Source organism: Chelon labrosus (assembly GCF_963514085.1).
Source record: "Chelon labrosus genome assembly, chromosome: 5".
In the NCBI taxonomy this organism is placed as follows: Eukaryota; Metazoa; Chordata; class Actinopteri; order Mugiliformes; family Mugilidae; genus Chelon; species Chelon labrosus.
The window spans coordinates 12,249,677-12,371,128 of NC_140341.1; the positions used below are offsets into that span (position 1 = coordinate 12,249,677).

General features: G+C 42.4%; 7 protein-coding genes across 17 annotated transcripts; 3 read left to right on the plus strand and 4 right to left on the minus strand.

Annotated features, from left to right (window-relative positions):
- Window positions 1-311: 311 nt before the first annotated feature.
- Window positions 312-2,885, minus strand: trim13 (tripartite motif containing 13; the record flags this gene model as incomplete). Of its 3 annotated transcripts, none has more annotated exons than XM_084544193.1 (2): window positions 312-2,195; window positions 2,853-2,885. In XM_084544193.1, 2 exons carry the CDS (start codon window positions 2,883-2,885, stop codon window positions 987-989), a joined length of 1,242 nt encoding a protein of 413 aa, XP_084400319.1. In that variant the 3' UTR covers window positions 312-986. The 3 variants fall into 3 exon arrangements, with proteins under 3 accessions (XP_084400319.1, XP_084400320.1, XP_084400321.1); XM_084544194.1 differs by having other exon boundaries at window positions 312-2,228; window positions 2,853-2,871; XM_084544195.1 differs by lacking the exon at window positions 2,853-2,885 and adding an exon at window positions 2,292-2,836.
- Window positions 2,886-3,774: 889 nt separating this feature from the next.
- spryd7b (SPRY domain containing 7b) lies at window positions 3,775-10,103 on the plus strand. Its single transcript, XM_084544569.1, has 5 exons — window positions 3,775-3,929; window positions 4,989-5,105; window positions 5,499-5,665; window positions 6,487-6,589; window positions 8,977-10,103. The coding sequence occupies exons 1-5, from the start codon at window positions 3,824-3,826 to the stop codon at window positions 9,072-9,074; spliced, it is 591 nt and encodes a 196-aa protein (XP_084400695.1). The 5' UTR covers window positions 3,775-3,823; the 3' UTR covers window positions 9,075-10,103.
- A 284-nt stretch (window positions 10,104-10,387) lies between these two features.
- On the plus strand, window positions 10,388-28,381 carry kpna3 (karyopherin alpha 3 (importin alpha 4)). Its single transcript, XM_084545030.1, has 17 exons — window positions 10,388-10,486; window positions 13,083-13,127; window positions 16,446-16,535; window positions 19,042-19,071; window positions 19,190-19,242; window positions 19,329-19,424; window positions 20,695-20,780; window positions 22,147-22,233; window positions 22,324-22,493; window positions 22,822-22,866; window positions 22,988-23,119; window positions 23,244-23,372; window positions 24,314-24,418; window positions 24,670-24,741; window positions 24,975-25,137; window positions 25,273-25,367; window positions 25,447-28,381. The coding sequence occupies exons 1-17, from the start codon at window positions 10,418-10,420 to the stop codon at window positions 25,543-25,545; spliced, it is 1,566 nt and encodes a 521-aa protein (XP_084401156.1). The 5' UTR covers window positions 10,388-10,417; the 3' UTR covers window positions 25,546-28,381.
- Window positions 28,382-29,693: 1,312 nt separating this feature from the next.
- On the plus strand, window positions 29,694-38,011 carry LOC311487953 (RCC1 and BTB domain-containing protein 1-like). 2 transcript variants are annotated; one of them, XM_084544426.1, is made up of 13 exons: window positions 29,694-30,053; window positions 32,361-32,575; window positions 32,884-33,034; window positions 33,120-33,286; window positions 33,847-34,005; window positions 34,094-34,201; window positions 35,066-35,208; window positions 35,321-35,511; window positions 35,734-35,860; window positions 35,942-36,093; window positions 36,179-36,309; window positions 36,505-36,531; window positions 36,853-36,989. In XM_084544426.1, exons 2-12 carry the CDS (start codon window positions 32,450-32,452, stop codon window positions 36,523-36,525), a joined length of 1,476 nt encoding a protein of 491 aa, XP_084400552.1. In that variant the 5' UTR covers window positions 29,694-30,053; window positions 32,361-32,449; the 3' UTR covers window positions 36,526-36,531; window positions 36,853-36,989. The 2 variants fall into 2 exon arrangements, with proteins under 2 accessions (XP_084400552.1, XP_084400551.1); XM_084544425.1 differs by lacking the exon at window positions 36,505-36,531 and having other exon boundaries at window positions 36,853-38,011.
- A 78-nt stretch (window positions 38,012-38,089) lies between these two features.
- phf11 (PHD finger protein 11) lies at window positions 38,090-45,815 on the minus strand. The gene is made up of 18 exons (XM_084545639.1): window positions 45,586-45,815; window positions 43,547-43,651; window positions 43,313-43,446; window positions 43,200-43,234; window positions 43,035-43,120; window positions 42,860-42,927; window positions 42,697-42,746; window positions 42,531-42,610; window positions 42,430-42,452; window positions 42,207-42,250; window positions 42,004-42,086; window positions 41,882-41,889; window positions 41,659-41,693; window positions 41,522-41,580; window positions 41,164-41,320; window positions 39,833-40,192; window positions 39,684-39,755; window positions 38,090-38,763 (listed from the first exon to the last, which is right to left on the minus strand). The coding sequence occupies exons 1-18, from the start codon at window positions 45,694-45,696 to the stop codon at window positions 38,687-38,689; spliced, it is 1,587 nt and encodes a 528-aa protein (XP_084401765.1). The 5' UTR covers window positions 45,697-45,815; the 3' UTR covers window positions 38,090-38,686.
- Window positions 45,816-47,363: 1,548 nt separating this feature from the next.
- Window positions 47,364-68,535, minus strand: mcf2lb (mcf.2 cell line derived transforming sequence-like b). 8 transcript variants are annotated; one of them, XM_084545358.1, is made up of 33 exons: window positions 68,456-68,535; window positions 67,024-67,138; window positions 64,320-64,410; window positions 60,706-60,825; window positions 60,504-60,620; window positions 60,226-60,375; window positions 60,006-60,130; window positions 58,917-59,031; window positions 58,699-58,818; window positions 58,232-58,423; window positions 57,953-58,144; window positions 57,647-57,806; window positions 56,368-56,429; window positions 56,172-56,257; window positions 55,920-55,986; window positions 55,714-55,829; window positions 55,524-55,593; window positions 55,341-55,433; window positions 55,163-55,255; window positions 54,935-55,060; window positions 53,858-54,079; window positions 53,658-53,750; window positions 53,483-53,561; window positions 53,322-53,391; window positions 53,086-53,192; window positions 52,745-52,837; window positions 52,263-52,322; window positions 51,771-51,836; window positions 51,518-51,595; window positions 51,003-51,112; window positions 49,315-49,427; window positions 49,135-49,238; window positions 47,364-49,040 (listed from the first exon to the last, which is right to left on the minus strand). In XM_084545358.1, exons 1-33 carry the CDS (start codon window positions 68,529-68,531, stop codon window positions 48,961-48,963), a joined length of 3,561 nt encoding a protein of 1,186 aa, XP_084401484.1. In that variant the 5' UTR covers window positions 68,532-68,535; the 3' UTR covers window positions 47,364-48,960. The 8 variants fall into 8 exon arrangements, with proteins under 8 accessions (XP_084401484.1, XP_084401483.1, XP_084401485.1 ...); XM_084545357.1 differs by having other exon boundaries at window positions 53,322-53,394; XM_084545359.1 differs by lacking the exon at window positions 52,263-52,322 and having other exon boundaries at window positions 53,322-53,394.
- Window positions 68,536-89,859: 21,324 nt separating this feature from the next.
- Window positions 89,860-120,410, minus strand: LOC311487751 (phospholipid-transporting ATPase IH-like; the record flags this gene model as incomplete). Its single annotated transcript, XM_084544115.1, has 30 exons — window positions 89,860-90,132; window positions 93,207-93,372; window positions 93,467-93,570; window positions 93,720-93,785; window positions 94,686-94,709; window positions 95,215-95,350; window positions 95,474-95,601; window positions 97,090-97,149; window positions 97,566-97,711; window positions 97,897-97,999; window positions 98,089-98,266; window positions 98,404-98,637; window positions 99,101-99,282; window positions 100,043-100,146; window positions 100,253-100,326; window positions 100,938-101,009; window positions 102,045-102,211; window positions 103,136-103,309; window positions 103,414-103,611; window positions 103,709-103,859; window positions 103,947-104,028; window positions 104,139-104,203; window positions 104,360-104,410; window positions 104,520-104,623; window positions 106,210-106,338; window positions 109,390-109,497; window positions 110,158-110,238; window positions 111,700-111,789; window positions 112,040-112,162; window positions 120,372-120,410. The coding sequence occupies 30 exons, from the start codon at window positions 120,408-120,410 to the stop codon at window positions 89,860-89,862; spliced, it is 3,612 nt and encodes a 1,203-aa protein (XP_084400241.1).
- Window positions 120,411-121,452: the final 1,042 nt, after the last annotated feature.

Genomic DNA, 121,452 nt, shown 5'->3' on the forward strand with positions numbered 1-121,452 from the left:
CGGGCCTGACGTACATCCTGAATTACGGTCAGTGCTGACATCACTGATTCACTTTGTGGTCTGATGTTAGGATTGTCCCTTCTAAATGCATCCATGCACAGGAGAATGAATAAATAAAAAAGACGAATGATCACAATGCACAGCCCGTTTGCTCTGACCTATTTAAATAAAAACCCCTCAGATTGAAGCTTTTTCAATTTGTACTTTTGATTTTAGACGTACAAGTTGGTTTTATTTATGTTCAGATGCATATCAGGAAAAAAAGATCCTGCGCACTATTAACTAAAAAGACCGGATTTTTTTTGGAATAAACAACTGCCTGACAGTCGCACCTAAATGAAGTCGTCTGATAGAGGAAATACAGCTGTCAGGTTTCTAGGCTTCATGAAAACAACATATGACAGAGAGGCGTTTTATTATTTTTTCCCTCTCTCTCTCTCTCGCATCGTGTCTGCAGCCTGCTGAATATTTCACACGGGCCCTCTGTTATGCAACGTTTGTAACCTTGAAGAGGTTGCAGCATCACTGGTGCGGACGCGCTCTGTGGGGAAGAGGCCATGGATTCCTCTGTTTATTTCTTTCATCAGTCACTTGCTCACTTCATCTTTGGATCGCTTGTGTCCATAAATAGCTGCCTGATTTGGCCTGTCGCACTGAATGAAAACAAGCATGGGGAGTGACTTAGATCGCTCAGTTTTATTCGTCAAGATCATCCTGGACAAGTATGAAAATCGTCATTGTGTAAAAAAAATAAAATAATATATTTCAGATTAGTGTAAGTACGTGAGAGTTAGCGTTTGTAAATGTAGCATACAACCTCTGAGGATTAAGGATTTAGTTTGATTGTATGGCTTCATTGAGGCTGCAGTTTGATCAAAAAGGCAAAAATAAAGGATATAGTAAACAGATTGGTGCTTTCATATAAACACTAGCTATGTGCGTGTCACTGTTCACAGGAACTTACAGCTGTCAGGTGCCGCCATAAGCTATTTAGATAACTTACAGCTGCTAATAAAGTGCACAGTGGAGTCAATAAATTTCCAGATACTTTCCTGACCTGCGTACATCAAACTGGCGCACATGTCAGTCATTTCATGCAGGTACACAGCACCGTGGCTGACATGGGACGAAACTACAGAGAGAAATGGCTCAATCTTGGAGCTTAAGTCGGCTGAAATGTTGTGCGGCGGCAGCAGCAGGAGCAGTGTTGACAGTAATAAACTCGTCAATAGGATGATCCATCTGGGCACTGCCATCCGTGAGCCCCCCGTTCTGTAGGAGCCATTCTCGTGGGGGACTGAGATCTTGTCCACTTCTCGGAGCCTCAGTGAATCCCACTTTCTAACATCGAAATTGTGCACGAGGGGACCGACGTCCGTGCCTTTCCGAGAGGGCAGCGGAGTCTGTTTAAGGACCCCCACCTTCTCTCGGAACTCTTGCATCTGCTGCAGAAAGCACAGGGGGTCGGAGATGCTCTTGAAAGCCTCGGCGATGCTGAGCGCCCGTTTCTGCTCCTCCAGCGCTGCGCTCAGCTTGGTGATCTCCGGGTCGTGTTTTTGCATCACCACCAGCTTCAGTGTTTCAAAGTCGGACAGAATCTCGTTCTTTTTACAATCGAGGGAACTGATGAGTTTGTCGAAATACTCTTCTACCTTCTCTGCGTCCTTGGTGACAGACTGAAGCGCCTTTTTCTTACTGGCTTGTAGTGTCTCCAGGCAGGACAGGATATCTGCGCTCTGCCAGCTCTCCACCTCACGATGCAGCTCTTCAAATGTCTCCTTCTCCCGTTCATACGCATCCTCCAAGGAGCTGAATTTGTGACCACAGTGCTCGTCCGTCGTTGCGCAAAATCCACAGATGAGTTTCAAGTCAGTGGCGCAGAATATGTTAAGAGGCTGGCCGCAGTGCTGTTTACAAACAGACATCCTAGGCATAACCTTTAATTTGTTGAACTTCTCCACTATTCCGCGCAGAGAGTAGTTGACCTGCAGGGTGTTCGCGCCGTTGTGAGGGGTTTCTTTGCGGCATGTGGGGCATTTGAGTGGTGGCCTGAAACCCGGACCTCGGTGTCCCTCCAAGAGTCCCTCCAAGCATTTCTTGCAAAAGCTGTGTGAACACAGCAAAACCCGCGGGTCCTCAAAGAGACCGCAGCACACAGGGCATGTAAGTTCCTCTTCTAGCTGCTCCATTGCACCCTGCGAACACATCACCCAGGCGTCAGATCGGTGCTAAATTTGAATAGAGACAACCAATAAATCAGCACAGAGTAAAATAGACTACATAATACGCACCCACACTCAGAGGGATGCCGCCCCATAAGACAGCAGAGGCAATAAATTACACACGAAAAAGCTGTAGCATCGCAAAGGATACAGATTTTTGCAGTCAGGTTCCAGCTGTGTCTGGAGTATTCCCATCCTGAAAGTGAAACTGACTTGCCTCGCAGTGCCCGCGTAAAAGGTTGGCACGACATCTGCCAAAGGCTCCGTTTGCGCATTTAAGGTTGAGCACCATCCTGGCTTTTTTTTTATGCCTTTCTGCTGCCAGTTGGCGTTTTAAGGAATTTAAAACCGTGTTATAGAAAGGATACAAACTGAAATCGTCAAAACTTTATAAGCATAGCCTATACGAACTATTTATTTCCCCTTAGCTTCGCATAACAGGATAGCAGGACGGCGGTTAGCTGAGCTGAGCCCTAAATTACCGTCGCTTAACCAATCCAATGCGACAAATTGTCGACAAACAGGGTTCGCGGTAGCGTTGCTCCTGTTGGCAAGGTACTGAAGGAGGGCTGTGACAGATTTTGCAAGCGCATAGTAACATGCAACTACTGGACCAAAAGAATCACTCACCAGCTGCTGAGACGCACAGTGCAACGCAATCATTGCGCTTGTTGCTGTGCAGACTTCGCCCTTTCCGGGTACAGAGTTAACTATTTCGGCGGCGTGCAGACAATCTAAAACATACATCTGCGTCTTTATTTAGGCGCGGATAATTCAGAGTGTGTGACATATGTGTGAAAACATAAACGCTACAGATATTTAGAGTTATTTGACGCCTCCATTTTAAACGTAGCGGTGTTTGCGTTTTTGTCCCTGCTGGGTAACTTGCAGACGGTCCCTGCCACTCGGATGGGGGGAGGGGCTGTTGCTATGCAAAACATTACAGCGTGAAAAACTGTCAACTAGGTTTTAGTCCCAACTTCAGCAGCATCACATGTTTTTACATCGGACCACGTCAGTCGCTGCTTGTGTCGCCACTTGTCAATATGTGCATCTGTGAAACACACTGTGTTTGCATTAAACTGGTTATATTTGGAAAAAGTAGCACACTTCAAAGCTGCGTCCCTTTGAGCAGGCAAGTGGCGCAGTAGCTACCCAAAGCGCCGTGTGTGAACAGAAACCGAGACAAACCAACTAATCGCACAAGAGCAACATCAAACTGGCTGAAAACAAACATCTGATGCAGCTCCCTGAGTCACACATTCAGCATTTAACCTAACCCTTCGGTATTTCCCCCAAAGTTCACTTTCTCTTGACTCGGGGGTTATATAACATCGATATCCAATAGTTACTTAGTCACGTGTAGATATTTTGACCTTGATTTTCTTCCCTTGTTTCCATGCCATCAGGAGCAACTGCCTATCTTAGCCACTGTGATTGGATACAGTGGGGGTAGCAGGGGCTAACGCAGCCCCCAGCTTTGCCGCGGGGTGTCGCTGTTGCGGTTTGCCCGTCGCCTCTTGACGCTTTGACTCCGAGCACTCTTTGGTCTCTGTGGTTGGAGTTTGTTTCCGGATGTTTAGCTAGTGTCGGGGGCGAGAATGGCTGCGATGTTTACGTGTTGTCTGGGCTGCTGCGGGGAAAGCGGCTCGGGCCATATTTCCCTTAAAGAAATGCCCACTGTTCAGTTAGATACACATCACATGGGTGAGTTTTTTTTGTTAAATAATCGTAAACCTATATGGACAGTTGGCGTCAACACGCACCCAGCTAGCTGAGGGACAGATCACTACTTCTTCCGCCGCTAGCTTTAGCTAGTTAGCCGGTAGCTACTCGTAATTTGGACTTTATGCTAGCTTAAATGTGTTTTTGGTGGCGTCAAGTAGCTCCAGTTCACAGTCCTTACACGTCAATTTATGATAATTAAAAGAGGGCTATCATTTTGTTGGACATAGTGCGACTTTGATCCGTAACGGTGACAATAACAACTGACTAGACAGCTCATTAAATATGAAAGCCGGCAGGATTGGCGTTTCTCATTTTCCTCCAAGTTTAGTGACTCCTTTTAGTCGGGAAATGAAAGATTTGAATAAGAACCGGTGACTAATGTGTATTTTCCACTTAGTGGTTAATTAACCTCGTTAAAATGTTAAAACAAGTGTCAGCTGCTCCGTGCACTTCACTGACAAATATAGGTTCTGCTTCACTGAAGTCTCAGTGAAAGTCTTTCAAACTCACTCTCACCCTACAATAGATGCATTTGAAACACATTTTATTCAGTCAAATTTAACCATGGTTGTAATTTTACTTAACGTTTACATTTTGGAGAGGTTAGTTAGCATGTACACACCTTCATTCATAAGGAAAATGTAACTAAAACTTGAAGTTTTTATGGTAAATCGTTGATTATCAGTATTCAGGTACAAGTGATTTTGATTACCTTACTCTTCAATATAAACATATAGTACTCCCACTGAATAACTGACCTGCCAATTTTTACTATGAGAATTCACATTAGGTAACGTCAGTCGACGTAATGTGGAAACAATTTCTAAATTAACCAACTGACAGGGAGTTAAACAATGATCTTAATCATATAAAAGCTAATTTAAATAATTTATAAGGTGTGTTGTGTTGTAGATACTGTCACCGTGAAGTGTTTTATAGAGTAAACGATTCCTTACAAAAAGGGCTTTGGAATAGTGTAGTCAGCTGTGAATTTAATGTGGATGTACCGTAAATTATATACTTGTGTTTGTCTTGCAGGCACAGACGTCGTCATTGTAAAGAGCGGACGGAGGATATGTGGCACTGGAGGCTGCCTGGCCAACGCTCCTTTACACCAGAACAAAAGCTATTTTGAGTTTAAGATCCAGTCCACTGGTAAGCCCGTAGCTTCTAGCCTTTCACCACTTTGTTTCTGTGCCTCTCCTGCTTCGCTTCTGTGCCAGATTACAATTTTCTGGTGCATTTTATGTGGGAGTAATTATCTGTCACATGTTACAGTTTCTGGTAGCAGCATTGTCTTGCAACTGCATGCTCATTGATTTCACTGACTCAAACTCTGTCCTCGTGTTCACTCACAAGGACAGAGCTTTGTTTATTTATTTATTTAAATATATTTTCAAGCCACTATCTTCACACAAGTTTTTCTTTGTAATATTCACTTGCAGATACACTAGGCGTGGGAATCTTGCATGATAATTTACTACTGATGCCGGCCTTGGTGAAACAGCATTAATTATTAGATACTTGATTGTTGTGCTTTGTGTTTAGGTGTGTGGGGTGTCGGGGTGGCCACGCAGAAAGTGAATCTCAACCAAGTGCCTATGGGCAGAGACACAAACAGCCTTGTCCTGAGGAATGACGGGTCTGTGTACCACAATAATGAAGAGAAGAATCGCCTACCCGCTAACAGCCTTCCTCAGGAGGGTGACATTGTGGTAAGTACAAAATGTACCTTACTTCATCATGTATTTCTACCTGATGAGCTAATCTTTGAAAGGCATGCTGCCACTTGACCAGTCAGGCTGATTAGGCCTTTCCCTTAAGTTTGCACCTGGTGAAATGAATTACACCTGGTGAGCATAAAGAGAGATTAAGAGACGCGTTTTTTAACTGGAATCTTATCAGCAAGTCAGTTTATTTTTCTGACATGGGCACTCTAATAATTTCTTGCAGAGTAAACAAGCTGCATTAATGGTTGCTGAGATCTTTATCAGTTATGGGCCTGCAGATCTCATGAGACCCGTTTGTTTTTCCAAGCCAGACAGTTTGACAGAGACTGACGCATATCAGTGTATGGTATAATGTGTGTTAGACTTCCCTTTGGTATCAGTGAGTCACAACTGATTCCTCATTACTATGAAACAACACTGTCTGGAATTGGTTATGAAGCTACCAGGAATCTGAAATCGCCTGTTGTATGTTCAGACAAAGGAAAGCTTATGAAAGGAGTGATTCCTTTGTTCGTAATGCACCACAAGCAAATTATAGTTGGCTACTGTTTATGACTAATAGCATACAGGGTCATAGGGCAGTTTGCAAAACACACATACATTGTGGTTTTTCACTTTGTTATTTATTCCAAGAACAGTGGCCAGAAAAACAAACTCTTACATGATCAATACACTGGCCTCATCCTCATCTTTAAACATGTTACAGATGCACCATGTGACTAACCGGGCTAAGAAAGAAAGTCCTGATAAAAGTATATGTTACGTATATGCCTCAGTGTGTTCACATGTGTGTTTGTGTTCCTCAGGGCATCACGTATGACCACGTGGAGCTGAATTTATATCTGAATGGAAAGAACATGCATTGTCCTGCCTCAGGGATCCGAGGCACTGTGTACCCCGTTGTTTATGGTAAGTTTAGTGGTTGCGTGTGTTGACTACTTTACCAACATTTCATGATCACTTTTTGCTTAATTTCTGTGGTCGTCATTGACTGCACTGCAGCCATAATGGCAGTTACAATTTTATTCCACTAGAGGGTTGTATTTGTACAGTTTTACGTAACACTTCTCACGTCACACTATCTGTTATAAATAAAGGGAGTTTTATGTGAATATTTCACCACAAACAGATTGCGCTCATCCAAGAATTGTGTTATATAAATAATCAAATCATAATCTTCATCAGAAACGGACAGTCTTGCCACAGAGTATCAAAATAGGCAGGTTTTATTCAAGTGAAAAGCTATAGCAGATGATTGCACTGACTGGCTTCTCCTCTTTACTTGATGGTGAACTATTAAGTACAATCAACTTGGGATTTTCTGTCTGAAAGGAAAACGCATACCATGTTGGTTCTTAGTGTCAGCTCTCCCTGTTTCTGTCCCTGCACTGGATACTTTCGTAAGTGTCATGTTCGCTCAGCCTTTTGGCTTATGGGGTTGTCATTTGACTATTTCAGCGTTTACTGAAATTGCATTGCTTATGATAACAAGGGAATGCTCCACTCTCGCTTTTCCATGAAATCTCTGTGGATGCATACATTATCTAATACCTCAGATGCTGAGTCCTTTGAGTTATATCTGTGTTTATACAAAATAACAGTCGTTCATCTCTGAAAACAAATCACTGCATTCTTATTTTATCCAATGCTGGTGACATTATTCAGACATCGTTTACAACAATGTCAGCAATCTAAAACTCATGACTCAGTTTTGCTATAAATAGTTTAACTGTGGGATGTACATTCATTAGGTACACTAGTGAAAACAAATGTATAAATCCCTCTTTGTTACTGTGTTCAGTTTATGTTAAAGCAGCATAAGAAAGGTGGTTATTCAACTGTATGATGATTTTGTAGGATGTAGGTTGTGATGTTGTTAAGCTGGATTGAATCAAACATATACGTGTTTATGTTATTTAGCCTAACTCACTGCTTAAAATAATATAAATGTGTTGGTGCAACACAACACAATTGAATAGTATTGAAAACCACAGCTCCCAAAATGAAAAAAAGTGTTGAACCAACAGCTCTGTGTTAATTTAAACAAATGCTGAATACAACAATCATGAAGCTAAGCTTTAGTGTAAGACTGTTGTATTAACATGCATTTGTTTTCACTAGTGTGCCCAATGAACTAGCAAGTGTAGATTATACTGTCCCTTAAGGATCAGTGAATGACATGACTTTGAGATGATTGCTGATCCAAAACATTCCCTCTGCCGTCACCACAGCTCAGTCTGATAACTTGTAATCATAACACTGTCTGAAAGTTGGGATGCCAGCTGGCCTTGGGAGCGTGTGGGTCTCAGAGGTGGTGCAGCCTCTCCAGCCGACAAGTATTTGCATAATGAGTCAGTCAGTCAGTCAGTCAGTCAGTAAGCCGACCAGGTATTCAAAGCCAAAGCTGAGAGAAAACATGTCTGCACACAGAGACTTTAGCCATTATCAAATGATGATGCTTGTGTTCTTTTCAAATACCAGCAATAGAGGCTCATAAAAGCAGGCATTTTATGATTAGGTGAGCTGATGTTGAACATACCAGCCCTCAGTCGTGAAAAACAGAACTTGATGAACGTGACGTAGCTAACAGAATTAGTTTTACGTCCGCTCTAAAGAAGGTTTAATTACTTTTACCTCGCATTTGCTCTCACTAATGTCTGACAAATAAACTGGAATAAGTTGTAACTTCTGCTTTAAGTGAGATGAGTAAGATACAACGTAAGTACTAATTGCAGGCGCAGGTTGTGTTGTGGTAATGTAATGATGTGGCTGCAATTACATGAAGTCTTCGGTTTGAATCTTTGACTCAACACAGCTTTTACTTAGAACTCATTTAATTTCTTGTCACGGTGGTGAGAAGCACAGGATGTAATTATTACAATACCAGGGCATTCATTATTATTATTCACACCTGTTCTGTGTGACACATCATATATGTGGTGAACGAACAGAAGCACAATAGGTGTTGTACAGTTAAACATTGTAAAACTTTTCAACTTAAAGAACCTGAAATTCTGTTTTCCTCAACCAGTTTCTTGCTTGCTGAAGTGACAATGTTAGAAATGTTTGGGTTATTTTACATGAGAGCGGCGTAGCGATATTTAAAACGAGATGTAGTTGTGTGGTTTGGTAATGTTGCTAATGAAGAACCCCTAAGGATGGTAAGGTTTTTAATGTTGTGGGGGGAAAAAATCTTAGCTGTAAACCAAATTTTCAATGGCTTTAAAGTCTGTGTTTAAGATGTTAACTTGTACACAGTGTCTAACCTTTTATTGTGTCTTTACCTTCTGTTCCAGTGGATGACAGTGCCATCTTAGACTGCCAGTTTAGTGACTTCTACCACACACCTCCACAGGGATTTGAGAAGATCCTCTTTGAACAACAGATCTTCTAAAGGAAGCACTTCAGCCTCTCTTTATGTCGTTCGCCCTCCTCTATATCTCATAGCAACCTCTGTGACACTACCGTTTGACCTTGATTGGATATTATCATTATGTGTGGCTTGAATGCGTCTTGTTTTGTTTCCCGTGATTACTCTGCCTCTCTACTGCTGCTCTGGATCAACGTTAGGAGTGTCCTCGAAGAAGTGGGGATTTGTGGTCACTGTTGGGCTATGACGGGCTGTTAAAGGCCGTGCTGAAGGAAAGTCGGTGGCTGTCAAACTGTATTAACTGAACAACTTTCCGTTGCTGCTTTCTTCCACAATACGTGTATAGATACCAAACAGTGGGCGTCGCACTTGTAAAAGGTTCCCATTTTTGAGGATCAGAAGCCATGTTTTATTGACATTGCTTTGTACTTCTTTTTTTGTTTGAATGTGTAACCAAGTACATGGTATACTGACATCCCTGAATATACCCATATTTATTTGTATTTATTTTAGTTTCAGATTAAAGCAACATATCTTTCTGGTCAAATCATGTTTTTTTTTTTTTTGGACACCAAGAGTTTATGGACTTATTAAGGGTCAGTACCTTCACGGTTAATCAATAAAAGTGTGGCTATTGATGCCTTCCTTTCATGTCATTATATTAGTCAGTATATTAGTTTCTGGGGCACAGCCGGTGTGAGGTTGGTTTACTTTGAGGTGACTGTGCTGGAAAATGAAGTATCTCTTTAATTTGTGGACACTATTTAATAATTTCTCAATCAATTACCTGAACAGGCCTTTTGTTATTCTTTCATTGAAATCTTTTCACTGCATTAGTTCTTACGATCAGAATGTTTCCCGAGCTGGTGCTGGTTGTCACTGAGTAGAGATTAAAATGTCAATCTGTTGTGTTGTGTTGGCATTGCATATCCGCTGCTGAAGTGTCACAGTCAAATATTTCAAATCGCTTGTCTTTGTTTTGCACTAATGATGTTATTGTACAAATCCAAATATTGTTGATTCATTAAAACTTTCGTGTCTGGAGGCATCATTCTTCTGTCTCGTTGTCTCTTCAGTTCTGAGTATAAGCTGATTGTCATGTTCGGAGAATTCACGTTAGACAATTGGCGTTTAGGACAATGAGTCACAGGTGAATTTATTATTACTGCGTCGAGGAAGCCGTGGAAACCAGGACAGCCCAGGCAGGAGGTATGCGTTGACTCCTCCCTTCACTCTGCGATCTGTTACGTCCCCCCCTCCCTCCTCCTCCCCCTCTCGGGAGCCAGCAGCAGCGCAGGAGCTGCCGAGCCTCGTCTTTTACCGAGGAGATCCCGAAAGCCGGAGTAATAGCTAAACACCATACAGCCATGGCAGAAAACGCCGGCTTGGAAAACCACCGCATCAAGAGCTTTAAAAACAAGGGACGTGATGTCGAGGTGAGCTGACATATACACACGATTGTAAACAACACGAATCTAATATGTTTTATGTAGAAAATGACAGTCTTTGGGCCTTGTTGGGGGAGCCCGGCCCCGGTTGCAGCTCCTTTTGCCAGCCTGGTAGCTTGCTTGCTTGCTAGCTAGCTAGCTAGCTACCTAGCTAGCTAACGTAAAGAGTTCGCCATCAGAGGTGCTAGCATGTTAACGGTTAAATTCCCCTTTAATAGAGTGGCAGCTGTGAAGGTTATCCTTGTAACAAGAGCTGCTTTCTAATCTTCAGTAGTTCACGTGTTGTGGACATCAATCACAGCTGGACCATTAGAATTGGGGGACAAGCGGTGTAGCTGTCAACTGCCAGCTAACGATAACTAGCTAGCTGGATGGACACCGGTCGCGAGCAAGGCTGGGCCTTACCGGCACCTTAACCTGGCTATTTGACATGTTTAGAGCCGGCTAACCCGCAAGTAGTGACCCGTACTGTTGCACGAACGTCACACGAAGTTGTCATTGTTAGAACAACGTAGGTTCGTGTTGAATTAACCGTCTGGTTGAGATATTGCCCCTCCTTGTTATCTTGCTAACGTCAAGCTAGCATGCAACACCAGGTGAGCCAGCTAAACCGAGCTGCTAGCTGAAGCCACTAACCGGTTAGCTGAGCGTTAAAGATGACCTTAGATTTACGATCCATTTTGATGTGGAAAAACGTCTTTACCAAGTGATTAATTAACATTTAGGTCTGAATACATCAGCCAGAGTAGACGTCTTATATTTGGTTAAGCTAACACTACTCTTAATCATAGCTTGATCTAACGTTTCTTATCAGATTTGTTAATAGTTATGCATAGACATAATCCAAATATACACTTGATGTATTGTGCCACCTTCATCGGATATCCTAGGTATTCGTAGGTCTGTGTGCCCTTCTGGGAAACCAGCGTTACGGTCTAAAACGCCGGGTATTGCAGCATCATTCAACTAACAAGTCTAATTATAAATCTCTCTGACAGCATTTGTCTGCAATGCTCATGATGACCAAACCATTTGCTCAAAATATATTCAGACAGGCCACGAAAAAAAGAAGCTTAGCAGTGTTTGACTGAGCATGTCAAATGAAAAAAACAAAAAAAAAAACAAGTCCAAATATCTGGACTTGTTTAAATAATTTATGGTATGCATGGAATTTATCAGAAAGCATCTCTCTTCGCCAAGGGGTTTACTAACAAAGGCGTACTTGTCCTGGGTTGTTCTGATCTATTGGTAATCCTGAGATAATCCGCAAACAAAAGTATGTCTGGAAATGGCCCTTCAAAATCCATCACTTCAATTCAGCTTTATTTATATGCTGCCATCGACAATTGGAGTCGTCTCGGGGGGCTTTGGAGAACCTCACATCACCGTCCACTTGTCACGGTGATCGGCCTTGCATCGGTTTCTGAAGAGACAATCTGGTGCTCCATAGGTGGTTGTTTTGAAACTCAGAGTTGGTCCGATGAGCACATGGCTACTATGACAGACGGACTTTGCCAAGTGCATTCCTGATGCTATTTCAGGCATCTTGGATGACTGACCTGTCTCCTCTTAAGAGCCTCTGCATGAATTGGAGTTTTTTTGTAAATGGATGACTCAGACAACAGCAAGGGGGAGAAAAACACGCCACTTTGGGTTTTATTTATTTAGGTCAGGCACAACAGATTGCTCTTCATTTCTGACACCATTAGGAACAGCAGTGAATTGCAAAGCAGTGAAGTCTCACATGCTGCAGACCATTAGCTCCTCCTTTGTTATGGTTATGTTTGGAGGTTATGGTTTGGTTTGAAGTGTTTTTTTTCTTTTTTCGCTTTACAAAATTTGAAATATCCCATTTCTGGGGTAACTATGGTACCTATTTGTAGCATAGGCATATGTTTAAAAGCATATAGTTTGTTGTTTTTGTAGGTATATATTCATTGAATCTTTTTATTTCATATCGCTCATATTTTAGGTTTATCAAATGTCAAAATTGTGCAGGGCAACATTCATTTCTCTTAATAAACTGACTGGATTATTGTACATTTTTGTCCGGGTCAGTGTAGCGAAATTATTGTGGTTTTGGAGCGGTTGGGAGACACCTCTCTGCTCCGCAGCGTCCTGAGTTATGACTGTCCCAAATTACATAAGAGGCTATTTAGGAAGGCAACATGAACCTCTTCAAACAGTCACAAGATCTTAGACCATCTCAAACCATTCTGGATGAACTGGAAAGTCAACAGATGCACAAATACAGCAATTAGTCTAACCGTTCTCTTCACACTCCTCGTTTGTGCTCTTTTTGAGTTGTATTACAGACGTCTGACCTTTAGCTGTGTTGGTGGGAGTTGCTGTTGTTAAGTCACAGATCTGTCTTAAAATTAAAACATTTCATTACTTGTCAAATATCTTTTTTCAAGCTTTGTGTCTTTAATTTGTCAAGATAAGATCACAAAATCAAAATTACCTATTATACGACCAGTGTGAATGGCTACCATGTCCATTTTCCTACAATGGTTGAATTTACCCAATGTGTCAATAAATAAAACATCTTTTCATTAACTGCGTTTTTCTTTCTTTGTTACAGACTATGAGAAGACATCGAAATGAGGTGACAGTTGAGTTGAGAAAGGTGAGTAAAGATGCACCATCTGTACACACACACACACACACACACACACACACACACACACAGCCCATGTTAGTTTGTACTCCCACAACAAATCTGCACGGAGCGTATGGCGTAGGAGGCTACGCGAGTGATTCCGTTATTCCGCAATTACGCTGATAAAATGCTCGTCGGTGGGTGGTCAGCTGTTCCGAGTCTCTGCGCTTCAAACGGTGGCGGCTGGAGCCGACCGTCTCGTGTCGGGGTTGAAACTGATAAACGTTGATTAGCAGTTAGTTTTGCTGAAATTGCTGCAGCACAGGAAACGGAGAAAACATCTGAGCAGATGGTTTGTAGGAGGCTGAAGAAGGGATAAGTCTCTGTGCTTGTCTGGCCGTTGAGAGCCACGACGCGTTGTTATATTGCCGGGGAGGTGCACGTACGTCGAAGCTGTTGCGTAGAAGTGGCAGCCATAATTTTTTTTTTTTGTAAACCTGCCTCTGATTCTAAACCAGTGGCGTAGAGTGTATTGAGAAAATTGGGACAGCAATTCTATGCTATGAACCATAGAGAGTCAAACACACCGGCTGTATGCAAAATAGTCAGCTATAACCACGGAGGTCAACATTAAGTTCATTGTACCCGGTTGCTCCACATGCCTGTATGGTTGGTCTTTCCATATCTGTCCATTAAGCTCCAAACGAAGCCAAAACATGGTATTTGAGTTTTCTTGAAGATGTTTCACCGCTCAACCAAGTGGATTCTTCTCTTCTTGAGGGCAAGTGGCTTAGTTTTAGATACACCACGGCTTGGATGACTTGAGAACTTGCATCTATTGAGCTTTTATGGATTTCTGTGCACTCTCTCTGTAATTTAGTGATGGAATTATTTTTTCACCACCTTTTACCCGTCACTTGTCGGTACTTGTCGGCTAGCTTCAAACAACCTGTCTATTAATGATGTGATTCTAATCAACTTGAGTTTTTGTGGGTTCATTGGCAGCAGCACATTTGCAGCATCGGTGGTTAGGAAAGCGGACTTGGGACTGCAGGGTCACAGGTTTGAATCCCCTCTGTGTCCGTAGCTGATAACCCCTTATGCACACGCAGCGTCTACTTGGCTGTTGGAGCTCATTTACATTTGCATGTAACCCGTCCGTTTGATGATACTTGGCATTTCATTCATTTCATCCTCTAGGAACCCAGCTTAGCGTTACTGGTATAGTCGTCGCCCTCGCAGACTGCGCATAGACTAGCCAGGTTTTATTTAGTATTTTTTGCATATTAAGAGAGGTAAGAGCTATTAGCTATGTCACATGAACAATAAACAATAACTGCACTACTGTATCACTGTACAAAACCCTGGCTCATTGTATTTATTATTTTATCTTATTTTTATTTTTAATTTTCTTCACTTATTTAAGTTTGTGTGTTATGTACAAGAGAGTAAAGCTACCGGAGTCAAATTCCCTGTATGTGCACATACTTGGGTCATTAAAGCTGATTCTGATTCCCCTTGTAAAGAAAACTCCTGCTTTAAAATTGCTGCAAAACCCGAGTGGAATAACTAGATCTACACAGAAGGTGTAGCATGAGCAGCATGTTAGCAAAGGCAGCAGTTGCTCCATCTGTGTCCACACAGGGTATGTTCCCGCCGTTTTGGCAGTGCTCAAAGTCCAGTATATAAACTCACTTCGTCGCTGGCTTTTAACACACAATGGTCTGTATGATGCAGGTCCCTTCCAGAAAGGGTCTCAGAGATTTTTTTTTGATGTTTCAAGGCCTGGAATGTTCAAAACTACGAAGTTTCCTACAAAATGCTCGTATATTTATGCAAATCCTCCCCTTGCGGATACAAGTCAGGTTTCATATTGGTATAATTTGAGTGTAAGGCTTCGGAGTCAGAAGGAACTGGGGCGTGACTTCAGCATGTGACTTGACACTTTAGAGCTGCTTCATTGGCACTCACTCTGAGACAGCTTTTGTGGACACTGACAGTTCCGGATGGGATTTTTTATTTTTTATTTTTTTTGCCAATACCAGTGCATTCTTTGCTCAGAGCTTTGAAGGCAAACTCGCTAGGAAACCGACGCTTAAAATAGTAGACACAGTTCAGTCACATCGCCAAGCAGATCACGAAGAAGCTGCTCAGTGAGGTCAGATTTACCACCGAAAAATATTATTATAAACGAAGCTGGGTGTTGAAGGTTTGTATGCAGTTTAACACCAGTTTAGTTTTAGGACCTTTGAAGTGCTGCTTTGTATTTGTGGATTAAGAACTCAGTTTAATCATGAACACATTTAGCTTACAGATGGCTCGATGGTTCTTTGTGTCTGATCAAATTGATATCCGGCAAGTCCACTCAAAAGTACCACCTTTTTCTTGGTGAAGAACTTCTGTTTTGGATTATACATGGTGATTTTGAGAAATAAAGCACAAACACAGTCAGTATACCTTATCCTGTTGGGTTATATCCACTACAGAGTCAAATTTGAGAAGTTGTGTTTCCCCTAAATAAAGTTAATTACAGTGATGTCAAGTTGAGTTGTTCCTGCTACCTGGAAAAGGAAAAGTTTGTTTGTAGTTGAAGGTGAAAGTGCCTTCTGGTTCTAGGAATGTGGCGCTTGAAATTAGTAAGGTCTCTATAAAAACATGTTTTTTATAACTGACACAAGCTGATTAACATTTATAATGGCACACTAGTTCACAAGCAGGAGCATTGCTTGTTGTTGTAGGGGGAAATTTTTGATTTTAATTAACGCGGCTTACTTTCAGAGGTAGTCTCAGCAGAGTGGTAAACAAACACGAAGGGCAGCACGGCAGATGTCTGGAGAACAGTGTCGGGACTGGGGGTAAAGCATAAAAACGTCAGCGTTGAGGGGCTCTCAAGTCTAGCACATTCCGTTCAGCTGGATCAGAGCGGCGAAAAGCACTGCACTAGCTGATTAGTCATCGGTGACGCACATCAGCGTGATGCACAGGAATGTAGGGCAAGGGAATCTCCTCCTACCACTGACTCACATGCCCTGTAGATAGATGCAGCACGAATAGGTGCATGCTGGTGCTGCGGCGTGTGTCGAGGGGTAGAGGGTTACAGTGTCCTTCAAAGATGAGCGCGTTTGGGCCGTTCATCACCCCGAAGGCAGTTCCTTTTCCGACGGATTAACCATTTAGAACAGGGGAAGAAAAAATAAATAAAAAGGGTAACGCTCCAGAAAGTAAAAGTTTATGAAAGAGAATAAGGTTTTGGGGTAGACCTAGATTCGCTGTTTCTTTAAGAATTTATTACCGCATCAATGAACCCTCCCCTCATTGCTCTTCTGTCTTTCATCCTCTTGTCAGAACAAACGCGACGAGCATTTACTGAAGAAGAGGAATGTCCCGCAGGAGGAGAGTCTGGAGGACTCTGATGTCGACTCAGACTTCAAAGGAGTAAGTGTGTGTGTGGGGCAGGAGGGCAGTTGTATTCATATATATATATGGAAATTAGTTGGGTGTCAATCAAATGCAATTTTCTTCAGTTTCTTTCATTTCTCAATCTCTAACAGGGTTGTTAATTAGTCTGGCAGGTGGATTTAATTAAAGGAAAGCCTGTTTCACATATTAAGCAAGTCACAGTTACTTTGCAATGCAGGAGGAAGGAAGAAAGATCTCTCTGAGCATAAAAAAAATAAATATGAAACAGCTCAATGTCTTGCAAGAGGCCTTAAAAAAGCTATTGATATTTTGCAAAAGAAAGCAACAAAGAAAGGTCATCAGAATGAAAGGATCTGAGAGCGGTTTAGAGCACAGGCAAGTTCAGTCACATAAAAGTTTATCAAGGAAAATTTCCGACACAGATTACAAGGTTTTAAAAGGTGGCTGCAGAAAAGAAGGTCAATGCAGGATCCTCCAGAGGCTGGCAGTTGTACTTAAAGCAACACTTCAGCCATGGGCATTGCAGTGGGCTCTTTAAATGCTTAAAAAACAAACCTTCCAACTGTTTTTAAGTTTTGATCAGTGCCCTACTATACTGCAATATCCTGGTGGTTGGAGTTCTGGGTGGCTGCTTAACGATCACTGCCTTCTAACAGGACTGTCAGCAAGAAACAAGCTGGAATATTAGGAGCTACGAAGGCAGGGTACCTGTTTGTAAATAAAAACATTAAAATGACCACAAGATATTTGGAGATCCTAACTGGCAGGTTTCAGGCATGGCTTCATCCTGTGATGATGCACGAAACATCACTGGCTGTGGTTGCACTTGCAGTGTTTGATATCATTCTGATCAGACGTTCCAAGTTGAATCTTTACACAAGATGCTAAACAAGATAATCTGATAAGATGCGTCTGTTTACATACCTTCAAACATTCACTAGATTATAATTTTTTTTGTGCCGCTTCCCTGCTGTGGATCCTCAAATGTGGTGGAAACTAATGACAACAGCATCCACATTCAATAAAAAGTTTGACCCAAATGGAGCCACGTTTCTGTCCTTCCTGGAAACTCGCCCGATTGTTTGCACCACGCTGGGCAAGCGTTTGCAGAGTAGCATTTATTTCAAAAAAAGAATGGTTATTAAGTACTAATATTTATGAACAGATGATCAAAGATTTACACCACTCCTCTCAGCCTTGTTGCCTCATGCCGTGCAGTTACGTGTGCCAAGTGCTACCAGACTGGCATTCTCATAAGACATGAATGTGGTTGCATGTCAGGCTACTATTATTTGGATTATTTGTGTAATACTAATGTCCACTGGCTTCTTGGTCGTGTTATCATTACTCTACTTCTACGTGCATTCAGGAAGGATCTATGAGGCTGAGCAGCAGAATACGTTGAAATGGCAGCTCCAGGAAGCAAATCCTCAAATTAAATGCAATCAGAAAGTCTACATTAACTCTAAAATTTAGTAGATTACAATTAGTAAAGCAGCCCCAACTATAAGCAGCTTGATTTGTGTAAGTAGATTTATTATTTAATAAGAATTAATGTTCTGAATATGAAATAAGTATGACAGATTTTGGTTTTAAGTTCAGTACGAGTATTTTCAAACTGTATTCTGCACAGTAATTTGGAAAACGGTATTTTGTGTTCTTCATATGAATATGTTTATTTGTACTGCGCAAATTAAAGTTCTAGGCATTTAATATGTAGTTACTCAACACAGAATCACCGTTAACAGGCGTGTTATCAGTCTGTCATTCATTCTGCACAATGACACGTAGAGACAAAGTATTGATTTCTGTGTTTTCTTTACTTTGAAGTAAAAAATATGTCATTGCTTTTGATAATGTCCTCACGAGAGAACATGTACCCAGCATGCATGAATCTCTAACATCCAGTGTTATTATGTCTTTGCATTTTATGCATAGAAGCCAAAACCTCATGTTACTGCTATGGTGGTTTGATAAAATAATAAGGTTCAACTTTCAGAATCACTTGATACTGTAGCTGGAAAAAAGCTGTGTTTAACTAATTTCATACTTCAGAGAAGAGGCAGTGTGTGTGCATGCATTTTAGTTGGCAGCTAACAAACCAAGCTGGGCTGAGCTGTGAGCGTCTCAATATAAACTTGTAAACGGATTCAGAATATGTACATAAATTTAACCTATGTGAAATCGTGTTAAGCCAAGGTCAGTTAAGAATTGCTTTGTTAGCTATACTGCGAAAATATCTCAAACATCCGCAGGTCAATGTCACATCTGCTCCCGTTTGTCAGATGTCAATCTGTCCCACACTGAAAACAATCCGTTCCCTGAAACAACTGAATTACTGTAGTTTTTAACGCTTATTGAAGCACTATTCAATAGTAACAACCTGAAATGATATAAGATTACATATAATATTGCATAAAGTACAAGATATTTAATATAAAATCAGAGAAATGCTCCATTTACCACATATAAAGAGCTCTTAAAACTGTTTGTTAATATGCTTCTTCGCTTCTCTTTGCAGCAAAATGTTACACTTGATGCCATCTTACAGGTAAGAGCTTACAATATTCTTTCTATGATCTGTTGTCCTTTCCTAAATGTAACACCTATAGCGTCTTAACTGTTGGCCGACTGTGTTGCTAATATCTACTGGCTCTTTGTCACTACAGAACGCGACCAGTGATAATGCAGTTATACAACTCAGTGCTGTGCAGGCAGCCAGGTGAGTAGCCAACAAATCACATGTACATAGACACAGTCTGTTTTTGTATATGATGGTCTTGAGATTTCCTCGTGGTTTTTCCTCAGAAAACTGCTCTCGAGCGACAGAAACCCTCCCATCGACGACTTGATAAAGTCTGGGATCCTGCCCAGTTTAGTCAAATGCCTGGAGAGGGACGACAAGTAAGTCCTCTTCCAAAACAGTTTGCATTGTTCTTCTTCCAGGTGATGATTAGATCGCAGACTTTTTTGGATTGCTGATGCTACTGTAACAAGTCTTTGCCGCAACAGAGGCTTTATGCGCACGAGCCTGCGATTCCCACTGTGTCCACACTTGAGAGTGTGTGGAGGCATGCAGGGCAGCTGGCTGGTCCGATCTGTACAGGCCAAGCCAAATATATCAACATTCCTGTCTCTCGGAGTTCCCCAATTCCCAGGACCTTGTGCTTACTGAGGGGCGAGATAAATAGTTGGAGTGGAAGAAATTGCACTGGATTGCACTGCCGATAGCATCGTGCTAACGTTGAACGAAAGGTCAAAACATTAGGTACACTAGTGAAAACGAATGCATTCAAGCTTCATGAATGTTTATGTTGAAAGTGTGCAAGGAAGGTTGTAATGCAACCGTGTGATCATTTTGAAAGATGTCGTCAAAACTAATTACGCCTAACATTTAACGTAAGACTGTTACATTAGAATGTATTCGTGTTTCATTATTGTACCTAATGAACCGGCAAGTGAGGTTTTACTGGCCAGCTGTTTTTGAGTTCTTGCAGTGTAGTCGGTGGGTATTAATTGAAAGAAAATTGTCTGCAGTGTTGTTATCGCAGCAAAGCAGGAAGCCAGTGGCTTGGCTTGATATTCATCTTTACAACGAGATGAGCAGCATGACATCCACCGCCACAAAACAATAAAGGACAATTATTTCTTAGGTCTTCACACCGAATCTGTAAATGTATGATAGGGCGGGAAATAATTCTGTCCACAGGAAAATACAGTAGCCACAAAGAGCCACACCATCCTGTAGATTGTTTTACATCTGAGCTAAAGAAGATAAAGCTTAAGAAATAAGTAGGAACTCCAAATCATTGTCAGTTCCCTGATGAGACATTTAGTGGGGTAGATGGACTTGCCACCCATTGTCACAATTCAATAGCATTTGGCTGGTGGGTGGTGTGAGGATCACTTGCAACTGTGTGCTTTCTAATATCTTGTGTTGCATTAGTTTCCCTTAAACTCATCTCTTGATAGTTCTCCATTTTGAGCACAGCCCTCGTTTGCAGCGCGGTATCTAGACCGTGGATCTGGTGACAGCTGCAGAGTGTCGAAACGTAGAAATGTGCACGTCGATGTTTATCATTATTCATTTCCACCTTGCGTTCCCATCCACTGTCGAAATGAAAGTGAACGCTTGCTTCGTGTCTTAAACAATTTCATTTTTTCCGCCTCGCAGTCCCTCTCTTCAGTTCGAGGCAGCTTGGGCTCTGACCAACATCGCCTCTGGGACGTCAGCACAGACCCAGGCTGTGGTTAAATCCAGTAAGTTGACCCCGTGCTCTGTCTTCCCTAGTGCCGCCCCGTCAGTCTGTGTTTACGTACTGTCTGCCATCTGCAAGCCAAGCATATTTATTTGTTCTTTCACTCGCTGAGGCGGATTTATTTTTTCTGGACGGTAGCTTTAGTTTTAGAATATGCTGTTGTCTGATAAGAACAAAATGTCTTGATTGTGAAAACCAAGATAAGCTGACTGTCCATCTTGAAACTAAGGAAAGCCACATATCTAAAAACGTATCCTTAAATCCATGTATATGTCATTTATAAATCTACATACAGCGTTCCACTCAGATGAACATAACAGATCTCCCAAATCTCCCAGATTCCTGAATCAAAAGTCATGTGTTTACTTGCCTTTCTAATGTTTAGTTTGGGATTCAGCCTAGTCTGAGCTTAAGTTGAAGTTAGGTCATGGTGATGTACTGAGTCTGTTAAGACTAGCGCTCTCTCAGTTATCACCCAAACACCAGCCAGCTCTCTGCAGCGGCGTGGGACACGGTTTCTTCAGAGTCGTTCGGGAGGTCGGAGTCTTCCCGATACGCGATGAGTAATGACAGCTGAAGACAGAGAAGTGATACCAAGTAAAGTTAGTCACATTGCTTCACTGATTTGGAAATGGTTCGGTTTTGTGCTTTCCAACATAAAAGTTTGTTAAACTTAAACGTGGCAGCAGCTGGAACGAAAGCTTTCAGTGGAATGGGAGCAGTGTGTCGCCTGACCCAGCCCCAAAACCACAACTTTAGCTGCCACCGTTCCCAGTGTCAGAAAGAAAATTACAGAAGCGCTGGCATTTAATATTAGTATGACCCGTCACAATAGCATACGCTCAAAGAAACATTATCATGTTTTGTCTTGAGTTAATGGAGGAATTAAAAAGGAAAAATATTCAGCTTTTGTTTTTGGCCAGCCCTACCTGAGTTAGATGAGTATAATTTCATTTTAAGCATAGGTAACCTTTATGAGTTGTTGCAAGGGAAGATAAAGCTATATCTAAAATCTATTTATAGATCAATAATACCTGTATTCATGTCACTTAAACTTATCCTATACACACATTTCAATCCATCTCCATGGAAACACACAATAAGTCCCATTTCCTTGCGTTTGATCCCCTCGTGGTGCAGCAGCCTGTCGCGGCTCAGTTTGCAGCAGTTGGACATTTGCATTCAGTCATCGATATCCCAACGTGGGATTTAGATCAGAGGTTGAGTCGTGACACGGTCATGCTGCATTCACATTTATTTCCCTTGGCTCTGATTGTGACCAGGAAACGGGCTTATCTCTGCCGGGTTGCACAATCTGTCTACCTTGACCAAGTTTCTGAAATGTTTGTATCCGTTTGCGTTTCCAGATGCAGTTCCCCTGTTCCTGCGGCTGCTACACTCTCCTCACCAGAACGTATGTGAACAAGCTGTATGGGCTTTAGGAAACATTATAGGTAAGCGTCACCCTCTGGTAGGAGCCGCTGCACGCTGCTTGGGTGCAAACTATCCGGTTATAATGACCTCTGCTCCCATTTTCTGTCCAGGTGATGGTCCACAGTGCAGGGATTACGTCATCTCCCTGGGCGTGGTGAAGCCCTTGCTTTCTTTCATCAACCCATCAATCCCCATCACCTTCCTCCGCAATGTTACCTGGGTCATTGTTAACCTCTGCCGTAACAAGGATCCACCACCGCCTATGGAGACTGTGCAAGAGGTGGGTGCGTCTGTTTTGTTTGTGTGTGTGTGTGTTTGTGTACAGGCTTTCATGTGCCAGACGGATGGATGTGCTTCTTTGCAGTTGACTGTGTCACTGCAGGCTGAGTCACAGAGCCGTTGCAGTGGCCCCCATCACCCAGGAGAGTTTCTGACTATGAAGCTCTTCAGGGGACAGCCGAAGTCTGGCTTTGACAGCTATTCCTCTTAGTCTTTTTTTTTTTTTTTTTTTGTCTTTTTGCTCTGTCCTGTTTTTACATTCATTTTATTCATCTATTCCTCTGCCCACGTCCTACCCACTCACACAACTACTTCTCTTTCCCTCACAGATACTGCCCGCCCTCTGCGTGCTAATATATCACACTGATATAAATGTAAGTAACAAATTGACATCTGATTGTCATTTTCGTGTTTGTATGGATTGCCTTTTTGTGCTCTTTTCCCAAAACGGCGCAATGTGATTCATTTATTTTTTTTCCTCCCGTCTGTGTTCAGATCCTAGTAGACACAGTGTGGGCTCTGTCTTATCTGACGGACGGAGGCAACGAGCAGATCCAGATGGTCATTGATTCTGGCGTCGTTCCCTTTCTTGTGCCTCTCCTCAGCAATCAGGAGGTGAAAGTTCAGGTGAGGGCTTCGCTCTGTTGATCTCATTTATTAGCTTTAGCCCTGCGTCCACACTGAGAAGACCGCCTTTTATTTATCTTTGTCCTCATACAGTTTGTTGTCTTCCTTTATCTCCTATCTGCAGACGGCGGCTCTGAGGGCAGTGGGGAACATTGTGACTGGGACGGACGAGCAGACACAAGTGGTTCTCAACTGTGATGTCCTCGCACACTTCCCCAACCTGCTCACGCACCCTAAAGAAAAGATCAACAAGGTATCACAGCTTTTTTTATTTATTTATTTATTTACATCTTATAGCTCAGCGCAGAAATAGATGTGAGACTGTAGTGAAGTTTGTAACATTTATGAGATCAGTGTCAGTGTCGGGGAGTATAATATAACAGGAACAGGTTTGTTATATGTATTCAGTTACAGAGAAGTTTAGTTTACAGTTGAGTCGATTTCTAACCCACATTTAACAGTGAGCACGAAAAGGGAACATAAATATCTGTTTCATCTTGGCCTTAACCGTTACAAATGTGCTCAAGACATTTCCTTGTCAAGTGATGCAGTTAGATACACCGATCAGCCACAACATTAAAACCACTGACAGGAGAAGACCAACACTGACCATCTTGTGACAATGTTCTGCTGGGAAACTTTTGGACCTGGCATTCATGTGGATGTTACTTAGACATGTAGCACCCACCTAGACCAGACCAGACACCCCCACCCCATAGCAATGACACTCCTTGATGGCAGCAGCCATCCCCAGCAGGATGCAGCCTGACACAGGTAAACACACGAAAACGGGTTAGGAACAACTCGAAAAAATATGAAAACAGCACAAGGCACTGGCTTCCAAAATCATTAGATCCCAAACTGATCAAGTATCTGTGGGATGCCCTGGAACAAGCCTGATCCACAGAGGCCCCTCCCCTCAACCCCACTAACAGCATTGTGTTGCCAGACACCACAGGACACCTTCAGAAGACCCATGTCCATTCTCTGATGAGTCACAACTGTTTTGGAGGCACAAGGGAGACCTATACAATATTAGAAACGTGGTCATAATGTTATGCCTGATCAGTGTGTATATGCATTCAGAATAGGGAACAGGAGTGCAGCTTGTGGTACAGTTTTAATTCAGAATATTTATTAGAGCGGAAGATATTAAGGCTGGTTTTGACTCATTTGTGACTGGTCTGTTTGCAGGAAGCAGTCTGGTTCCTGTCCAACATCACAGCTGGGAACCAGCAGCAGGTCCAAGCTGTGATCGATGCTGGGCTCATTCCTATGATCATTCACCAACTAGCTAAGGTTTGTGCATGGGAGCAAGAGCAGACAAAGCTTAAACTGTGTTTTGTCTGTTCTTTCCTCCAAGCTTTCTTCACAAATGTTAACAAATTTATGCAAAAGTATGCATTCAGACGCCGTGACACTTCAATTTCTGACCAAACAACTCTTGATAGAGGAAGTGAACAGTGAAGTGCAAATGTGGCCTAGACTTTCTGTCGTCCTTGGCAATATGTTGTTGTAGTGCATGTTAGTGACAGCCTGTCTCTCTACAGGGTGATTTTGGCACCCAGAAGGAGGCAGCATGGGCCATCAGCAACCTCACCATCAGTGGGAGGAAAGACCAGGTGAGCTCTGGTTTGCTGCTAGTGATGTAGAAATGTAGAAATGCGATGCTTGTGTTTAAATTCCTGTGCTTTTTTTACGGGGGAAGGTGTATATTGTGGTGCCATAATAATATGATGACTTATTTAGTTATTAAGATCATTCTAAGTGAATCTCAAAGACTCTTTCCACTCTTGTAACCATGCCCCTGTGTTGTAATCAAGTATGGATGTGGTGTGTATGTGGGTTTGTGTAGGTGGAGTTCCTGGTGGAGCAGCACGTCATCCCTCCGTTCTGTAACCTGCTGTCGGTGAAGGACTCGCAGGTGGTGCAAGTCGTCCTGGACGGACTCAAGAACATCCTCATCATGGCAGGAGACGAAGCCAGCACTATTGCTGAGATCATAGAGGAGTGTGGAGGTCTGTATATGGCTCATTCGGACCAATCTTAACATTGTTGCTTCATAAGTTCCAATTTCTGTACCGAGTTGCACGTTGCTGCAGCTAGTTGATGGTGTCAGGGTTTGTAATAACCGATATGTTTGATATTTTTAGGTTTGGAGAAGATAGAAAATTTGCAGCAGCACGAGAATGAGGACATCTACAAACTAGCCTTTGAGATTATCGATCAGTACTTTTCGGGAGATGATGTAAGTGGTTTTCACCTCACATTTTCCATTTGTTTTTTTGTTGTTTTTACTCTAACCTGACATTATCTGTTCATTCCAGATTGATGAAGACCCTAGCTTGATCCCTGATACCACTCAAGGAGGAACGTTCAACTTTGACCCAGCTTCCAACATGCAAACGAAGGAGTTTAATTTCTAAAAAGCCAGGATGTTTGGTTCAACCAGTTGCACGGGTACTCTGTAATCACCCCAGACATTCATCCATCTCTCCTCCAATCTGGCAACCTGGTACAGACGGATTTACTTACATCACTTCAACACGGAAACTCACCACTGAAGTGTTTACCCGCAACCCACCTCTGCACTGTGGGGTGTTTTTTTTTTTTCTTCTTTTTTTTTTTTTTTTTTTTGTTTTTGTTTTCTTTATTTTTAAACGGTCATCCTTCACAGAACACTGAAACCCTTCATAGGAGTCCTGGTTATTCAACAGACACTGTCACCACCTGGCAAACTGCATTAGGAGGATTCTCTGCCAGTGCTTCTAAATATCAACACAAAAATAAAAACCAGAAGGAAGAAAAAGCCTTCGCGGCAAGATTTAATTGCCAAATGTCGATTCTTCACAGAGACAAAAACACAAGCACATGTTCAGACACCTGTACGCACATATACACACACACACACACCTATATATACATACCTTTTGACACTTAGGATTTGTGTGCATACTTCTGTTAGAAGGCATCATATCACTTAAGGGGAAGAAATACTGCTGTTTGTTTGTGGTTTAATTTTGTGCTTTCCCTCCCCTGGATTGTCCTCTGGTGTTACTTCACCCATGTGCACGCACACTGACATGACACACGTCGGCACACGTAGTCACACTGTTTTTCTGGTGGCCAGGCAACACCAATTACCCCTCTCTCTCCCTCTCTCTCTCTCCCTCATATCCAGTTTAAAGAGTTAATCCCAGAGCTAAGCCATGATTAACCACGGACCCCCACTGCCCACCCAGGAGAGTCCTTGGGCAGGTGAAGGGGGGTGAAAGGGCTCCGAGGCAAAAAAAAAAATAAATGAGGACTCCGTGGCAAACTGACTGACGGGACTTCTGACTCGATGTCGTCACTTTTTTTTTTTTTTTTAACGTGACCTCAGTTGAATTCTAAAACTTCATGTTTGTTTAAAAAAAAAAAAAAAAAAAAACATCAGAAAATGTGAAGAAAATGCCATAATTAATTAAAAAAAAATTTTTTTCAACTCTAAGACCTGCTTACTGCCTGCGCATAATTCAGCAGAGCGACTTTTTCTTTTAATTTTTAATTTTAGTTTCGGATGTGAATACCTGTCACGGGAGGAAGCACCTTCGGGTGAAGGCACAGAGACTTACTAAGAGAAGAGGAACGCGGTCGGCTGTAGCGTTTATCCCCCTTCACAGGACATCCATTTGAGCTCGGTCACATCGTCGTGTGATCCGGTGAACTGTTTTGCTCGGGACTCCCCTGTAATGTGAAACTCATAAAGGGGTCGGGGAGGGCGTTTAACTAAAAAAGAAAATCGTCCTTGATTTGCTTATGTGACCTTAAGGTTATTTTAATTATTTTTTTTTTAAATCCTCTCCTCAAACAAATAATAGTTTCATGTCTCTCCTGGTTGAGTCTGTGGAGCTTCCTTATGTCTGTTTTTACTTCTTTTTCTTTTTTAATTCAGTCTTATGCACACGTCAGAGAGGCATAACGATGTCTGCCTGCAGAAAGGGACCTATACTCGCTGAAGACTTACAAGAAGAGTACAGGTCCTGATCTTTAGTACTTAACTACTTTCGATGAAGAGGTCACGTGTCATCACTCAATTTGAATAATTGTACAAAAAAAAAAAACGTGATATGTATCTCTCCTTGCCGTCTAATGAATATATGAATATATTTACATAAAGCCTGTACAAAGCTGCTGCAGCTGACAGTCATTGGATGGACGATAACTGTCAAAGATGGCTGGGGAGGGTTCTTTTTTTTTTTTCTTTTTTTTTTTGAAGCAATATTTCTTTTACTGTTTTTTGACTTGCATATGTATTGTGAATTGGAACAGGCTGTTTTCTTTTCTCTTTGTAGTGGTGACGGGCTGTTAAAAACAAAAAAAAAAAAAGTACCGTCCCAGTCTGTGCGTGGGTTCGGGAGTTTAAGGTGTCACCCTTTAATCCTGAACCCTAGCCCTGGTCTCGAAGACTTTTTGGACGCCCCCGATTGGCTGCTAACTACTTAGAGGGGGATGGGGATGGGGTCACACTGGGGTTTTAAATATTGGGGTGGGGTTGTTATGAGCAGCCCGGGCTTGTTTTTGGGACTAGCTGTTTATTCCTGAACAAAACTATAGAGAGGGTGTACAGTCATGAACTAGCAGACTAGACCGAGCCACTTTAAAGATTTACAATTTCGTTGCCTTGTATCCGAATTGGATACAAGCTTATGTTTGTTGCAAGATTTTTACTTGCTAAATGAAAAGTTGTTTTAAATAAAATAATAAAGGAAAAGCAACAGACAGCGTTTTGGCCTCTGATTGTTTATATCTTTTTATAAATTTTAGATTGAATTCTTCTCTTTAAGGTGGCTCATTGATGCTTTCAACTCTTGTGCATATTAAAGACAAGAATGAGTTGAAAATCATTGTGCCTTTTGTTTTTCATTTCAATTAAAACTAGGTTTTATTGAATAGAAAAAAAAAAAAAAACTCAACTGGAGAATCTTTGAACGGGAGACGTGGCTGCAGTAATGTGTCGTCTCCTTGTTGTTGGAGTTTGCCATGGGAATGGTCAATGCTGCTCTCTGCTGTTGAGAGCAACTGCTCCCCTCCAAGACTTATTCACTGAACATTGTATTGCACCATTTTTCCCACTCATTACCCCCCCTTCCCGCTGAACAACACAAACCATTTCATATATATCTCAGTCATGGAGATTTTTGAAATCTCCTCCCATCTTGCCCTCAGGACATTATCTGTGTTTCTGATTCTAACCAAAATAAACTTGCTGTTTAGCCGTTGGATCCTTCGTGCTTGCAAGTGTTGTGATTCACACATACAGTAGCTGTTTAAAGTTGTACGAGCGTGAATGTGAGGAGCTTTTTGCACGGACAGTTTCCGAGTGTTATCCCCCAGTTTTTATGCTCTTGAGTTTCCTTTCAAGACCTACTTCACATACGCTCTGTGGGTAAGAGCAAAGTGAGCCCTATATATTATCAAACAGGGATGTAAGCCTCTTATAGTCATTGGCCTTTTCTGTGTAGTGTGACCTTTACAGATCAAATCCAACAACAGGTTTTTTTTTTCTTATTTGTGTCTCACATATCTTGATTTTTTTTCTTCAAGTTGATTTGAGTTTACCCTGACGTAGTAATTTGCTGCTGAAAATTAGGTCACAGTGGACACATGGAATACCTCATCGTGTTTTGAATACATTTAATGATTAACTTAGCCGGCACACTCCAGATTTGGGTTTCCCGTCCAGTCTAAAAAGATAACAACAATACTTCAAGGTTGAACATTAATGGTGCTTGACTCAGCTCCAGCTGTCCCAGGTTTGCTGTGTGGCAATAGATTTGTGGTTATTTAACTGCAGTTCTGTTGGCAATGCACAAACAAACCGAGATCTAAATAGATATTCTAAAGTCCTGAAAGCAGCTATTGATTTTTCATAGGTTTCGAATTGTAGGCTTGTGTCAAAAGCAGGCTGTAATACGTTTTATTTGTTCTGATGATTTTACATTTGCAATCTATTGATTTCTTAATGAGTGAAGACCCCAAACTGACTCACAGCAAACATGAGCTTGAATATTTTTCCAGAAATTAATTGAGACTTGAAGATCATTGTTGACCTGGGAAACAGGCGCTTATTAAAAGTGTATTAAACGTATCTAGGTCCATTTGGTAGCTGTCCTGGGAGTTTGGTTGTACTACATAAGCTTCATATGTAGATGTTGTTAGTTGTTACAGATTTAACACTTACAAACAAAGAAGTATTTAAAGTATATTTTTCAACTGAGCAAACTCAATCAGCTGATGAAGATCATGTTTGAGAAAAGCCCAAGGACAAATACAACAATTTCTCCTCTGGCATCGGGTGAAAAAACTAATAATAATGCCTCATGCATCATGTGCCCATTTTATTAATTTCAGAACTTAAAATACACAACACAATTTGTCTCCTATCTTTGGTGAAAGAAAAACACCAACAACTTTGCGTGTTTGTTGAGTGCTGGCTAACATTTTTACATCCCATTTGTCTATGTGTTGGACTATAAAGTAAACTCAGTGAGTCACAGACAGCTCCAGAGAACACAAAACCTCATAACAACTGCACATTATACCGCCTGAAGAACACAATGAAAAGTGGTAGAAAGGTATAGTTCGTATATATACAGTCAATGAGAAAGATGTGGAAAAGTTGGCGGGAAAATTCGGTTAAATTGCTCTGTGTTCGACATCGTGGTCTGATTTCATTCTGACTAAGCGTTCTGGACGTAACCCCTTCTGCAATCGATTATTTTGGCCTTGAGGTCACGTGACATTGTTTTTTTTTCCCCCCACTTCCGGAAATAAAAATCAGAAGAGTTTAGTGTGGCACCTTCGGTAGAAAAGTGGAAACACGACACATGGTGCCATGGTGAAACCGTCCACCGGAGCCGTTGACGACTCCAGACTCAAACTCATCTAACGGGTGAGTTTAGTGGAAATGTCAGTTGTGTTCTAATGTGTTTGTTTGTTTGTTTGCTTGCTTTTTTCCTAAAAAAAAAAAAAAAAAAAAAGCGGTATTATTTTCTGGTTTAATTTGTTAACCGACCGTTGTTTGTTGTGGAGAAAAAAAATCAGTTAGCGGCAGATTAGAGCGACTTTCCAAAGGGATAAGTCTAGTACCAGCTGCGTCCACTTTGCTGTATTGTGTGTTGTGTTGCTGAATAATGCGTTTGTAACAATGGCCAACGGTAACCGGCCGAGCTAACGGTTTTCATGTAACGGTTAGGCGGTCCCTGTCCTCTCCGTCTCCTTTTTAATATTTCACATGTTTACAAAGAATTATCGGTTTAAGCTACGTTGTCACACAAATCCTTTATTATACACGTCCAACGCCCGTTTCCTCGGAAAATCCTTAAGCCTCCGAGGTTCACGAACTGTTTTCACCAACAACAGTTTTAGTGGCACGGGATAAACTGCGTGACACGCGCGTGCCAAAACATTAGGTACACCTATATGTAAACAAATGCTTAAAATATAAAAGCCTTGCACTAAATCTTAGCTTTCATGACTGTTATAATGATCAGTTTATACTGAAGCAGCGTAAAAAAAAGTGGTGTTTTAATCGTGTGGTAATTTTGGATGGATGTAGTTTGTGTTTGTTATTAAACTTTATTTAATTAAACACACAAAATAATAGAAACACCACGATACAGTTCAGTGGTACTAAAAAACAAGGTGTCCAGAATGAATATACATTTGAATCAATAGCTCTTTCAATTATTTAAAAAATAAAACAACACATTTTTAACTTAATCTTATTAGTAAGCTGACAGCTGTATCACAATTTATTCTCAGGCCATAATTGTGCTCTTTATTTACAGGCTAGGGTTGGGTGTCAGATTCCTGAACAAACTCTTTACACATCAGTAATGGAATTCAGATAATTTTTATAAGAGGAGAAAAAAAAAGCAATGCCAGTGCCATTGTTCTTGTGCAACTCCCTCATCCTGTCTTGATGTCAGCCCCTGGTGGACATAGTGCCAACAACAGCTGACCTACTTCTTTCACCTGCTTGATGGCCCAAAGTCAGACAGCTGTGCCTCCAGCCACTTTGTAGGGCCCTCGCTCAGAACTGCCCATCTGTTATTTCTCCATCCTCTGCATCTGCATCACCGCTCCTGAAAATTTATTTAACCTGGATTTATATTCTCTAACGTCTAAATCACTGACTGTCGGCGTGTCTCCAGTTTGATAACCTCAGGCTTCCCAGCAAATGTTTAATAAAGTATACCACTGTGAATAAAGGCCTGCATTCAAACTATCAGCACTAACATGAAGTATTAATTGTGTAAGTCTATTCATGCAACACACAGGACCCAGTCAGTGTTAATGTTGTTATATAATTTCATTCGTTTTAAGCCTTTATCTTGAGTCAAAGCATAAAGTGACCTAATCTGAGCTAGATTCTATGCCATTTTAAACTATTTATCATATTTTGTGTATAAAATGTTACAACATAAAGCGAGAGATGAATACGTATTACTATGTCAAATGTGGCAAAATTAAATGTATCACCCCACTAAGTGTAGGGTGTAGTGTTATCAAAGCGCTTCCTCCATCTGTGGAGCAGATCCAGGGTTTTTGGTTCCACGTCATCACCGCAGTCTGCACCTCTCCAGTCCAGCCTAAAAAGGGGACGAGTTAAATCCACAAACTATTTGTATTTGTCAATAATTTAAGGTGGATTCCTTGTCTTTGATATCCCTACAGGAGGAGAGCCTTGTGTTCCTCTGTGCTTTTATTTAATGGGTGACCGCACACAATCTGCTATGATTTAAAAGTTTCTAAAATATATTTTCCATTTCTTGATCTCTCTGCGTGTAACTCAGTCGTCTGCTGGTGATTCCTAACCACTCCTATGTTATTTAATGATTAAAATGTAGACTTTAAGTAGAAGTATTTTCACGACATTAAAACTTCACTCCGAGGAGCTTATACATACCAACCCTTGCATCTGTGAGCTAATAAGTTAAACCTCATGACCCCGATCTCCTCTGTGAGATCATGCGTGGGCTAGCTTCATTTCTTATTTACTGTGTGTGTGTGGTTTGGAGTTTAAAACGCATGAAAGGACTTTGCTTTGCCGTAAGATGCTTTTAAAACCTTTGACAACACAATAATGCTCCTTTTCAGCTCAGATTCTTGTAATTTTTGTTGTTATTTGTCGATATTAATCTTTACACAAGTTGACAAATGTCCCTGCTGTCTGTTTTCTCACCCTCTCTTATAGACTGCAGAACTGGCAGCCTCGCTCATCCCCCTGCCCCATGCCCTGCCTTTCGGATAGACGTTCATCCATCCGGCCCGCTGTCTCACATCATGGTGGATATAACCAAATGGCCCATTTTCAGCCTGTTGGAGCCTCAGGAGCTCTCCCAGATACAGAAAGCATGTGTGTTTGGAACGTCTGCTAATGAGGCCATCTACATCACCTGTGATGATAAGGTGAGAGAGGTCAGAGGGGAAGCAACATGGTGTTAATCCCCATCCTCTTCTTTTTGATTATTATTAAAATAAGAATAAAGTAAAAATGATTGTATTTATATTTTTACTTTATTTATATATTTGAAATGCTCTGTTTGTACTAGTATTATTATGTATGGAGCTGTGTGTGTGGTTGGTGGCACCACTGCTGCCTGCTGATGTTGATGATTGTGTGTCTCCAGTCTGACCTGTTACCTACTCCGCTCTCTGCAGTTAGCACTCCTTATCACTGATCCACATTACATGTTTTCTCTTTTGTCCACACTCAGGTGTTTGTGTTTGGGCTGAACTGCAGCAACTGCCTTGGAACAGGGGACAGCCTGAGCACAATTGTACCCAAGAAGCTGGACTTCCTGAGCGGTAGGAAGGTGGTCAGCCTGAGCTACGGGAGCGGACTCCACGTCCTGCTGGCCACGAAGGGTAGCTTCAGAAAAACACGTTATCCTCCCCACCTCATGGCTGGATTAAAACGTGCACCGGAATGATTAATGTCTCTGGGTTTCAGATGGAGAGCTGTTTGCCTGGGGCCACAATGGCTACGGCCAACTGGGAAATGGGACGACCAACCAAGGAGTCGCTCCGGTGCTCGTGTCTGCCAACCTGCTCAATAAGAAGGTCACGGAGGTGGCCTGTGGCTCTCACCACTCACTGGCTCTGACTGACTCAGGAGAAGTGAGTGTCTAGGGATTGACAGAGAATTTGTTATACAGAAAAATTATGCAAAAATCTTTCTAATTACACAACAGGCTCAACTTTGGTCATAGGAAGTGATTAGTCATAGTCACCCTTACACGACCCAAAGTCCAATCACGGCTTTAGTTGATCCCCCATGAGCTGAAAACCTGGAAAATAAATAATCTATTCTGCTTCAAACTGCTTCCCACACAGTCATTAAGAGAGATTTAGAGATGCTGGCAGCTGGATTTTGTAACACGGGAGACACGGCTAGTGAGGCCTTTCTTTAAGGTTTAGGATGCAACATTAACCAGTGTCACGATGTTATTAAGACTGCTGCCTGCAACAACTGAGCACTAAGAAGCTTGGATGCTGAGTGTTTGTAACAGTTTAGACTCCATAAAGAGTCATAAACGCTGGGATTTAGAGCAGAAGGTACAGGTGAGACTGGATAATAATTTGTTGACTTTCTGAAAACTGTTGCTGTTAAAATGATTAAGGTGGGTGATGTTTAACTCTTCACATATCTCACCTTTTAACCTTTTCTCATCTGCCAGGTGTATGCATGGGGCTACAACAACTGCGGTCAGGTGGGCTCAGGCTCCACAGCGAACCAGCTCATGCCCCGCCGAGTGTCCAGCTGCCTGCAGAACAAGGTGGCCGTCAGTATCGTCTGCGGTCAGACCTCGTCTCTGGCAGTAGTGGACAACGGAGAGGTGACTGTTTAACTCACGCCCGAGCTACACAAACAAGTTATCCTGCACAGGCCGCCACCGCGTTCATGTTCTGTTTGCGTCTCTGCAGGTGTACGGCTGGGGCTTTAATGGGAACGGACAACTCGGACTGGGAAATAATGGGAACCAGCTCACTCCCTGTCGACTTTCGGCTCTGCAGGGTGTGTGTGTGCAACAGGTGGGAGATGACACTATATCTAATCTATATGCCAAGTCACGTTATCCAAGTCAAGTCTGCAAGAAATGAAATGCGCAAATGTAATTTAATTGTTGGGATCATTTTCATAATACCGGCAGGGGCAAGACTCATTTTGGAGACACAGGGGCAAGACTCATTTTGGAGACACATTACATGTGCGACTACTCCCTACAAATGCCATCATGCAAGTTCTGAAATGTTAAAATGATCTTTTATAGACGGGGAGATTAAAAAAAACAGAACACAAAAGGAAAAACTCAAATACTATAACCTACAGATGTTATTTTTAACTATAACTTGAAGCTTGTATTTGCACTTTCTCTAAATTCCCCTTTTGCTCAATAATAATAATAATAAAAAAGGTAAGGTAACCGTAATTTAAACATGAGGTAGGTGAACTACATGATTGAGCGAGCATTAACTGAGGCTACAGTCCTCACTGCAGCGGTGCAGGTTTGATTCCAGCCTTCATCTTTTGCCGTGAGTTGTCCCTTTGCTCTCAATCCATTGCGTCCCGTCTCCCTCCACTACTATTTATTGAAACACAAAGGCAAAAAAGTGCCAAAAACATTAATTTAAATAAATCTGTATTCCTCAAAAAGAAAGAGGGCTAAACAGTGCTTTCTAAATTACCTCTTCCAGGAGATTAGTAATAGTATTTCATCAGTATGTCCAAAGCTGAATGTGAATGAAAATTCAAAAGTATTTCCAGTAAATCTCAACATTTTCGAGGCTGCAAACTGCAAATTTGGATTAAACAATTTCTTATAATATTTATTAAACATGAACATTAAAACAATCTGCCTTATATTCCATTTTTTTCCCCCCCTCCTCTCTCTCTAGATTGTCTCAGGCATTGCTCACTCCATGGCTCTAACAGACGAGGGCTTGCTTTACACTTGGGGTGCCAACATATACGGGCAACTGGGCACCGGCAACAAGAGCAACCAGCTGAGCCCAGTACAGATCATGACTGAGAAAGAAAGGTGAGGGAGACCATCACCCCACACACACACACACACACACACACACACACAATTAAATCCTCCCGTCGCTGCCATCGCCACCGACCGACTTCTCTTCTATTTCCCGTAACAGGATTGTAGAGATCGCTGCCTGTCACTCCACACACACATCAGCTGCCAAGACCCAGAGTGGACAGGTGTACATGTGGGGCCAGTGCAGGGGTCAGTCCATAGTGCTGCCCCACCTCACACCCTTTACCTGCACAGACGATGTCTTTGCCTGCTTTGCCACGCCATCAGTTATGTGGAGACTTCTGTCTGTGGGTAAGTCTTTTCTTTGATTTTGCCCAGTTATGGAAATAATTATTTAGTAGTAATAATAATTGTCTTACTAATAGTTATTTTTCAAAAGCTAGTTTTTGTTTTATATTTTTAGGTTTAAATGTATGTAAGATGAAGCCTCATAAAAAAAAAAAAAAACAGAAGACAGTTGTGTCTAATTGCAAAAGACAATGTTTTGTTTTTGTTTTTTGTTTTTTTGTCCAGAGCACGATGACTTCATGACCGTGGCTCAGGCTCTCAGGAAAGAGTTTGACAACCCTGAAACAGCTGACCTGACGTTCTGCGTTGAAGGCAGATATATCTATGTCCACAAAGCAATTCTCAAAATCAGGTCAGGATTTCACCACAGATCTGTGATCGAGTGAAGTAGAAACTGATACAATAGATGTATCCTGCATCTGTTGCTGTGTAGGTGTGAACACTTCAGATCAATGTTTCAGTCCCACTGGAACGAGGACATGAAGGATGTGATCGAGATAGACCAGTTCTCCTACCCCGTGTACCGCTCCTTCCTGGAGTTCCTCTACACCGACAACGTTGAGCTGCCTCCTGAAGACGCCATCGGTCGGACCTGCGCACCCTTCACAGCCTGCTGGTGTCATTTTTAAATACTGACACACACATCCTGCTCCTGTCTGTGCGTTCGCAGGGCTGCTGGATCTGGCCACGTCGTATTGTGAGGACCGCCTGAAACGTCTGTGCCAAAACCTCATCAAGAGGGGGATCACTATTGACAACGCCTTCTCCCTGCTGTCTGCTGCTGTACGCTACGATGCAGAGGTCAGTCTATCATCTGTTTGTATGTATATAATATAGAAAGATTCTCTAGATTTAGCTTAGCATCAAGACTAAAAACTGGGAAATGATATGCTAGGCTATATTCAAACCTAACAAAGTGTAATAGTCTCTCAAAAGATTTCTAATTATGGAGGCGTGTGTGATAAATTTCACCGCTGTATTATATCTCCTCCATAGGTTTCCTTGCAAGATACATAGACACCAGTAAGTTACTGAACCCCAGACTAACAGCTTCCCCTCTTCCTGTCTTTATGCTAAGCTAAGCTAACCCACTGTTAGTTGCCTCTAATGGTGTGGCTACTAGTAGTTTTCCATGGAAGCTGGCAATATGAAGCTGCAAACTAACGCCTGCCTCAACTTCTTTCAGCGCTCCAGTGACACGGTGAAGTTTCAACCAATCATTTGCGTTTGTTTCACCAGTTCATTTCTAAACGGATGAAGTTTCACTCCAAAAGCAGTGAAGAAACATTGACCAAATTTAAAGAACTCCTCTTTGCTTGTTTGTGCTCTTACCTTGTCATTCAGGAGCTGGAGGAGTTCTGCTTCAGGTTCTGTGTGAATCACCTGACCGAGGTGACGCAGACCGCTGCTTTCTGGCAGATCGACGGCAGTCTGCTCAAAGACTTCATAGGTCGAGCCAGTCAGTGTGGAGCCTTCAAGAACTGACGTCAGTCCGAGGGCGGAGGAGATGGGACGACGCAGGACTCTGCGACTGATTTCTGCAAGTGCGTCATCACCTGCAGTCGACCGCACATACCTCCGCTGACAGGTGGTCACACGGTGGAAATATTCACCACCGTCACTGTCAAATCCCTAATTCATGTAATTCCAGACTACACTACGTGTCCGTGACATAAGGTGCACATACTGAAAATTCAAGCAGCAGCGTTACAAGTGCCTGACTTATCTTTTTACACACTGTGTAAAGCAGGAGCTCAAAGACATTTAGAGGATTGCTATTGTTTGATAAGGTTAATATTATTTTTTTTAACTTGAAAGGTTTTTGCCAGTTGCCTGTTATCACTTTACTTTTTCTATGCTTCTGTTCAACTGACCAAGTTACTTCTAGGGTTTGCACTTTTATTTTGATGACTTTGCTTTGCCTCTTCACTGGAAGACCACATGATGGTGCGGATGCATCTTGAATTTCAGGCATGAGACTGTTTGCACTTGCAGATTATCAAGAGAAAACTGAACACTAACATTATTTTAGTGATTATTAGTCCTAGTGGCTTCCACAGCTGCAGTGCTCAGGTGTGATATTCGATCTCTGTTGTAAAATGGAAAGTAGAGCCTCCTAGACCACAGTTACATTCAGTCTTAAATTTAAATGGATTTCATAAACTGGATTATGTTATTCTAGGCAGCTACAACTCCATTGCATAAATCTGTTTTTATTGCACAAAAGACTCCGTTGGTGTATGAAGCCGTTTAAGGCATGTGGCCTTGGCCCTGAAGCTTTGGTTGTGAGGTCCTGGACATGTGATATTACACAGTATTAGCATTTATGAAGCCGTTTAGGGACATGTACACTACCGCTGTGAGTATTTTGAAGAATATATTTACAATTATTTTTGTTTATATCAAATAATTGTGAGTTGTTGATACTGAAGACTATGAAGTGCCAGTTGAATTCTGTGACCTCGGAAAGCAAATAAATAAAAAAAAAGTAGTTTTCTGTAAACGAGTGTTTTTGTGTTTCCAAACTTATATTAAATAGAATCACAGTGAAACAGATGAGGATTTTCATACAGCATAATATTAGGTATTATAAGATTTGACAGAACACAACAGATAAACCACAAGATGCAAATCGTCATGAGGCAAAAATGCAGCATATCAAATACAAAAAGTGAATCAAGCTTCACTTTTTGTGAAATTATGTATCAAACATAATAAATGGCTCCAACGTGCGGTTTCTCTCCCAATGTAAGTACTTTAAGAAAACCGTTTCAGTTCGACATGGTGGGGAAAAAACAACCCAATACCAAATATAAATTACCAATAATAAAAACATTCTTTGAACATAAGTAATTATTATTTAAGGGAAATAAACCCACAAGCAAACTTAGTGCAGTTGACAGGGTTGTATATGGATCATCTTCAATACAAACGTTCTCTCCACTTCTTCACAATTTGTTTTAGGTTTTGAAATAAAATCTAAAGAAGAAGAAATAAAATGGGTTTCCCCCAACTTCTACCAGACATTTTTTTTATATCCACATTCAACACTGTCACGTGTTAAGACAATAAAGTCATTAAAAATATACAGATTTAAAAAAAAAAAATATATATAAAAAATTGAGGTAATCTGAAATGCAAACAACAGTGAGTCTAAAGGACAGAAAACAAGGAAGACTCATTTCCTTAGTGCTGAGACGACCTCCATCATAGCTGCCGCTGCCTTGTGCAGTTCCATTAGTTTCCGTTTTAACTCTGTAACCACAGTGATTAAGAAATAATCTTAAAACATAAACATCAGTGCTGAATGCAGCAGCTCTGCTCCAGTGACTTAATACAAGGATATACCATCTTCAAATGAAGCCATTATAATAAAAACTAACTGCAGTGGCTCTTTCCTAGCACATTTACGGAGCCTTTTTACTGCTGAAATTGATTCAATTTTGCTGAGTGATTCCACATAAAACCACAGCACTAAAGCTGTTACTAGTGTAACGGTAGCGATTTATACACCGATCAGCAACAACATTATGACCACTGACAGGAGAAGTAAATAACATTGACCATCTTGTGACAATTTTCTGCTGGGAACTTTTGGACATTGGCATTCACCTAGACCAGACCAGACACCCCCCACCCCATAGCACTGACACTCCTTGATGGCAGCAGCCATCCCCAGCAGGATGCAGCCTGACACAGGCACACACACAAAAACGGTTTAGGAACAACTCAAAAAACATGAAGAACAGCACAAGGTGTTGCACAACTATCTGTGGGATGATCCACAGAGGCCCCTCCCCTCAACCCATAGGACCCAAAGGCCCCCCACTAACAACATCCTGTTGCCAGACACCACAGGACACCCTCAGAAGGACCATGTCCATTCTCTGATGAGTCATAACAGTTTTGGAGGCACAAGGGAGACCTACACAATATTAGGAAGGTGGTCATAATGTTATGCCTGACCGGTGTATTTCTATAAACAGCTTTGGATCTACTACGTGTTGATGCAAGGTTAGACTGCAGTGCCCACAATGTCAGACTTTACCAGCCTTAGCCAAATGCTAAAATTAGCCTGACGTGTCTATTTGGCACGGTCAACTTAAATTCCTGTAGCGTGTGTTTAATCGAGTTCAACCAACAACACAATCCCCAAAGAAACACTGTTCACTGACCTTCCTGCTGCTTGGACACAAACTCTGCCAGTTTCCCAGAAGCTGCCATCACCGATAGCGCCCGATCATAATCTGAGGAAAGACGTTTTCACTATGTTTAAATAATGAATGAGAACCAACAAAGAGACGTGTCTTGTGTCCTCTCTTACCCTCCTGGCTGGCCTGATTGGACTGGATTCTCTTGGAGATATCGTTCATTCCATTAATGAAGTCGGCGAAGATGGCCTGCGTGCACCCGGCCACGTTGCAGCTTTTCCAGAAGCTGGTGGAGTCGATGCCGTGCTCCGGGCCTGAGGGAAGCGCCGCGACGGAGGAAGGCGAAGAGAGAAGGGTTACACAGTTGGTTTCAGGTGGAGCCGGGAAAATAGCTGAGCCGGCACGTGGAGGTGAACCAGTACCACCGCGGCGTTCAGACTGCTCAGGAGACGGAGCGCGAGCAGTGGAGCTTTGCTCTGGGACAGAGGGTCCACTGGTGTGTCGAGACATCAGCCTGCGATCAGGACTGGACACTAACAACAGAGACGGTTCAGTGTGTTATCACAGATTACATGTAATTTGAACTAGTAGTTTTCAAATTTCATTCCTTCCTCACACCCCTAGATAAATGTTTCTCATACAGTATTTATTTCAGAGGCCCACTCTGCAGCGGCACCGACACCCACTCCACTGGCACATGTTTGGAAAAGTAAAGTTAAAATCCGAGTTCTTCCACACAACCTTCACACCTTGTTTGCAAATGTGTCCAAATACTGTCGTGACGTTGAAGGATGCAAATGTTTACCTAGCAATAAACAATTTACTTAGCAGATAGTCGGCCAATCAATAATTGTTTAATCATTAAAATGCCACCGCTGACGTGTATCTAAACTGGGACTGTCACTAATATACTTCATCACCTCAGGTTTAAGGTCGTTGGAAGCACTTGATCTGCTCTCTGCTGTCTGACACTGAGTTCCTGGCCTGTGTCGGACTTTAAAAATCCCAGTGCAGACACCTTCACGCTCAACACGACCACCACAGTTAGCAGAGCCAGGTTTTGCTTAGCTGGACGCAGGGATGTGTGCTTGTTTTTACAGTTTTCAGTCGTATTAAGGCTTAGTGTTACGCAATAATTAAGAGAGTCTGCATAAGGCATCTGCAACACATCTCACTTCAGAGCTGCTTTCCAGGAAACCTATGGGTGACATCCTGGAGCATCCCTCCACCTTTATAAACGCTCCATGTCACTAATCAATAAGAGGCTCCACCTGGTGTTGAAACATGGAACTACAGAATATCTACAATGCATTTTCTGGCCTTATCGGTTCATTTATTAACAGCAGTTAATCGAATAATCCCGAACACTACTATTGCTGTGGCATTCTGGTATTACTTTTTGCTGTCAGCATGCATTTGTAGATGGTGTATATTTACTTGTTTTCAGTTGAACATCAACAAAGTACTATATGCATCTCTTCTGCCACAAGAACAATAATCTTACCTTCATGGGCTGTCTTTGCTACGTCTTCTTTAACCAAAATAACTTTGGGTGTTGGACTTGAAGCAGTCGGCATCGAGTCCTCAGTAGCAGCTGTTGAAATGGACTCGGACTCTGCGCAGATCTCCACAGGAAGCAGGAGACTCTCTGACTCAGCATCCTGGCAGGCAGCAAATACATCTCACATCAGCACACTGGTCATCACGATTTACCACATACTGCATGAGCCGTGTACAAACTGTATCTTAATTCTGCATTAAAATAATAATACTATGACAGTTACACGAACTGCACAAATATTTAAGTAAAGACTAGGACTAGGACACATTTGACAGTACTGGAGCAATATCTGAGAACTTACTGAATGTATGAGTGTTTCATCTTCATCTTCTTGTCTGCTTTCAACCTCTGGCTGATTTCCTAAAAGGAGACAGGAACAGTTTGTGTCACATCTTAGCTAAATACTAAACACCGCCTGAATCTGTTGTGACTGCTTACCTGGAATAGATCCATTTGGACTCTTACAGTCTTTCCTAGGGGGCAATAATATTGAAAAACAAAAAATCTTTTAATCTTTAATAGACAGTCGCTATGTTTGCATAGAAACTAATATCAGACTAATATTAACAGCCTAATCAATTATCTGAATATGCTGGTACGATCCAATCACACAGAATTTTCAATAGGATTAGGAGGTTTGATGTAAACAAAAAAGTCATACCTGATTGTCTGGGGCACAGACCAGCGCAGAAAATCAATGAAAGACAGAAAGAAAAGGTCATTAGCTCATTAAACATATTCAGCCTGTTCTGATCTTTAGGTAAAATAACAGATTAGACCTACTTGGCTTTCTGTGCTGCCACTTTCATCCAAATCCGACTCTAAAGGGGCAAATATTTCTATTGATGCGTTCAGTTGATCGTCATCTATAGAAAAGGAGGAATCACATAAATCAGCATCTAAAGGAAACATAAACCCACACAGGTTACATTTTCTTTTCTTGTACTGAGGTTAACCTGAATTTGAAGAATCATCAGATATTATACCGTTCCTGGTTTCGAGCCTCCGTTTAGAGGGATTCTCTTCTTGTCTGTGACAAAAGGGATGAGGCACCATCAAGATTAGGCAAAGCAAGAAAATTTTAAATTGAATTGATTAGAAAATCGTTTGCATTTCAATGTAAGCAAGAGATTCGCCACCAAAAACTACAAACACACAATGAGAAAAAGGTCAGTTTCAAAGAACGGCCCCCAAATCACCAACACTTACTTGTCACCGAAACTCAGTCGTCTCTGAAAAGCAAAGAGAAAACGATTAAATTCTGATCAATTAGCGATCAGTATTCTAGTGACTGTGAATACTGTGCGTGCCTTGGATGAGCCGAGCGTCGTATTGCTGGATACGCTGCCGTCACTGCTGTACGTGGACGGCCCGGCTACAGCACAGTCACCTGCAAAAAATAAGAAAGAGAGGCATTTAACCCGTGACATCGGGAAAATATGGCGTAAAAAACACAAGCCTCTGATCAAGACTCACCGTTGGTGTTCCTGTTATGGGTTGATGAAGGATGTTTTTCACAATTTAACCTTAAAAAATAAAAAAAAAGACACATCCGGTTATTAGAATGATATTTGATGACATTGATGTGACTGGAAAGAGATGAATTACCTAAAAAGAAAGATGTTTTGGAAATACTCACTTAATGCTATTGGACAAACTGTCCAAGCTGATGTTTCCTTCTGGCTTCTCACAAGCTAGGCAATATACCTGTTGAGAATAAAACACGCCAACATAAATAAATAAATAAATACAGAACATGCTAAAAACTTCAGGGGCAGGTGTTTTAAAAATGTTGTGCCTGAAGTCAATCTGACCTTCGATGATCCGGCTTCAGAGGGAGTTTTAGAGGTCGAAGGCTTCGCGATGGAAGTGACGAGTCCATTAACACAACCGTTCTTTTCTGTTCAGAAAAAAAAAAGATTAACTCATAACACCTCGTACACTTGGGGGAAAACTGGCGACAGAAAGAAGGCACTTACTTTTTATCTGCTCGTAATGCTGACGGCAGTAAAGCCTGTTGCACAAAACAGTTTGTAAGTTTGGATTTATGCTCGGCTTCACAGTACAGGACGACTTTTTATGTTGAACTCACCCATAATTTTCATTGTCTGCATCCTCGACCGTCTTGGCTTCCGCTTCAACAGCGCACGGGTAATGGTAGCATTTCTTGCAGCGTTTGATTTCACACCCAGCTGTGGCACCCTTCTTCTTACAGTGGCTACAAATCTAAGGCAAACAAATGAGTCACGCAACTGAACGCGACGGTTGACCGCACGCAGATGGTGGATTAGGCGTATTTAGATCTGATCATTTCAGCAGTCCGTACCAGTTTGCTTCCTCGCTTCACCTCCTCCAGCACATCCTCCACCGTGAAACCGAAAAGGTTGTCAAACTCCGGTGACTCCCGGCAATAAATACCAGAGGAAAATAACTGAAAAACAGAAACACAAGTAAATAATAACCCCCCCTTATTCAAATATGCAATGTAAAATATGTTTTCTAGAGTTTCTAGTGCTTAGAAGCCACATTTCCCTCAAAAACACAAGCCAGTTTAATAATACTATAATGTACAGTGGAAATAAAAAGTCTAAACACACCAGTGATGTAAAAGAATCAAACAAACATAAATTATATTAGAACTTTTGTACCTTAATTTTGAAAATGACCACCTAAGCAATGACACCAAAAACCAAAGTGAGTGAATTCAGAGAAAAAAAGATAAAAATAAAAAACCTAGAATATCCTAACTGCATAAAAGTGCACGCCACTGTACTTGTACTTAGTTGTGGCGCCATTTGATTTTATCACTTTTTGCAGAAAAGGAGTGGTAAATATTTTCCCACTCTTCTTCGCAAAAACGTTCCCGGTCCGTCAGATTTTGAGGGCATCACCTGTGCACGGTCCTTAAACTTTCATTGCTTAAGAAATTCTTTTACTGATTTGGATGTGTGCTTCTGAGATATCTTCATTCTCATCTTCCTAGCAGACTCTGTTTCAAAACTGACTGATGTTAATCATGATTCCCTCCACCTTACCTACTTCGAACTGAAGAAGAGCAGCTTCGAATTAAGGTGCTGGGAGAAGGGATGTCCCGATCGGTATGAGGAAATGAAAATAAGGGATGGAGCATGAAGCCAAGCCCCAGTCTTTTGCATTTGTATTATGGCTGCCACACACCCAAATAAAATGTTAACCATCATTTCTAAACGTGTGTGCTCTCCGGAAGAGTTTTATGTTTTATAGTTTTATAACGAAGGCCAAAGCACATTCGTGATTTATTATTTTCTGTCCTTCTGTGCTTTTATTTGAAAGTTGTGTAAGTGTGAAGAGACAGGAAGTTATAAGTGAGCGAGGAAGACGACTTGCACATCCTGTTTTACAAAGTCTCTTTTCTCTTCGCTGCGTCTGATGGTATTTGTGAAACGACTGAAATCACTCAAACATCCAAAAGTTCAAATGTTTTTTTGTTTTTTTTTAACTCAACAAAACCTGCTGAGTTTAATCTATAATTAAGAATTATATTACGTACATTTACAGATTTGTTTTTGCTCCAAATGTAGTTGAGTAGAACTTCTAACTTCTAAAATATAGTGGCGCTCAAGTGGGTTGATTTAACATCAGCATTTCAATATAAATCCTGTCTTAATGTGAAGAAGTAAAGTAGTCTGGGGGGATTCCAGCCATATGTTGATCTCTCCTCTCCTGTAGATCAGAGTTTCCTGATCACACTCCTTTCTCTACCCTCCCAGTCTCCTCTCCCCTGCTGATCAGAGCCTTGATCATACTACCTGTTCTGACCATGTCTGGGAGCCACTCCTGCCCCTCTACTGAATTCACCCTCCTGTGTAAAGTTGCCCTCGACTGACCAGTATACATCCACTATACGATCCATTCAAGGAACTGTCTGCAACCACCTGGGGAGGGACAGGGGTACATCTGTGCTCTGGCCCTGCATTCAGGGTCAGTCTCCTGCATTCAGGGTCAGTCTCCTGCATTCAGGGTCAGTCTCCTGCCTCGGACCCACTCTGTGTCGGTAGACTCACCGTGACCTGGAGCTCCAATAAACCTGCACCACTTCAGAAAACTTGGAACTAGACTTGGATTGTTTTTTTTTTTTCTCTTCAACAAATGCAAACTAGTTTCCTTCCTCCTCATTAGCACTACGTCCTCATTAACTTTGCATCTCGACCACAAGAAAGTTTATCCGAGTTTCTATTCTCTTCTTCTTCTTCCTCCCGTCTTAATAAAATAACCTCGCTTACTCTGCGACCACATATCCGTTTAGCTATAAACTATAAACGCCACGTGTTTGTTCTTTTATTTTAACTCATACCTTTGCTAGCAAAGAAACATGCTAATATTTACCAAACAGTTCTGATGAGCAGCGACTTCGGTCTTGATTGAGAGAGGTCCCGTTACCCTCGACTCGTCGCTCCGCCGACAAAGTACGCAAGTCACTGTACGACCGGGGCTCATTTCTACCGACTAATAACACGGCTTGTGTCTAAAACTGTAACTCTTGAGAGTTGTTTGTGGCCGGGGGTTAGTGAATCTACGTTTAAATGAAGCTGCAATAGATGTCATTTCTCCGCCCATCGCTGTGGTCCGAGGTTGCCAGGTTGTTTCCGAAGTATCCCCCAGATTGAGCTCCTCAAATCTAATATATGATGTCGTAATCTCGCGAGAACAAAAATCATATCCACACGGAACTTCTATGTTTTCATAGTTGGTTGATAGATAGATAGATAGATAGATAGATGGATAGATAGATAGATAGATAGATAGATAGATAGTGGCAACTGCAAGTCAGTCGCTTGTCTAGTGCAGATGAGTTGGTCAAATACCAAGTTGTGACACAATATTTAGTTTCTAGAAACCTTTATTGCTTGCAAGCAAGAGCCACTCATCAGCGAACAGATGTTGACTGCAGAGAGGCAGTCTCTCCTCAGCTTTTATACTAACCTAAACGATGTTCTTATCTGTAGTCACGTCATGAGATCACATATGACTTGACAAAACTCACTGTGCTAACGTCTCAACATACATCTCTCATGACACACATAACACTTCTCCTTCACGTTAACCATCACTGTGTGACACACAGTGACAAATGTCCAGAACACAGGGACACAGAGTTCCTTATGTTGATGGAGCATACAACAATACATCCATTCATTCCTTGCAACCACGTGATTAGGCAGAGCTTCTGACCATACCACAAGCTTCCACCCCATGTTGCATCCACATATGGTAAGTTTCATAATTAGTATTAAAATGTTAAGGGACATTTAAGAATTTCTCTCACATTAGATAGATAGATATATAGATAGATAGACTTTATTGATTCCGTATGGGGAATTGTTGTTACAGCAGCATCAATAGACAAAATAAATGACAGTATTAAAAATAGAATAACTAATAATAAATCTGTGCTACATACAATGTATATATAAGAAGAGACAAAGGCATTTTTAAAAATTAATTAAATAAATAAATAAATAAATGTTAGACTTTATTAATTTAACTCTTGGGCTTTTTTTTAATATATTATTTTTATTTAATTTTATACCCGAATCAGTGTGTTGTCTAGTAACGTGAGAATGACTATGAAATTAATTCAAAAAATTTTGAATTAATTTGAATTTGTATTTTGTTGTCATTATTAGGATAAGAACTTAGTCAGAAATAATATAATAATAATAATGAGATGATATGATAAGGTCAACTATACGTTTCTGAGACACTGCTTGATAGAGGCATTTATTACTTCTCTCCCTTTATTATTGTGTTAACTCTAACCCTAACCCCGCAGGGAATGAACTGGTCTTGCTATTATTCCAATATCCCTTTCTGCTGAATTTCTAAATTAGCATTGTTCTAAAATGACTTATATCCTAATGCCATTGTGGCACAAACATACTGTCTTGAGTTTATAGTGCCAAAATGCCACATTTCATTCAGCGCCATTTTTATTTTATTTATTTATTTTTATGATATTTTACATGACCAAGCAGGTTTGAACATTTCGTATCAAGTATAAAAGGGTGAGTTTAAGCAAACTTGGCAACCTCGTTGGACAGTTTCAGTTTCGTTTCCTGCGAGACCTCATCGGCATAAAAAGATGACTCAGAAGCACAAGACAATAAATGAGTTTCGACATGTAGGTATCGTTTAGTCAGGGGTGGAGGACGTGCACAGATGTTTTACTTAAGGCAAAATACTAAAGTTTCGAAAATACTGCATAACAAATACAATACATGCACTGAAAATGTTAAGTACAAAGGTAACATTAAATTCAAATATTCGTTAATTGCAATAGCCCATTTCAGAAGTTTCACATCCAAACTAGATCTACTAGTTTTTTAGACTATGAATTAACACTGGACTAATCTAACATTTACTTGCATAGCGTGTAACTTTTGAAACTCTAAACTAGGGCCCATATTTAACAGTTTTTACTATATGTAAACATACTTGTAAAATAGGGCTGACCATAAGTTTGTGGACAGTTTGCTTCTCAATACTGTGACATTTAGGAGCTATGCTCAACTTTAATACATGAAGTTTAGGTTGTACACGAAGCATTTAGGTGACAAGTTTCCAGTATTTGTCTCTCAAAATCTGTCTTTATTGAAAATACTCTGTTACCTAAAATTGTACTTAAGTAGTAGTACAATAAAGTACTACTACTACAGCAGTTAGTGCAGTGACATGGCATCAAGCCTGCAAATTTCAACACACAAATCAAAGGGACTGCGAATGATTGATCATAAGTCGTTTATGTAAAAAAATTTGACAAGTCACAAAGTAGTGACATCACCATACTCAATGTACAATATATCATCTCCATTAACAAACATTTCAAGACAGACGGACATTAATGAACAATATCTACATTCAGAACCCTCTGCAGGGAATAAGTTAGCGCTATACAGTGACCTCTGATTATTAACATTAAGAATTGGTTTTAAACCGTCGCATATAGGAAAACCCAGGAAGAGTTTACCGGTGAAAGGACAAAAGCTCACACACACAAAGTTTGGACAGCTGGTGGTTGAACAAGTCTAACGATGACAACGGACAGACAGAAACTCCCCCTCCCCTTATCTTCCTGCAAACAGGCTGGAAATACCCCCATAAGGGGAAAATTTAAAAGTGGCGGGATACATGTGAGCGTTTCTCACAAATAAATACACCTGTAAAGAGGATAGAGAAGTGACATTCATTCAAGCTATGTACAAACAGTACATCTCTCTCTTTCTCTCCCTCTTTATTTATTTACAGTAACAGTTGAAATATGAACATATAAACTGCAGGGTAAATTAGTGCAAATGAAGACAACTATCATCTACATGTGATCACTAATCTTTCCCCGCTTTTAATGTGAACAGAAATAGATGCGTTACCAGCGATCAGTCCTGCTGACCCATTCATACGTGTGTGTTACATTATAGTCACATGGATTCACTGCCTTTATAAAAATAAACAGACATGTACGTGACTAGAGGAAGATTCATTTCCTATACTGTGAAGTTCACTGGTGTATCCGTATGCTGGCACAACAGTTAAATCTAGACATTGTCTTATGTTGTGATAAAAATAATGGAAAAAAAAAAATACAGCTTTCTGTATGTGCAGACAAAATCCATAGGAGCACTGATGTTGGCAACACAGCACAGATAGCGACACGATGCTAGCATTCAAGAGCTCGGTTTGATGATGGGGGAAGTGCTGAGGCGTTCAGGGTTTGATGTCAGAGAAGCTTGCGTAGGTCTCGCTGCAGCTGGACGATGTGCTGAGGTTTCCAGATCCACTGCCTTCTGTGGGAAAGACACGAACGTACAGAAGAGTTATTTCAGCTGTACCTATTAAATGTTCACTCGTTTGATTTGGAATCTGTGTGTGTTTGAATACCTGAGCTGGTGAGAGACTGGCAAGACTTTGACTTTCCAATGAACGTGATAAGATTAGCAGCAGCGACCCAGGCCTCCTTTGACGAGTTCAGGTTGCGCACAAACCTGGACACAAAAGCGCTATTACAGCAGTGCCGCTATGAGATATATTTTTATTTCTCTGAGTTGGCGGCATCCTCACCACTGTCCGTCCTCCCCCTCCTTGACCAGCTGCACCGTGTCTCCGCTTTTCACAGAGAGCTCTTGAGCGCCACCCATCTCATAGTCGGCCATCACTGTGTATTTCCCAGCACACTGTTCATGGTGTTCAAAGGAAAGATAAGAAGCAGACGAGGATACACAGTTAAATTATTACCTTGGAAGAAAAACACATCAACTGCCCATCACTAGCAGTGGTGAGCACAGTGAAAAATTTAGCAGCTAAAAAGAAATCAGGAATTAATGAGAGCTAATCGACTAAAATCAGAACGAATGAAGTCTGTATAAGCTGCCCCGTTTTGTGGTATTCACAAGTGCATTTATACACCCTTCATTATGTCAACCCAATTGTTAGCTTGCTAACTGGTGCTTCTAGATACCAAGAGTGACTTTCCGCTGATGCCACCCCATGAACGACAAGCATCTTGCATGCGTGACTTTCATTTTCTTAACTACGTATGAGCTGATGAGATCCACTGGCAGTATTACATTCATCAGACGATCAGAACCTAAGATTTGTGGTAACAGTGGCGTGTCCCACCTGGACGTGGAACATTTTGTTGTTTTCGAGAAAGCTGCCCTTATTAAGTCTTAAGGGAAAGTTTATGTGGATCTCTCAAGACTGGTGCATTAGTGACAGTCTTTTGCAATTAAAAAATGAAGTTCTATATAGACTGTTGGTGACTTTTAAAGGGGAATTACTGTTTTTTACAACCTGGACCTCATTTCTGACATAAAATACGATCATTTACTCACCCATATAACTTTGCTGTCATTTGGAGTCGTTCAGAAGATATTTAGATCCAGCGTAGCGACATGTATATCCATATAGTGGGAGTGACTGGGGCACCGAAACGCAGCCTCTAAATAACGCATTATCTGCCACAATACTCGGTCGTTTCACCAATATTTTGTTATGATACGCTAGTGCTATTCCCCGTTGAGTCCGGAGTTACCTGTTATCATCATCCGGGGTCTGTAGATTGACCTACTAACCTCTGACCTGGATGATGTCATCTCTGAGCGCCGTGCGCACCCGCGGAGGTCGGCTTGTTTACCTGTAATTTGGCTGAATATTTTTCCGAGTCTGAGGTTGTGGCAACGACTTTGTTTATGAAGGACGTCCTTACCGTTTTGAGCCAGAGTATACGGATGAGGAGACCATGGAAAGGGGGATGCGGAGGCAGAGAGAGGAACAGCTGGCCAAAGAACAACAAACCGCTGCATGTCCGTGAATATTAAACAGGTAACTCTGAACTGCATGTCAGGTCATAGCACTAGCGTATCATAACAAAATATTGGTGAAATGGACGGAGTTTCGCGGCAGATAATGTGTTATTTAGAGGCTGCGTTTCAGTGCCCCAGTCACTCCCACTATATGGATATACACAGATGTAAATATCTTCCAAATGACATCAAAGTTATATGGGTGAGTAAATGATGGTATTTTATGCCAGAAATAAGGTCCAGGTTGTAAAAAAGGGTAATTCCCCTTTAAGTGAAAACAAATGTGTGCAACTAGTTTTTGTCACTTAAGAGGAGAGTGTACGGACGATTTATTTCCTAGATAACTCTAACCCTGCCACATATCTAACAAAAGAAGACTCAAGGCCTCAGTCCCAACGCTGCGGTTGGAAAGCCGACATCCATGTGTCACACACAGTGGCTCACCAGCTTCTTGATATTTTCATCCTCTGGGTCAGAGTTAAGAGGATCCTCAGCGCTGGAATAGCCATCATGCTCCTCTGAGGCGTCCAGTGACAGGGAGGTCTTGTTCCAGCCTGCAGAGAAGAGGAAAGCACAGGTGTTTAATTGATAGCAACGTGTGACCGGCATTGACAGGTCTTAGCGTGACAGAGAGTGAAGAAGAACCACAAAAAGCTCCTTTTATTAGAGAAGGAAGAACCGCTAAACCCAGGAATCCCAGCATGACACGATCAGTTCCACTACACACCAATGATTAATTAGACTGGCATGCAACTTCAAATGTGAAACTCTCTAACTCAAAAAAAACAAAAGGAATAAAGTGGCAGGCAACCATCCCTCTACATCAGTGGGTGTCTTCTATGATATGAAAGGAGTGTGCAAAAGACAAAGAAAAAACAGAGGCTGCCCATAAAGGGTTTATAGTGCCGAAACAGCGGGTCTGACACAAGGCTATCGTGAGCGAGCTACTGCCAGTATACCTCTCCACTTTGTCTGTAAAAGACTAGAGGTGCTGAACCAACTGGCTCTGCTCAGGTGGAGGGGAGGAGGACCTGTATCTGGTGGACAGGAGGCAATGGAAACAAAGCTAGTCACTTGCCCTGCAGCAGGAGCAGCAGCTGCTAATTAAACTTAGCAACGTTTAAAGCCTTGTTAATGCTTGACAGGTAATGTGAGATACAGTAGTATGCAGTTGTTGGGTAGTATGTAGTCGTCGCTGAACACGCTAGCTACCTTTGAAGCCGAATGGTGTGGGATCGCTCTGGCGTTTCGTCTTGTGATCTGGGCTGGTGGGAGATCCTACCATTGAGCAAGAAAAGGAGAGTCAACAAAGACGTCGCCACCAAAATATCAGCACTTAAAAGAAATATTTTGATGAGAAAAGCACAAATGTCACGAAGAAAACAGCTCACTTTGAGCTCAGACTAAAATGACACACACAGGAAACAACAGCTGAGGAAAGATAACTAACACAGAGGTGGAAAAATGAGTTCTAGTAAGAACAACGTTCAATATGGCAATGCTTTTTAAAGGCAACATCTCACCAGACATTTTAACATAACACAGGAGGAAAGGTTAAGGCTGTTTACACACTGTCATGACTCAGTGGGAAACTTGAGTGAGAATAAATATTAGAGAACACTCCTGTGCCAGGTTAAAATGTTTGCTGAGAATAAAAGCATTGCACTGGGTGGACTAAATCTTGGGTCTAGAGCTGTGTGATACCTTGTGATGGGATGGTTATCATGGGTAATGTAAAACTTTTGTCATCAGTGCCTGCAGGCTCTGTGGAGGGAAGCATGTCTTTAAAATATAGCAGACATTACATCCTCCAGAGGAACAGTTCAACATGTTGGGATACTGCTTCTTTCGCTTACTTGCTGAGAGTTAGATGGAAAGATAAGGCTCTCATGTCTGTGCAGTAAGGAGCAGGTTAGCTTAGCTTAGCACAAAGACTAGAAATAGGTGGGCGAGTAGAAAAAATAAGAGAATAAGCAAACTAAAAAAAAAAAAATCTAGATCTCACTTGCTTTATTTTGTCCACACAAATGCTAAAGTTGTTTTAAGTAGGGTTATACTTTTCATTTAACTCTTGCCAACACAGTGAATAGTTTCCAACCTGGCTTCAATTGAATGGAAACATGCTTTTTCTGATTCTACAATGGTATGATATGCCAGATGTGAAACTGATGATCGCCTGCAGTTACCTTTCTGAGCTTTGAGGTTACTGAAGCCCTGTAAAGTAAAGCGCTTTTTAGCCACAGCAGCTCTGTCTGAGGTCGGGCTTGTCACAGCCTCATCTGACCCAGAGGAAACGCAAGAAGGCGGGACAGACAGACAGACAGACAGACAGACAGGAAGGAAGGAGGTAAGTTAAACAAGTGTTAAGAGGAGAAATCAACAAAGAGGAGAAATGTTAACAAGAGGTTAAGACTCGGGCCAACCTTTCAAAGTGCAATACTACGTAGTTTGTACAACACATGCACTACTACAAAGGCTACAAAGTAGATTTATGTCTATCTGGATCTATCTTGGTATCATTTTTCACCTTTAGCTGAGGGCTTTGGTGACGAGGATGAATTGACATCAGGGCTGCAGGGCTCAGCTTTCTTCTCCTCTCCCTTTTTAAAGCTCTTTTGACCGCTCTTGAATGGGCTGCGGGGCGACAAAAGTGGAACATCAGACGCTGAGGTTACCTCTGGAAGGCGCTAGTCCTTATCATCCATAATACAAAATTAAAAAAAAAATGTGAGAGAATAAACAAGGCAGGGGTCGCAGGCTTACCTGAGATTTACTGTTCCAGTGGGCACAGGTGGAAACTGGAAAACCTGGTCTGGAGCTCTCTGCTGGCTGGCTTCTGAGAGACACAAAGGGAGATCAACCACCAACAATATCTCTCTCATGGCAGATTAATGTGTCTTGGGCTTTATAATACATTAACGCACCTCTGAATGCCTGCAGCTGGGTTGTCAGAACCTTCCTGATCTCATTTACCCAAGTGGTTTTTACTTCAGCCGTTGGCGCCTGAAATGCAACAATAAAACATATTTACGGGCTCCACATAAAACTTTAAAATGTTCATTACTAGCATCAGCGTATTATTGCCTTGTGTTTATTTACCTGAACAATATAGACTTCTTCTCTGGAGTTGCACCACACTTCAAACTTTTTGTTGTCGCCCTTTGCGTTCTCCGTAATGCCCACAGCACTCATCTGTCGCAATAAACAGCGGAGGAAATATAAACCTCTCTCATTTTATGGATAAAAGCGGATAAAAAAATAAGTGTTAGACAAGTGACTGCAGCTGCAGAGGCGCTCACACTCAGCGACTGTTTGAAGCTGTACGAGGGAGCCTTCTCGTAGCCCTCCCCGTTCTCCTCCCTCCTCTTGCAGAAGAGCAGGGCCTTCTCGTGCAGGAAGAGGTGTCTCTGCATGGGCTTGAAACGGGCCAGATCTTTAACCTTGGCGTGACCTTTCTTGTGCTCCGTCCACACGCTGAAGGACCCTTGCATCAGCAGCTTACCCAGATCGCTCAGGTTACCCTGAGAAAGGAAAGAGTTCCAAGGGGAAATATTAGATGTGTTTTAAATGCATCTATGTGGTATATTCAGATAAATATGTCCATCGTCTGAATAATATGTTAAATGTAAGCTTGGAAGCAGCTGCCAGGCACAGACAGGAACTTCCTTTTGAAGAACAAAGCACCTGCTCTTTTTGTCTCAATTTCAAACTTCTCATGTTACTTACCTCCTTTGTTTCCATCCACCTATCATGAATAAAGTGACAGCGAAACTCAAAAGGGGGTGATGGCTTTGTGATTTTTAATATTAATGATTATAACACATCTCCCATATAAATCCGATATCCGAGCTGCAATCGTTTGTCTGATTTCTAGCGGGGAAATTTAAAACTGAAGAGGCAAAATGACTTTTTAAAGCAAAATGTAAATGGTTGCCTAATGCATGTAATATATCTTGAAACATGATGAGAATAAAAAATAAAAAAATCATCTGTATCTGAAGATTAGAGGCAAGGAGCATGTGGTTGCAGAGAAGTTTTTTTTTCTAATGTTTGAAACACCTGATAACGTTCCTCCTTCCTTCCTTGAGTCTATATTAATAATTTGTGTTTAATTATAGACATGCTTTATATGAAGGCTTTCTGTTTCTATATTATGTCTCTGTTCTCTTACCAAACTGTTTAGAAAATTCTGATTATATTTATTGTTATTTAACCACTTTTATGTGACATATCATTGTGTTAATAATATGCAGACCCCACCCAGAGTTGTTCTTATTTAACATCAGATTCAAAGGTTGGTCAGTGTTTAATATAATGTCCTCGACTCATCTCAAAGCGTTCATGCTTCATAAGCCGAGGCCTGTTTAATATCTCACCTCGTATCCCGTAATGGCGATGAGGTGCATGGAGTCGTTGACAGCTTTGAGGATGCCCAAGATGGAGGTCAGTGCCTCCTGCAGGTCGTCAGCTCCCTCACAGCTCTTACTGTACTTCAGCATTTCCTGCATTATGAAACACATAACGAAGCAGCTCACAGCAACGACGGGTAAAACAAAGATCACACTTTTTAAAAGGCCAATCAGTACGTGAGAAACGATTCATACCTTCAGTAGCAGCTGATATTTTGTAATCCTCTGAACAGGCTTCAGCAGGTACGAATCTAAGCCCAGTTTATGTTCCAGCTTTTTCTGACACTCCTAATGCAATAAAAAAATAAAAGAACATTGTTAAACAAAGCATAAAGTTAAAAATGTGCTGTCACTTGGAAGAAAGTTCGTTCACCTGGAAGAAAGCGCAGTCGGAGCACTGCCTCCACAGGCTCTCAGAGCGAGGCTTGTTGTGACAGTACTTCTCATAGATCTGCAGGTCTGTCATCTGAGGAAAACGGGAAAAACATTTTATATAAAGGAAACCTCGACTTTGGCACAGTTAAGAGTCACTTTTCTGCATTTAAAATCCACTCACCCTCTCTAGAAAACACCTTCCAACCAACTCGGGGTAGTCGGTGTACTGCTCCAACTCCCTCAGAAAAGTTCTGGAAGAAAGAAGAATAAGAGAAGGAGACTGATGAAAATGCCTTCTGCCTTGGTTCGCCATCAAAATGTCAAGTCATAGTGTGGATATCATCAGTGACAACCAGATGGCGCTCAGTCACCTTTTGTGGAAGTGGTAAATTTCCGGCATGTTGCCAAAAAGAATCTCCTTTTTGTTCTGCAGAGGCGCAGGGATGAGGTGAGACATGGCTGGATTATCCATCTCAGAGGCATATCCCTAAAACACACAAAAAAACATTAAACTCCAGGCGAATGTGACAGACAAGAGGACAGAAAACTCTTCTTCTTCTGTGCCGTGAATAAACACCTGCAGCACACAGAGCAGCTCCTCCACGTACGCTCTTTCGGTTTCCAGCAGCTCGTTCATGACGTGCCTGCGGACAGAAGGAGAACAGAAAGTGAGACAGGTACAAAGGCAAACAGAGAGGCTGAATAAAGGATTTGGTGTGCTCAGAAATGATAGATGCACAGCGCTACAGATAATGGGATAACCGCTTTCACACAGTCCATCTGCTGTGTAATTTGATTACAGATGAAAGAGTTGGGGCTGATCCCTCACCGCCTGAGCACCGCCAGGTTCTCCTCCTCCTCCGACAGAGAGACATGTCTGCTGTTACTGTCTCCGTTCTGCAGTTGGCCGTTTCCCTGGGAAATATGGAATAATAACAAAAATAAACTGTGATAAGCGACAGACCACGCATACTTAGGAGAGTTAAGTGGAAGACGGCGTACAGACACAGAATCACAACACTCACTTTTTCACAGCCGTTACCAGAGTCTGTCTCTGGACAGTTTTTCTCCTGTTGTCCTCTGTGTGCTGTGGAGGAGGAAACAAATCATCAGTTTTTAAGCTATTAACCATGAGGAAGAACATTTTGACCTGCTCAATCCATCTGCTGATGTCAGTAGAACTAGAGCTTCAATGTGTGTTTTAGTTGGTCATTGTATTTGAAAGCACTACACACTCACAAGATGTATTTAATGTTTTTGAGCAGCAGATATTTTGTCTTTTTTTGTGTGTGTATCTTGATATGGGGTCATTTTGCACTATTTGTTACACAATACATTATTTTAAATCTAAATAAACATGTACATTTGCCACTTAATTCTATTATAGCTCCTATTAAAATACTTATTCAAAAGACGTTTTAAAAACTTTAATGAAATGAGTGTCGCCTTGTCTCTCTGGGGCTTTATCGTGCTGATGGAGATTTAACTTAATCAAAACTGCAGAATTTATGCGAATTACATTTTGCTGTAATGTTGCAGCAATAAAGTCCAGACACTAGCAAGGAAGTAGCAAACAGATGCCAAAGAAATTCAGCATGCAGGATAAATTTATATTCTTGACAAATGAGAAAAATTCAGGATCGGTCTGTTACTGTGCTCAGGTCCTCTAGTTTTTTATACACTAATACATTAAAATCTTTTTGTGAATAACTTTTACAAACACAGTTTACTTTATTAAGTCACTGTACCTTCTTTACAATTTCTGTTTTAGATGTGAAGATAATTTTTTTCTTAAATATCAATCAGACTGGTGATAACAGTTCAACCCTAACATGTGATCTGAAAATGTTTGGAAGGTTATTGTTAGAACTGTAATGTTATTATTAAGCACTCATATTGCCAAATGCAAGTATTTGTACTTGGTCTGACAAAAAAAATCATATTGGTGCATCCCTAATTATATTGTTCAGAGTATATATCATGCTGCCATTACATTCATGCAAAGGCCCTGAAGGAGAAGAGATTAATGCTGAAATTTACATTAAAAGCAAAGAGTTTTCATTTCTTTTTTCTTATTTTTAAATAAAATGATGTACCTCTCTCTCTCCCAATAATTATTTTTTTTGTGTGAAAAAATCTTTAAAGGTTTAAGTGTTTTCCATCGACTCAGCAAAGTGATAGTTCTAATTGCGGAAAAGACTATTTAAATGTAGAGTTAGCTAACATACACATGTAAAGGCTATACTAAAAGAAAGAAGAGAGCACCGATGTGTGAAATAAACAGGTCAGTGTGTAAAGACTGACCAGGTGAGCTGAGAGGGGATTTGATGAAGGCTTCGGGTCTCGGGGCTACAGGCTGCACGGGCCTCGTTTGTTTGGCTGCAAGCTTCTTGAGGCTGATCCTCCTCTTGTCAAACATCTCCTGCATGGACGCCTGCTTCTGGAAAACTTTCTCCACTTGGTCCTGACACACAGGAAGTCATCAGAGGAGTGCCGTTAATATTTGATGCTTGTTTAAGTGATTTTTCAGCAGGTAAACACAATATTTTGAGACCTGATGCCATGCTGATCTGATCTGAGAGTGATGTTTAAATGCTTTCACCCTCTTACCCTGAACTGCTGGTTCAGCACGGTCTCATACTCCGTCCAGATGGTGCTCAGATCCGTCATTTGATTTTGGTCTGTGTTATCCAGGTAACGCTCCAGCTCCTGCAGGGCTAGCTCCGCCCCCTCGTGTGACTGACACTTGTCCACTGGCTGAGATGCCAGCAGGTATATTCCATCATCAACACATTTAGACGCCTGGAGAGGACAGCAGAGGAGGAAGAAAGTTTTAATAAAAAAAAAATTGACAAACACAAAGTGTCTACGTGTGTGTCGTCGTCCCACCTTCTCCAACCGGTGGTGCAGCTCCATGGCTTTGAGTAGGTGGTCCTTCTTGGCCTTCGTGCTGCTACGAATATTCTCACTCATTGATCTGAGCTCGCTGCTCTTGGGCTGGATGGAGTCCTCAGCATAGTGGGAGTTCTGGATCAGTTCGTCGCCCTCTCGAGACAAGGTCAAGGCTCTGTCCAGAATCTCCTACAGACCAGGGTGGAGGGACACATCAGTTCTTCTGATAAACTACAGATTTTGACCAAATTATCATATATAACTATAATCATATTCAGTTATAGCTTTAATTCTCAAATCAGTTTGCTTTTAAATATATTTCATAAAGTTTTCACAAATGTCAAATGTTTTGAACCTTATTAGACGTGAACTGCTACAACATCTAAAGCCCTGTGTAGCTACAACCAGATGTTCATGCCATGGTAGGACAAAGCCTGAATTGTGAGGCGCTGGGTGTGACTTACATTGACTCTTTCCTCATAGCTGGTGAATTCACAGAAGATGTGGTCAGCGTGGGCCGGGCTGATCCCCACTTCAGAGAAGGTTGCAAGTTTCTCAGACACCTGATCCAGCAGAGCCCTCACCTGCAGCAGAAACACCACAGTCAGTTGTTTTTCCCCCCACAAGTTTAAAAGGGATCAGGGTGATTGAAGTCTAGCACGCTGAGCTGAGTCCAACTCACCTCTCTGTAGTTATGCTCAAAGTAACGCAGTTGGAGGCACTGCTCCAGTTTGGTCTGATGCCTCACCCAGAACTCATCGAAAGCCCTTTCTGTCTCGTCCAGCTGAGACAGCAGTCTGACAGAAGAGGCGGGAAAGAGAAAAGAGATGGACTGTTAAATAAAAGCAGAGCAGGGAAATGAGTTGTTTGGATTTTCTTGTGTCTCTCTCTGTGTGTGTGTGTGTGTGTGTGTGTGTGTGTGTGTGTGTGTGTGTGTGTGTGTGTGTGGGTGTGTGCGTGTGTGTGTGTGTGTGCGCGCGCGCATGTGCATGTTATGGAGAGCTAACGATAGTTGACATGAGGATCAGTGCTTTGTAGGATGCCTAAAATACTGACTGACCTCAAAGAACACTGGCTTGACAACTATTCATTCTTTGTTACATTGATGGTTTATCTCTATTACTTTTATTATAGCCTAACTATGGTGGCATTATAGTTAGTATAACAGGTGTGTCTAGTAAAATTAGTACAAGATGTTGGCACTGAGGCTCTTCTGCAGAAGTTTCTCTTATGCCTTTCTTGGTTTCTTGCAAAGGCCCAGTGTTCCTCTCTTTCTTTTCTACACGTCTGCATCACTCTCCTTTGTCTCTTGATTTGCTTCTTGGCGTGTCTCTTTTCATTTCCACTTTCACTCTCCAACACTTCCCAACAAAACACTTCTCAATACTTCCCTATTGGTCGTTACGCTGCCCTCTCATCTATAATCAAGGTTAAAAAGTCACCTATTAATTAGTTCCCCCTATTAATTACTGTTAAAATATACATTCACTCCAAATGACCAAAGAAATGACTAAAAAGAACAATTGTCTTAACATGTCTTATTTTTCTTGTCTTGTTCATGGTACAAATGATTTTAAGTTACCAATTAAAACAGTGAATAGTACGTTTATCTTAATAATAAGACTTTGTATTCGGTTTGCAAGTGTATAATTGCTGGATCTCAAGCTTTTGGAGTTACAAGACAAAAGCAGAAGATAAATCTGTGGTAATCTTGATTTATGTTCGACTATAGATTCATTTCAACAGTTGTGTTTGCACCAGTGGTTCTAACCTTTGTACTGTAGCTAGGTTCTCCAGTTCATCCTGGTTCATGTTGTGGTCTGGGTCTCGCACTACGGGCTCGTTGATGCTCTCCAACAGCCTGCCGCCCTGACCCAGAGCCACCAGTATGTCCTCCTGTAGGTAAACAGACATCATTCACAATCAGACAGTGAATATACTGCATACACATACATACACAGAAATAAAGCTAACAGCTTGAATGGTGTTACCTTCATTTTGTCTTTCTTGCTGGTGTGCGTGCTCAGCAGGATGGTTGTGGCCTGGATCTCATTTGGGAGTTCAGTTTCTGCCAGCTCGGTCCCAAATGATTGCAGGGTCTGTGCTGTTTTCTTTACCATCAACGCAAAGCCTTCAATAGCCTGAAGCATGCAAGGTAGAGCAGAGATTTGATGATGAGAATCAAGAAAAGAAACACATTAACAGTGACAATTCCTTTGGATTCAAGCGCTTTCACGTCAGTAGACAGTATTTAACTGTATGTGCCTACAGTGCGATGTGAGATCCACTTCTCATGGCAGTACTCCTGTGTTCCTCCGAGTTCCTGGGTCAGCTGGGTACGGTCGATATACGAGTGCAGCTCAGAAATAGAGCTCAGCATGATCACCTGAAAGAGAAACGCCTTCATTACACACATGACATTCGCTTTTGAACTTGTTGCCGTCAGACTGGACCAGTTGCGCCATACGCACCGGCACCTTCATCTTGAACTCATCCTTGTTGAACTTGAAAAGGATGTCGGAGAGTGTGCGCTGCAGGAGGGCGGTGGGCCTCAAAACCAGAACCAGCTGGAGGTTCCCTGGGAAGGAGCCCTGAAATTAGAAAGCAGACGGAGGTTGTTACTTATGTAACAGAGCATATATTATACTCCTCCATCGCAAGGAAATGATACATCACTCTGCAGCAGGACATGTTCTGTTCTTTCCGCAGACAGCCGGCACTACATTATTCCTCCCTTTTGTCTGTGCTTCGCTGTCCCATGTGAAAATTCTTGCTCAAGCATGCGAGGAAGCTTGCGGAGATCCAGAGAATGAGGAAAATGCGGGGGATGCAGGGCAGGGACATCAATCTTTATGTCTCGGGGATGCTATTAGATGAATAATGAGGTAAAAGGAATCTTCATAGCTGCGTGGAGGCACGTGAATTCAGGTTCTCTCTGTACCCAGCTGACATCGTTAAGTTAAATTGTCGTTGTTTTGATGCTGATCTGTTCAGAAGGAATGCAGCTCAAGTTTTGAATGGTTGCTTCTGAATGTTCTTTACTCATCCTGTTTATTTCTTTAGACTTTTAAGGGAGATTTATGGTTGTGATTTGGAGCAACGAATTCTGAATAAAATTAACCTTTTTTGTACACAGAAAAAAAGAGATTCACCTTTAACGACACATTCAGCATAAGGAAAACCCATCCAACCAAGCAATGCCGTTTGACTGGATGCCTTCAGACCATCCCCTTAATATTTATCACGCTACGTATCAACAACACGCTCAGCTCGGCCAACAGAGCCAATCAAATGCCAATTAAAATGTCACGACTGACACCCTCCGAGAGGCTACATCGTGCTGTGAAAGCAGTTGGATGTTAGTCGAGGGTCGACACTGATCTCTCCTCCGGAGGCTGCACAATTGTTAATGCAGCTTTAATTAGCTAATGACCTAAATGGACGGCTCGCCTGATTGGCTATCGCCTCACCCCCCTTGCTTGCGAGTGAGTTGGGGAATGCTGGTCTAAGCATTTGTCGCAGCGAATACATTGCTCATAAAAAAAATCTCTCGGGGAAAGGCACTGTTAATGGACTTAATAAATCAATTCAGCGTTTGTCCTTGCTGACCTGCTGGAAGAAGGAAGATAACTGTGCTGAAAATGGTCGTTCACCATCTGGAAAGGTGAAACCTGCATTCTGTGGAACACGCAACCCAGTAGCAGTAGGCGTTACCATACGACAAAGAAGGAGCTGTTATTCTGTGGATTCGTGATTAATGGATTTGGCAATGTTGAGGAGCAAAATCAGAAAAATGCAGATGAAAGACTAAGTCTGGCAAGATGCTATGTTTTTTTTCTTCTTCATCAACAAATCCTATTAAAAGATCCAAATTAATATCTGGATGCTTATTAATCTTTCTTAACACTCCCGTGCAGCTGATTTACTTTACTCCTCTGTGCCATACAGCTGAGTGGTTGCCCAAAAACTATTAAAACTACATTAATGTGCCATAACATTGCACTGGGTGATTTAAGGTTTAATGAGGATCACTGTGTGCACTGTTGACATTCCTTATAGAAATCTGCAGAGGAAAATACACTTTTGTTTCTCAAAATATACAGACTCTTTTTCTTTTTTTCAAAGGTAAATTATTTCCTACACCAACTGGACACTCTAGTTGCTTAAACAGGAATAAATTATGTTTTCAAAGACAAAAGAGTGACAAGAACACTGCAGAGCATCTTCAGTCTTACCCTTTATATGTATAATGTAGCTTCTAACCACTCAACCATGCTGCAGTCGCTGGCAGTCATAGTCATGGTCTACTTGTTCTTTGTCCTTTGTCTATGGCTGGCGCGCGCGCGCGCGCGCACGCGCGCACGCGCACACACACACACACACACACACACACACACACACACACACACACACACACACACACACACACACACACACACACACACACACGCAGACACGCAGACACACACACCTAAGAGAGGAGCCAGATAAATGGCAAGCTACGGGGACTGGCTCTAGACTTAATTAGGACCACTCTATGAACACTTTCTGTCTACTGTGTCTGCAGCTTGCCTTGAAAACTAACTGACCCACATTCACATGCACATATGTATACATACAAAAACACAATGCAGACAGACAAAAAGACAATGAGTAACAACCTTGTTTGCTTACCATATGGATCCACATACTCACTAAAGAACCTCTCCACTACAAACAGACAGGACCAGTTTTCACCGTCGTGTACTTAGCAGCGTTGGCTGAATCAAACAGGACATTATTGAAGGGCTGACTGAATGCTGCCTATTAGCGGCCTGTCAACCTATAAATGTGCCCCTTATGGGATTAATAAAGGCTGATTCAATTTGAAATGACTGAGTGGTTCTAGCGTGTCTCTGGAGACGGCGGGTGGCGATATTCATCTTTTTGTGTATCTGTCTTTGAGTTGATTTATTATATACATACCAGTATCCCCAAAACAGTGCTGTTATAGGTAGAAACCTTTAACTAAAACAGCGTTATGTGATTATTTTTATCTTTAGTTTCCATTATAATGTCAACAATAGACATTTCTATACTACCTGGCAGCTAAATGGAAAATAAAGAGCTGCCAAGCTGCATGAATCAGGGTGCCTGTTAACAGTCCATTGTTTTAGCTGGAAAAAAAAAAAGCAATACGCTGAGAGATTGTAAGAGAGGATGATCCAGTCCACCCCCACCCATGTACACACTATGGAGCACTGCCAGTGGTCCATCACCTATAAAGAGAGAGCTAAAAACAGAGACACTCTGGATTATTGTCCACAAGGATAGCTTAGACCAACCAAAACTGAGAGAGCAGAAGCCTCTGGAAACTTCCACAGCATGAATGTTATGACTACATCTCAAGAAAAAAGTGTGATTATATGTAATGAAAATAGTGATAGGAGAGGGAATTATGTGCCAGCAGCCCCCCCCCCCCCCATCCCTTCCTGCAGGGGCATGCTGCAGCTGATAACAGTGCAGACAAAAGTAAAAGAAGACAAAGGCAAATACTCGTTGGTTGGTGGTTTCTCTTAAAAAATAAAAAAAACACAGCACACGAGTCCTTGAACAAGACCAGTCATCCTTTATAATGTCTCATCATTTAAACTAGCTAATTTATTTAATATTTAAAAAGAGAAATCTGTGATCTGAAATCAATTTGGAGCGAGGTGATGAGTGAGACATTTAAATTAACGTGTGAACAAAAGCCTCATAATCCCCTTCTGTCTTTTTTTTTTGGCCTGCGACTGTTTATTTTCCCCCGTAGCTATGGAAACACATGGCAGGCTGTGATGGTGATGGGAGACAGTTTAAGGATGTGGTTGGCTCATATCAGTCCCCCCAGGGTGGGAGCGATATTAGTGGTGGTGCTGTGAAAAAGAGACGGGGGTGTTCTAACACCGTTCTATGACCTGAAGAGCCTCTTCCTCGCATGGATGACGGTACAACGCCAGCGCCTCTCAATCCCCGGTCCCCTCACTCTGACAGCTGATTTAATGGCTCTCCAACAGAGACTCAAAGACATTCACTCAAGACAATTCAGTCTTCGGAGAAAACTTACTGCGATACGAAGCAGGGTCCCCTTGACAGCTGCCCATCGGTCTTGCCGCCGATCAATGACCAGGATGAAACCTACGCCCGTAGACGACAAGCTGGAAACACAGAAGGCCACATGTTCAACACAAACTATACAGAGATGACTTTAGCTTGATGGATATAGAGACAGTCTGTACTACATCATAACTCCTTGCAACCACAAAGGGCAGAAAAGTAGTGAGTCCTCAAGAGTTCAAAGGCCAAAAAACTTTATTACAGTTTCCTCTGTGACACTGCAGTGAAGTAAACTGCTGTTCAAAGTTGTTCTTGTGTTACTATTAGAGAGCTGGTGCAGTCCATAAAAGGAGATACTGTGAAGCACCTTCAGATTTCTTGGCCATCAGCCTCCAGCACCCCCCCGCCGCACTCCTCTATGGTCCCAGGAGAGTGGGGGGTTTGCATGGTTTACAACAACCAATGACAACTGCACGTGCAACTCACTAGCAGACTCCTTTATGCATACCTGAAAACATGATGCATCCACAGCATAGGCGTACATGAGCAACGAATTACCTTTCATGCAGAAATATCCCAGTAATCCTCAAACATTTTTCTTCATATCAATCATTCTGCAAGTATTTTCTGCGCAGATGAAGTGATGCCACAGTGTAGGCAAAAATAAAACAAAACACAGTAGATGAGAGAGAGTCCAGCGTGCTGTGCTGTTTGAAGTAGAGGGAGCCAAATGCTTCAGACCATCACTGATTCCAGCTTCTGCAACCCCCTCCCTTGCACTGGATCTGCAAACTGCCCAATGGGAGACTGTCAGCTGCCAGGACAAGAGCCAATCACATGGCTGCAAAGTCACAGGCACCTCCAGCATCCAATCAGCACATGAGCAGTTTCATATCTTACTGACAAGCTGTATGTTTATGTATGACTGCCCCCCCGAACACATGCTTTCTCTTATTTTTGCGCTTTCATCTCTTCCTTCTCTCTTCCTCCATCATCCTCACTTCTCGACCAGGCATTCAATCATCTACGGGGACTCTCGCAGCCACTGGGACTTTCAGAGCTCTACATCTCAGCTGCAGAAGATGAGGAGGAGGAGGGGTGGAAAGGGACAAGAGCTTTTCTGCCTCTGAGACATTTACGACTGTCGGCATGAGGGGGTGGATGCTGAAGATAAAGCATCAGATATTGAGGAAAAATAACATTAGAAGAACCTTCTCTGCAGCCCTCTGCAGCGTCCTTAAAACCGCAACCACCCAAGCTGTATATCCAATCTGTCCGTCTCACATATAAACTGTTTAATTTAAATATTCACAGACATTGCCTGGTGATCTTGCGGCCGTGTGAGTGCCCTTAAAATGATTACATTCCTCAGGACAAAGTGTGTAGAAGCACCGCGAGCTGTGTGTTGAGCTGTGAAAAAGCTCTGCCTAATGGCAATAAAGAGATGGGGGGAATTTTCTGCATGAATGCATATGCAGACATCGCAACACACACGCTGCTACACCCTCCCCTTCTTCTTGCATATTATGGTGCAGAGGAAAGAGGGTCTTAGAAGGGTGAGGAGTTGTTCAACTAAAAACTTAGCCTTAGTGTGAGTTCTGTACCTCTTTAAATACAAACTGATGAAACTAGATTCATGCGTGCATCCACAGTGAAAAACCAAGGGAAGATTGAAGTGACACATCCCAGACATCAGCCCAATAAGCATGCAGATGGATGTTAAGAGAAAATCAACATTTAGAATTATGTCTGCAATTAATATTGATCCAAAGGTATACATATCAAACAAGCAGCAGCTGCTGAAGGTCATAATACGCAGATGTAGGACTGGACTTTGTGTGGCCTGCTGGGGGTGTCAGTCCCTCAGGTAGCTGCAGCCATCTGTCTGCGCGCTTACAACAGCTTGAGGCTCAGGAATATCTCCGTGGATGACGCTCCTCCAGATTCAGAGTGGCCAAACAGTAGGTGAATTTACAATAGATGCAAAATAGAATCAGCCTCTTAAAAACTTCACTTTGTAGTGTTTGTTAACAGTGATAGCTCCAGTACAAAACAAAAAAAGATGAAGAAATCTATACTGACATCCCACCTGGAGGCCTACGAACACAAACTCTTGCATGCCGTAACTCAGATGCATGCCTCTGTGAGTTCATCTCACGTGTAAACGCACTTTCTATTGCTCAGCAGTCTGTATGCATTATTCAGATTCAACCAGTCAGATTCACTGCAGTCTCTATTTTTACACTCTTAGCCGTCGCAGGCAGGATGAAGGAAGGGCGGGACAGACAGGAGGAAGGGCTGAATCAAGAAACTGAAAGATTAAACAGTGAGAAAATATAAAAAAAATAAATAACAGGGACATTTGGAGGGAAGGATGGTTTCACACCTTTTCCTCTTCCCCCCTTGTCTCATCAGGGCAGACCAGATGAGATGAGGTGATATGCAGATATTACAGGAATACCAACCTCATCTCCTGTTGCAGATATTTATACAACAACTGAATCTTTTCCAGTGAATATAAGCAGAAGTGAAGCAGTGACTAAGCATCCGCTGCCACCTACTGGCAGACTTCATAAAGTATTTATCAGCAGAGTTGTGCAGTGCAGTGGGACGAAGGTAGAAGCAAAAATAAATAAATAGTGGTGATACAAGAGATGAAGAATCTAAAATGCATGTGTGCTTACATGTGACAACAAGCCGGCGAGGGAACTCACCTGGGCACGCTCGTCAGGTACGTCAGCACGTTGTGAAATTCTCTGTCAGAGATCTCCCCAAACGAAGGGAATTCTGGGAACACGATGATGGGGCTGCCGTTATCTCCTCTACCGCCTGAGAAAAAGAAAAAGAAGGCGATTAAAACAGAATATATGAATGACAACATCAGAAACCATTGAAGCTTAGGCTCAGGTGATCAATCTGAGCAAAAGCAAAACGCCTTTTGACACATTACAACCAAGATAAAGAGAGAAACAAAGAAAGCACTGCAGAAGAAACTGTGTCCACAGGGGGGCGCTGATGGTGGGGATTATATCATTAGTGAACGCAGGAGTGAACGCACACAAATGAATAATGAAAATTTTGAAATAACAAATGTGTCACGATGTTAAAAGTGGAATAATATGACACCTAGTAGTTGCTCTATATTTGGATTAAAAAACCTGTCATATCATTATCTTTATCCTTATTAATTAACTGGAGACGAGTTTGGCACTTGGGAATCTGCTTCCTCAGAACTGTGTATGAAAGATTTGATCACAATCATATGGATCCAATATTGTCAACTCCTGACTGGTGCACAGTCTGTGACATAGCTGTTTCTTTGCCTGAACCTCCCTCTCACTTCAAACCAATGAGAAGATTACTGAGACAGAATATATATAATTTATGTGAAATAACCACAAACGTTGGCAGAAAGCTCCGTGGGACTCAACAGAAACGTCCACTTGACACTGATTTTAGATGAAATGATAAAGTGCAGTTACAATGAGCTGCCAGAAAGAGAGATGCTGCCGTGTTTGCGCGCACTAATTGATGTTGACACCGACTACCTCACCTCACTCATACACACAAACACTGTCTCCCTCCCGCGTGTGGAACAGCTGCTCTGTCAGTGAATGTGACTGGAATATCAATCTGCTTTGCCTTTTCTTCTCTCATCACTATAGCAACAGCAAGTGCATGGTCATGGTTTCAGCGTCTGCTGAGATCTTTGTCTGCTAAATGGTTCCAGACTCGGCTGCAGACACAAGGTTACCTCTTCCACCCACACACAGAGAGAGAGGGAGAGGTCATTTTTATATGACGGGAGGAACGGTTCGAATAGGTGTCACAAACGTTGTGTAATAAGGACACTTCCCGACACACAAACATGAGGATTATCACTATCCGGACATGAAGAGGCAGGTTGTAAAAATAGTAACAGGGCAACTAGACAAGCGGCGAAGAGGAAAAAGAACGGACGTGGCATTTGAATAGCAAATCATAACTGACCATGCAAATATGAAGAGGGGTGGTTAAGACGAAAATAATTGCTGAATGACTGAAGTTAGATTAGAAGCAAAAAGAGCAATTGACAAAAAGTAGAAACACATATGCCTTTATAACGTCAAACAAGCAGAGAGGGGAAAAAAATATAAAAAGTGTCACCTGAGAGGAAGGCAAACTGCTTTTTGAGGTCGGGGGTAATGTCAGCAGCACGGAGAGGACTGCTGTCCAGCTGCATGATGTCATCTGCAGAAGAAAAGAGAAATGCATTTATTAGTAAAGCATCTGAGCTCATTAAACCAGGAAGTCTGAGAAAACCGTGTTAAGGGATTTTAATGATCAAGTTAACATTAATGTTTTCTCATTTTAGTGAGGTCCTGCTTTGGCATATGCTGATTCAGGGTCATTGTTTACCGGGACACTTACTGGAACTGAGCCATATTTAATTCCCGTTGTGGTTTCCCTACAGCGACGATTCAAAATATCTGCTCTGACAAAGATCTACTGCCACTTAAAGCATACAATTCCCAATTCTCAAGATTAACGGTGGTCTCTGACTCATCTGAATATGATCAGAGTCATTTATCTTCGTTGTCAGGTCGCACAGATCTGATTGAGACGACATGCAGTCTTGATAATTTAACAGGATTTGTTAACAGCTCTCTGCTCCCCATGCTCCCTCTTTATACAGATTAAAATAATCAGATTTAAGGTTTATTCCCCAAGTTAGAGATGGAGATTTTGATTATTCTGAGAATCACACTGGGGGTTGGAGTGACTAGTAGACTAGCTAGTGACTTTATGGAAAAGGTACAGACGGTGTCATTACAAATATGAACTATAACTTGACTGAGCACTTTGTCAGTGACAGTTGTGGGTGAACAATAACTCCCGTGTCGTTTGCAATTTGCACATGTTTTGTGTGTATTGTCCATGTTGTTGCTCTCTGTACCTTTTAATTGCCCATCAGGGACAAATAAAGTGTTTTGAATTGAATTGAATGCACAGTTTTACAGCAGGCTTATTTCCATTATGCTCTTGTCAACTCGGATGATATGAAACAAAGCGCAGAGATACAAATGAAATAAATATGGAAAACTCAAACAGTCATGTCAGTCTGTTAGCTGCTGGCCCTCATGAATATGAATCAAAGGCCCTGAAACAAAAGCGTTAAATCTTCTGCTGAACTTTGACCAGTTTCGGTTGTTTCCCAAGAGAGTTTCTGTGTTTGTGTTGTGTTCTCTCCGCTCCTTTCACAAACTCTGATGTGGGCGACGCTCGGAGACAGAAACTACTTCTGCACACCAATCAGGACTTAGCAATAATCGATTAATCCGACAGCAGTTGTGGGGTTGCTGCTTGCTGCCGTTGCCAGGCACCCATTAATGAAGTCTGAGTCAAGCTCGCCCACACAGCCCCGATGAAACTAACTGCCCAGAGTTTTGATTGAACAAATAAAGAATCGTGTTTTCCCTTTAGTTGTCACTCAGTTACACGGTATATCAGTTAAATATTTGTGATGTAGAGAAGCACATAGGTGGGACAACAGGCAAGACCAGTATCCCCTTAATGTGCAACACATGCATCGATTTATTCTGAAATATCAAGTATTCCTCAGTAAACACAAACTGGCCAAAGTTCAACTTGAAATTGAGAGCTAGAGAGCAAAAAGGCAAAACAGATCAATACAAAACACATGTTGAAGCAGCTACTATTGTATTACGTTTCTCTGGCAGATGTAAGGCTAACTGTACTCATTCAACGCATCATTTTACATCATTCAAGGGGAATAGAACTGTTTACAGGCAAGGCATCTGTAGAAATAGTAAATAGTAAAGGGCTTCACAATGTTTCCCATTCACACGCGTGTTCACACACCAATGGCAGCAGAGCAGGTGCTCGTCTATGTGCTTTATCACCTGAGCTGCAGCTACACGCATAATGTATTCATCCTTTAAACATAAAATAAACAAATCGCTCATTCAGCTCAGTGGATCTAATAAACCACTCCATCCATACACCGATCAGCCCCAACATTATGACCACTGACAGGTGAAGTAAATAACATTGACAGTACAATGTTCTGCTGGGAAACTTTTGGACCTGGCATTCATGTGGATGTTACTTCGACATGTACCACCCACCTAGACCAGACCAGGCACCCCCACCCCATAGATATGACACTCAACTTCACCCCAGCAGGATTCAGCCTGACACAGGCACACACACACAAAAACGGATTGGGATCTAGTGAATGTGGAGGCCATGTCAACACCTTGTGCTATTGTTAATGTTTTTTGAGTTGTTCCTAAACTGATCAAGTATCTGTAGGATGATCCACAGAGGCCCCTCCCCTCAACCCATAGGAACCAAAGGCCCCCCACTAACAACATCCTGTTGCCAGACACCACAGGACACCCTCAGAAGGCCCATGTCCATTCTCTGATGAGTCACAAATGTTTTGGAGGCACAAGGGAGACCCACACAATATTAAGAAGGTGGTCATAATGTTATACCTGATCAGTGTATATCATCGACCAAATTCAGTTTCATTAAACAGCTTGTTGAAATCAGTTTTAAATGTGTATTTTCCAAATTTAAAGTACAGCTGTGAGATTGTAAGGTGAACTTATTTTCAGTATCAATCATTAAGACATTTTGCAAATACTTGTGCTGAGATGGCTTTTAGTGGAGTAACTGGATGTCTAAAGACTAATTATATATCTGCGCTGCATTCTGTACTTGAGGTAAAAGAGGCTGAAGCTTCACAAAAGGACGAGGAGGCGTAACGAGGGACAAGAAAAGCGAGAGGTTTGCAGGACGGGACTTTTCCGTAAATGTGGACGCAAACACAGACACGTATAAAGTGACAGCAGAAAAGCAATATTGACTTTTCTGTCTAACTGCCTTTGTTTGCTTTGCGTTCCTGGGGCAATTCACACCGACTCATAGTGTCACTTTCACATCGGAGAGTGTGAAGCTTTGTTCTACACAGCGTTCTACACGTTTGTCAGGATCGAAAATAGATCCTTATTACGTGAGAGACACATGATGTATATCAATCACGAAATAGGTTGTTATTTTGAAAGTGCCAGCGAAGAGAGGCAGGAACTCATGAGATAAGAGAGAGGGTATGGCGTACAGCAAAGGACACAGGCTGGAATCACACCTGTGCCACTGTACTAAAGCCCACATAGTTTATAGGAGGTCGACTCAAGCAGGTGAGCTGTCGGACCACCCCAGACTTTAAGAGTTCTAATATAAAGTGCTTGCATATTGAGTTTTTACAGCTGTAAACTCAAGACTTGGTCAAAATAAGCATTGAAGCACTTAAAGGAAAGACATATAGAACTATACAGAGAAGAACCAGAGTCCAGAGTATGAATTCAGAGCCTGTCGAGAGCTTCCCCCTCTCTGGCACCATTACCTGTCCTGTGATGTCCAGCAGAGTAATGTCCTAGTCAGGCTAAAACATGTCCAACATACTCCAGCTTCATACTCACTTGTAGCAGTCAGTCCATCATAAAATATCCTTCGCTGTTGAGATAAGATGATCCTTTATTTATTCCACAGTGGGGAAATTTCACTGTTTCCTTCTTCACCTTGTATGTTAATGTGACTTTCTCCGTCTCTTTACAGACACACTCCCTCTGCTTTAAGCCCTCCTCTGAGTGCAGTTTAAACAATCTAAAAAGTCCTACTGTGTAAACGGTATCAGGTGACTTGGCCTTAGGGTATCACAGCACTGACGTTCGTTCCTTCTTTTTATCTCTCCCTCTCGTTTCACTCACACACTCGTAAACTGAAACTGTTTGTTGACAGGACTCATTCAGGTGTGTCCTCTTGGTCTGGCATTTTCAGTCTCCTGCCTCCGTTAAACCTTTTCCTCTCAGACCAGCTGGGGCCGTGCGTATTGTATGAAAACAACATCAATCAAGCGCTTTAGCTAATTTAGGACATTATCATTCATTTTACTGGGCGAAAAATATGAGTTCCTTTCTACCGTAAACCTTTCCTTTCAACTTGGCACAGTCATTTGGCGGATGTTTTTGTTGAAGTTGAATTCTAATATGTGTATTTATAGGAACAAGAAATAAATGCCATGCAAAGCAGGAAGTTTATATCAACCCAACAAACAACAACAAGAGTGTCATGTGTTGAGCGGTAACGAAATATAATGAGAAGTTACTAAAGAATGGGAGAGAACCTTAATATCTCCGAACAGAGGATGATAATGAGTTACTGGAGATACTATATACACCGTATGTACAGTTTGATGAACTTCTTGATTGGGTAGTTCCTGAAACAGCCACAGAGCAGTGAAAAACCCCAACTATAGCAAATGTTTTAGGAACTAATCAGTTCCAAATACATTCTGCACCACGGATCAGTGACCCCAAACACTCAGCCGGCGTCATCAGAAACTACTTTCAGAGACAAGAAGGGGAAGACGTCCTGCAACGGGACTGGCCTGGACAAATATAAAAGTGTTTAGTGGCATTATCGTCTACAGTGCTGCTGATGTACGGATAAATGTTTTGCCTTTCTGTGTGGAGTTTGCATATTCATCCATGAGGCGGCATGGGTTCTGGCTTCCTCACACAGTCCAAAGACAGTGCTGCTAGGTTACTTGCACATTACGACGTTAATTGTGATATAAAAAACGGCCCAAGTTGTGCATGCGAGTGTAAAATGGTTGTAGGTGTCTCTGTATTTGCCTGACGAGCTGTTCAGGCTATGCCCCACCTCTCACCCAATGTTAGCTGGGACAGTCTCTAGTGTCCCACGACCCTCTACAGGTAATAGATCATGGATGGGTTGTGTGTGATTGCACTATGAAGAAGAAGAAACTATACTAAGAGAAGAGAAAATCAAATTCAAAACAACAGAGCCTTTAAGTTAAGTTTGTCACAAAAACAGACTTTGTTTACTGGACCAGGTGGCTTTAAATCTCTCACGACAGCAGGAGACCTCTGAGGTTCACACATAGATTACACTAATCTACCATGTCCAGGAACACAAATGCACACACAAGTAGGCAGAACTACTGTAAGTTAGCAACAGAAAACCTAGAAATAATGAGAAGTTAACCGGGGCAGTTACAGCAATCTATTTATTCTTCTCCACTACTTGAAATGCATCTGTTTGTGACGTAGCAAAGATTGAATCTATCAGGAATTAAAAGCCTGTGTGTAAGTGGACAGACATTATTGATCACACACTCTCATGGACTGTGCCTGGTTTTATTTTCTGATCTTTGGGGACTAAAGTTTACTGTATCAGTATGAATCTTCTGGATTAATTTGACAGCGTTTCCATCTGCAGTAAACAAGTATTGATTAGGAACTACTGGCTGATACCTGCAAACGCTAACTGAGACCAAACTTCCTCTTCCTCTTTTCTTTGAAAAGAACCTCAAGCAAGGGTGTTTGCAATCAAATCTCTGCTCAACAGAAGCCAGTGAAGATGAAACCAGATAAATGACCGTATCTGTGATGTTCGCTGCCTGAGGTGTTTGGACACAAAGCTGGGACAGTCTCGCAGACTGCAAAGCGCTCACAGGCTCCTTAGTTCACACAGAAACCTCCATCAGTTTCCTTCTTCCGACCTGGCCTCACTTACTCACGCAGCCACACCTTGCCCCCCAGAAACTCCCACACATATCAAATCAAAACCAGCCCCCCGCCCAGGCTGGGAATAGCAGCACTTTGTTTCTAGAGAGAGGATATTCTGTTACTGAAAAATCCCCTCCTGGACGTCTGGTTTGAGCTTCAGCCCCCTTTCACACAATGTTTTTTTTAACAACCCTAAGATCTATATAAATAATGTCCAGAATCCGTTCACACATATTATACAATAGTAAAAGCCCCTGTGGCCACATGAGTATCAGACACTACAGTATTTCTAACAAAGGGACGGACAGTGAAACTAGTGTCTCTATCATCAGCAAGTATCAGTGATACTCAATGATCCAACATGTGACAAGGACACATAAGTCAAGACTTATTATAGACATCTCACATCTACGCAACAAGAAATAAAGTATTTCCTATGTAAACCTTGTAATTAAAAGGACACTTAACTTTATTAAGCACTTATTCTGCTCTTTAGCAATAAAGCAACTCTACTGCTGTTGACAAAGCCTGAACAAACATAACGTTATTCCAACTACTCCTGCGTAGTTGCTCGCAAACACACGCTCCCATACAGACCACCTGCTGGCTGAGGCGCTAATGTTCTTTAAAAGGCTTAAGGATGGGGGATTAGCGTCCACTCACGCTCACGTTTGTGGGTGACGAGTCAAACGTTAGTGGGTCACAGTCACACACCTGGACCTCCTGCCACTACTGGCACAGATTATACCGAGGACTGAAATTCGCCAGCTTGGAAAGGCCAAGGACCACACGCAAATAAGTGGATGAAGAACAGAGAAAGCTATTATGTGTTAATTAATGTTTAAGAAATAACTCTCTCAGTCAGAGCTGCTAGTTTGGTTCATGCCCCGTTATAAGAAATGTAAAAGTTAAGCTAAAAAATATCTTAAACTATGAATGACGGACGGTCCAGTGAGTGGGTCAGGGATGGCAGCAGATGTGGGGGAGGGCAACGAGTGGGAATAAGGGGCTTATAGTCGTGGTCATGGAGGAGGAGGAGGAGTAGCAAAGATAAAGCGGCTGAGCAGTGGCAGATAAGTCCATATAATATGAGGGAAGCCAAAGGGTTAGAGTGTTTAGATGGCAGTTCAAAATGGCACTGTCCGACGTGATCGTTAACGAGTGTGCTGATCTTTTAAATGCACAACAGAGGAAAAGATGCAAAATTGCAAAATAAGTGTATAGAAATGAATGCAGATTACAATATATGTACAAAACACTGGAATTACCCCCAAAAGAACATGATACTGTCTGAAATATACTTCCGTTATGCCTCATTACCATCCACAGCCGATCTTCTTCTTCGATTTACAGAGATTATATATTTTTTTTCCATCTATTGTCAGTAGATTGTATAGGACAAAGAAATGACATTATATGAAACTGACAGCATTTCAATGACGGCAAAGAAACAATAGGTAAAGGCTTTCATGATCCTAACGGCAGTTGAAAGCAAAGGCATAGGACAGGTGAACTCCTATAGAAGAAGACAGCTGGAAGATGTGACGTTAGGATAACAGAACAATTGTCTGAATGGTTCGTAAAGTAATTGTAAACTGTCAAAAAAGGAGAGGATGTTGAAGAAATACTCATTTTGTGATAGACATTAAAAAAAAAAAAAAAGTATGAGAGGAAATGAGAAAACATCTGACACCTACCACACAGCCAGTGGCAGCGGCGAGAAAATCTGTAGTAGCTTTCCACCTCCTTGAGTGCGATCCGTACGTGACCCCCACTCTCCTGCCCCGGCTCCAAACACACTTCCAAATCTACCGCCAAATTCTCCTCAGTCTGATCATGCATTTCATTCTCTCCACTCTCCACTGACACTGAATCAGCCGCTATCTCACTTTCTTCCTCACTTTGACTCCCTCCATCTACTCTTGAGCCTGGTTCTATTTGCTCCTGACTAGTATGTGGAAAATCTGTGTGTCCTGTAATCACGAACCAGCCTAACTCCTGTAGGTCCGTGTGTTCACCTGAACTTAAAGTCACCTGTCTGGCTACAGTCAGGTCCGAGTCTGTTTTCATGCAAAACCCAGAATCTAACTCAGCCTCCACATCCTCCTCCATCAAGAAGCCTGAACCTGCCATCTCCTCTCCTCCCATCTCCCTGCCCCAGTCCTGTTCACACCTCTTCTGTAACATTTGCTCCATTTATCTTTGCAAATGGTGTCACAGCAGCACCTTCCCTCTCATCCTGCCTCCACCTTTCCCTAAACTCCACATTCAGCCCTCTTGTTCTCCGTCCGGTTGCAGGTGCTCTACAGCCTGCGGACGTCAGCCAGTAACTGAGAGGACTTCCTATTTCTACCTCAGGTTACCTTCCTCGTATACAAAAGCTACAGTGTAGTGCTCGACCCCACCCTCCCTCCATGCCCAACCACCTTTAACCCCTCCCCTAAAAGTACAATTGCTGCTACCAGGATAAAAACAATACCTGCAACCTGCTGACAAATGACAGAGCCTATAACCTCTAAAAAGGATCCAGCCGTGACTCATTACAAAAAGTGAGGAGGAACAGGAAAAAGTTAAGTTATGCAACAGTATGCTGCGTCCCTCTAGTTGGCAAGTACTGCAGCTCCCGGTGCTCATTTACCTAGGCCAACAAAACCCAGGATTCTCAACTGCCTTATCTCAGGAGATGTGGACCGAAAGTACAAAGCCTCCATTCTGGCCAGCCCATTCAAACATCGCCCGCATCCCCATTTAACCGTTCACTGACTGTATCCATTGAAAGCCCCTATTCTTGTTTACTCCACTCAAAAGGCCCCATTCTTGCAAACTTACTGAAAGACCTAATTCTAATGAGACTTCTCTAAGAAAGCCACTGTTTCTTAACAGAATGTGGCAATTTAGATTCCCTTTCAATGACTTGTGTAAAAGATACTTTTCAGTCAAGACGAGCTACTAGACACCACTCTGTGTTTACCAATTCAACCGTTTTCTATGAAAGTCCAGTGCAGTGGTGGTAAAAGCTTTGAGTGAGATGTGTTTGTGTCAAGTGTGCATGCATTGCTATGAAAGTTTGCCTACGTGTGTGCATGTGAGTGTTGCAGGTGTTTGTGGAGCATAATGTTGGGCATGTGTGTTTGCTCAAAGACTGAGGGCATGCAAGAGGTTAGAGTCATTATCCTTGAGAGATAAAAGCTAAAGCCACTAGACCGGAAAACCACACAACCCGAAGAGAGCGAGGGGGGGTTAAACTATGAAGACAGTCCAGTGCATCAACATCAATGTATGTCATCTGAAAACACTGACAAATAACTGTTTTAATCCATTATCACAAGTATTTTGTCATTTATTTGTCAAAGCGGGCTTTACTTTTTATTACAATATCTATTTTTAGACCATCAGTTGAGAATAGGACAAATCAAAATAAAATAAACAGGAACTGCAACAGAGAACAAAACCTCCTTCCAGGACAGATGTGCATACAGCTGAGTGCAAATTAAAGTTACTGCACTGTTACTTTTTATTTCACGAGTTGATGAAGAACACTTCAAGAATTTCATTGTCCAAAAATGTCCATTAAAGTTGGCAGTTTAGTAGAAGTTCTGGAAGAGTTGCTATGTTTGGATCACCTACATTTAATCTGTGTTTCTTCTCCTTTTCACTTGTCTGTGAGGCCATGATATATCTAAAAACAAAGCTTAAACTAAGGAAACTAGACTTGGTTTTTATTTAAAACATCTGTGGGTGGTGACAACCTGAAACTCACACGACTAGAGTCTGTCAACGACCCAATACTCCCCACTCCCCAAAACATTTAGTACTGAAGAAACCACTTGGATGAGTTGTGAAATGTCTTCATAATTTATGACTTATTCTGTAGCGGAGATAATTTTAAGAACCACCAGATGGGTAAATAACTTGCAATTTCTTATTTGAATGCCACAAAATTACATCAGCCACACAAACAACTACTTGAAGGATCTTTACTTCTCGTCTTCTTCACAGTTAGATGGCCTCAGTCCACAACACCAAACAGCTAAACAGTCAGCGATACCTTTCTTGAAATCTACTCACGTCTAATGACTTCACCAGAGCTGGAACTAAAGGAAAGGAAAACTTTCCTCTGAGACCACGGAGCTTCAGGTACAGACAAACAAAGCAGACGAGACCCTGTATGCCTAGTCTTTGCTTGCCACAACATATCTACAATCTGTATATGTACACATATGGTACATGGCAGATACATCCAGAGCTTTGGACATTAATCCAAGGAGGAAAGTCACATAAATATGTTAGTTTGCCTCACAAACACAAAGGTTAAATAAGAAAGAAAACACCCACATATAGTACACCGTGTCAGCACAAATGCACACAAAGAAATCTAAACTTATATATATAAAAAAAAGGAACAAAATACACCAAAACGCCATCCATACGTCCCCTGACTCACGTGATTTAAGCGGGACCATTGGCATCCCGCTATCCCATTGAGGAGCGTTCTTCCTAGTTTTCCTCACCATTCTCTAGTCCTTTACAAACTAGTGGCAACACACTGGCTGACAGGACACAAAAATGAAAACTCAGCAGCTTTAATCAGCAGTTCTCATTCCTCTGCACCAGCTCATTTGCTGGTGAGGTGCTGCATTCTGCAATTTCTGCGGAAGAATCTGTTGAAACTGCTACAGGAAAAAAAAAAAAAAAAAAAGAAATGTCAGTGCAGCTGCAGCGATCTGCAAGTTGCAAACTGAAGCAGCTATTTAAGGAGCACAGTCACGCACGCACACACATAGACAAAATGATACACGCACAAAGACACAGAAACAGCTCAGTGGGGAGAAAGGGAAGCCCACAGGAAACACTGTGTGTGAGGCTCCGGGCGAGATGCCCTACAGCACTCTGGCCATCAATCAGGAATATATTCCACTCACATACACACACATGTAGTCTAGACATGTAGTAACATTTGCAACTTTCCATAGCTGGACAATTGTAAACAAACCATGAATGAGCCACCTTACCATCCCAGTTTCTCCAGGAGTTTTTTCGGCTGGAAGGAAAAGGAGTGCCCAATCCAGACATGTCCAAGTTCTGTATCAAATGACTGAGCCTGTTCATGATCCGGTACGACGCCTCACCGCCCTCCCGCAGAAACTCATGCAGAGACATGAGTGCTGGCTGCTGGTGTCACACACTCAAATGAACATCCACAGAAGACCTCCTGACGCACTTTCAAAGCTCTTCTCCACACTCTAACAGACTCCAAACGCAGACATGGGAAAGATCCTTCTCTGCGGTAATGTGCCAGGTCACATGCATCCTGTGATGAGATCTCTGCATTGGCTACATTCAAGGGAAGCCCAGTGTCCTCTGCAGAGCCACATTTGGGGACTCAAGGAAACAGTGCAGTGCGAAGCCAGCAGAAGCAGAAAGAGCTGAGTCACTGTCTGCACAACCTCTGAAACTAGCACTGTTCACACCAGAGGTGAGAGTGGCCCCTTGTCTGCTCTCGCACTCTGATGCACACACGCACCTCGTCGCCAGCGCAACTATTGACAGCTAAAAGAAGGACAAGAGGGGAGGAGGATGGAGCGCAGCAGAAGCAGAGGGCAGCCGGTGGAGCACAAATCCCCGTCTGCTGCTCAGGCTAATTATATTCCTCCATTCCTTAACTAATCTGTCTTTTCTTCCCCTCTTTCTATCTCCTGAGAGTCTTAAATGCATTAAATTCCTGGGAAACGAGGAAAGAACAGACAAAGGATGTACCGAAACTGATCACATGCAAAACTAAAAACAATTCCAACATAAAAACGTTATAAACTCTTGGATTAGGGTGTGTTGTCTGTCGGTATCAGTAGCTGAGATGGAAGGGCAAACATAGCGGTTGCTCTTTGATGGGAGAGAATGAGAGGAGGTTGCTCTCTGGCTTCAGGCTTAGATTTATTTGTGTGTTTTTTGGTGAGTGCTTGGCTGTGTTGTGTGGTTAAAGCTGGCAAGCAAAAGGCAGCTCACAGTTTATAGGCTTAGAATAGAGATGAGAGAGCTGCACTCTCTCACATACTGATGAGGCGACTGCAGGGTACAAGACACACAACAGCAGCTTCCCATTCAGTGACATTCACCCTCGTACCCCAGTCTCTCTGTCGTCCCCCCTGTCCTCTTGTTAATCAGGCCTGATCTCCTCTTTATTGCTTCTCCCGTCTCCTATGTGCTACCTAGTCTATAACCTATCACCAGTGTTTGCTTCCACACTTGTATGTGTGGAACATATGCTTTATGTTATTGTTTCAAAACGCTCATACACTTTATCTTTTCTCCCTTTCCCACAAATTACGATAATGAAATGCACAAGGACATAAAATGATAAGTGTTTACTGTCAACATGATAACATGCTCACAGTGGTGATGCTAATATGTGCTAATTAGCACTAAACACAAAGTACAGCTGAGGCTGATGGAGCCGTAATCATGTGTTGCAGGTATTTCGCTCATAAACCATGAACGTGAGAATGAGCACATTCAGATCAAAATATCAAATTTATCAGAACTATTGCAGAGAGGAAACATCAGGGGATTGCGGAAGTCATTAGGATTAATTCGCAGAGGATCATATCAAGCATCACCATATGCTGCATGTATGTTTTATCCAGATGCACGTATGCAACGGCTTCTCTTTTCCCTTCTCTTCAGTCCCACCTCCCTATTTTTTCCTATTTTTCCTACCCATCCAGCCTCAAGCAGATGGGGCCCCCCACATGCGAGCTGACTTTCAAAGTTACTTCCTGTTAAAATTGGGTTTTTCCTTGCGACTGTCACTGTACTGCTTGCTCTAGCGGGTTCAAGCTTAATGAGTTTTGAGAAATCTTTGAAACAATAGCGGCATGATAAAAATGACCACAGATGTACAGCAAAGTATTTAAAGTAAAGCTTCTATATTCCTCCGTTTCAGTGATATTTAGTTTGAGAGGAATAAACTCCAACAGTATAATACTGCGGCAGTCTCCTTGACTCTGGGCACTAGCTGGAGACTAATAGCGGCCTGCTGGATCCATCTGGCTACACACCTGCTCTGCCTCCAGGGATGAACAGCACAGCTCACTTAGGCTGAATGAACCCGTGACCCCTAGCTAAAAAAAGGAACCTGACACTCACATTATGTTAACAAATAAAAGACCTGCATCCATATCTGATTTATATGCTTCCTCGTCGGGCTTTCTCGTCAAACAATACAACAGAGAAGTATTTGATCAATAATAAATGACTAAACAACTAAAAGCAAACGCTCTTGAGACAGCTTGAGGTTAAGCTTAAACACTTTCATGGACCTCCTCACTGGTTCGGCTAAACAGCAACACACATAATCAGAGAGGCGTGAATACATGTTAGCCATATAAGCAGAAAAAAAAGCCTCCCCAACCACAACATATAATGCTACTTATTAAAAAAATAAATAAAATAAGGCCTTCAAGCATCACCAGCTGCACATGAACACATTCCTGCTGGAAAAGCTGAGACCTGCGACTCACTGAACTGGATGTGTCCCTTTGAATCAACTGGAAGTAGGTCAAATGCCCAGTAGGAGAGCAGTGGAGAGGCTGTCTATGATCAGGGCTGCAAGTAACAATGGTATTTATTCTAATCTAATCCCCTGCTCAGCCTCCGATCAATCACTCCACCTATAAAATTAAATGTCAGTTAAAGGTTAGTGAGCACTCCAGACTGGAATATCTCGGCAACTGTTGCATGTGCCGGCACGCAATTTTTGGCATTAATGGTTCCGACGTGACCTTTGCATATAGAGCCACAATTTCAGTTTAAAGTCTTAACTATTGGACGGACTATCATCAAAATGAGAGCACGTCATCTTTCGTTCAGGTTGAACTGTGATGGTGGTCTAAGTTTTAATCCAGAACCATCAATATATTCATATGTCAAATACTTCAAGATCAAATACCTGCAAAAGTGCAGTTCCCCTCAATGTCAAAAGTACTTTGTATTTAGCATTAATTAGCAAAGACTGCTAACATATATGATGCGAAATATGGCTTCTGTCTGATCAATAATCAAACAACTACCAATAACCAATTACACAGAGGTAAGAGATTCAATTATTTGTCTGTTCCATTAATTATTCTTGTGATTATGATAAAGCTTGGCTAACTCACTCCTGAATTTACCAAAAAAGGGAAAATACAGAGAGGTACAGGTGAGGATGCAAACAGATCTTCCTCAATTGCATCAGTTCTCAGCTCATGTTAACAGTGCAGCTGAGAGAGTATTAGAGAAACCACAATCTCAAAGACACAAGACAGCATGTTTGTGAGGCTTTCTCCGTTTTCTGCATTTGACAACATCAGATCAGGGGAGAGGAGCAGCTCACTAGATTAGACAATGCTGAATCCTTTTCATCCGCAGTTGACTTTGTTTCCCCGAATCTCTCTTTTCGTCACTCTCCCTTCCTCTCTGCTGTCTTGCGCGATCAGTCTCACCTCTCTCTGAGCCGATTACTGCTCTCATCCTCCTGCCACAGCACATTCCTGTCACATTCCCCTCATAAACAGCTACCAGAGGATTTCTGTGAGTGTTTACTATAATGTAGCGTACTTGATGAACGGTATGACCTTATTTTCATTTTCATTTCAGCGTAGGGAAGAGATGCCACTCCCAATTCATATTCAGAACTGCAGTTTGTCTATTTTCATTCCTCCAGCTTGGACATAGCCATGTTCCACTCCTTCCTCAAGTCCACCCACTCACTACTGCCATGCTTTCACCATATTCAGTGCTGAGAAGAATTCAACTAGAGCCCACGGTGCTGTATTATTAATTACAGCAAGAGCTGCATTATCACAGAAGATTCAAAAATCAATAATGCAAAAGTAAAAATCACAAAAGGAGCGTACACTAAACGTTATTTCTCCTCGCTCTGCAAAAATGAGGTAGGGTTTTTCACATGCAGGTGCAAAAGGGAATGTGTAATGGTGTTTCAATTAAACAATCAATGGCAAAAGAAACAATATGGCCAAGAAACAAATGGTTTTCGGTGTGTGCATCCATGCTTGTGAGGGTGGATGTGTGCTGGCAGTGAGTGGATTATGAGAGATCTATACAAACAGATCAAAAGAGAAAAGAACCAAACCTCAGAAATCATATTAGCGACGTCATTCTAGCAAAGGAGAAAGAAATTTGTCCTTTAATCAGTGGCAATAAATCGAGAAGAGGCTGCAGCAGGGACATCAAAATATGACATGTACAGCCTGGAAAGGGGTAATCACGTCAACTAGAATCGCCTGCAGCAGCCTTTAGATCAAATATGAAAGCATACTGCACTAAACTCAATAGCACAGACCTGACAGTAAAACCTAACTAAAGGTTTGAATGTCTGAAGTGACAAGCCTCTGTTAGGTAACCATTCTGGGGTTACAGAGGTTGCTGAATCATATATAGGTCACTATGTCTCCCTTTTCTCCCTTTTCAACCTTTTCTGTAATCATATTTCAAATACAGTAGTGATTAGGGTGGAGCACGGGAAAAAAATAGGCCAGTAGGGAACTGTATCGCAACACAACTCACCCTGTGCATATTTCACAGGCATCACTGTACTGATTAAATGAGAGTCTTAAGGCAATTTAACATTAAATCGTCTGCGATGATGCTTGTGGTCTTGACCCATTATTGTTGGATGCTGGAAGATAAAATCTGTTACACAAACTGAAAACTACAACACGATCAGGTAGGACAGTTATAACATGCAAAGCTTTCTCACTTATATGGGTGCGGGTCTTGCTCGCTGGACAAATACATGTCTAATAAACAGCACAGAGCTCACTGATATGATACTGCGTTTTATTAATGGTTTTGCTTTCATTTTTGATTTCAAATTTGATCAAACCAGAGAAACAACATTTAGTCTTATTGGCTCTGCCTTCAGATTATTATTTCACCAATATGTCATAAATACAACAAATACAATCGTAGCTAAGAAGAATACAATGATGGGAGACGATAGCTCGTTCGATTGTGTTGATGTCACCCACCTATGCTTCGGGTGACGGTCCTCAGTCTCTCCAGCAGCTCCCCGAGGGCCATCTCCTCTGTGTTCATCCACAGGATCATCCTCCAGAGGGACAGCGGAAGACCAGCTGCCCAGCCAAAAGACACTTTCACAGGAAGAAGAGACAGCTTGCCTGCTTGTTGCTGAACGGTGGTTTGGAGAGCGGATGATGAGGAGGAGGACGGGAGACTGGGAGACTGTCGCCGTGACAAGCCCAGCCGAGCAGAATGGAAGAGGGAGATACGGCAGGGTAAACTAGCCCAAGACGTGGCTGCCTAGCTGCTGTCTAATAGAGATTCTGGTGGAGAGAGATCTGAGTTGAAGAGGGCGTATAGCTGCTTGGCAGTGCTAGGATGCTTGTGAAAAATGAAGGATGGAGCTGCAGAGAGAGAATGATGCTGAAGCTGTTGCGGCTGTGGCAGCCTCAGCTACGACGAGTGACGAGTCCTCCGCAGAGGGATGCAGAGCAAGGACGGCAGCAGCAATGGAGATGGGGAGTAGGTGGAGCGGGAGACAGCCTCGTTCACACATGCATGCTTCAGCCTCAGCACACATGATGGTGCAAACCTGTGCAGACCTGGAAGACAGGCGGGGGGAGGGGAAGTCAAGGTCAGCGTAGCGGTTTCGCACAAACAGCTGATCCAATAGTGACATCCAGTGTGGAGGAAAGGCATAACAGCTGTGTCATGAAACCTTCTGATGCACAGAAATGTACCGCAGACGGCGGTCATGCATCATTGATTATGCTGCATTGCCACCATGTGACGGCAAGTGGTTATGACATAAGTGAGGTGGGCACTGTACAAGAAAGTACCAGTTTTGCCAGTTTTACTAGAAATAATCCTGGCAGATAGCAATAACAAAACAAGAGAGAGGATATTTCACATATTATCTACATTAAACATCATGTCATAGAAAATAAAACAAATGTGTCCAAGGTCGGATTTCTGACATTCATCGCAGCCAGTGTTAGGGCACTGTTAAAGTAATTGCACTGTTTTAAATCTACTCAAAGCTGCTTTAACAACAAAGTGACAGTCACATAAAACACATAGAGAATGACCTTCATTCAAACCTGGACCTGGCATTCCTGTGGATGATGCTTAGACATGTAGCACCCACCTAGACCAGACCAGGCACCCCCACCCCATAGCAATGACACTCCTTGATGGCAGCAGCCATCCCCAGCAGGATGCTGCCTGACACAGGCACACACACAAAAACGGAACAACTAAAAAAAAACAGGAAAAACAGCACAAGGTGTTGACCTGACCTCCAAAATCACTAGATCCCAAACTGATCAAGTATCTGTGGGATGCACTGGAACAAGCCTGATCCACAGATGCCCCTCGCCTCAACCCATAGGACTCTCAGGCCCCCCACTAACAACATCCTGTTACCAGACACCACAGGACACCCTCAGAAGGCCCATGTCCATTCTCTGATGAGTCACAACTGTTTTGGAGGCACAAGGGAAACCTACATAATATTAGAAAGGTGGTCATAATGTTGTGGCTGATCGGTGTATATCTAAAGAGTCCAACTTTTTTGTGGATCTTTTGTCTTTGATAGACATTAATATTTCATGCATGAAGAGTCACTGCAAACTCACTTTATTACAGAAATTCCCACAACACTCGGCTAATTCAATTCAATTCAATTCAATTTTATTTATATAGCGTCAATAACAATACAAATCGTCTCAAGACGCTTTACAGAAACCCGGCCTGAAACCCCCAGAGCAAGCCTGAAGGCAACGGTGGCAAGGAAAAACTCCCTTTTAACAGGAAGAAACCTCGAGCAGAACCCAGCTCATATGGAGGGACCCATCTGCCTAAGGCCAGCCGGGTACAGACAGAAGAAAGAGAGAAGAGAACAGCAAAGAGAGAAGAGAAGAGAACAGCAAGATAAACATACATCTGTCATAGATACACATATCTGACTAAAGTGTACATGTGGAATCTTATGATACAAACTGATGATGTTACATGACAGTTTGAAAATGTAAGAGGAATCATAGGCAGGTTGGAGAATTGTTCATTCAGGTAGGAGTGGATAACTGCAGGATTCCATGAAGACTGGGCAGGCTGATGAGACCACGACAACAGATGTAGTATAGAGCTCCACAGGAAACACACAACTCCAGGCCAGAGATACTCACAAGAAGAGGGGGGAAGGGGGGTGGGACACACACAGCAGTAAACATTCTACATAGTAATAGCACAGAATTGTATGACTAGTAGTATATAGGAAATTAGAGGGCAAGAGCTCTGTGCCAGAGAAAAGAAAGTGGAGGATGCGAGAGAGGAGAGAGAAGAAAGAAGGAGGACATGTGTTTGGTGCATCGTCCCCCAGCAGCCTAGGCCTATAGCAGCATAACTAAGGGCTAACACGTCTTGTAAATAAATATAGAACTTGTACCGTAGTTTTAGTAATTTATTAAAATATGCACTTTCAGTTGTATATCATAAGTCACGGTAGTGAGTCACCGAGCACAAAATCAGGACCAAAAATACGAAACTGAAGCAGCTAATTTAAATTCAGCCATCTTACATGTGTGTTTTCCTACTGTGAAAATAGCTTATTGGCTCGAGGGAGCTGGTAAATTGTCTCAAGGGATGCCGCTTGTGGCACAACATAACTGAAAAGAAAGAAAAATGGTTTTACGAAGCTAGAAAGGAGCGAACTTACCTGAGCCCTGCAGCCAGCTAGCATCTTTGTAAACTTACATGTGACTGCTATGTGGCAGCAAGTACACCTTTACTTAATGACCCAAAGAGAGAAAAGACCGAAGATTTAAACGCTAAACTTTGTTAGCATTTTAAGTTTTAAAAACAGCTAGAGAACGCGTTTTTTTTTGCAAGCAGGTAATGAACAGGTGTGCTAATCGGAGGGTGGGGTTCACCTGGTAGATTGAGTGAGGACCTCTGCTGGCCAGGCAGGGAATGACAGGGTCTGAAATGTCAGGCCAGGTAGGTAGAGACAATGGGAGAAAATATTATAAATGGTCTTAATAAACCTTCAGTGTGACAATAATATGCAACATTAACAGTTTTCACTCTTTCTTTATTACAAGCAGAATGACAATACAGTGCTTTGCCCTCATTTGCTACAGACAGGCTGGCAAAAAAGTCAACAAGTGAACTTTTTAAAATCTTTTTTTTTCCAAAAACAAACCAAAAAAAAATAAGTAATTTCTCAAAACCTGTTTAGTAATACAAACAGTGCCATACTAAAGTTATGATATGAAGCGTGCCACTGAGAGCACAGAAGTAGAGGTTTCAGACCGTCGCCAAGCTCAGGAGTGACAGGATGAGCACCTGCTGTTGTGCTGATGGACTTAGAAAAAGCAGTTTGACATTCTGATCAGCAGAAGGCTGGTGTGATAAACCCATCGAAGACAAGAGGCTGACACCTACAGACAGTTCATTCCTAGTCAAGTTATTTGGTCACTTCTTTTTTTTTTTTTTTTGTTTCTCACCCACTACAATCTTCATAGAAAAATAACTTGTGAGGAAGAGTGAACTATAAACCCCAAGTTGACAGACAATAGACCTTGTTTTTAGGGTAAAACTGATCTGTTGTGAGACAAAGTGCAGTGTGTAGAACTATTGGTAAATCTCTAACGAATCATATAACATATATTTTACTCTCATTTTGGTTACAAACTTGAACACACACATTCTAACAGAGTTAAAATATAGTCTTGTCTCTGAGATACAAAAGTAGCAAAAGAAATATTCACAATGGAAAACGCAAAAATGACAAAAAAAGAAAAAAGGTTGTGGAAATTTGAGTTACTAAAAAAAAAAAGGTGTTTGAAGAATAACTACAAAGAATTCCCCATCACATTATGAAAGTTAAATAGACCTTACAGCATTATTATAGTAGGAGTGGTATGTGACATGTAGAGTATGTCTGACATGTACAATATGGCACAGTGAGGTGGGACACTGCGTTACAAGCACCAAAGGTCTTTCCTTTAAAACGACTGAGGTCAGGATGTGGAGCCTCCGCGTCCAAACACGTGTGGAGGCTCGAGTCAAAACTGAAAGGGTCAAGGGTCAAATCCAGACCTCCCACCAAACGGATAAATCTTCTGTGCCCCAGTAAAAAAATACTGAACACCTTGTTATTAAATCTATACATGTTGGCAGATGGTGATGTGTATGAAAATAAACATTATATATATTATATATATATATATTTATATATAAGAGAAAATGCTTCAGAATCTCACATTCAAGACTCCCGGAGTCAGTCACTTCCTATGTAACCTGACAGCTTTGGAAAAAAAAAAACTTCAGATGTTAGAAATGCAGAAAAGAGATTCATCCATAATGAGCTACAATCTTCTGCTGGAGGACATGATGGACAAATCAGTTCGACATTCTCATTGATTTGATTGTGACATCGCCGATTCAAGTCTCCATCCTACTCACAACAAACTATACCTTCAACCCACAGTCTCACCACATAAAAATTAACTTACATCCATACGTAACAGTGACTGACATCAGTAATTTCAGAAAAAAATAACTCGTGGATTAACGCAACGAAGAAGAAGACAACCCCCTTGACAACATTTGCATTCTTACATTAACTTTTGCATAACACAGAGCTCGGCAGCAGACACACGAGCACAACCAAACAGTGAGGAACAGCGAGTCGTTCAGGACGTCCACAAATATAAACCTCAGGAGTCCCAGTCTGCTGCTGTTGCTGTTGCTGCTGCTGCCCTACACGACCACATGGTGGCGGGAGAGGGTGCAGAGAGCCCACCGTTCAGGAGAAAGAAAAAGTGCCATGGTGTGTTTCGTGATGAATGATGTCTGGGGACAAAAGGGAGGATGACGAACAACCGGGGGAAGAATAGATCAGCATGCAGAGAGAGATCCGACATGCTACACTGACAGATAAGAAGGATTACAAAGCTTGACACAATCGTGACGGTAAAAGAAAGTAGAAGGAGGAATAATAGACACACTGTACCAGACATACATGCCCTCTGAACCTCCTTGTACTCCCACGAACGCGTTTAAATTGATCTAGAAAATGTGTATCTATGAATTAAGGCAGGGTGGCTAAAATACTGCACATCCCTTTTCAGATTTTTCCCCCATCTCTCTCCTTCAGCTGATGAGTGTGTGTGTGTGTAAGGCTTTGTAATACACCACTTCTGCTACTTCTTCTTTTTTTTTTTCTTTTAACACCTTTCTCCTTTGGCTCCTAGCCTGCTGCTGCTGCTGCTGCTGTTGCTGTGTGGTTACCTGTAAGGCAAAGGTGTGTCACATATACAAACATACAATAACAGGCAAATTCATGCGTGCACGCGCGCACATGCACACGCACGCACACCTAAAGGGCTGAGCTTGACGGCTACCCCTTACTTGGCCGGACCACATACTGTACAGAAATGTTTTGTAAATGACAAACATTTACAAAGAAGCAAAAAAAGAAATAAATAAATGAAAAAGAAAGTGGAGGAACAAGCAAGACTGAAAATGATTACGAGGAATATCCAAAAACCGACTGTTCAATCAGGACAGTTCCACAATGCAAGAAATGTCTTCGCACATGGTTCCCCTTTTGACTTCACATGTAAATGTTGTAAAAGTTTGAGAAGAAACAAAAAAAAAAATAAAAATAAAAAATAAAAAATGAGATGATTATGAGAATGAGGAGTCAGGGCGATACTATCTAAAGGGTTGTCCACTCACATGTAGCCCAAAAAATGCACATGGTGAAACTCAGCATGACGTCCATGCTACTGATGTGTGAAAACACCTTGGCGTTTTGTTCTACAATTCCTCGATCCTTGAGTTACAGATCTTGGTCACACATCCTGTGATGTTTTGTACGTTTAAGCCCAACGAGATCACACAAAGTTTCTTCAGAGTCTGGGTTCAGACGGAGGTCTCTGGCCCTGGAGCGTAGTAGGCGAATCCTGCCCCCGAGAGACGGAGCACGTAGGGGCTGAGCGAGCACAAGTCCGCCGATCCTCCTTCCGCCAAGTGGGCCAGGAGTTTGTGGGGAAGGGGATCGGACCTGCGGAGCGACAGCGTCTCCGCGGCGCTAAGATGGAGGTGAGAGGAGTCCGGGCTCATGCTTTTGTAGGATCTACGGAAGGACAGTGGAGTCATCTCAGCCACGCCACCCGGCAACAGCTTCTCATGTTCCTACGGAGAGACAAGAGAATATGTCAATAAGTCAAAGGAATTCTCAGGAAAAATGAGACCAGAAGAATATAACACATGCAGAGCAACAAAAACAGATGAGAAGTGAGAAGGTGAGAAGGTTTCACACATATAGACAAAAGGGAAGGGTTATTTTCAGGAGTTTTAATTCATTTTTTTGGTTATATTTTGAAAACTGAACAAAAAATTATTATGTATGGAAAGATCAAAAACAAACAAACTGATCAATGACAAGTAGCCCTCTAAAACAATATTCCACTATGATTACCTGCCATGTTAGATTAAGCATGCTCATAAAATGAAAACAAAATTCTCACTTGCAATGCCACCTTTGAACACCAGGTGTCCCCAGTGTACCTGGTAGGGTTTACCAAACATACCGGGCAACTTAGGTAAATATTTTTTCACATCAGTGTTGTCTGTGACATCAGTGTTGGATTAGGTACCCTGTGGCCTTGCCTAATAAAATAATACCTTGGCCCAAAACGGAACCTTTAACCTTTAACCGTTTAAGTAAGCTTAAGTCAAGTCAAAAAAAATAAAAAATCCCAACCAGTGGCCGAGGATTTTAAGTAGTCTGTGTCCAATACAGACGGGGTAAAATCTAATTTGGCTGCTACCCAGATCAAGTTAATTCCCATGCCACATGCGGTGAGCAGCACAGCACACTCTAAATCAAGCACTGCTGAGTTAATTGGGGATTGTGATTCCTGAAGGTAATCTTGACAGAAGTAAATTTCTCTGGCCCAGACCCCGTCAGCTTGAGACGCAGTGAGACTGCATGCCGCATGCAATGAAAAGCAGCAGGAAGCGTCATGGCAGCGGCATTAAAAACTTGACACCCCACTGTCAACGCCCCTCTGTGTGCTGTTACCATGGAGACCCTAGCCCACCTAGAGAAGGGGCGGGGCGGGGGGGCAGTCTAGGGTTTGCTGAGCGGGGTGCTGTGGCTGTGTGACATCATGGAGTCATAGGTCCTAGCAGCGTTTTCTCCGCTGTCTCCCTCACAGGTCCTATCAGGATGGAGCGGTTTCCTCTCACTGGCTTGCCCTCCACCAGCAGGGCCAGGAGCCACAAGGCCCTCCAGGGCGCCCACTGTCTTTACCTTCTGTGGGTGATGTTAAAGGAGAGGACGTGGTAAAGGAATCTAAACTTGATTTGATATTAGCATCTGGTGTGTCAGAAGTATTTAGCATTGCTGAATAGTGATCTGAACACCAAAGACACATTTTAAAAAGAAAATGGCTCTGAGTACCATTGACCTTAATGAAACTAGGCCGACAGACCATGGTTTGGGACTGTAAAGATTTTCTGTAAATCAGATTTTGACAATGAGATTGCCACGGTTAAGTGGTGAACCGAGGCTGCAGCCATCAAAGAATCTATTTATTGTTAAGTCTATAAAATCTTATCATAAGATTCATAAACAACCATAACATTATTCATATCTGTTACATTAAAGGCCTTTCACCACTTCTCTATTTAACATAACACATTTATGGAGACAATCCCATGCTAGAGCACTGATAGCGATGCATTTTTTTTTTTTTTATTAGTTAACTAGTAGTGATTTATCTCCCAGAGAGGAAGGTGGGTAGGTACTGTGGCAATGGAGACGAAGTAGTCTACAGCCACGGCAGAGCCATTGGTAGAAAAACGAGAGTTACATATATGTAACCATGGTCCTGTGAGTTCCATCTCTGGTAATCATTAAGAATGAAATAGTAGTATCTGGTGTTTCAGGTAAGAAAGAAACTCACTCTCCAGCACAAAGATTTTAGTCTAAATTATGAAGTAATACCTCCTTCTACCAGAAGGGGGAGACAAATGCTCCGATCTGTTGCTTTAAGCTGTACTGTATATAATACATTCTACAAATCAAACTATGGGTTTAAATTTATCTTACATTTAGGAACATAATACCTGATAAAATACCATCATGTAGAAAAATACAAAGACAATGTGACAACAAGAAAGACATAAAGGCATTGCATAGTGCATGCAACATACATTTCTTAAAAAAGGGATGTAAAACACATAATGATTACTGTATATACAATATACAATGTAACCTCAAAATGATAGGAGGATACTACAAATTTAACGTGGATATATACCAAACCTTATGGCGTCATCAATAGCTGGTTGTTAGTTTCACATTAGGCAAGGTGTTGAGACAGATAAGTGGTTTACAAGGGGACATGCCACCATGCATACAGAGACGAGGGCTTAAAAGAGAGAGTCACCTCCTCTTCCTGCTCCTCGCTCGTCTTTCTGGGCCAATCAGAAACTCATTCTGCTGGAGGACTGAGAAAGCATGAAGATGGTGGATGGCTCCACAGTAAGGCACGGGCGGGCGGACTGCAGTTACCACGAAACAGCGCGTGAATGCAGGGGGGCAGAGTCAGCACGGGAGCAGTAGGGGAGAGCAGGAGAAGGGAAGAGAGGAGACAGCAATGAAGAGGGAGGAAGAAAAGGCAGCATGAGGATAAGGTGTAACGGGGAAAATGAAAGGAAAACGGAGAAAGCAACGGGTGATGGTGTGAATTTTGATTACAGTGATCCATCAGGGCGCAGTGAGAAAGAAAGAAGAAAGACAAAAAAAGAGGAGAAAAAGAACAGGAGCAAGAAATCTGTCAGACCTTTCACTCATTTTTGCATTCATGGTGAAGCTTGCTTCACAGGAAGGTAAGGTTAAGCCACAGGGAACATGAAGTCATAGTAAATCTCGCTGACGCTCAAAGCTATTAGGCATCTTAATGGTCTTCCTGGATGATTAATAGAACGGAACAGATTTGCAATTTACTTTTATGATACGGTGCACGCTTGGATTTGAGAAAATTCTCTGTATCATGTAATTTTAGTTAGCGAAAAGAAATATTGTGCCAACGCTACCAAATAACCGTTGAATTTTTAAAAAAGGCAAAGCAACAATTAGTCATTGGTTAATAGCTTTAGCAAAGCATTTGGAAATAGCTAAAGGGAAAAATATAACATCTAATTTGGGATAAAAGACAATTTAAAGCGTCACTGTGTAGCTGATGCCAAGATCCCACCTGTGCACGTTCGGTGGCTGTGGGACACATGGCTCTGCAGAGGATCTTCTTGATGACATCTGGCAGCAAGCTGACCGTAATAAGGAGGATGATGCTGAGCCAGGCCGGACCGCTGGACAACATCTGCATAAACACGTAGTACATCCTCTGGTAGTTCAGGAAGGGCCTGAGCAGCAACAGGAAATGAAAGATTTATTTATTTTTTTCCAGAAATGTACTTTTAAAAATGAGCTTTACTGATTAGTAAAATCAAATCATACCAAATTATACCACCCCAGAGAAGAGAGAAAATAACATAGAAAAGTAATGAGCCCCAGATGACAAAGTGATTGATCCAGGTCCAGTGGTGTGTGTCCAAGGCAAGCTGAAACAAACAGAATAAATACATAGTAAACACTACAACCGGTCAATAACGTCGTTATGTTTGTGCAAACTAAGCGGCCGGTGTATTTATGTAACATAATAGTTGACACGTACGAGCTTGTTCAGCTATATTATCAGAAGCTCACACACCTTGAGCGTAACGGTGAACACCAGCACGGTAAAGACGAGGGTCCCGAACGTCCAATTCCCGAACATCTGCAGAGGAAGATGAGGAAGAATAGGATCAGTGCCCTCATCCATCAAATACGCCAATCACCATGCATCCGTGGGTTAGTAAAAAAATCCTATGGTTTTAAAGCGCATCTGTGAGCACAAGAAATGCAGGGAAGAGACACCCTCACATCATATATGTTATATATCTTATAGTCAAGATGTGATCTGTTTGAGAAAGCACATCCTATCATCTATTTTTTCAAATTCGTGGCCAATAAAGTGAAAATACTTTCACTGTTTTCTCTCATTTTTCTACCTGCTGATTTGTTAGAAAGGTTTAATAAGCAGACAGCAGGAGCGGGCAGATGGAATGAAAGGGGGGAGGAGGTGAATGGATAGGGGGGATCAAGGCGAAGAAACTACAGAACTTACGTAATAACTACAGCTGGTTGTTGACACCAGTACACCTGTCTTTGCTAGAATCCCTTCTCACATTACTCTTAGTGAGATATATCAGCAGTGAAATAAAAAACACAAACAACCCCAAGAACTTCTAGCACAAACACATGAGCACACACACACACAAATGCACAAACACAGTAGACAAACAGATGTTGGATCTCAATCTCTAGCACGTATTAGTATCAAACTATCTACTACCACAATGAGACACGAGGATAATGTGGGGAAGCATCTAAGATTTCTACCATGTCAGTGGAGTTGTCAAGATCGGGTGCTGTGCAGGATTCAGGGGCTTTACAGAGATTAGGGGGAATAATGGAGCACTGGAAAACTACACATTCAAATGGAAGTGCATGGATGATGCGAAGTGAGGACGGGTGAAACCGGATGAAACGGTCAAACCGAAAGCATAAGGGATACGACAGGAACTAAAAGGGCGTGAAAGACAGAGAGAGCTGACAGGGAGGGAGACAGGCTTACCATCTGTGTGTTGGTGGTCATAAGCTGAAGGAGGAGAAGAAGAAGAAGAAGAAGAAAAAGGAGGAGGAGAAGAAGAACAGAGAGGAGCAAAATAAAGAGAGAGGAAGCAGAGATAAGGAGGGGGAGAAAAGAGAAAAGAATCAGGACAAAGGGTAAAAATGAATTTCAGGATGTTTCAACTTAAAAAACAGGACCGAGGGCAATCAAAAACAGTTGACATGATACAAATTAACAATACAGAGAAAGATGCTATTGCGTTGCCGACATGAATGGAGATCCAATGTTGCTGACCTACGACGAAGGGGGCCCAGGACAGAAACTTTACTCTTACTCTACCATAATAACAAGTGGACCCAGTGCATTTAACTCCTCTATAATGACAATCCAATGGAGATGAGTGAGTGTTCATAAAGACAGCACTTACTTTGTATCCATTATCCCCTCTTTAATTCTCTAAGTGGACTGCTCTGTTTCTACTCACATCATGAGAGCTCTCATTGCCTCTGTTTGCGCTGAGATAGAGGCTCACCTGGCCATTGCTGGTGAAGGTGGTGTTGTCGAACAGGAAGTAGGCACCAAAGAAGAAGATAACAGCGTCAAACACACCCAGGCACGTCCAGTACAGGAAGACAGGCCAGCGGAGGAGGGAGTTCTTAGTGATGTCCCTGAGAGTGTCAGGAGGAAAGACAGATCAGACAAGAACCTTTCATCCCAACCGTCATTCACAACATACTAATAATATTTTAACAGACAAAACTCGGGCAGCGGGTGACTTATTCCGACCTCACCTGTACAAGGAGGGATCCCTCTTCAGTGTCTCCATGGTGACATGTTGCTCAACCAGGCTGTACAGGAGGATGGGGAGTGAGGTGAAGCTGATGTTGTACAGTGTCAAATAAGCGGTGTCGTACAGAGGCTGCAGAGGAAAGGCGAAACAGACAGAATCAGACAGAAGCCGTCATAGAATTTGGACGCACGTACTGTCAGTACTCATGTCCTGGATTGAACGAACGAACATGGAGCAAACAAATGGATTTAAGTCATTTAAGTAACTGCCATTAAGTAGAGGGACCTTAAAGAGACAAGAGCTAAAACAGCTAATTTCAGAGAGAGCATGAACTGAGGGTCCGCATAAATGGCCAGTATAACACAAATAAGAACGTTTTTTTTTACTGTCAGTCATGCAGAGGAGTCTAGAGGAGTCCTAGAATTAAAACATATAAAGCTGGACTAGAGCTAAATAGGTCCCTTTTAATATTTAATAATAGTTATATTATGACAAATATTTGTCTAATATTAAAGGGGAATTACCGTTTTTAACAACCTGGACTCATCCATATAACTTTGGGGTCATTTGGAGTCGTTCGGACGATATTTAGATCTGCGTATATCCATATAGTGGGAGTGACTGGGGCACCGAAACGCAGCCTCTAACTAACGCATTATCTGCCGCGAAACTCGTTCATTTCACCAATATTTTGTTATGATACGCTAGTGCTATTCCCCGTTGAGTCCGGAGTTACCTGTTATCATCATCCGGGGTCTGTAGATTGACCTACTAACCTCTGACCTGGATGATGTCATCTGTGAGCGCCGCGCCCACCGTGCGTGGCTTGTTTACCCATAATTTGCTACTGCTAGTTTTTTGCAACATGGCTTACTATTTTTCCGATTCTGAGGTTGTGGACGACGACTTTGTTTATGATCGACGTCCTTACCATTTTGAGCCACAGTATATGGATGAGGAGCTCGTTGAAAGGAGGATGCAGAGGCAGATAGAGGAACAGCTGGACAAAGAACAACAAACCGCTGCACGTCCGCAAATAGATAACAGGTAACTCCAGACTCAACGGGGAATAGCACTAGCGTATCATAACAAAATATTGGTGAAATGAACGAATTTCACAGCAGATAATGCGTTATTTAGAGGCTGCTTTTCGGGTGCCCCATTCACTCCCACTATATGGATATACGCAGATCTAAATATCGTCTGAACGACTCCAAATGACACTAAAGTTATATGTGTGAGTAAACGATCGGATTTTATGCCAGAAATAAGGTCCAGGTTGTAAAAAACGGTAATTCGCCTTTAAGTACTCTTTTAGACTCTTTTAGTCTGAATACTTTACTATATTCACCGGCTGGTTACTAACTTTGTCATTTCATTCCGTGTGGAACAGGTGGATCTATCAAAGTTTATTCTTTGTAAATGTCTGTTAATGTTCTTTTTTAAGAAAGCTGGCTCTGTGACGAAAACAGTGAGTCAAAAGGCATTAAAATCTGAACGGAGCTGATCTGAACAGAATCAGGTACTAATTCGATCTGAATTACTATACGAGTTCCCTTCCGTGAGAATACGTCATCAGTGTGCATACAATATTTTATATAGTATTATAGTACGTACCTGCTGGGAGAACCCACAGAAGAACTGATACAGGAACTGAGGGAAGATGAAGCATACATTCTGGAAAGATTTAAGAGGAGAAAACAAACAACAAACGGAGAAATTGATAAGCTTGTGACAAGTACGAGTGAAGCGATTTGAAGAGTCTAAAAATGCCACTATCTACACATTTCTGTTTATGCACAGACTGTGCGCTATAAGCTCACTGAGTGGGCCGCAAAGAGCTGGCCTGCCAAAAGGAAAAAATGAATCAGTTGGCAGGCCGCTGCTTTCTGTGGAAGCCGCCCACGCCGATCATCACGGCCGTGAATCCAGGAGAATGTTGCAGCAGGGATTCAAGAATCCAGTAATCTGTCAGTGTAGCCGCACAATCTGGGTCTTTATAACCGAGTGCTTCACTGGGAATTACGATAAAGTGATTAAAATGTGTGAGCCACTGGAGTACGCAAGGCGCCCCCCCCCCACCCATCTGGTACCTTGTAGAAGAAGTACTGAACGAGCTCTGCAATTCGGATGTAGTAGTAGTGGCCGTGAACAAGTAGCATCTTCTTCAGGTGTTTAAACTTTGGGATGGCATAGTCGCTGTTCCTTGCTGCCTGTCGGCCTTCTTTACCCATGATGCCTGAGGGAAAGGAAAGAATAACAGTGTTCAAAAATCACTATTATATATTTTTCTTTCCAAATATTGGACATTCTACTGATTGTTTTACTCTCAAATTTCAAAATCAGTACTGCTTTAAACCAAAAAAGTGGATGGACAGTTTAGCTTATTTGGCGCTAATAATTGTGGCGCTAAAATGAACTCACCAATGCCAACATGCGCTTCCAAGATCATGCTGACATCGTTGGCTCCATCGCCAATGGCAAGAGTTATGGGGTGTTCCTTTGACGCTTTAATCAGCTTCACAATCTGCAGAAACACATCTCGGTCAGTACCACTGCGACGGCGCTATTGACGAAGGTTCCGAGTCTATTTGTAAAAAAGGAAACTTCTGTCACCTGTGCTTTCTGCAGTGGCGCCATGCGACAGCAGAGCACAGCGCTACAGTTGCGACAGATCTCTAAAAAGATCTCTCTGTAGTTGCCGTGGCCAGCGCCGTCCTGGTTGGCCTTCAACACTGCAGAGAGAGTGGCCCCGTCGATAATCAGACCGAAGTCGAGGCAGTCTACTGACAACCTGGCGGAACATACCAGAGACTGATCAACAGGGAGATTTATCTACCAGCTGTCCACACGTCAAGTGCACATACACCATAGATTGCGACTATGTGCTTCCAGTGTATCAGTACATGCTGCAGATACATTATCTCATACCCAGAAATAGAGCGTTGTCTGAGAACGGTCCGGTTTAACTCAAACAGAACGTCGTGTAGACTCTGCTCCTCGGTGCGTTTTTTGGTCAGCTCCAGGATCTGCGTGCTGCGACGGAACAGCTTGCTGGCATAGCAGGTAGCCGCCGCCGTCTCCATCTTGTCCCCCGTCAGGACCCAAACCTTCATCCCAGCCTTATGCAGTGACTCGATGGTGTCCGCGGCTTTCTCCTGGAGCCTGCGCATCAATAAGTCAATAGGTGTTTCAGCATCCACTGGCGTAGGTTGAAGCATCCGTCAAAGCTTTAATCAATCCTTTACCAACTGGTGATAACTTATCAATGCATGACCACCCCTCTCCCTGCCCATCAGCAGTTTATCTATTAGGAAATTAAACTGTCACTCAGCTGATCAATCAGTTAGGGTCAATACCTAAGTCTACCTATCATAAAATCAAACGGTGGAGAATAAAACAGAAGAAGAAACAAAAGGCATGGAAGTATTTATAGCAAGTCACCTATCAGAGCTAAAAGAACAGACCTTTTTTGCACTCATGAGTCATAACAATCCTTCGAAGACAGCTTAATGATTCATTAATCTTCCCTTCTGTCCCCCTGCTGCTGCACTGCTTTTAAATCTTTCCCTTCTTCTCTCTCTCTCTCTCTCTCTCTCTCTCTCTCTCTCTCTCCTCATCGACCCACCTGTCCTCCACGGCTGTAGCTCCCAAAAGGACAAAATCCCTCTCGATGACGTCATAGGCCTGCGCCAGCCTCTGCTCCCTGTCCTGCAGGGCCAGCTTGGCTTCATTCAAGTGATGACACGCTTCCTCATACTCGGACGCTGACAACCGTCGATAGGCGACGCACAGAGTCCGCAGCCCCTCCTGGTGTTGCAGTGGAGAGAGAGAGAGAGAGAGAGAGAGAGAGAGAGAGAGTGATGGAGATTAATAGATTTGTGACTTCTAATGCAACAGATGCCAGGTGGTATCATGTGAGTCACGGCTGGTTTGTTTGATCAATGGCAGCTTTGGAAGAACAATACTAATACTTTTATTGCTATTTGGATTTTTACCATTTTGCTGAGACTGAGCAGCATTTGTATTCATTTGTAGTTGCGTTTGTGTCCATCAGGGCAATGCAAGTTCAGTATTCAATCCGTGTTTACTTCTTTTCTAAGGGAAATGCCTGGCTCTTCAACTGCTCTACTATCTCCACCAAGTAGATGGAAATGTCGGCTGCCAATATGTTTGGTGCTGGAAAAGAAAAGTGGTGTGGAAGCTACTCTGAAAACTGGGTTGATTAGGACGGCAATGTAGTGTTGGTGTAAAACCAAAACAAAGAGCTCAAAGATGCTAAAATGCATCTAAAACGCTGAGGCCCAGTTTCATGAAGCATGTTGCCCCTTTCTCCTTACATAAATGTAATTTAATTAAGATTAATTAATTAAGAGACATTTTAGCCTGATTTAAAAAAAAATAATAATAATAACTTAAAATGTCCCCTTTGTAATCGCTCTGTTTTGCTAAATCTAATTGTTATTGTAAGTGTCTTTTTGAAACATTATTTATGAAATCTGACATAACCTGAACGTCAATTAAAGCAACACCAACCTAACACATGCTGGCCAAACTACTGTGCACTTACCACGGCGTTCTGCTCCACCCGGGCTTTCACTTGCTCCACCTTTCCAGACACCACCCGTGGAAAAATAGACGAGTCTGCACCCTTGCAGAACAGCAGGTACTCTCCTGAGAGCCCACAAACATGCACACAAACCACAGGGATTATAAGCAAACTGTAAGTTTTTTTATTATTATTATTTAAACGCAGCTCGGGGCTGTGAGGCCGTCTTACCTGAGCTCGACTTGACGATGACGCTCATTCTCCTCCTGACAGAGTCAAAGTTCAGTACGTGAAGCAGCTCAAACCTGAAGGAGGGACAGCGTTAGCACGTGAGACATCAGCTTTTTTAATATACAGTGCGTATATTGACATTCTCAAACGTTCCCCTTGCTCCTTTTACTAAGGACCTTTCTTCCGACTTTTTGAGTACCACTTCTTATAAAGTGCAAAAACAGCAAGAGTAAGAATGCTCCAGAACCTTCGCCTTTCCATTACCTCTAAAATGCACCCTCCCTCCCCTCCTCTGCACCCCTGCTTCCTTAAAATAGCTCTATTGACAGGCCACTGCAGAGAGTGATGGAGAGAGAGAGAGGGCGGTTACACGAACACATCCTACAGATGAAAAACATTTAGACACTTCCCACAAATCCCCTCTCTATTGGAATCTTGCTGGCTTCCACTCTTACCCGATCAGCTGGAGTCCTTAGATACGATCGAGCGGTTTCTAAAAACAACTCCTCTGCCCACTCCTTAGTGGTTTGTGGGGTTTTTTTTTTTTGTGTAACCTTGCTGAACATAAAACACAAGCTGAAGGCCGTTCCCCCTCAGTCAGCTGATGTATTACCACATCTCCATCAAGTGACTGACTCCTTTTATGTCCTGTGGCGTAAACACAAGAGACACTTAGTGGACTAACCTTTCAATCTCATCATCTTTGTTGAGGATCTCCATGTAGTTGTCTTTCAGCCTCAGATAGGTGTAGCCCAGCCTGGCAACAAGAGACAATAAGGATACAATAAAATACACATATACGTACGAGACCAGCTGTGAAAGCAATACATGAGAGTGATCCTGTGATGGTGCATATTTGATTGAGTTACATGTGTCTACTGCCAGACTGAAAATAGCTCTCCGTCATTAAAAAGGCTCTGTGTTACTTCAAGTCCTAGCAAAGAAAACAAGTAAATACAATCAAGGGAGTCTGCGTTGAGTCGTTTTAAAGCTAATTAGAGGCCCCATTTGGAAGTTTTCCACCAGGAATGTTTCAATGTTACTGGCGAACTATTAGTACGACCACACTGTATTGTAGGAAATGCTGAGCCAATTAATTTTTTTTGTGTCGGAGACCCTGTGATTTTTTTTTATTTTTTATTTTTTTGCCAGCGACAGCACCCCAGCTGTGCCAGCACTGTGCTCTGATTGTAATCAATGAAAAGGGCTGTGTTTGTGACACAGAACTAATGGCAGTCTGAACCCGGGCATAACCGGACTGAATTAAAGAACCCCAGTTTCGCCGTCGACTGCCGGGACACATTTTAATGTGCACTCGCTTGCCGTCACGTTGGATTTAAAATCAAACAATGAGCATGAGGTGGATCTTTGGTTTTTGAGGGCACTCATACCTTTCTAATTAAATAGTGTAGTAACATTTTTTCTTGCAATCTATCCTAATTATAGGAAACCAGAAAATATAACGAGTTCTTTTATGGAGTGTTGTTGGACTGGCTAAGTCAGCAAATGAAGCAAAAAGCGAAAGAGCTGGCACATTAGCTTTTGGTAAAATGTGTGGGTGAGATTTCATTTCAGTGATTGATTGCAAAATATTTCAATCAAATATTAAATGTGGAAAATGGGAGAATACGACATTAAAGAACGAGTCTTATATCATTGTAAACACCTTCAAATTGACATAGAAAGTCAGCCCTTGAGTCTGAGAGCAACGTCAACAAAACTAAAGATTCACTGCTTTATAATTCTGGGGCTGCAAAGTAGTCTTGCTAATTGAGTGTCTTGGTGCGTTCACCTTTTCATTCCTTCCACCAAAGCAACCTCATCCGGTGACGAAGAGATGTAGAAGGAGGTGGGCCTGCCCTGGTGGATGCCTCTCTTGATGCCGTCCACCGTCTCCTCCTCCTTCACCTGCACCGTGTGGCACAGACACAACGCCCGGAAAAACAGATCCTCGTGTTCCTACAGACGCAGAAACATAGCTTTTTTATTTCTTAGTTAAGATCAAAGGTCACAACAGAAACAAAACTGAACTAATCTTTTTGGACATGATTGATTCAATAAAGTCGCTGCTCTGGTGTCTTTGTACAACCTTTCTCAAAAAACGTCCTTTCTGCACATTTAAGTTTTGGCAGGGAGCGCTCTTATCTCTGTCTCTAGTCATCTCAGGTGGCGTCTGCTGCACATGCTGACGACACAATTTTTATTTTATTAAATGTAAACTAATCTTTGTTGCCACTGACTTAAATGCAGTCTCATCACTTATCTGCATGCCAGAGGAAAAATCAAACACTCATAGTTGGCTTCACAAAGAAAAAGTTTCCATGAACTGGATATACAATACACTGATCTGCCACAACATTAAAACCAGGAGAAGTGAATAACATTGACCATCTTGTGACAATACAACCTGGCATTCATGTGGATGTTACTTAGACATGTAGCACCCACCTAGACCAGACCAGGCACCCCCACCCCATAGCAATGAGACTCCTTGATGGCAGCAGACATCCCCAGCAGGATGCAGCCTGACACAGGGACTCAAAAAACATGAAGAACACCACAAGGTGTTGACCTGGCCTCCAAATTCACTAGATCCCAAACTGATCTAGTATCTGTGTAATGATCCAACGAGGCCCCTCCCCTCAACCCATAGGACCCAAAGGTCCCCACTAACAACATTATGTTGACAGACACCACAGGACACCCTCAGAAGGACCATGCCCATTCAATGATGAGTCAGAACCGTTTTGAAGGCACCAGGGAGCCCTACACAATATTAGGAAGGTGGTTTTAATGTTCTGTGCTCTGCATCTTATTTGTGGTTCCAACTCAGGATGTTTTTATAAGATTTGGGTTTAATTTGTAAAACACACACACACTTACTCTCCTGTATCCTCCAGGTGAAGAATCAATCATGTCTATACTGGAGGCAGCGCTGAGGATTTGGCCGTTGCAGATTGCATGCGGGATGTAGACGTTCCCATCGACGCAGCACTCGATAAACTCCATGTTGTTCTCAGTCAGAGTGCCTGTCTTATCAGTAAACACATACTCCACCTGGGAGAGAGGAGGAGGAACAGCAAGTGAGGGCATGTCTACACAATGTACACATTCAGATAATGTAACCAAATATCTCTATGTGTGTGTGTGTGCTGATATACCTGTCCCAGCTCTTCATTCAGGTCAGAGGTGTTCACCTGGGCACCCTCTCCCAGCTCTTCGTCAAACATATCCTCGTCCCAGGTGATGAAATAGGAGCCGAGGAATTTCTGCATTTCCACCGTTACGTACATAGACACTGGGATGATGTAGTTAAACAAGACCATGAAGGCCAGGAAGTCTGTGAAGGCTCGGATCACCTGAAGTAGGGAGAAAGAAAAACAACAGATATGCAGTTTTAAAGGATGAACTGGTTGGCACAATTTAGTTTTTTAACGTAGGGGATAATGAACGCACCACATGGCGCTGGCGCTCGTTCTCCGTCCGGTGGTTGTACCAGGGTTCATCCCGGTCTGGAGACCACTGCCAGGCGTATTTCAGAACAGTGTTGATCACCGCTTTACTGATCAAGATGCACAAGTACACTATCAGGAAGGCATTCATCGACCTGCAGAGATAAGAGTTGGGATCATGTTTTGGGAAATGAACCAAAGAAAAAACTCTAAATCATTCAGCAAGAGGATATTAGTCATACTTTTCTACAGCAGAGCGCTTCTGAGATTTCGACTGGTAATTCAGTGCCATCTTTGTCTCCATGCCAGTGTAGACTGCAACCCCTGTAGGGAGAGAAACAGAGCTATAGTGACAAATATTACTTCATATCAGCCTTCCTTAACACCAATAACTGTCCAGAAACACTGAGCAGACTGAATCTATATGGTACTACCATAAATATGTTGTGTGTTCTTCAGTGTGGCTCCTCTAAGGAGCAAGTTCTCAGCCCCAAGTGGTCTGCAAGAATGGATGAAATTCAGGAATTGTTTATTTAATAATCAAAGTAATAATTAATCTGAGGAACAAAAAGTGTGCTCTGCAAAAGAAAGGTAAGACTGAAAACTAAACAAGATGCTTTCAAAAACAGCAACTCCACAAACAAAGCACACCCACCTTGCCACAGGCTCTTCTTTGTCCTTGTAAATATTGATGCGTCCCACAAATCTGGACAAAGTCACAACAAAATCAAATCAAAACGTACGCAGCAATAGGGTTAGAGCTTGTTACAAGCTCTGCGTATGAAGATGCATCAGTGAGCACGTGTCAGACTCACTTGTAGAGGTCAGGCTGTGGTTGTTCACATTCAATAGTGGCATGTAGCGAATCCACCTCCTGCTCTGTTCTAAAGGCCATGGTATCTGGTACAGCATAATAGGTCTGAGACAGAAAGGTTGGAGGAAGGGGGAAGAAGAAGAAGACAACAGAGGAAAATGTCACCCACAGCCGCTAATGAGAACAGGGTTCATTTGACGCCTTAGCCTCAGCAGGTTTTCTAAATGTCTGGGAGAAAAGGGAAGGGAGCGAGATGAGCTGTAATGGAGTGCTCCCCGGGGTCAGCAGGGGACACATGCTGGGACGGTGAGCAGCACATGAGGTGGGGTGGGGTGGGGGTGGGGGGGTCGACCTGAGGGCTTGTGTGAGGAGGGTGGGCTGAGTGCTCTACGCTACGATGGGAGTGTGTGCCTGTGTGCTCGGCCATGCGTACGGTGGCGTGAGTGACACCAAAGAACATCAGAGGAAAAGTGAAATACAGGCGTGACGGTGTGTGTGTGTGTGTGTGTGTGTGTGTGTGTGTGTGTGTGTGTGTGTGTCACCTACATCATTATGCTTTTGTGAGTGAGGGCGTGTCTTTCATTACTGAATTAATTAATCTGCTGATTGTTTTTTTATTCATCATTGTCAGAGGTAGTGAATATTACTAGCGGTTGACATTTTATATTCAACTTTAATGTTATATTTACCATATGCAGTTTTAATATTACAGTTATATCATATGCATTATGTACTTTTCATGTCATTTCATGTGCAAACTGAATCCCACCCTTATGACAAATCAGTTTGCAGGTCAGTCTGTCTTATCCCCTTCTGGGAAAAGAGAACAAATGCAATCTTGGAAAGGAACACTGGCTTCACTGGTAGACAAAGCTGAACACAGCTCCTAAGCCACCTGTCTTTCTCTGCAGGGAGGGGTATGAGAGATGGAATGCACAACTCCTCATTGCAGCTCTTTTTCTGTCTTTGGAAGGCATGAGTGCTGCATGTTTATGTAAGGATTACAGCCATAAATATCTCCGACACCGAAGACATTCCCCCTCTTGAATTGGCTTTTACAGACATTTCCACCACCTTAATAACAGTTCCGAATGAGATTTACAATTATATTTGACAACTAAGCCAAAGAAATAGCACATCTGAAGCTGAATCCAAGACATCTTCTGTATTTTTGCTTTACAGGCGCACCCAAATTACTATTTATCAACGTAGTATTATTGTTAAATGAATAAAAAAAACTACAAATACAGCCTGTTTCCAACCTGTAATTTAAAGCTCTCACACTGTAAATCGGTTAGATATGAATGAGGACACTGTAAAAGCTGTAAAAGCTATGTTTTATATGAGAAAAATACAAGCTGGGTGAACAAGATAGCACATTTCAAGTGTGACCATGGCTAATTTTCCCTATTCCGTAGATTTTCCGTAAATAATACATCATTTTTTTGTGACAGGGCGCCAGTGTTGTTTTCTTTTGTTGCTACTGAAGCATTAAAAGTATTCCCAGCAATACTATTATTCTACTGTATTACATAACCCGTGTTTTTTTTCTGTGAGTAGGCCCACATTGTTTGCTTTCAAGCCTGGATCTCACATTGCATAAGACGGCCTTAAATCTAGCTGATTAATATCTTAGACTTTTTACGATCAAGGTGTTTTAAGCCATCGAAGATGGAAGTCAAGTTAAAAACCTTGTGACTAGACTCCCCGTCCAAGCTGGTGGTGGTGACATAGCAGGTCCCATCATAGCGGCTGGAGGAGAGGAGGATGAGGTCGCAGGGGAAAGTCTCGTCCTCCCTCACCATGACGATGTCCCCCACCTGACCGGAGAGAGCAGACACCCCATAGTGGCTTTCACATCAATAATAAATGAGAAGGCTTTTTTTTTTTTTTTTTTTTTTGTTCATATGAACACAGAGAGTAAAAGACAACCAGACAGACCTGCGGGTAATCATCTGCTCATCCTTTACCATTCCTTTTTTTTTTTTTTTTTTTTCTCCAAAGGATTGAGAAGTTGCATAACGGATTATGCGAGGAGAGCAGCTTAAACTCTGATAAATCCCATCTCCACGGTGACCATACACATGACACACGCTCTCTGATTTTGCATGATTAATGTATTCATCATTATTCCTGCTCCCAATTCGCAGTCTAATCCCCTTCTTTGATCTACGGCGACGAGAAACCTTGGTACAAAAAAAAAAAAAAAACACTGGAAGAAAGAGGGACAGATGGCGAGAACGGCTGAAAGAAGGATGAGAGGAAGAAGGAAAGGACAGCAACGGTGATAGACAAAGCAAGACAAAGATAAAAAGGGTTTTTTTGGTTTTTGGTGCGTGTGGATGTCGAACGGCTTTCTCAGCCAATGAAAAACGGGGAAAACTACTGCATAAACTACATCGCTCTGCAGCCGTTAAGACTTGGCAGCCGTACTGAAGCTATATTCTGATCTGACCCTCAACATCCCACACAAGCCCTGCGCAGTCAACAACAAACGCAGACGCAGCAGAAATTAGATGTACCGGCACCCACTACATACTTGCCTACACAACGGTAAAATAAGACTGAAAAACAGTATACGGTATCTACGCAGTGACATAGGAGGCGACGAGGAAATCTGACACTGTTTTCATTCACGCTTTGATGATACAGGATATATTTCTGCTGAGAAGAAAACCGGCTAAGTGATGCTGGTTCATGGTTTTTCGCAGAAAGACATTCAGCTCCAGGAAAAACTGTAAATGAAACCACAACTAAACTCATGAGTGTCTCATTTCGTCTACTCCATAACTGGTTTACCATTCGTGCTGCTATTGTTCTACACACCGATCAGGCATAACTTGATGGCAGCAGCCATCCCCAGCAGGATGCAGCCTGACACAGGCACACACACAAAAACAGTTTAGGAACAACTAAAAAAAACATGAAGAACAGCACAAGGTGTTGACCTGGCCTCCAAATTCACTAGACCCAAACTGATCAAGTATCTGTGGGATGATCCACAGAGGCCCCTCCCCTCAACCCACAGGACCCAAAGGACCCCACTAACAACATCCTGTTACCAGACACCACAGAACACCCTCAGAAGGAACATGTCCATTCTCTGATGAGTCACTGTTTTGGAGGCACAAGGGAGACCTACACAATATTAGGAAGGTGGTCATAATGTTCATAATGCAATCTGTCTTTTTTTGACATGTACAGTATATTGCCTTTACGATACCATAAAAAAATTAAATCCAAGAAGTAGTAGTCGGTGGTGGGGAGTTGGGGGTTTATTAGGAACATCTGCAGGTGGAACCTGAATCTCACAAAACTACGGTATATACCAGATTTAGATTGTTATTCTGTGTGACAGATTTTCCATCGTTAACCAAAAACTACTCAGAATACGTAAATGAGCCACAACTTGCTGAGTGACATGTTCCCTCGGGACAATAAACACGGGCATGAACTGTGGTGTCTTTAGAGTCGACTCCACGTCCATAGTCCCCAACACATGCAACATTTACTACAGCTTCAGTGATGTATGTTAAAACTGCAGTACGGAGATGCTTCACAAGATTATCTTCAAACTCTTTTTTTTCTTTGCTTGATTTGGTGACAGGTGGCCATGTGACCTTTAAAAAGCATTTCAGCTATAAATGACACACACACTGACCACAGGGCAGTAAACACACCTCGGGCAGCTCATCTGTCAGAAATTAAAAATAAAGAGGAATTTAGATTTCTGCGAAGCCAAAAAACACGGGCTGAGTGGATTCCTCAATTCACACTTTAATAAAGACGACTTAAAGTAACAGTTTGAGACTTTTATTTAAATAAATGTCACTTGTCAAAGTCGTAATCTATCACAGAATAAGGCATTGAACACAATGATGACCGAGCCTTTTACCAGCTGATGAATATGTCTGGGTATAAATACAGACTGCTAAATTAAGTGGTTGTCACTGGGTTCAGAGATTGCTGATAACAGAACATTTCCTTCTGCTGCAGCCTAACACTGAACACGTTTTAGTGGCAAAACACAAATGGACTTTTATTACGAAGCAGTCACAGGAACCGCAGATGCGTTTAGTCAGCATTATGTTAAAACTGCATTGCCATTTTTTGATAGTGGATCAGTTTGCAGAGAGTAATGGAACAAGAAGAAGAGGAAGCAGCCACAGTGAGCTATTATGTGAAGAGCTGCCGGGGACAGGCTGCAAACATTCAACTTCTGTGCGAAGTAATTCCTTTCACGGCACCCTGCTCATTACAGACTTGTCTTTAGCTACACACAGAATGGCTGGCAGTGGCTGCACATGTCACCAAATCAACTGGGATTGAAATGTTTTGACTGAAACTTCACGATACTATGATCAAATGTCCAAAATACAGGAAATCCTGCGAGTCAAGCTGAACTTGACGTGAGAAAGACAAACTTGAGCCAGTAACAATACAAAACAACTAATGATAAACCGCAGCCATGACGAGGATCAACACTGGGTTTAAAATAATTTTCAAGAGGCAGACTGAGCCAACCCTGCCTAGTGATCTGCTGTTGCATCAGAATGACATAAGACAACACCGGGGTATGATGCCAGGAATATCCTAACTCATGAAATACATCAACCCTGCTCACCTTCCAAGGGACTCTTATGTGGTGCGCCAGGGGGACAGCCAACTACATTTTCAGGGCAATTAATTGGCGGGGAAGAAAAAAAAGGGTAAAGAGAGGCAGAAAGAAAGAAAGAAAGAAAGTGAGAGGGAGCTGCAGAGAGGAAGGGAGGGCGCGAGCGACAGTTATAGAGAAAGTGAGCTATGCAGCACTACGGCAGTGTTGCTTTTTGGCCTCAGGTGCTACACTGCTCTAATGAGGCCATTCTTACCCGTAGCTTGTGACTTTGCGTCCTCACCACCTTCCCCTGCTGCACCACGTCCACCGGACACTCGTTTATGGAGCAGTCAGCCTTGTGTCTGAGCCAGTCCTCGTAGCCCTGAGAGAGATACGGCAAGAGAGGCACAGAAAACAAGAGTGTAAGGGAAAAGGACAAGAAAGTGTTGGACGGCAGCGGGGCGAAACAGAGAATATGGATTATTGTGCGGAGAGAATTGGGGCCAGAGTAGAGCGCAAGACCAAAAAAAAAAAAAAGAGGGAGAGAGGTGAAAGTCAAGCTGTAATTAATTAGCATTGTGCTCCCGAAGCTTAGTGACCTGTTCCCTGGATTTCTACCCAACATGTCATGTTTCAGATTTATGCACCGGTAAAGCTCAGGCTTCCTCAGCCAGAAGAGCTCGATCTATCACTGATAGTGCCCTATCCCTCAGTACCGCGACACAGCAGAGAGGGGATGCATCTTCCAGGGGCGCGGGATCCTCAGCTCGAGTGATTAACAGAGGAGACCATTCATTATCATATTTCCCACATCACCAGACATATTCAATGGCATGTCCCCTCGCTGGGAGAGGAATGTGTATATACAGATAATAGAGCAGCTGATTGGTAGTGTGTGTTTGTGTGTGTGTGTGTGTGTGTGTGTGTGTGTGTGTGTGTGTGTGTGTGTGAGTGTGTGTGTGTGTGCTGGGAGTTCTCGTGCGAAGTGGATCGCTGTGGGCAATATTTCCCGGAAACGTGAGCGTGTTTGTGTGTGTCCTACCTGTTTTATGGCGGTGACAGTGATAACAAAGAAGAGGGGCAGGCCGCTGGTGACTGGGCTGGTGGGGGTGTCGATGATAAGCTGCAAGAGAGACAGAGAGGGAGAGAGAGAGAGAAAGAGAGAGAGAGGAACAGCAGGAGGAGGATGTAGAGTATGGGGGAGGGTGGAGAGGGGAGAGGATGCCAAGTATGCTCAGTTTGGAAGTGCAGCAGGGGAAAAGGCTTCAGAAAATAAGGAATCAAACATGAGTCTAGCACACTTCAAGTACGCCAGTTCACATATCCTCTACCATTAAAGGAACCATTTTTTTTTTAGATATGTAGATTAGAACAGTATAGAAACAAAAGTAAAAGGAATACAAACACCGGTGCTGTGAGTCATGCCCAGTCGGTCTCATTAAGGCGGTGTAGTATTTCACATGCTGCTGATAAAACGTACAGCCCACAAAGACCCAAGCTGCTGCTCAGCCTCATCCTTGTAAATAAATTCTCTGAACAGCCCAGAACGCAGCTTCTCCTCTTCTATTCAAAGTTTGGCCCAGCTAGATTAGTCAACGATTTGGTGAGAGGTTCTGATTTAGACAAGGCACCGAGCAGTCATTATCACAGGATAATATGGCATTAACAGTTATATATTACGTCGGTAACCCTCATCCAGGTAGCCTCAAACCGGACGCAGGTGCAGGATTTAACTGTTAATCTTGGATAATTGCGTTCGTTTTGAAACGAGGAAACAACGAGGGCAGGATCTAAACAGCGACTGAGACCTTGAAGAGACAACGCCTCTTTGCAACAATGAAATACCTTAAATTTAATTGCATGTCCAGCTCATAAGGAATCAATTCATTTTCAAAATATTTGTCTTACTTTGAAGGTTTATTACGGTTTTCTGAAAATAAAAATGAACTGCCATCCATGACATCCATGTCAGTGGTATTTTAAAACCAAAGCTAAAAAAAGGCAACAGGACTTGTTTTAGTTTTCTTGCAGATGTTTTACCACTCATCCGAGTCGCTTCTTCAGTTCTAAATGAGTGGTGGAAAGTTTAGATTTTTACTTTGGAAACTGTGGAAACTTTTCTTTAAGAAAGCTCAGACAAGCCCCTCTGACTGACATTTGTTTTAGCTTTGTGTTTAGACATACCATGAGTTTTCGGGGTAAATGTTCCTCACTTTATGTTAAGTCAAGCAGACTAAGTTCACAAAATTATGTTCTAAAATGAATGCTTCAAAATACCCCAAAATACAGATTCGTAAAAATACATCCAGGCGTCTAATCTGCGCTATTTTGCATCTTTATGCATGAAAAATGGGGCGCTTAAACCTCACAACTGCCAATAAAATACCTTGAGAGTCAAAGGCAGACAGAATTAAATTTGGGGTAATTTTGTGTAGAAAATTATTTAGAAATGCAAAGCTGTTTTTTTTTTTCTAGAAGCTTCTGAGTCTTCAGAAGGTTTTTGAGTTTTGCGCATTTCCTTAGGGCTTCTCTCTTGTATGCTCAGATGAAACGACGACAGGTGGATAAAATAATCACTGCTTACCTGAACCAAAAATATGACCAAGAAGTAGAAGTTAGCGATTCTTCTAAACTGCTCAAACAGGTTCTTGGGAATGAAGTTCCAGAAGGTGTACTACGGAGACAGAAGTGACAGCGAAGTTACAACCAAGACGCATGAAAACAGAGAGGGGAACAATGAGACGTCATAACAGCCCTTCTGGCGAGAGAACCTGTGATGCACAGCTTAACAAACACAAAAAAAGTGAAGTGTGTCATCCTTAAAAACATGGCGACAAAAGAGATTACATGCTTGTCTGAATCTGAAACAAAAGACGATGATAAACTGCGTTACGACACTAAATCGTGGGCTGGGGCTCGCTCACCTTGGAGGAGACAATGCGGTTGTCGGGATATCGCTGAGGGATGTAGGCCTCAGCTCCCGGCGGGGGTTCTTTATGCCCGATATACACCGTCCGACTGTCCACCCAGTTCTCCTCCCCCACACACTGATGAAGAAAGAGATGACATTGACATATAAATCGCAATACAGGTAAAGAGAGGAAAGAATGGGTTGAATCATTCATTTACAATTCATAACCTACTTGTTATTATTTGACCTGTATGATTCTAAGCAAACTGATTCAAATCAATGTTAACATCATCTGCAATCAACATCGCCTCTCATGGGAAAATACACTGACACCGTCGCGCTAAACTGTATGTGGTACACTGCACACATACACCGATCAGCCACAACATTAAAACCACTGAAGCGAGTAACACTGACTATCTTATAGCACCCCCAACCCATAGCAATGGCAGCATCCATCCCCAGCAGGATGCAGCCTGAAAAAAAATCCTCATGAAAAACAGCACCTGGCCTCCAAATTCACTAGATCCCAAAGTGATCAAGTATCTGTGGGATGATCCACAGAGGACCCTTCCCTCAATCCATAGGACCCAAAGGCCCCCACTAACAACATCCTGCTGCCAGACACCACAGGGCACCCTCAGAAGGCCCATGTCCATTCTCTGATGAGCCACAACTGTTTTGGAGGCACAAGGGAGACCTACACAATACTAGGAAGGTGGTCATAATGTTATGCCTGAGCGGTGTATACAGCTCTAGTTTGGTATTCTGATACTTCTTGATGATACTTCTTTTTTGTCAAAACAGGACAGATGAATTGATCATGAAAGTAATCGTTACTTGCAGCACTAAAAAACAAAAAAAAACAAAACACATTTAATTCATCATACATGCAGTGAACATCGTATGAGTTATAAAAAATAGGAAACGTTTGTTATTTTGGTCTCTAGAAAAACTCTGCCCAGCTGCCCAGGATTAAATAATACTGTAATGAAGAAACAGAACGATACAAGCGACTACGCTGCATGACTTCAGTGACTTATTTCAACAAACAACTTTGCAGGCACAAGACAGCCTCGGCTGAAAGATGAGTGTATGCTCGTTGATGTGTGTAGGTGGGATCAGCTCTGAGTCACGCTAGCGTGGATTTGTCATTTATCATTTCACTTCTTCCTGCAGAGCCTTTCCGTAGTCGGCACTCTCCTTCCAATACTTCGGTTCCGAAACAACTGGTATTTTGTATTTTTACAATCTACTCTTGACTGATAAAAAAAATAATTAAGAGGACACAGGATCCTGTACTTGCAAACCTGTCAGATCATCTTTCATCTGTATTACACTTAAGTGGCTCCCAGGGGACGAACAGAGTGCATTCTGGGAGTTTAGTATAGTATATATTTTTCCCCAAGGTGTCCTTCATTAAGCACTATTGAGGGAAGAGAGCGCGCCAAGACAAAACAAGTGTCAGGAGACCACAGCATTCAGGTTTACACCTGGCTTCCTACATGGCCCTTGATGCTTTGGCCAGTGTGGGCAGCGTGAGTGTAGCCTTTGGCAACGCTGCCTGCCTGACACAGCTCAAAGCAGAAGTGTTGACCATTAGCAGAAAAGTTCTGGAACAAGCACTTCAGTGGAGGCAGCGCTTCACTGCCTTAAATGTCCTCAACATTTTGGCAGAGTCCTAGCTCGTTATTGCCAGTGGCCAAAACTTTTAATGCATTGTCTTCAGTCCACATGACATAAATTTCCCCACTGTAATCCTGTGACTATAGCATCCTCAATCCACAAGTTTGAAGAAGTCCAAACTTGAACACGGAGCTTAAACAGGGGCTGATGAACCCCGCAAACATCCACGGCAAAAACACCACGCAGCTATAGCCAAAACCCCCGAGTCACAGATCTAAACTTGTCCACCATGATCAACAAGCGCTTGGCAGTGAGGTAAAAATAGACACGCAGCCAACAGTGTGAGCCGACTTGAGACCCCTCCAAAACATTAGGGGGGCAACATGACCCAGAGGGATACTGTGAAATGGAAAGAGAGGGAGAGATGGAAAGTGGAGTGGAAAGCCAGCAACGGGGGCAGGACACGAGGGGGGACACTACGGCGAAATGAAAATCAGAAGTCAGAATTGTAAAAATAAAGCAACAAGCGGAAAAGTAACTTGTGTCTGGAATTAAAAAGAGTAAAAATAGAAGTTGTTGCTGCTGACATGACGTAGCGCTTGAAAGTATTTTTTTATAAAACGGATATGTAACTGAATAAACCAAACTGTTACAAAGACATACAAACATCCAGGTCATAATCCAGCTAAACGAAGATCGCGCTGAATGTTCGATATTAAGGACGCTCCGTCTCTTGCTCTGACAACAGCCCCAAACATTTATTTTTTATCCAGGTCTGTTTAACTGGTAAATTTAGGATTCTGTCGAATTCTGCAAAATAAATTATCCGCGTAAAAAACACACACACAGGGCTGGACACTGACTGAATAGTAGGGACTCTTCGCTAAAATACAAAATCCAATCGACCAGTCAGCATCCTTTACAGTCTTTAAGTGGAATCAAAGCTTATTATATCAATATATTATCTGATTAAATTAATGATTCCACACAAGTTGTTTTATACATCTGAAGATATTTGTTTCACGCCAGCGCCACCGTGGAACATCAGTTAAATAACTAAAAATTTGCCTGATAAATCCTGATAGAATGCTTTTGATTTCAAGGGTATCTTTCAGCCGTTTCTGAAGCCTACAGCATATCTACAGCGATATAACGCTATTCCAACATTTGCCTCCTGAACACACTGTTCTTTGATTCTGTCGTTCATACCCGCATATTTCCTTCTGCACTGTTTTCTCTCTTTGTTCCCACCATCTCCTGGCAAGCGAGTGTCACACTATGACAATGTGACTGTGGGGGAGAGGGAGAGAGAGAGAGAGAGAGAGAGAGAGAGAGATGGAGAAAGAAGCAAAGAGATTGCATTGTGGGTCGTAGTTATCTGATCATTAATCCCCGCTGATCCGTATCAACCCTCGTCCCACAGTTCCCTCTTCACTTTGCCTCTCCGCCAGACAAAGTGGCTTGCTGGTTGTTCGCGGGACACGGAGGCTTTGTCTTTATTAACAACAATGAAACGGCCTCCCACAATGGAAGAGAGGCTGCTCTTACATCACCATCAATCATCCACAATGGCAGGATGGATTTGATAACAGCAAAACATCCCACCGCTGCAACTTCTCCCTTTATGTTTGTGACCGCACTGTGGTGCACTCTCTCTGATAGGTTTCTGTCTGAACTGGATTCACAATGTGAGAATACAGAAGCAGGTCTGCTGTTGTTAAAATATGAAACGCTGCTTTTAAAAATGCCATGAGAGTATTTCTAGTTCTGGCAATCTGTATTAATGTGCCAACCATTTACTGGTGCTTCGCTCCCTCGTGCTTCAGAGAACTACGAATGCATATATTTTCATTGTGGGAAACCTTACCCCTGACCCCAGCAGTGACATGATCTATCCGTGCCGCCTCCATGATATAGCTCCATGCGGGCACAGAGGTGTAATAAAAGACATACACCATTAACCATCCTGATTAAATGGTCGAGCCGTACACTTCCTCCGCTGTCCCACCACGCTGCGCTGCAGAGGCAGGAATCTCTCATTAACCCACAGATCAAATTCCACTGACTACCCTAATGAACTCCTCCTCATTAGAACATGTTGCACGCAGCACAAACACAGCAGTTCTTGCATAGAAATTATTTAAATATTACCACATGAACTACCCCTCTCTTGAGGTATTCACAACCTTGTAACTGGAAATTTTTGATAAGGTCCCGGTTCACAAGTTGCTAACGTTATTGAAAATGGAAAGAGTGAATGTTAAGCAAATATATCATAAACGCAGTCATATAGCTTCTTCTTCATCTGAGCAAAATGATGATACTCCCAACAGCTTCATCCTTTCAGCATGAGTTAGCATTTCCTTACGTTAGCTGCCCGTTAGCTTGCTAAACTGCTGGAAACTTTGGTTTCTAGACACTGACAGTTGCCAAAGATGTGTTCTTGCGACTTATGGCCGATGGTAGCACTTGAACGCCCATCATTTTGTGTACACGACTTCCCATGTCGGTAACCACAAGCTCACAAGCTCCATTTAAAGGCAGCATTATACCCCCAGTAACTCTGTAGATGTTGCTAACTGGGCTAAAGCCGACGTTAGCTTGCTAACATGTGGCCCATTTAGACTGAAGAGTAAAAAACAGGAGTGAAATCCGACTTGACACTAGATAAAATGATGTTTAATAATGATGCAAACTAGAAATATTGCGAAATGCATTTTGCAAAACACCTGAGATTACAACACATCATGCTAATAACAGCAGATTAGCGTTACATGGCTAAATAGCATTGGTTAGGTTTGCATATCAAATATTTCCCGCTCATATTAAACTGAATAATACAACTAACTGTTTAACATGCGTGTTTTATAATGTGTGCTGTTCTTAATAATTACATCTGCAAAGCTTTGGCAGTTAAATATATTGTCTGTGTCTGTGATGCCACAATGACTTGCTGTTCTTGTTACTATCTTGTTATTCTTAAGTCTTATCGGCAAATTAGTTCAATTTAGTAAATCACTAGTCAATGCATTCCTAGTTTTAATTTATCTCTCTGGTGCAACCTTATGGTGTGAGCCACGCTTTACTAATCTAATGGGTACTACTTACTGTCAATCAAACGAGCAAAGCAACACAGCCACTGGGCGAATCTTTCTTGGGAATATTAAAAGCAATTCAACACCTTATTAACAGACGCTGTGAAGTTTGTCGTGGCACTGAACACAGATAAAAGGCACCTCAAGACCTTGATCAGCTGAAAAGGAAGCAGGCCTGTTCAAGATGCACCCTCTGCTGCTCATTAGCCATTAATCACCATGGCAACACAGTAAGCAGCAACAGACTGCTGCACCTTCATAATGCAAAGAAACAGGACCTCATGGAGGCTTCATTATATGTGGACTCAAGAGCACATGGATGAAACTGGATTTGGCAACAGCTATGTCATGTTCTTCTTATGTACGTTCTTATGTATCTTTATAAAATAGGACCTTTGGCCTGCACACACTGTCTGAACCACTCATGACAAAAGCCACCAGATGCCCGATGACGCAAATAACTGTATAGCCGAAACAAAATCAAAGGATAAATATGAGAAGATTACTTTAAAATGGCAAAATTTGTATTCCGTTGTTGTCCCAGCTTCCTCTCCCACTTGACTCGCTGTGATCCAACAGTTACATAAGTCTTTAATCCAGCTGTGCTACTTCTCCTCTCCCCTCCCTCTCCCTCTCTTCGCCCCTTTTTCTCCTGCCATCGTAATCTGCATCCTCAGAACCCCTCATTTTGTCTGCATTCAACATCCACATGTCAACGGATGTTTGAAACCGTGGTTTTGTAATGAAAACTTTTGTCTTCCGGGCGAAGCTGTGGGAACCAAAAATCGTTCTTATGAGCCAGCGTGGATGTTTTCTCTGATATACGCACATGAGCCGACGGGCAGAGCTCAGCCCAAACACAAATCCTGTGTGTTTTTTGTCACCTACTGTAACACCGCTGTCTCTCAGCCAGGGCACCATCTCCGAGGGGGGAAAGCGGACAGGAATAGACTGCCCTTAACCGTTTGTAGCAGCAAGAACTAATGTGGTAATGTAGCAGGCTGTGTGCTGCCTTTCAACACCAGCCCGGGCACTCAAAGAGCTGTAAACTCGCTGGAAACCTTTCTTAAGCCCTACGGCACACTGCGACCCCCGGCACCTTTTTGATCAGACGAAGACATCGCTGGCCTTTACCTTTCATCTCAGCCAGAGTTAACAGTTATACATTTAGAGATTAGATGAAAAGAAGGGTCAGGATGCAGGGGCTAAATAAAACTGAACACAAGAGTGGACATAATATAGATAGAAATTGAAATGCTGTTGCCGTGAGGATATGAAAATGAAAAGGGAAGCTTTACGAATACGAGCCCATTCTTACGTCTTACATGGCATGACATACCAGCATCCTTCTTTTCTAGATCGTGACCTCATGCAGTTCTCACGGTTTGCACCGGTCTGAGGCATCACGCCATCGCTATTATTACCAGACGTGAAAAGGGCACTGAAGAGAGGCGAGCGGACACACATGTAACCCACGCACTGACCCGCTGATACGCACAACACGCAAACACGCGTTATAAATAAAATCTCTTCCTGCCATACTAGACGACATGCAAGAATAAGTTGTTTGATGCCAGCAGGATGAATAAAGTTCAACAGATTTCAGTTATCATGCAACAAAATGCCCCATTTATACTTCACGCACCGCAAAACACCATGACGCCATTAAGTTCAAAACAATTTTCTGCACTGCACAGGCTCAGTTCACCTGCAGTTTTGTCAGACACACCAGTGGTCAAGGTGAATTCATAGTTTAACCCCAAAGCATCATGATCTATGTCTTACAGCTGTTATTTTTAGATGCAAAAAAAAACACTTTTGAACTCTCCAGCGCTCTTGGAAGTTGCTTAAATGTTTCAGTCTTCTATTTTTGTAACTTCCTGTCTTTTAATGTCAGGAACTGAATGTGTGTCTCTGCCAGTTTAAAAGGTTGCTGGACAGCATTACAAGGAACAACGATTCAAAATAAGTCTAGGACTTTATAATTTTATCTCCAGTGTAGTCTGCCAAGTTGCACTAAATAAATATACAGTGTTATAATGCGGGAAATAAGCACGAAACTGAAGTGAAAACGTGTAATTTCCCTCATCCAAAAATACACCAAGGACAGGTGAAAAGCCACTGACAGTGTGATAATGAGAAAACAAGACACAAACTCAAAGGCTCATAAACTTCCCCATTAGAAATGCATCTATTAATGTGTGATGAAGGCTCACTTAATCAGTTTAGTTCTCGAAAAACAAATTGTGAAAAGGGCTGGCCGCCGGCTACGTCTAGGCAGTGACCTTGATGGGAATGCACTGCTCTCTCCGTCCGGAGAAAAGGTTTAGACTCCCTTAACATCACAAGTTAATCACCTTGCATGATGTAATTTTTGTAGCCTCATTACCGCAGCAGCTGTTCAGAATATGCCGGGGTTAATGGAAGGTGATGCACGAGTGATAGAGGCCCAGATATACATCATCCACCCCTCCGATATTAAATCAATATGCAGATAATTGAATTAAGGATTAATTCCTCGTCTGCTTCATATACTGTTTCAGAGTGAGGATGCAAAGGGAGAAGGGTGAGCGATGATGGGCGTGTTCAATGACCCCCATTGCTCCCTCCTCTTCCCCTCCTCACTAGTGGATCTGATTTCCCCCCTGACATTAGCCCTGCTGGAGCATCCATCAAGCTCCACGGACACAGCATCTCTCCAGCTGCGCACGCATGCACGGTGATTTGTACAAAACAAGAAAAACACCTACACCTCTAGTTAACGCCACAGCACCTGAGCCAGACTTAAGGTCAGGTGAGAGGGTCACTGACCGTATATAGCAGATGTGTCAGTACACCAGCAGTGACCAGAACTGACGAGCATCACCAATACAATCAGTGTGTGTTCCTTATAGACACTTTATTGTCTCTAAATCAACCGCCCACCAACCAGCTGCTTCCTGTCCCGCTGGATAATCAGAAGCTGGTGAAGGCGCCGGCCCGTTCAGACCACCAGGCCAACCAGTAATGCAGTTACAGGATCATTGTTATTATGTGGCTATTTCCTGCTCTGACCACTGATTAAAGATAATGGTGTGTCTTCGCTGACCCCTCTATGAAAACGTCTTGTTCAACTCGCACAACTCCTCTCGGGCCGGATGTGAGGACAAGCCGGTGCGTCTGGTAGAAAATTTACTACTGCTGCAAAGTGTGTGAGTGCCAACGAGGCCTCTCAATTCTCTGAGTCCCAATTGGGATTTATTTCCTCTGCAGACTTGTGCCAGTGGAAGCAAGGGGATAGTTTATGCATGCATGGCGGGAATTACTTAAATAAGGCCAGCAAAGTTCATTTCTATTCTACACATTCACCAGCCTTCACTGCATCTGTAGCCACTGGCACATTCTCCATTCAGCTCCACAAAAAAACATTGTGAAGCCCCACAGTCCACGGCCTGCCAAAGCGGCTGGAGTGAAATGTTTATCATTGCAGATGAGTCCACGCTTAAGCCCCCCCCCCCCCCCCCCTGGAAAATCAAAACTGCAACACGGGTTATGTGCAGAAATTAGAAACATGTTAGATGCATGTTTGCAGACATGGAGCTACAGTTGTGACTGTTGTTGACAGACAGAAGGAGGGGGCCTTACGTATCTGCGGATGATATTCCGGAGCAGGGTGAAATCCATCCTTTAGACAGCCCCGGCGGCGACTTGACTGTGCGACAGAGACGTTCAGCTCTCCCTGGATCTTCGTAAAGCGCTACCTGATGTGGATCTTTTCACCAGTATCCATCGCTCACCGCCACCGCCACCACCACCACCACCGCCGCCGTGTCTGTGTGATAGCGAGGAGCAGCGGTCTCTCAGTCACTCACTGCTTTTTTCATGGCATCCCTGGGAAGAGCCATGCAGCCACCGAGCGATTTACAACGACCCCCGCTCTCCCTCCTGCTGCTGCTGCTGCTGCCGCTGCTGCTGGCTACATTGCAGGAGAAAACTTCACCGCCTGCAAACCTCCAAACCTCCAAACTCGACTCTGTGGCTTCTCGCCGTAAAGTGAACGCTTTTATAATTCTCGCAGCGGATGGTCCCTGACGGAGGCTGGTCTGTGTGTGCCGCTCTGTGTTAACGGCGGTGGCCCTCGATGTAGCGGCGCCGCTGCGAAACGTCCACGGAGCTCAGCCCGTCAGAAGACTACAATGACGCTGCGCATGCGCACTGAGATCTCTTCTTGCATCCCATAGTGTTATGGTCTGAATACTGCACTGGAGTAAATACAATAATCAACATGCAGGAGCCCCAGAAGGAGAAGAAACTCAACATCAGTCTGTAATTATACATATCTGACTACTGTAACTCACATGTCAAAACATTAGGTACACCAGTGAAAATTAATGCATATCTGACATAACAGTCCAGCACTAAATCCCCCTTCATTACTGTCTGTTGCAATGTTCATTTTATGATGAAACAGTGTTAGAAAGGTGTTTATTCAGCTGTTAAACTGAATTAAATGAAACATAAAGGTGTTTTTTACAGCCCACTGACTAAAATGGGATTATCAGATAATAATAAGATAAAATAAGATAGATAAGATAGGTTTTTATTTGTCACATGCACAGTTATACATAGTACAATGCACAGTGAAATGTATTGTTGTACCTTCAGCCAGTAGTAAAAAAGTACTACAAAAAAGTACATAACACACAAGGTAAACAATATAGGTGTA

Bases quoted from the DNA above. Each gene is read 5' to 3' on its own strand.
- mcf2lb (XM_084545354.1), bottom strand. From the start codon at position 68,531: ATGCAGCTGGACAGCAGTCCTCTCCGTGCTGCTGACATTACCCCCGAC. The intron at 53,193-53,321 runs GTAAGCCTGCGA...GTCGCCCCGCAG, and splicing joins ACTGGAACAGTAAATCTCAG to CCCATTCAAGAGCGGTCAAA. The intron at 49,041-49,134 runs GTATTCAAACAC...TCTTTCCCACAG, and splicing joins CCAGTCTCTCACCAGCTCAG to AAGGCAGTGGATCTGGAAAC.
- kpna3 (XM_084545030.1), top strand. From the start codon at position 10,418: ATGGCAGAAAACGCCGGCTTGGAAAACCACCGCATCAAGAGCTTTAAA. The intron at 16,536-19,041 runs GTAAGTGTGTGT...TTCTCTTTGCAG, and splicing joins TCGACTCAGACTTCAAAGGA to CAAAATGTTACACTTGATGC. The intron at 19,243-19,328 runs GTGAGTAGCCAA...GTTTTTCCTCAG, and splicing joins AGTGCTGTGCAGGCAGCCAG to AAAACTGCTCTCGAGCGACA.
- LOC311487953 (XM_084544425.1), top strand. From the start codon at position 32,450: ATGGTGGATATAACCAAATGGCCCATTTTCAGCCTGTTGGAGCCTCAG. The intron at 33,287-33,846 runs GTGAGTGTCTAG...CTCATCTGCCAG, and splicing joins CTCTGACTGACTCAGGAGAA to GTGTATGCATGGGGCTACAA. The intron at 35,512-35,733 runs GTAAGTCTTTTC...TTTTTTGTCCAG, and splicing joins GTGGAGACTTCTGTCTGTGG to AGCACGATGACTTCATGACC.
- spryd7b (XM_084544569.1), top strand. From the start codon at position 3,824: ATGGCTGCGATGTTTACGTGTTGTCTGGGCTGCTGCGGGGAAAGCGGC. The intron at 5,106-5,498 runs GTAAGCCCGTAG...CTTTGTGTTTAG, and splicing joins GTTTAAGATCCAGTCCACTG to GTGTGTGGGGTGTCGGGGTG. The intron at 5,666-6,486 runs GTAAGTACAAAA...TGTGTTCCTCAG, and splicing joins CTCAGGAGGGTGACATTGTG to GGCATCACGTATGACCACGT.
- phf11 (XM_084545639.1), bottom strand. From the start codon at position 45,696: ATGAGCCCCGGTCGTACAGTGACTTGCGTACTTTGTCGGCGGAGCGAC. The intron at 40,193-41,163 runs GTAAGATTATTG...CTCTGTTGTTAG, and splicing joins AGCAAAGACAGCCCATGAAG to TGTCCAGTCCTGATCGCAGG. The intron at 38,764-39,683 runs GTCAGTGAACAG...CTGTGGTTACAG, and splicing joins TGTGTCCAAGCAGCAGGAAG to AGTTAAAACGGAAACTAATG.